This window comes from Heterodontus francisci, chromosome 12 (assembly GCF_036365525.1).
Source record: "Heterodontus francisci isolate sHetFra1 chromosome 12, sHetFra1.hap1, whole genome shotgun sequence".
Classification (NCBI taxonomy): domain Eukaryota; kingdom Metazoa; phylum Chordata; class Chondrichthyes; order Heterodontiformes; family Heterodontidae; genus Heterodontus; species Heterodontus francisci.
Window position 1 is genome coordinate 52,754,910 of NC_090382.1, and position 144,179 is coordinate 52,899,088.

Genomic DNA, 144,179 nt, shown 5'->3' on the forward strand with positions numbered 1-144,179 from the left:
AATATTAAATAAAGGGAAAACAGCTTAATTTGAAAACAAGTCAGCCAGCGATCACAGCAACAAGAGCAATTTTTTAAAAATTGCTAGTTTATGATATCATCCCTGATATTAGTGAGCAATTTAGATTTGTTGGATAAAGGCAGGGTTCTAAATAGCATTGTCCTGATCTGGTATGTCATGATTGCCCATATCTCCAGGAAAGAAGGAATACCAGTATGGTGATTCAACATCATTGCACTGACATCTGTATCAGTAAAATTTGATTTCAAGGAAGAGCTACTAAGTTTTTAATGACAGAATCTGGGCAGTGCGCTTCTCCTCATGCCAAAATAATTACTGCTGTGGTAAAACGCAGTATAGGTTTCTTCAATAATCACGATGATCAAGTTGTCCTATTAAAAATCTCTAAAATCAAATGTTATTTTCCAATAATCTTTCTATTTCCTCCCTATAAATACCGACAGAGGCTAGGAATCCTGTGGCGAGTAACTCAGCTCCTGACTCCCCAAAGCCTGTCCACCATCTACAAGGCACAAGTCAGGAGTGTGATGGAATACTCTCCACTTGCCTGGATGAGTGCAGCTCCAGCAACACTCAAGAAGCTCGACACCATCCAGGACAAAGCAGCCCGCTTGATTGGCACCCCATGCACAAACATTCACCCCCTCCACCACCGATGCACAGTAGCAGCAGTGTGTACCATCTCCAAGATGCACTGCAGGAACGCACCAAGGCTCCTTAGACAGCACCTTCCAAACCCGTGATCTCTACCAACTAGAAGGACAAGGGCAGCAAATGCATGGGAACACCACCACCTGCAAGTTCCCCTCAAGTCACACACCAACCTTGGAACTATATTGTCGTTCCTTCACTACCGCTGGGTCAAAATCCTGGAACTCCCTTCCTAACAGCACTGTGGGTGTACTTACCCCGCATGGACTGCAATGGTTCAAGAAGGCAGCTCACCACCACCTTCTCAAGGGCAATTAGGGATGGGCAATAAATGCTGGCCTGGCCAGCAATGCCCACATCCCATGAATGAATAAAAAAAAATTTACTCAGTTATTGTAAATCACAAAAGGTGTACAAAATGATCTGGAGGAAGCCAAATCGAATTGTTTGTATTAATGTTTTTAGACAGATGACTTTTAGATGTATTTTAACCTCCACACAGTAATTTCACTATTAATTAGACGGATGCCACCAAACTGCAGTAATATGTTTTTGTTTTGAGTGTTCACATTTTATAACCATAAAGGTACAAAACTACTATACATTAAGGTACAATACTAGAACAGTTCAAAGCTCAGGTTCTTCTCATGAGCAATATCTGAAGTGCTTCTGCATATTGTTGGTACAAGTGGGACAGGTAGCAACAGAAGTGGCCAGAGTCCATCTGCCATTTAAGATTCAACATGATAATCTGTTCAGCAGCAGAATCCATGGCAAGGGCAGTTCGCCTGGACCTCTGCCTTAACTTTCCTCTCTTCTTTGGCCGCTTGGCTGTTAATGTCGACAAGGGGAGGCGATGGTTAATGATGGTAATTGTCACTTTCTTCGACAGAGAGAGAGAGAACAAGAACAACCTTCTACCTAAGGCACCAACTTTACTGTACTGATCATGCAGACCGGAAAGAGTAGGAAACTGTTTCTCAGCAGCCAATAGTGAAATGCAAGACGTCGAATAGTGACGGTGTATCCGGGCGGTAGCCGGCGGGATCCAGAGAAAGTTGCTCACTTTACCTTTGATAATTTCCACTGCATTCATTGTGTTGTTGAGCTGGTTACAGTTTAAAACCGCCAGGATGGTTTTCGACGTCAGGAGGTGAGTTTGCGCTGGGGTTCGTGCATCAATAAGTGTTTGATTCTTGTGCGAGTGAAGCTTGGAGAGGATACAGAGAGTTTCTTTTTAAAGAAATGCTGCACAATTCTAAAACTGGGGGCAAATTGGTTCCGGTAGCTCTTGCATTTCAGGAACACACTGCAAAACCCCAGGGAGCTGTTAGCAGCTGCACCTCTGTGTGTTTGCAATTCTAATTCAGGTTTTCATTTGGGATTATTTCCACTGTTTGCTTCAGTGGCCTTCCAGGGGAATGTATTGCCCATGTCAGATCTGGAGCAGCTCTCCAGTATATGTGAACACTTCAGTAAATGTACACTTGTGTCCTTGTTATAGCTAGTGTTAAAATGATAAAATACCCCGGGAAAATACAATTTCGGTGTGTTATACAATGAGTTGTCTCTCCAGCTGGGTGAGTTGATCTTTGTGGTTGATTGCACTTAATTTTCTTTCTTTCCTTGTGAATGGGTGTAGCTTTAATGTATTAACACGTGGCGCACAATGATTTGCTCCAACTCGGGTCCGGCTCTACCCGGAAGCTTTTTCTCTTTTGAATTGCAATTCAGAAACTACATGTAATTTCAGTGCAGGAGATCGAGGTTTAAAGCAGTGATGCACTTTTAACCTTTTCAGAAGTATCCCACAATTAACCATTATACGTTATTGATTAAAATCCTTTCACTCGGATATTTTGATAAATTTATTTTTTGGTAATTTAGGATTAGAATTGACCCTCCAAACTGTATTTTAGCCTTTTTTACCCCCAAAGTTCTTGTATAGAAATCTTAATACGCAGATTGGGTTATTGTTACCAATTACTGGATGCCTGGTACAGGTTTGTACTACCTGGAAGTGAAACTGCATTTAACCATTCAGAAGTACATTTTACAGTTTTGTAATACCGCATGCATACTCTTCCTTACCCCAGCCATTATTATAGGCGATAGCGATTTTGTTTAAAAAGTATTTCAGATTTACAGGTGCAGTATCCCATGATTATCCTATAAGAGCTTAAGGGTATTTTTTTTAGATGGTCTTCTACCCTGCGGTAGTTCAGGCTTTCACATCTGGGGGAATTTAAGGGCTTGTGATTTGTGAACTAATCTTGCCAACCTCTGTGCCCTGCCCTGGCCTGCCTCACACATCCTCACTAACCTTTCGATGTCATTACTGATCCCTGGTCAATAATTAGTGTCTTGTGCCAGGTGTCTTGGCTCTATGCCTATATGGCCTTGGTGAAGTTGTGACAAGATGTCCTCTCAGAGAGCTTTGGGCACAATCACTTGTTTTCCCTTGAAGGTGACGCCTCTTGAGATACCAAGTTCATCTCTGTAAGGCCAGAAGCATCTGAAGGTTTCTGGTACCTCTTTGACTGTGTTAGGTCAGCCGTCCATGACAACGCACCACCATGCCACCATGTAATGAGAAGCTTTTATGTTGTCTGCAACATAAAGGAGATGCGTGGAGTTCAGTTGATTGAAGATCTCAAACAGGTTTCTTAACCTGTGGTGGCATAGTGGTAATGTCGCTGGACTAGTAATCCAGAGCCCAGGCTAATACTCTGGGGACATGGGTTCGAATCCCACCATGGCAGATGATAATTTGAATTCAATTAATAAATCTGGAATTAAAATCAATTAATAAATCTGGAATTAAAATCTAGTCTACTGGTGACCATGAAACCATTGTCGATTGTTGTAAAAACCCATCTGGTTCACTAATGTCCTTTAGGGAAGGAAATCTGCCATCCTTACCTGGTCTGGCCGACATGTGACTCCAGACCAACAGCAATGTGGTTGACTGTTAAAAATGCCCTCTGAAATGGCTGAGCAAGCCACTCAGTTCAAGGGCAATTAAGGATGGGCAATAAATGCTGGCCTAGCCAGTGATGCCCACATCCCGCAAACGAATGGGTATATACAGTGCAGAGCTAGCTATTTACAGAACCTGCCTCTAGATGTTACAGCTGCAGCGTGAGACTGGCATGTAGTCACATGGCTGCATCCTGGCACTTGGCTCATGATACTAAGATCTTAAAGGGACATCACTCTTTTTACACTGGTATATTTGCCAGGCAGTGCAAAAATTCAAGATGGACAGCAACAAGATCAAAAATAACGATGTCAAAAGTCACACAATTCAATTAAGCAATGGTTTATCCTGGGAAGTTTGCATATTCCACAGACAGCTGCTACAATTTTGGTCTGTTTAAAACCAGACTACCATTCACATTTTAATGCACATTTTCACCTTTTGGTCTAGTTTTCAAGAATGCAGGTAGGTGGATGGAGGGGTGCAGGGGTTTCATGATTCTGTAGTGCTAATCATTAGATGTTAAATGCACTACTGTGGAAGTAGTGTTATTTGACCCTGGTTATTTTTTTCTTGTGCTGGGCCACACGTATCTCACCTCCCAGGTGTCTGCTTGTTTAACATTTCAAGGGATCCCTCTCATGGCATCTACTTACTAAATAACAAAGATAACATTTTATGAATGAAAAATGGTTATAATATGCATTTATTTTATTTGTTTGAATAACATCAGTCTGCCAGGATTCTGTTGACATTGGTTCAAAATTGTGTTGGTTTTAATTCCATTACAGTGCATTAACTTTTGAAATATTGCATATTAAGTAAATGTGTGGAAGGGACTATTGCTTTGCATGGAATTAAGGTTGCCCCTGAGGTTTGAGTTGCATGTAGGAAATAGGTTGCAGCAACAATTGTGTAGTTGTTTCATTCTAAGAAAATATTAAACTGGCTTTGTTGGTTCCGTACTAGATACCTTACCACTTTGCAAATAAACTACTAAAAGCTACTTATGCCATTTTGTAGAACACAATTCAACTGTAAATCAGTGTTCTACAATACATTATTACTTTACCGTTTCTGCAGCAACTGTACTTCCTTTTGTCATAAAGGCTAGCTTATGATTTTGCTACAATATTATTGTGCTCGTGGGAGGTGTATGTTGCATCCCACAGCAATGTTGTCAAGAAAACATATCGCGTGTGAGAAAGTAAGTATTCATATCTCTATAGGTACCTTCTCTGTTTGAGTTGTGTCAGTTGCCCCCTTTAGCAGTCACGTTTACACTGCCCTATATCGACTTGTACAAAGTACACTTCAGGGACATAGCAATAGCATCCTCTTGTGATCCGGACTGGATACTCCTGAATTTCGCATAAATGATTCTTCTGTCTCTCCAAGGGTGAAACAAGCACTTGATGAGTTGAGGTCTGAAGCTGCATACAGATTCAGTATGATTGAACCCACTTAATTAAATCTATACAACCTACCTATGTTTGATTACACAAAAGTAAGTTGTAAAGAGCACACCACACTTGCTCATATCAGTGGCTCATCTTTAACCAGATGGTTCCGACTCAATGGGCTGAATGGCCTCCTTCTATACTGTACTACAACTCTATGATTTCTAATTTCCTCCTGTATTTTTAACAACTTCAGCTCAATGAAATACAACTTTTCCTTTAACAAAAGCATCTCACTGCCATGCTCTCCTTGACCAAGTCTTTGGTCATCTGCCCTAATATTTCCTCACATGGCTTGGTGTCAAATTTTGTTTAATAACGCTCCTGTGAAGCACCTTGGGTTGTTTTACGACTTTTAAAGGTGCTGTGTAAATGCAAGTTGTTCTCTATCTCAATCTCTATCCCAATGTCTCTTTATGTGAACATTTTGTGAAATTATACTTTGCACAAAAAGCCCTACGCATAGATTCTTTTTCCGTGGCAAAATGGTTAAACTGAACTCAGAATATGACAGTTGTGCAGTGCTGAAATTCATGACCTCAAATTATTTCCAGCAATAGTGAAAAACCTATCGCACCAGCAATCCAGCTGCCTCCAAATACCATCCAGATTTGGAAATCAGCAACAGTGTGCGTTTATATGGTACCTTTAACATAGAAAATGTTGCAAAGTGCTTTGCTGAGGAGGGAGAGAAAATAAATCAGATGAAGGAACCTATGTTGAATTGTGCTGGGAGAGCTTGGAAAGATGACTGAAAGTTGAGTGGAAAAGATTTTAAAGATGAAGAATGAAACAGAGAGACTATTTGAGTTCAGAAGAGTGGGCCAGGGCAGCTGAAAATTCTACTAATGGTGGGGCATAGGGATGGACGGAATGGGAGGACCAAAGGATATGGGAGGTGTTAAGATTATTAGTTGTACTGCTGAGTGTTTTTCACAGTACACTTGGACACGAGTCGAAAATTTCACACACTCATCACTATCTTTCACTGAAATTATAGTGATTCTTTTCATGCATGTTTCTGTTAGGTTTTATGAAGAAAATAAAAGGTGATGAACTTAAAAGTATTGGCAGGGAAGTGACTATCCTATTGCAGCTGCAGTATGTTGCTTTTTGCACCAGTGCTGTGTTGGCAGATATGCAAAAATCTGGTTAAGGTGAACAGAAAGCTGCTTCCCCTGCAGGAAAAAATGGTGCAGGGATTATCCCTGAACTTAGAGGTCAGTTATCAGTATTTCAGTTTCTAACGTGATGAAAAAGTGTATGTGGGGGAAGAAGAACAGTTCCAGTTAGAAACCTTAAAGCATATCCTGGTGCTTTATTGTTCAAAACCAGATTTCTAAGCTATGCTATAATTAAAGTGGTGAGTAAACACTAGTACTTGTGGTCTGAATGTTTGGTTTATTTTAAATGGAAATTGACATTGGGGAGGGGTTGTTATGATTGAGGTTGCATGCAAATTACTTTTAAAAATATTTTTAAAGAGATTGTATTGAGGTGTCCTGTGTTACTATCAAGAACAAGCATTTTTGTAGACCAGACTGCTAGTGACTTTAAATTTGGCAAGTGACTGTCTGCAAAGGGACACTCGGAGCATCATTAGTAGGGGAAATGCTAAGCTTGAGTCTTGAGGTGCATTAAGTCTACAGTAGATTCAGTAACTATGCAGTGCATTTCTTAATAGGCTCTCCCATTCCCAGAATTTTAAGATGTCCAGTGTGCCTTTTAATTAAAAAAAAAACAATAAGTAAATGCCTACTTTTTGATATTAGAAACTGGACTTAATTTATTTTATGTATTCCAATTTTCAACATAATTTCAGGATCATATCTTAAAAACAGATAATTTTCCCCCAGTGCGCTCCTTTTTCAGAATCTGACTGAAACCATTTCATTGTGATATTGTGCATTTTTTGCCTTGCTGTTTTTTTTTGTAGTATCATGAACTCACAAGATTTTGCTCGATGTCTCTCAAAACAAGCTGTTGCAATGTGTCGTTTAAACTGTGGTTCATGGGTTTGAATTCAATCAAGGTTGGGTGACCATCTCCTGTCTGTTTTGAACCCAAGTAGAATTTGTTTAATTCAAGATGATTATTCTGGAGCAAAAATTGCCCACTGATCTTCACTAAATTGGAACACATTCAGAAGTCACAAAGACTGAATGTGTGGGAAATGGAAATCTCACAGTGGCAGTAAGGAGTCTTGTCCTAAGGGCAGGGCTGAAGCATGCTGTTGAGACAGTGTAGAGACAACATTACTGTGCATCTCGTGCATCCTACAGCCTATTAAAGAATGCTGGATTCTGAGCAGGAAGAGGTGGTAAAATGTTCTCTATCCACGTTAATCATTACAAAATTGCCAGTAACGTGAATTATAAAGTACAAGAGGAAGAGAAAATAACATCATGATCAGTGGTGGTAGGTTGCTTATGATGGGGGACTGCGTTACACCTACTAACATTTTGTAGTCTGTGAAGAATTTCAGTTAAACTTTGAAGTTCTGAACATCTGTAAAAGTTAACCCAGCTGCTTACCAGAAGAAGAAATTTAAAAAAAAAAAAAAAATTCTGTTGGGCTATTAATTAAGCCACCGCTTTGCTGCGTAAAACCAACATTAGCAACAAATCAGTGGACAGATTGGAAGGCAGATCAAGGAGAATTTGTATTGAACCCTTTCTTGTACGCAGCAAGGTGCAACTTTATTAAAAACAGTTTTTCTGTAGTTTATTGGACTTTTGCAGCATGCTGTTAAAATTGGGTTCTTTGTTCTATTTGCCGGAGGGAGGGATTATAAGGAGCCACTTGTAAATTGAAACAAACGTAAAAAACTGCTGATTTTGCATTGCTTGTTGCAAATACATTGCTATTACGAGTCAAGATTTTTCTCTGATTATTGGAAACAGATTACAGAAAATATCATTAGCAAGAACAATAATAAGCAAATGTAGGAAAAACTACATTATTTTGGCTTGCCATTGCAGTATATAGCATAAGCACAATGCAGCCTCCCATAATAAGATTAGTGCCCAATGATTTCTAATAAAGTGGATCAATGACCAATGGCTCCTAAAAATAATCCCATCTTCTACCAATGTTTTCACAGGTGTCAGCTGTACTTGTACCGTGATCAAACCGTCACTCTTGATGTATGAGGTCACAGACATGGTTGAGGGAAGGGCAGGACTGGCATCTTAATATTCCAGGGTATGGAATCTTGAGGCATGACAGAGGAGGGTGTAAAAGAGGAGGTGGCATTGCACTATTGATCAGTGAGTCAATTACTGCAGTAAGGAGGGATGATATCTTAGAAGGTTCTTCAAATGAGGCCATATGGGTAGAACCATAGGGTGCTGGGACCCTTGCTGTTTGTAGTGTACCTTAATGATTTAGACGAGAATATAGGAGGTATGATCAGTAAGTTCGCAGATGACACGAAAATTGGTGGTGTTGTAAATAGTGATGAGGAAAGCCTTAGATTACAGGACAATATAGATGGGCTGGTAAGATGGGCAGAGCAGTGGCAAATGGAATTTAATCCTGAGAAATGTGAGGTGGTGCATTTTGGGAGGACGAACAAGGCAAGGGAATATACAATGGATGGTAGGACCCTAGGAAGATTGTCAGATGGACCTCGGTGTACTTGTCCATAGATCACTGACAGCAGCGGCACAGGTAGCTAAGGTGGTTAGGAAGGCATATGGGATACTTGACTTTATTAGCCGAGGCATAGAATATAAGAGCAGGGAGGTTATGATGGAGCTGTACAAAACACTAGTTAGGCCACAGCTGGAGCACTGTGTACAGTTCTGGTCGCCACACTATCGGAAGGATGTGATTGCACTGGAGAGGATGCCGAGGAGATTCACCAGGATGTTAACTGGGCTGGAGCATTTCAGCTATGAAGAGAGACTGGATAGGCTAGGGTTGTTTTCCTTAGAGCAGAGATGGCTGAGGGGGGAACTTGATTGAGGTATACAAAATTATGAGGGGCATAGATAGGGTGGATAGGAAGAAACTTTTTCCCTTAGCGGAGGTGTCAATAACCAGGGGGCATAGATTTAAGGAGAGGGGCAGGAGGTTTAGAGGGGATTTGAGGACCAATTTTTTCACCCAGAGGGTGGTTGGAATCTGGAACACACTGCCCGAAGAGGTGGTAGAGGAAGGAACCCTCAATATTTAATAAGTATTTAGATGAGCACTTGAAATGACATAGCATACAAGGCTACGGGCCAAGTGCTGGAAAATGGGATTAGAATAGATAGGCTTGATGGCTGGCACGGAAATGGTGGGCCCAAGGGCCTGTTTCTGTGCTGCATAACTCTATGAATCTAAAGTGAATGCACACTCTTCCCATTCTCTTTCTCTCTCTTCCCTCTCCTCCTATTCCCCCTACCTTGCTCTTTTCTCCCTTCCCCCTTCTTCTTCCCTCACTCTCTTCTCCCTTCCCTCCCCTTCCCACTCTCCGTCTCTCCCCCCTTCCCTCTCTTCCCCGCCCTTCTCTCTCTTCCCCGCCCTTCTCTCTCTTCCCCGCCCTTCCCTCTCTTCCCCGCCCTTCCCTCTCTTCCCCGCCCTTCCCTCTCTTCCCCGCCCTTCCCTCTCTTCCCCGCCCTTCCCTCTCTTCCCCGCCCTTCCCTCTCTTCCCCGCCCTTCCCTCTCTTCCCCGCCCTTCCCTCTCTTCCCGCCCTTCCCTCTCTTCCCCGCCCTTCCCTCTCTTCCCCGCCCTTCCCTCTCTTCCCCGCCCTTCCCTCTCTTCCCGCCCTTCCCTCTCTTCCCCGCCCTTCCCTCTCTTCCCCGCCCTTCCCTCTCTTCCCCGCCCTTCCCTCTCTTCCCCGCCCTTCCCTCTCTTCCCCGCCCTTCCCTCTCTTCCCCGCCCTTCCCTCTCTTCCCCGCCCTTCCCTCTCTTCCCCGCCCTTCCCTCTCTTCCCCGCCCTTCCCTCTCTTCCCCGCCCTTCCCTCTCTTCCCCGCCCTTCCCTCTCTTCCCCGCCCTTCCCTCTCTTCCCCGCCCTTCCCTCTCTTCCCCGCCCTTCCCTCTCTTCCCCGCCCTTCCCTCTCTTCCCCGCCCTTCCCTCTCTTCCCCGCCCTTCCCTCTCTTCCCCGCCCTTCCCTCTCTTCCCCGCCCTTCCCTCTCTTCCCCGCCCTTCCCTCTCTTCCCGCCTTCCCTCTCTTCCCCGCCCTTCCTCTTCCGCCCTTCCCTCTCTTCCCCGCCCTTCCCTCTCTTCCCCGCCCTTCCCTCTCTTCCCCGCCCTTCCCTCTCTTCCCCGCCCTTCCCTCTCTTCCCGCCCTTCCCTCTCTTCCCCGCCCTTCCCTCTCTTCCCCGCCCTTCCCTCTCTTCCCCGCCCTTCCCTCTCTTCCCCGCCCTTCCCTCTCTTCCCCGCCCTTCCCTCTCTTCCCCGCCCTTCCCTCTCTTCCCCGCCCTTCCCTCTCTTCCCGCCCTTCCTCTCTTCCCCGCCCTTCCCTCTCTTCCCCGCCCTTCCTCTCTTCCCCGCCCTTCCCTCTCTTCCCCGCCCTTCCCTCTCTTCCCCGCCCTTCCCTCTCTTCCCCGCCCTTCCCTCTCTTCCCCGCCCTTCCCTCTCTTCCCCGCCCTTCCCTCTCTTCCCCGCCCTTCCCTCTCTTCCCCGCCCTTCCCTCTCTTCCCCGCCCTTCCCTCTCTTCCCCGCCCTTCCCTCTCTTCCCGCCCTTCCCTCTCTTCCCCGCCCTTCCCTCTCTTCCCCGCCCTTCCTCTCTTCCCCGCCCTTCCCTCTCTTCCCCGCCCTTCCCTCTCTTCCCCGCCCTTCCCTCTCTTCCCCGCCCTTCCCTCTCTTCCCCGCCCTTCCCTCTCTTCCCCGCCCTTCCCTCTCTTCCCCGCCTTCCCTCTCTTCCCCGCCCTTCCCTCTCTTCCCCCCCGCCCTTCCCTCTCTTCCCCGCCCTTCCCTCTCTTCCCGCCCTTCCCTCTCTTCCCCGCCCTTCCCTCTCTTCCCCGCCCTTCCCTCTCTTCCCGCCCTTCCCTCTCTTCCCCGCCCTTCCCTCTCTTCCCCGCCCTTCCCTCTCTTCCCGCCCTTCCCTCTCTTCCCCGCCTTCCCTCTCTTCCCCGCCCTTCCCTCTCTTCCCGCCCTTCCCTCTCTTCCCCGCCCTTCCCTCTTCCCCGCCCTTCCCTCTCTTCCCCGCCCTTCCCTCTCTTCCCCGCCCTTCCCTCTCTTCCCCGCCCTTCCCTCTCTTCCCCGCCCTTCCCTCTCTTCCCCGCCCTTCCCTCTCTTCCCCGCCCTTCCCTCTCTTCCCCGCCCTTCCCTCTCTTCCCCGCCCTTCCCTCTCTTCCCCGCCCTTCCCTCTCTTCCCCGCCCTTCCCTCTCTTCCCCGCCCTTCCCTCTCTTCCCCGCCCTTCCCTCTCTTCCCCGCCCTTCCCTCTCTTCCCGCCCTTCCTCTCTTCCCCCCTTCCCTCTCTTCCCCGCCCTTCCCTCTCTTCCCCGCCCTTCCCTCTCTTCCCCGCCCTTCCCTCTCTTCCCCGCCCTTCCCTCTCTTCCCCGCCCTTCCCTCTCTTCCCCGCCCTTCCCTCTCTTCCCCGCCCTTCCCTCTCTTCCCCGCCCTTCCCTCTCTTCCCCGCCCTTCCCTCTCTTCCCCGCCCTTCCCTCTCTTCCCCGCCCTTCCCTCTCTTCCCCGCCCTTCCCTCTCTTCCCCGCCCTTCCTCTCTTCCCCGCCCTTCCCTCTCTTCCCCGCCCTTCCCTCTCTTCCCCGCCCTTCCCTCTCTTCCCCGCCCTTCCCTCTCTTCCCCGCCCTTCCCTCTCTTCCCCGCCCTTCCCTCTCTTCCCTCTCGCCCTTCCTCTCTTCCCCGCCCTTCCCTCTCTTCCCCGCCCTTCCCTCTCTTCCCCGCCCTTCCCTCTCTTCCCCGCCCTTCCCTCTCTTCCCCGCCCTTCCCTCTCTTCCCCGCCCTTCCCTCTCTTCCCGCCCTTCCCTCTCTTCCCGCCCTTCCCTCTCTTCCCCGCCCTTCCCTCTCTTCCCCGCCCTTCCCTCTCTTCCCCGCCCTTCCCTCTCTTCCCCGCCCTTCCCTCTCTTCCCCGCCCTTCCCTCTCTTCCCCGCCCTTCCCTCTCTTCCCTTCCCTCTCTTCCCGCCCTTCCCTCTCTTCCCCGCCCTTCCCTCTCTTCCCCGCCCTTCCCTCTCTTCCCCGCCCTTCCCTCTCTTCCCCGCCCTTCCCTCTCTTCCCCGCCCTTCCCTCTCTTCCCCGCCCTTCCCTCTCTTCCCCGCCCTTCCCTCTCTTCCCCGCCCTTCCCTCTCTTCCCCGCCCTTCCCTCTCTTCCCCGCCCTTCCCTCTCTTCCCCGCCCTTCCCTCTCTTCCCGCCCTTCCCTCTCTTCCCCGCCCTTCCCTCTCTTCCCCGCCCTTCCCTCTCTTCCCGCCCTTCCCTCTCTTCCCGCCCTTCCCTCTCTTCCCCGCCCTTCCCTCTCTTCCCCGCCCTTCCCTCTCTTCCCCGCCCTTCCCTCTCTTCCCCGCCCTTCCCTCTCTTCCCCGCCCTTCCCTCTCTTCCCCGCCCTTCCCTCTCTTCCCGCCCTTCCCTCTCTTCCCCGCCCTTCCCTCTCTTCCCCGCCCTTCCCTCTCTTCCCCGCCCTTCCCTCTCTTCCCGCCCTTCCCTCTCTTCCCCGCCCTTCCCTCTCTTCCCCGCCCTTCCCTCTCTTCCCCGCCCTTCCCTCTCTTCCCCGCCCTTCCCTCTCTTCCCGCCTTCCCTCTCTTCCCGCCCTTCCCTCTCTTCCCCGCCCTTCCCTCTCTTCCCCGCCCTTCCTCTCTTCCCGCCCTTCCCTCTCTTCCCCGCCCTTCCCTCTCTTCCCCGCCCTTCCCTCTCTTCCCCGCCCTTCCCTCTCTTCCCCGCCCTTCCTCTCTTCCCCGCCCTTCCCTCTCTTCCCGCCCTTCCCTCTCTCTTCCCCGCCCTTCCCTCTCTTCCCCGCCCTTCCCTCTCTTCCCCGCCCTTCCCTCTCTTCCCCGCCCTTCCCTCTCTTCCCGCCCTTCCCTCTCTTCCCGCCCTTCCCTCTCTTCCCCGCCCTTCCCTCTCTTCCCCGCCCTTCCCTCTCTTCCCCGCCCTTCCCTCTCTTCCCCGCCCTTCCCTCTCTTCCCCGCCCTTCCCTCTCTTCCCCGCCCTTCCCTCTCTTCCCCGCCCTTCCCTCTCTTCCCCGCCCTTCCCTCTCTTCCCCGCCCTTCCCTCTCTTCCCCGCCCTTCCCTCTCTTCCCCGCCCTTCCTCTCTTCCCGCCCTTCCCTCTCTTCCCCGCCCTTCCCTCTCTTCCCCGCCCTTCCCTCTCTTCCCGCCCTTCCCTCTCTTCCCGCCCTTCCTCTCTTCCCCGCCCTTCCCTCTCTTCCCCGCCCTTCCCTCTCTTCCCCGCCCTTCCCTCTCTTCCCCGCCCTTCCCTCTCTTCCCCGCCCTTCCCTCTCTTCCCCGCCCTTCCCTCTCTTCCCCGCCCTTCCCTCTCTTCCCCGCCCTTCCCTCTCTTCCCCGCCCTTCCCTCTCTTCCCCGCCCTTCCCTCTCTTCCCCGCCCTTCCCTCTCTTCCCCGCCCTTCCCTCTCTTCCCCGCCCTTCCCTCTCTTCCCCGCCCTTCCCTCTCTTCCCCGCCCTTCCCTCTCTTCCCCGCCCTTCCCTCTCTTCCCCGCCCTTCCCTCTCTTCCCCGCCCTTCCCTCTCTTCCCCGCCCTTCCCTCTCTTCCCGCCCTTCCCTCTCTTCCCCGCCCTTCCCTCTCTTCCCCGCCCTTCCCTCTCTTCCCCGCCCTTCCCTCTCTTCCCCGCCCTTCCCTCTCTTCCCCGCCCTTCCCTCTCTTCCCGCCCTTCCCTCTTCCCGCCCTTCCCTCTCTTCCCCGCCCTTCCCTCTCTTCCCCGCCCTTCCCTCTCTTCCCCGCCCTTCCCTCTCTTCCCCGCCCTTCCCTCTCTTCCCCGCCCTTCCCTCTCTTCCCCGCCCTTCCCTCTCTTCCCCGCCCTTCCCTCTCTTCCCCGCCCTTCCCTCTCTTCCCCGCCCTTCCCTCTCTTCCCCGCCCTTCCCTCTCTTCCCCGCCCTTCCCTCTCTTCCCCGCCCTTCCCTCTCTTCCCCGCCCTTCCCTCTCTTCCCCGCCCTTCCCTCTCTTCCCCGCCCTTCCCTCTCTTCCCCGCCTTCCCTCTCTTCCCCGCCCTTCCCTCTCTTCCCCGCCCTTCCCTCTCTTCCCCGCCCTTCCCTCTCTTCCCCGCCCTTCCCTCTCTTCCCCGCCCTTCCCTCTCTTCCCCGCCCTTCCCTCTCTTCCCCGCCCTTCCCTCTCTTCCCCGCCCTTCCCTCTCTTCCCCGCCCTTCCCTCTCTTCCCCGCCCTTCCCTCTCTTCCCCGCCCTTCCCTCTCTTCCCCGCCCTTCCTCTCTTCCCCGCCCTTCCCTCTCTTCCCCGCCCTTCCCTCTCTTCCCGCCCTTCCCTCTCTTCCCCGCCCTTCCCTCTCTTCCCCGCCCTTCCCTCTCTTCCCCGCCCTTCCCTCTCTTCCCCGCCCTTCCCTCTCTTCCCCGCCCTTCCCTCTCTTCCCCGCCCTTCCCTCTCTTCCCCGCCCTTCCCTCTCTTCCCCGCCCTTCCCTCTCTTCCCCGCCCTTCCCTCTCTTCCCTTCCCGCCCTTCCCTCTCTTCCCCGCCCTTCCCTCTCTTCCCCGCCCTTCCCTCTCTTCCCGCCCTTCCCTCTCTTCCCCGCCCTTCCCTCTCTTCCCCGCCCTTCCCTCTCTTCCCCGCCCTTCCCTCTCTTCCCCGCCCTTACCCTCTCTTCCCCGCCCTTCCCTCTCTTCCCCGCCCTTCCCTCTCTTCCCCGCCCTTCCCTCTCTTCCCCCGCCCTTCCCTCTCTTCCCCGCCTTCCCTCTCTTCCCCGCCCTTCCCTCTCTTCCCCGCCCTTCCCTCTCTTCCCCGCCCTTCCCTCTCTTCCCCGCCCTTCCCTCTCTTCCCCGCCCTTCCCTCTCTTCCCCGCCCTTCCCTCTCTTCCCGCCCTTCCCTCTCTTCCCCGCCCTTCCCTCTCTTCCCCGCCCTTCCCCTCTCTTCCCCGCCCTTCCCTCTCTTCCCCGCCCCTTCCCCTCTCTTCCCCGCCCTTCCCTCTTCCCCGCCCTTCCCTCTCTTCCCCGCCTTCCTCTTTCCCCGCCCTTCCCTCTCTTCCCCGCCCTTCCCTCTCTTCCCCGCCCTTCCCTCTCTTCCCCGCCTCCCTTCCCTCTCTTCCCCGCCCTTCCCTCTCTTCCCTCGCCCTTCCCTCTCTTCCCCGCCCTTCCCTCTCTTCCCCGCCCTTCCCTCTCTTCCCCCGCCCTTCCCTCTCTTCCCCGCCCTTCTCCTCTCTTCCCCGCCCTTCCCCTCTCTTCCCCGCCCTTCCCTCTCTTCCCCGCCCTTCCCTCTCTTCCCCGCCCTTCCCTCTCTTCCCCGCCCTTCCCTCTCTTCCCCGCTCCTTCTCCCTCTCTTTCCCCGCCCTTCCCTCTCTTCCCCGCCCTTCCCTCTCTTCCCCGCCCTTCCCTCTCTTCCCCGCCCTTCCCTCTCTTCCCCGCCCTTCCCTCTCTTCCCCGCCCTTCCCTCTCTTCCCCGCCCTTCCCTCTCTTCCCCGCCCTTCCCCTCTCTTCCCCCGCCCTTCCCTCTCTTTCCCCCCCCCTTCCCTCTCTTTCCCCGCCCCTTCCCTCTCTTTCCCCCCCCCTTCCCTCTCTTTCCCCCCCCCTTCCCTCTCTTTCCCCCCCCCTTCCCTCTCTTTCCCCCCCCCTTCCCTCTCTTTCCCCCCCCTTCCCTCTCTTTCCCCCCCCCTTCCCTCTCTTTCCCCCCCACCTTCCCTCTCTTTCCCCCCCCCTTCCCTCTCTTTCCCCCCCCTTCCCTCTCTTTCCCCCCCCTTCCCTCTCTTTCCCCCCCCTTCCCTCTCTTTCCCCCCCCTTCCCTCTCTTTCCCCCCCCTTCCCTCTCTTTCCCCCCCCCTTCCCTCTCTTTCCCCCCCCCTTCCCCTCTCTTTCCCCCCCCTTACCCTCTCTTTCCCCCCCCTTCCCTCTCTTTCCCCCCCCCTTCCCTCTCTTTCCCCCCCCTTCCCTCTCTTCCCCCCCCTTCCCTCTCTTTCCCCCCCCTTCCCTCTCTTTTCCCCCCCCTTCCCTCTCTTTTCCCCCCCCCTTCCCTCTCTTTTCCCCCCCTTCCCTCTCTTTTCCCCCCCCTTCCCTCTCTTTCCCCCCCCCTTCCCTTCTCTTCCCCCCCCCTCTCTTTCCCCCCCCCTTCCCTCTCTTTTCCCCCCCCTTCCCTCTCTTTCCCCCCCCTTCCCTCTCTTCCCCCCCCTTCCCTCTCTTTCCCCCCCCTTCCCTCTCTTCTCCCCCCCCCTTCCCTCTCTTTCCCCCCCCCTTCCCTCTCTTTCCCCCCCCTTCCCTCTCTTTCCCCCCCCCCCTCTCTTTCCCCCCTTCCCTCTCTTCCCCCCCCCTTCCCTCTCTTCTCCTCCCCCCCCACCTTCCCTCTCTTCTCTCCCCCCCCACCTTCCCTCTCTTCTCTCCCCCCCCACCTTCCCTCTCTCTCTCCCCCCCCACCTTCCCTCTCTTCTCTCCCCCCCCACCTTCCCTCTCTTCTCTCCCCCCCACCTTCCCTCTCTTCTCTCCCCCCCCACCTTCCCTCTCTTCTCTCCCCCCCCACCTTCCCTCTCTTCTCTCCCCCCCACCTTCCCTCTCTTCTCTCCCCCCCCACCTTCCCTCTCTTCTCTCCCCCCCCCACCTTCCCTCTCTTCTCTCCCCCCCCCACCTTCCCTCTCTTCTCTCCCCCCCCACCTTCCCTCTCTTCTCTCCCCCCCCACCTTCCCTCTCCTTCTCTCCCCCCCCACCTTCCCTCTCTTCTCTCCCCCCCCCACCTTCCCTCTCTTCTCTCCCCCCCCACCTTCCCTCTCTCTCTCCCCCCCCACTTTGCGAAGATGATTCTCGACAGGAGCGAGAGTAACAGGGTAGTGGTTATGGGGGACTTTAACTTTCCAAATATTGACTGGAAATACTATAGTTCGAGTACTTTAGATGGGTCTGTTTTTGTCCAGTGTGTGCAGGAGGGTTTTCTGACACAGTATGTGGACAGGCCAACCAGGGGCGATGCCACATTGGATTTGGTACTTGGGTAATGAACCCGGCCAGGTGTTCGATTTCGATGTAGGTGAGCACTTTGGTGATAGTGATCACAATTCGGTTAGGTTTACCTTAGCGATGGGCAGGGACAGGTATATACCGCAGGGCAAGAATTATAGCTGGGGGAAAGGAAATTATGACGCGATTAGGCAAGATTTAGGATGTGTAGGATGGGGAAGGAAACTGCAGGGGATGGGCACAATCGAAATGTGGAGCTTATTCAAGGAGCAGCTAATGCGTGTCCTTGATAAGTATGTACCTGTCAGGCAGGGAGGAAGTTGTCGAGCGAGGGAGCCGTGGTTTACTAAAGAAGTTGAAGCGCTTGTCAAGAGGAAGAGGGCGGCTTATGTTAGGATGAGATGTGAAGGCTCAGTTAGGGCGCTTGAGAGTTACAAGCTAGCCAGGAAGGATCTAAAGGGAGGGCTAAGAAGAGCAAGGAGAGGACACGAGAAGTCATTGGCGGATAGGATCAAAGAAAACCCTAAGGCTTTCTATAGGTATATCAGGAATAAAAGAATGACTAGAGTTAGAACAGGGCCAATCAAGGATAGTAGTGGGAAGTTGTGTGCGGAATCAGAGGAGATAGGGGAAGCGTTAAATGAATATTTTTCGTCAGTATTTACAGTAGAAAAAGAAAATGTTGCCGAGGAGATTACTGAGATACAGCCTACTAGGCTAGATGGGATTGAGATTCACAAGGAGGAGGTGTTAGCAATTTTGGAAAGAGTGAAAATAGATAAGTCCCCTGGGCCAGATGGGATTTATCCTCGGATTCTCTGGGAAGCCAGGGAGGAGATTGCAGAGCCGTTGTTGTTGATCTTTATGTCGTCATTGTCGACAGGAGTAGTGCCGGAGGACTGGAGGATAGCAAATGTTGTCCCCTTGTTCAAGAAGGGGAGTAGAGACAGCCCTGGTAATTATAGACCTGTGAGCCTTACTTCGGTTGTGGGTAAAATGTTGGAAAAGGTTATAAGAGACAGGATTTATAATCATCTTGAAAAGAATAAGTTCATTTGCGATAGTCAGCACGGTTTTGTGAAAGGTAGGTCGTGCCTCACAAACCTTATTGAGTTTTTCGAGAAGGTGACCAAACAGGTGGATGAGGGTAAAGCCGTGGATGTGGTGTATATGGATTTCAGTAAGGCGTTTGATAAGGTTCCCCACGGTAGGCTATTGCAGAAAATACGGAAGTATGGGGTTGAAGGTGATTTAGAGCTTTGGATCAGAAATTGGCTAGCTGAAAGAAGACAGAGGGTGGTGGTTGATGGCAAATGTTCATCCTGGAGTTTAGTTACTAGTGGTGTACCGCAAGGTTCTGTTTTGGGGCCACTGCTGTTTGTCATTTTTATAAACGACCTGGATGAGGGTGTAGAAGGGTGGGTTAGTAAATTTGCGGATGACACGAAGGTCGGTGGAGTTGTGGATAGTGTCGAAGGGTGTTGTAGGGTACAGAGGGACATAGATAGGCTGCAGAGCTGGGCTGAGAGATGGCAAATGGAGTTTAATGCGGAGAAGTGTGAGGTGATTCACTTTGGAAGGAGTAACAGCAATGCAGAGTACTGGGCTAATGGGAAGATTCTTGGTAGTGTAGATGAGCAGAGAGATCTTGGTATCCAGGTACATAAATCCCTGAAAGTTGCTACCCAGGTTAATAGGGCTGTTAAGAAGGCATATGGTGTGTTAGCCTTTATTAGTAGGGGGATCGAGTTTCGGAGCCACGAGGCCATGATGCAGCTGTACAAAACTCTAGTGAGGCCGCACCTTGAGTATTGCGTGCAGTTCTGGTCACCGCATTATAGGAAGGATGTGGAAGCTTTGGAAAGGGTGCAGAGGAGATTTACTAGGATGTTGCCTGGTATGGAAGGAAGGTCTTACGAGGAAAGGCTGAGGGACTTGGGGTTGTTTTCGTTAGAGAGAAGGAGGAGGAGAGGTGACTTAATAGAGACATATAAGATAATCAGAGGGTTAGATAGGGTGGATAGTGAGAGTCTTTTTCCTCGGATGAGGATGGCAAACACGAGGGGACATAGCTTTAAGTTGAGGGGTGAAAGATATAGGACAGATGTCAGAGGTAGTTTCTTTACGCAGAGAGTAGTAGGGGCGTGGAACGCCCTGCCTGCAACAGTAGTAGACTCGCCAACTTTAAGGGCATTTAAGTGGTCATTGGATAGACATATGGATGTAAATGGAATAGTGTAGGTCAGATGATCGGCGCAACATCGAGGGCCGAAGGACCTGTACTGCGCTGTAATATTCTAATTCTAAATTCTCTCTTCCCCCCCCCACCTTCCCTCTCTCTCTCCCCCCCCCACCTTCCCTCTCTCTCTCCCCCCCCACCTTCCCTCTCTCTCTCCCCCCCCCACCTTCCCTCTCTCTCTTTCCCCCCCACCTTCCCTCTCTCTCTCTCTTCCCCCCCCCACCTTCCCTCTCTCTCTCTCTTCCCCCCCCCCACCTTCCCTCTCACTCTCTCTTCCCCCCCCACCTTCCCTCTCTCTCTCTCTTCCCCCCCCACCTTCCCTCTCTCTCTCTCTTCCCCCCCCACCTTCCCTCTCTCTCTCTCTTCCCCCCCCACCTTCCCTCTCTCTCTCTCTCTTCCCCCCCCACCTTCCCTCTCTCTCTCTCTTCCCCCCCCACCTTCCCTCTCTCTCTTTCTTCCCCCCCCCACCTTCCCTCTCTCTCTTTCTACCCCCCCCCCTTCTCTCTCTCTCTCTCCCCCCCCACCTTCTCTCTCTCTCTCTCTCTCTCTTCCCCCCCCACCTTCCCTCTCTCTCTCTCTTCCCCCCCCACCTTCCCTCTCTCTCTCTCTTCCCCCCCCACCTTCCCTCTCTCTCTCTCTTCCCCCCCCACCTTCCCTCTCTCTCTCTCTTCCCCCCCCCACCTTCCCTCTCTCTCTCTCTTCCCCCCCCCACCTTCCCTCTCTCTCTCTCTTCCCCCCCCCACCTTCCCTCTCTCTCTCTCTTTCCCCCCCACCTTCCCTCTCTCTCTCTCTTCCCCCCCCACCTTCCCTCTCTCTTTCTTCCCCCCCCCACCTTCCCTCTCTCTCTTTCTACCCCCCCACCTTCTCTCTCTCTCTCTCCCCCCCCACCTTCTCTCTCTCTCTCCCCCCCCCACCTTCTCTCTCTCTCTCTTCCGCCCCCACCTTCTCTCTCTCTCTCTTCCCCCCCCACCTTCCCTCTCTCTCTCTCTCTCTTCCCCCCCACCTTCTCTCTCTCTCTTCCCCCCCCACCTTCCCTCTCTCTCTCTCTTTTCCCCCCCCCACCTTCTCTCTCTCTCTCTTCCCCCCCCCCCACCTTCTCTCTCTCTCTCTTTTCCCCCCCCGCCTTCTCTCTCTCTCTCTTTTCCCCCCCCGCCTTCTCTCTCTCTCTCTTTCCCCCCCCCCCCGCCTTCTCTCTCTCTCTCTTCCCCCCCCCACCTTCTCTCTCTCTCTCTTCCCCCCCCACCTTCTCTCTCTCTCTCTTCCCCCCCACCTTCTCTCTCTCTCTCTTCCCCCCCCCCACCTTCTCTCTCTCTCTCTTCCCCCCCCCCACCTTCTCTCTCTCTCTCTTCCCCCCCCCCACCTTCTCTCTCTCTCTCTTCCCCCCCCCCCACCTTCTCTCTCTCTCTCTTCCCCCCCCCCACCTTCTCTCTCTCTCTCTTCCCCCCCCCCACCTTCTCTCTCTCTCTCTTCCCCCCCCCCACCTTCTCTCTCTCTCTCTTCCCCCCCCCACCTTCTCTCTCTCTCTCTTCCCCCCCCCCACCTTCTCTCTCTCTCTCTTCCCCCCCCTCACCTTCTCTCTCTCTCTCTTCCCCCCCCCCACCTTCTCTCTCTCTCTCTTCCCCCCCCCCACCTTCTCTCTCTCTCTCTTCCCCCCCCCCCACCTTCTCTCTCTCTCTTCCCCCCCCCCCACCTTCTCTCTCTCTCTCTTCCCCCCCCCACCTTCTCTCCCTCTCTCTCTTTCCCCCCCCCACCTTCCCTCTCTTCCCCCCATTCTCTCTCTCTCCACCCCCCGTTCCCTCACCCTCTTTCCTTTCCCCCTCCCTCCCTGCCTCTCCCACCACCACCTCCCCCCCCCCCAATTTTTTGATCTTCTCCTTTCTAAGTGATGCTTACGTTCACTTTTCTCGTCCTTTTGCACATCCTTTCTCTTGTGCACTTATTGTCACCATTCTCTCTCTCCACTTTATCCTTCCCTGGTTCCCCTTATCTTTTCCCTGCATTCATCCACTCCTTTTGTTTTTGTACTTTTTTTTTTCCCCCTCCCCCCATTCCCTCTCCCCATGAACCTTTACAGCATATAGAGAGGCCATTTAGCCCATTATGTGTGCTGACTGTGCGCTCGAACAGTCCAAACTGCTACCCTGCTTTCTCCTTTATAACCCTGTATCTTTTTTCTGGTTTTATATATCTATTCACTTGTCCGTTAAAGGATGCATTGCTCTGTGCCTCAACCAATCCACATGTGTGCATTCTCACAGAATAAGATAAATTGTTATTTATGAGGTATCTTTTTGCTTTGAATTTTATGTTAAGTTCTGCTTGAAACCCATTGTCTGCTTCTGATTCTTTTTATGTGATTGTTATCGTTGTTGCCTGGGAAACTGAGCAGTGCTGAAACCTTAGTCACCTTATGAAAGCCACTGGAGATGAGGAAAGTTGAGTTTTGCAAGCATTTGGTCTTTGTGGTTCTTCCTATACCACATCAATTGATTGGATCTCTTGTGAGAATCTTTGTATTTCATGAAGATGACACAATTGAAAGCATGTGGTATGGTGAGAAAATGTTTAACAGTGATGCCACTGTAGCTACTTCCCAAACTGCTTTCTACATTACATTAACAACAACTTGCGTTTTATATAGTGCTTTGAACTTAGAGGAGCAGAAACTGAATAGCCTGTTTATGGAGCAAACTGGTTGCGAGGAAATTAAAGTTGAGTTCAACTGTTCAGGTCTTGTGTAAAAGTTACATTAAGTTCTGATTATTTCTTCAATGTAACAAAACATGATAAATATCTCATTTTTGACATTGGTCATACCTATGCAGTATAAATCCCATTGCATCATATGTATACTTTTTTTTTCCCCTTTGAAAATTAGTTCCTGTTAATATTTCTAATTGTTCAAATAGTCAAATAATAGACTTAAGAAGGACTTTGATATGTTGAAGGTTTTTGGAGAGTGACCAACATGATTCTGGGACTTAGCTCCTGGACCGTAACTTAGAACCCCAATTCGTGCAAAATGGTTAAGTAAATGAAATGAGAATATTCTCTTGACAGTAAAGTCGATAGGTGGCACAGATCAAGAAATATGAAAGAAACAATATTCAGCTTACTGAACTACCAAACACTAGGGTCGGTAAGAAGTTGCAGCTCATTGTTTTTGGTCAGACGTACATTTGCAAATCTTTTTTAAGTTGGGGAAGTAAGGATACATTTTACTTGCAGACCCAGTTTCTGTGGAGCTATCACTTCTTGACAGTGTATGCAGATCAAGAAGGATCCTGGAAAGTCATTGGATTAAACCTGTTTGTTTAATTTTACTGTTTTTTTAGCACAATAACGGATAATGTGCGTGCATTATATGGGCCATGTACATAAGTGAACAAACGGGTTAAAGTGCAGCAATAATTAAAAAACAAAGAAAATCTAGTTTGGGAAGTGGATGTGGACCATAAGTAAAAAGTGATTACATTTTCTCTATAGTTTGTTCAAGAGGAATTTAGAGTAGGGATAAGTGGAGAAAACATTTTAAATGCCATGTGTTATTTTAGGTTTTCTTTCTATATAAATTGCTTAAGCAATAATTAAATGTGAAAAAACTTTTCTCTTGTAATGAATGGTTGAATATTTGCTTCATAATTTTAATACCTCACCAATCACACGTTTGCAGAAAAGATTTATTAAATCACGTGCCTCATTTATTTATGGCTAAATGTGCATGTCAGCAACTGACTAATGCCATGTCCTTAACTTCTACTTGAGAACTTTTTTTTGCCCCTTCACTTGAAATAATGTATGTACCATGTTTTATTACTGATTCTTGTTTCCATAGCAATAGCAGGGTAGAGTTTCAACTTGTGTACATTAATAATAGCAGTGCAGTCTGGGAGAAATGTGCCAAACCTGTGCAAAAGATGGGGGAATTTTAAATTACAGTGAGCTATGCCCAATACCTCTTGACTTGTGTTTTCCGCAATCTTTTACACTGGTTAACAATTCAGCTCGCCTGAATCAGGCCTCGCTCGTAAAACTGGCAGTGCCCCCAGGACGACATTGCAAGATTCTGCCAATTGCGCTGTTTCAGGAAGACTCTTCAGATTCCACTCATTTTCTTAGGTCTGCATACACTAATAGGCAAGTTTTAAAAGTTTTTATCATAGGGAAAAAAAAATTGCTAAGAAACTGACTAGTGTGCACAAATTAAACTATTAAATGGATCAGTAGTTTTTTTAAAGACACTTTCAGCGATTTTTTTTTAAAAATTGGATTACTTGCAGGTGGAGAACTGGACGCTCTTACTTACAAATGCTTGTTTTTGGTGCAGAAGTACATTTTCAGTTGTATTAATAAAACTGTACCAGCTTACCCCTCTTACATATACAAAGTGATACTTTTTAATAAAAAGAAAAAGAAACTATTATGTTCAATTGCGTTGGTTCATGGAAGATTTTACATTTATAATTATGCAAATGATTTTTAGTGGAAACGTGAAGTGAAACCGAACCAGCTCAATTCCAGGCGCATTTTGGGCACAATTTCCCGATTGTGCCCAAAGCAGAAACTCTACCCCAGCAGGTCAAAAATAATTCTCGGTTTTTTTTCCATCACATGTTACAACTTGAAATTTATACAGTATTGCTCCAAGATTATTATTATTGACTAATAGAACTGTGTTTGTTGTGATTGAACACAGCCCAGTTCTTTAAAGCAGTGAAGGATGCTAATTAAAGCACAGTATTTGATTTGAAATGCAAGAGAGCAGGTGTACAATTAACAATCCTCAAAGAAATCTGTTGGCTAGTAAAATTTATATTTATTTATTATATAAAACATTAATGCCTTCTAAAGGAAGCTAGATAAATACCTAATATAAATAAAAACAGAAAATGCTGGAAATACTCAGGTCGGGAAGCATATGTGAAGAGCGAAACCGAGTTAATGGGGGGAATTTTATGCTGGCAGCAGAGGTCTCGATGTCGGGGGAAACTGATGTCAAAATCCCCACGTCGCCTCTTTTCTGGAAGGCCAGCCGAACTTAGTGCCAATCAGGCACTTAAGTGGACAGTGGCGAGCTTTCCATAGGATTTAGGACCCCATCGCCAGAAGTCCCAGCCTTACAGAGCTACTGGCCAATCAGAGGCTGGCAGCTGCAGCGTCACTAGAGGTGGTGGCTGTTGTAGTAGCTGCACTTACCGGAGACCGAAGAGTGACGCTGGAGCCTTTCCTCAGGTACGTCAGGGCGGGAAGGGTCTTGCGGGGGAGGGGGAAGGAGGCAGCAAGGGCAGGAGGTTGTCTCTCAGTGGACCCCGCCCCCTTCCTGATGGGTCCCTCATTCAGGAGGGAACCCCTCCCACCAGAGCAGGGAAGCAGCCTGCACAGTTTTTCGTGTCGTGCATGCTGTGCGGTGACAGCATCGCCCACCGCATGGCTAAATGTGGTTGGGTGGAACAAGGCCTTCCTGCCTTGGCGTAAATTACCTGGTTTCCCCCCCCCCCCCGCCCCCGCCACCATCCCACCCACTTTTATGCTCTCCCCGCCTCCAGATCTGCCACAGGGCAGAGCATAAAATTCCACCCAACATTACAGATCCTTTCTCCAAAGATGCTGCCTGACCTGCTGAGTATTTTCAGGATTTTCTGTTTGTATTTCAGATTTCTAGCAGCTGCAGCATTTTACTTTTGTATTAGGGAAATACCTGACTGATAACAAAATTACAAGTTAGAGGAATAGATCTACAGCCAGTTGATCACTTTTTTCAAGATGAGAATACAGCACTAACCAGTTGTCTAGGGCAATTAGGGATGGCCAACAAATGTTGGCCTTACCAGCGATGCCCATATCCTGTGAAAGAATAAAAAAAACTTTGTTTTTAGGTGAGATAGTACGCTCAGTCAATTGTGATCAGTTGGCTGAAAAGCAGCAGGGTTCCAGGTTATACAGTAAATGTAAGCATTCTTGTTCAGCTGTTTACTTCAACATCAGAACATCCTGTCATTTTATCCCAGTAGCCTGACCACCTCCATTTGAGCTGGAGAGTTCTCATGTTACAAGTCATGTCTGGTGCACAAAAGTTGCCATGGCTCAAGATTTGCTTTACCAGGAAATTCAAGCTCACCAGGCACCAGATGCCCTTGGGCTTTGCAATTACCATGATATCTGAAGTAAGAGAAGTGATTTGAATGGATGAGGCAGAAATGACATTCCATACTGATTTGCATAGAAAGCAGTAAAGTTAGGTGTGTTCCTGCAAAAAGCATGAAATTGGCTCCTACTATTGTCATGAAGCTATAAGTGGAATCTGCCTTCTCATTTCTTTGTCTCCTACTCTTCTGAACTGTGGGTCTTCCGTGTCAATCCAGTGCTTCCTCCTGGAAGAGTGTCGGAGGCCTTTTAAAGACTGGCTTCCTGGCACCTGTCTCTCCTGGTTATGCACTGTCTTCTGTTGACAGTGTGAAAAGCTTGTGGTCCATTCAGCATCACTGGGTCAAAATCCTGGAACTCTACCCAACAGCACTGCATGTGTACTTACACCACACAGACCACAGCAGTTCAAGAAGGCGGCTCACCACCACCTTCTCGAGGGCAGTTAGGGATGGGTAATAAATGCTGGCTTTGTCTGATGCCCAAATCCCGTGAACAAATTAAAAAGAAATATAGGTGGGGCCAGCCACAGAATGAATGTATGATGGCAGGTATTACAAGCAAACTGAAATATACCAGATGTGCCATGGGAGCATGTGGTTAATAAAATGGAGGGAGGGTGATTTATAGCTGGCAGATTGGAGGCAAAAGTTTTTGCTGACAGACTTATGTCTGTGTGCAAAGGCCTAACATAGTTGGACAGTGTATTTTGGCTACGTGTGAGGAACTGTGGGTTCGCTCTTTTTACCATGAAGTATCCTGTGAGGTCACCGAACTTTGCGGAGATTATGGAGCTGGCACTAATATCCAGTGCCACCTTCCTCTACTGAACTCTAGCCATTCACCTTAGGGGTTTTCCGCTGCGGATGCTGTGCATCTTGCTGTTTGTTAAACTGGCTGCACGTTGTGACAGAGAGGCCTTACTACCATATAGTCCTGCCTTGTCCTCCCTCTCCTTTTCCACAGTCTGCCCCTTTAAGCTGCTGAAATACTTGAAACTCTATAGCAGTGCGAATTTCCCCCTGCTCCGTCATGCAAAAGGATAATCTCATGCATCACTCTAATGGGAACCTGCTCATGATTATTTAACTTAGTTAACCTTGGAAAATGAGCTGGGGTTAGCCATGTACACATCAAGTAAGCAGAAAACTCCCCTCGCCCATCTTCTGTCAGTGCAATAGTCGGATGAACGATCTCAGCAACTGGTTCCGCCACACCAACCAATTTTCCAAAATGAGCATTAATGTATTAATCAGCATGCCCCATCCTACAACTGAACTGAAAAAGTATAATATTCTGAGAAATTACCCCAGGTGGATATGGTGGCAGTATTCCACACCTAGGGCAAATTGATGTTAACAATTCCTGGACAGTGGGACAAATCCTTTGCAATTGATTTTGGGCTGGGGGTGGATAGTGAGGGGGTGAAAGAAAATCGTGAATCCAAAAGCATGTGGAATTCGAAGAATTTTAAAACCATTCTCATCCTGACCTACTTTGTGTCTAGATTTTCTGCCTCCCTTTCTCCAACCCCCTTCCCATTGTAAATGTTGTGATAGCAGATGCAGGAACGATTAAAAAGAATGTCTGGAGTATCAGAAAAAAAGTTTTTAAAAGAGAAAAACCCCCTTGGGATTACATTTTGGATAATGAGTGCATTCTTTAAATTGTTTCCTGTAGTTTTAGAATGGCCCAAGAACATACATTTGGGAAACCTTCAAAATCTATAATGCTGTACACATACAAAAGCAGAAAATGCTGGAAATACACAGCAGGTCAGGCAGCATCTGTGGAGTGAAAAACACCTGAACCATTAACTCTGATTTTCTCTTCACAGATGCTGCCTGAGCTGCTGAGTATTTCCAGCATTTTCTGGTTTTGTTTCACATTTCCAGCATCTGCAGTATTTTTCTTTTGTAGATGTAATGCACATATACCTTTTGCACACTTGCTTGTATGGCTTCAAAACATGGTGTAAGCAACAGCAGCAACTTGGATATAGATAATGCCTTCAGTATAATAACGCATCCCAAGGTGCTTAAACAGCAAAGAAGGAAGTACTGTGCAATGGGCATAGTCTGAAGTAATGTGATACATTTTCATAGTGCTGGTTTCACCTGTTGCATACTAAATCACATGGAAGCTGCTGCTAATAATCTCCCCTTGAGTTAAATTTTTCTTGAGCTATTTTTAAGCCTCATCGCAAACGACATGCTTTCAGTTTGACTGTGCTACATATCACATCACACCAGGACCTGTGCAATTTTTATTGCAGAATAAAAATAATGTTAAAATGTCCAAAATGTAAAATTTGCATTGGGTCACAATAGAGTGCACATTGAAACAATAAAAAAGGAGAACGATAGATAAATGGACCAAAGTACGGTGAAGAAAAATTAAACAGCTATGGCCCATAAGAATAATAAACTTGAATGAAAAGAAAATACAAGATACATAAAGGATGAAAATTAGAACTAAAGGAGGTAGGAAAAATGCCCAAAATAAAAATAGAAAGTGTCACTAAGAAAAACAGCTGAGCTGCCAAAGGTCCAAGGTTGTACCTTTGTTCATTTCTACTGTCTGAACATGTCAAGAGCAGTTAAAATATGATGAGCTCAACATTGTACTAATCTTTTGCATCTCTATTCTTCCTGTTTGTTAATGGATTAAAAGGAAGGTAGAAGTAGTAATGGATGTGGAGATTTGTGTTCGTACTTGCAATAGTTAATGATGGCAAGTGTTGAATTTATTTTCATGATCCTGGTGGTGTTATACAGCAGGTGTGTCAAGTTAGCACATTTGCCAGTTTACATGCCTTTTGTACATTTAGTTTAGTTTAGTTTAGAGATACAGCACTGAAACAGGCCCTTCAGCCCACCGAGTCTGTGCCGACCATCAACCACCCATTTATACTAATCCTACACTAATTCCATATTCCTACCACATCCCCACCTGTCCCTATATTCCCCTACCACCTACCTATACTCGGGGCAATTTATAATGTCCAATTAACCTATCAACCAGCAAGTCTTTGGCATGTGGGAGGAAACCGGAGCACCCGGAGGAAACCCACGCAGACACAGGGAGCACTTTCAAACTCCACACTGGCAGTACCCAGAATTGAACCCGGGTCACTGGAGCTGTGAGGCTGCGGTGCTAACCACTGCGCCACTGTGCTGCCCAAATTGTACAATCCCTGAAGTGATAAAAAGATAAACTGTACAGCAAGTTAAATGGAATTAATGTGTTTATTTTTTGGTTCTGCAGTGTGATTTAGGTGTTTATTTTATAGTTAAGAGTTACGATCATGATGATAAAGCCACTGCAGTCATTTGAGCAGTGTTCTTCTTGTAATACTTGGTTTCCACATCACCACGCAGCAGCTGGCCACATACCAGAGGAGTCTATAGCTGTTTCCCTGGGCCAGCTGTCAGACGAGTCATTGAAAGAAGTCTTATTAGCTAAAAGTCAGCTAGTTATACTTTTTTCAACTTAAACATCGCCCACAACAGTTTAATAGAATTCTTCATCAAGATGGAGAGTGAAGTAGTTGATTCTGAGACTATGGTCCTGAATCTTAGTAAAGGTATGAGGCGCGAGTTGGCTATGATGGATTGGGAAAGGTAAACATTCAAAGAGCGCATGGATGAACTGCAACAATTGTTTATTCCTGTCTAGCGCAAAAGTAAAACAGGAAAGGTAGCCAAACCATGGCTTACAAGGGAAACTAGAGATAGCATTAGATCCAAGGAAGAGGCATATAAATTCGCCAGAAAAAAACAACAGACCTGAGGATTGGGAGCAGTTTAGGATTCAGCAAAAGAGGACCAAGGGATTGATTAAGAAGGGGGAAATAGGACGAGAGCAAGCTTGTGGGGAACATAAAAACTGACTGTAAAAGTTTCTATAGGTATGTGAAGAGAAAAAGATTAGTGAAGACAAATGTCGGTCCCTTACAGTCAGAAACGGGAATTTATTATGGGAAACAGAGAAATGGCTGACCAACTAAATGCGTACTTTGGTTCTGTCTTCACAAAGGTGGACACAAATATCATAACAGAAATATTGGGGTGCACACGGTTTCGTGAGAGAGAGGAACTGAAAGAAATCAGTATTAGTAGAGAAATGGTGTTGGGGAAATTGATGGGATTGAAGGCCGATAAATCCCCAGGGCCTGATGGTCTGCATCCCAGAGAACTTAAGGAAGTGGCCCTAGAAATATTGGATGCATTGGTGGTCATCTTCCCAGATTCTATAGACTCTGGAATAGTTCCTACAGATTGGAGGGTAGCTAATGTAACCCCACTATTTAAAAAGGGAGGTGGAGAGAATGCAGGGAATTATAGACCAGTCAGCCTGATGTCGGTAGTGGGGAAAATTCTCGAGTCCATTATCAAAGATTTTATAGCAGAGCACTTGGAGAACAGTGGTAGAATCGGACAGAGTCAGCATGGATTTACAAAAGGGAAATCATGCTTGACAAATCTACTAGAATTCTTCGAGGATGTAACTAGCAGAGTTGATGAGGGGGAGCCAGTGGCTGTGGTTCATTTGGACTTTCAGAAGGCTTTCGACAAAGTCCCACATAACAGACTAGCATGTAAAATTAAAGCGCATGGGATTGGGGGTAGTGTACTGTGATGGATAGAAAATTGATTGGTAGACAGGAAATAGAGTAGGGATAAATGAGTTTTTTTCCGAATGGTAGGCAGTGACTAGTAGGGTACCGCAGGGATCAGTGCTACGACCCCAGCTATTCACAATATATATTAATGATTTAGATGAGGGATCTCATAGTGATAGAGTTTTACAGCACAGAAACAGGCCCTTCGGCCCAACGCGCCTGCTCCGACCATTTAAACACCTGTCCTAACTAATCCCATTTCCCCTCACTTGGCCCGTAGCCTTGTATGTTATGGCATTACAAGTGCTCATCTAAATACTTCTTGAATGTCGTGAGTGTTCCTGCCTCTACCACCCCTTCAGGCATTGTGTTCCAGATTCCACCAACCTCTGGATGAAAAAATTCTTCCTCAACTCCCCTCTAAACCTTCTGCCCATTACCTTAAATCTATGCCCCCTAGCTATTGACCACTCTGCTAAGGGAAAAAGTTTCTTGCTATCTATCCTATCAATGCCCCTCATAATTTTGTATACCTCAATCAGGGGTTCCCCCTCAGCCTTCTCCACTCTAAGGAAAACAACCCTAGCCTATGCAGTCTGTCTTCATAACTGAAATGCTCCAGCCCAGGTAACATCCTAGTGAATCTCCTCTCTCCACTGCAATCACATCCTTCCTATAGTGTGGCGACCAGAACTGTACACAGTACTCCAGCTGTGGCCAAACTAGCGTTTTATACAGCTCCATCATAACCTCCCGGCTCTTATACTCTATGCCTTGGCCAATAAAGGCAAGTATCCCATATGCCTTCCTAACCACTTTATCTATCTGTGTTGCTGCCTTCAGTGATCTATGGACACCACCCCAAGGTCCCTCTGACCGTCTGTACTCCCTAGGGTCCTACCATCCATTGTATATTCCCATTGCCTTGTTAGACCTCCCAAAGTGCATCACCTCACACTTCTCAGGATTAAACTCCATTTGTCACTGCTCCGCCCATCTTACCAGCCCATTTATATCATCCTGTAGTCTAAGGCTTTCCTCCTCACTATTTACGACATCACGAATTTTCGTGTTGTCTGGAACTAAATGTAATATCTCCAACTTTGCAGATGACACAAAACTGGGTGGGAGAGTGAGTTGTGAGGAGGATGCAGAGAGGCTTCAGGGTGATTTGGACAAGTTGAGTGAGTGGGCAAATGCATGGCAGATGCAGTATAATGTGGATAAATGTGAGGTTATCCACTTTGGTAGCAAAAACAGGAAGGCAGATTATTATCTGGCTATAAACTGAGAAGGGAATATGCAATGAGACCTGGGTGTTCTCGTACACCAGTCACTGAAGGTAAGGTGCAACAGGCGGTAAAAAAGATAAATGGTATGTTGGCCTTCATAGCGAGAGGATTCAAGTACAGGAGCAGGGATGTCTTGCTGCAATTATACAGGGCCTTGGTGAGGCCACACCTGGAATATTATGTGCAGTTTTGGTCTCCTTATCTCAGGAAGGATGTTCTTGCTCTAGAGGGAGTGCAGCGAAGGTTTACCAGACTGATTCCTGGGATGTCGGGACTGAAGTATGAGGAGAGATTGAGTCGGTTAGGATTATATTCACTGGAGTACAGAAGAGTGAGGGGGGGATCTCATAGAAACCTATAAAATTCTAACAGGACTTGACAGGGTAGATGCAGGAAGGATGTTCCTGATGGTAGAGGAGTCCAGAACCAGGGGTCATAGTCTAAGGATACGGGGTAAACCTTTCAGGACTGAGATGAGGAGGAATTTCTTCACCCAGAGAGTGGTGAACCTGTGGAATTCGCTACCACAGAAAGCAGTTGAGGCCAAAACATTGTATGTTTTCAAGAAGGAGTTAGATATAGCTCTTGGGTTGTAAGGGATCAAAGGATATGGGGAGAAAGCAGGAACAGGTTACTGAGTCGGATGATCAGCCATGATCATAATGAATGGCGGAGCAGGCTCGAAGGGTTGAATGGCCTACTCCTCCTATTTTCTATGTTTCTAAAGTAACGAGTCTGCTAAATAAGTCTTGATTTCTTTTTCAATACAGATAAAGGTGTCAGTTGTGTCTCAACCTAGTGATGATCTGTAGCTGCTTATTGGAGTCTACATGAGATTTTGTCACTCTAGCAAGAGGAAAATTGTGATGACCCTTTTAGGATATGCAAATTTCAAAGAGTCGCTATATACATTCCTTGTAAATTAGCAGAATTTTATCAACAGTTCATGGTCGTGAATTTCCATTGCCCCTAATTAACTGAGCTAATGGATGTTGAGACTTGACTAATATCTCTCGGGTAACTTTTGTTTCCTAATTTTGATTTTATTTTTGATTTAGAGAAATAGCTGAGAAACCGACAAGCATCAGTTTTTTTTATTAAAGGTAAACTACTGATACAGTAATCTGATATTCAAGTTAAATAATTACACTGTAATGTGCATCACCACTCAATCCAATGCTTACAGCTGATGTTTTAAGATTAAAACTTTTTATGGATGTATTGCATCGTTCTTCTGTTCTGTGGGTGGTAGGGGAGGGGGATAGGGTGTGAGTGCAGTGTTGAGGAAATGGTCAATGCAGCCTGCAGCAGAGTGAAGATGGTTGGGAACCTCAGTGGTATAATTTTCATTTCCATATATCCTTCACAAAGTAAGTTCAGTGATGCAATTACTGAAGTCTTTTCCACTTGAAACTGGGCCAGTTATGCTCCATTTGCTGTGCTGTACTGTATGTACTGCCACTGATGTCTGACCAGACTTCATATCTGATGGGGGGTGCGGGATGGTGGCAGAAACCCAACTCCATGTGTGTAATACATGTCTTACACATATTACAAGGCTGCTTCATTATCCCCTTTGAGTTTTAAAATCTAACCTCAAATCGCCTGCTAAAGGCATTAATTTTAAACAGGTGTTAACTGGCATGGGCACTTACTTATAATACTCTAAATGTGCCACAAAATAAGTTCTTTAACCCACTTTGTACAGTGTACTGTATAGTCCTTTCTAGCAACTAACTGGTTCATTTTAAGATGCTGTTACGGTAGAACTACATCTGATCACCAGACTTTACTCAATAACATAACCTGGGTCATTCTGTGATATAGGCCTCGGTCTATCCATCCTGCCCCCTACCACAGCCACCATTTTTGCCACAAAGCTATTTTGTTGCATGTTTATCACCAGACAGGAAGAAATGCTCAGTGTTAAAATGTTATAGATTATGGAAAATCTTCTGATTGATGTAAACTGGCAGACATTTGAAAACCTTTTCTGTAAATGTTAATTTAACAGTTATACTAGAGGAATTATATACATAGTATTTGCCTGATAATTCTGCTTCTTACAAGCTTATTCCTTAAAAAACCAATAGAATTAAGTTGTGATATTCAGTATTAACATATGAATGCTTTAAAACCTTTGTATGAAATTGCTTTGTTGGTTGTTTTTAATGAACACATTAATCCACTTAATTTAAATTTCACATTCAGCTTATTTTGTTTTTGTTTTGTGCTAAAACAACAGAACCTATTTGTTGTACATGCATGGGTTGGTGCAGATGAGTGCCTGCATAGTAAGTGTATGAGGTGAAATATATTCAGCTTCTTGTCATAAATGAAGTGACATAAATGAGACAATATGAGTCATAATGAGAGAAATTATAGACTTCTAAGGGGCACTGAGAAACATGTGAATAGCTAAGGTGGTAGAGGGTAATAATGGTAGAAGTGGAAATAAGAAAAGCTGGCAAAACAAAGTAGGACTTGATATTACGGAAATGGGCCGTTTGGTATTTGTTCTTCATGCGAGCAGTAGTTTGAATCCCATGTGTCCAATGTGTTCTCAAATCCCTTTATCCTCTTGTCCTTCTAACCGATTCTTAAATGTTGGCATGGCCTCACCTTCAATCACTAACTCCAGTAGTGCATTCCACAGACTCAGTATCCTCTTTTTGTTAAAAAAGTTTCTCTTGCTAAATTTCTTGCAATTAATTCTATGTTCCCTTGATCCAAACCCATCAACCACTAGAAATGATCTGTTTCTATCTAATTTGTGCTGTCCCTTCCAAATTTTGTACACCTCTGTCAAGTCACCAATAATAGTTCCTCATCGAATGTAAATATCCCCAATTTTTCTAGTCTTTGTAATTATTTCCACGTACCAGGTAGCATCTGAGTGAATCTCTACTGTTCCCTCTGTTGGCTCAATATCCTTTCTATTATGTGGAGCCTAAGATTACATATGAATTTCCAACTGTGGTCTCAAGATTTTATGTGGATTCATTATTATCTCTCTTCACAAAACCCAGTTTTATGAACTTATCCACTTGAGGCCTGCTTTTAATGTCTTGCGAACCTTAACTCCCAAGTATTGCTGCTCTTTCACCTGGTATAAGCTTTCCCCATTCAAATTGTAATAGATTTTTAACCACTCACACTGAATTCTGACACTTTTTTTTTGCCCACTCATGCGTTTTCTCAATATCCACTTGCAGCTTTCTTTGGTTCTCAGAATTATCATGCTTCCTACTTTAGTGTTACCCACCAATTTAGATACCACTCCCTATATCCAAATCACTAATGTACACATTGAATCAAAGCAGTTCCAGAACAGAACTATTCAATTTCCAGTTAAAGAGAAACTGCCCTTAATGTTAACTCCTTCCTCCCTTCATGCCCCTTAATCATCTTCAGTTGTCTCCTGTGTGGTTACCTGTTGAGGCTTTTTGAAAGTCTGTGCGTACCATATCCACTCCATTATCTCCATCCATCATATCTGTCACCTCAACTGTGAACAGTCCTGTTCTCCATATTATAAAAAGGACATAGTGGCTCTAGGAAAGGTGCAAAAAGATTTACTAGAATGATGTGAGAACTGAGAGGTTATACCTATCAGGAAAGATTAAACAGACCTGTGCTCCTTTTTCAAGAAAAGTGGAGACCGAGAAGTGACCTGATCGAGGTCTTGAATTTTATGAAAGGTTTTCATAGGATAGACATGGAGAAGATGTTTCCATTTGCAGGAGACCAGCAGTAGGGGCCATAAATATAAGATAGTTACTAACAAATGAAATAGGGAATTCAGGGGAATTGCCCACAGAGAGTGGTTAGAATGTGCAACTTACTGTCAGAAGAACTAGTTGTGGTGAATAGCATAGATGCATTTAAGGGGAAGCTAGATGAGCACATGAGGGAGAAAGGAATAGAAAGATGTGTTGATTGTGTTCGATGAAGGAGGGTGGGAGAACGCGTGTGTGGAGCATAGACACCGGCATGGATCTGTTAGGTAGAATGATCTGTTTGTGCTATAAATACTTTGTAAGATTTTGTAATATCTCAGTCAAGAAATCTTAGGTTTGTTCAGCACGATCTTTTGTTTTGAAATCCGTGTTGGCTGCTTCTAATTATTTTCTCTTCGTCTAGATATTTAGTAATAAAACCTTAAATTAAATATTCTAACATTTTACCCAGCAAAAATATTACACTTGCTAGCCTGTAATTCCTGGAGTTAGATCGGTCTCCCTTTTGAAAAGGGTTATTTATTCCTGCAACACATATCCGCTCTAATAAAATCCTGAGAAGAAGATTTCCATGTCTCTCCAGATCCTTGGATGTATCCCTTCAGGTCCTGGGAATTTGTCCTCCTTTAACTTGGGTACCTTCTCTAATACTTCCATATTTATTTATTGCAGTATTTCGACTCTGTCATTCTAAAAAGAATTCTCATCTTGCTTTTCATCAATTGGAAGATTAATCTCCCCAGTAACCTTTAACTTTTGTAAATACTATTGTCAATAACTTGAGTGTTGCTGCCAATTTCCATTTATCTTTATTAACTCATTACCCTCTCCTATCAGGAACTCACTTCACACTTAACCATTCTATTTTTAGTGATGTATTTGTGGAATACTGTACTGTTGTTTTTGATATTTTTGAAACACTATCCTCCTACTTCATCTTTCCTTATCCCTGTCTGTCTTTATTTTCTCTCATTTTTAGCAGATCTATGGAGCAGACCTCCATATATCCTTTTCTTCAATTTTAGCTCTTTTCTCATCTCTATTTTTCCACTGCACTCTGAAATTTAAAATTGGCTCTCTTTAATGGTGTTTATTCTGTTCATTTGCAATTTCCTTTCTAAAAACTAGAACACTGTTGATCTATAATCCTGTATCGATTTCTCTTTCCATTTCACTTCATCAAGCTTATTCTGCATCTTTGTAAATCTGCTCTCTTACATTCTAGAGTGACCAACGGTGTTGTGCTGCATTTTAACTTCTAGGCTGCTGAACCATTTGAGCTCATTCTGCTTTCTCCACTTTTCCTGTTTTGGTTTCCATCTCCCTTATTTCTCCCTCCCACTACCTCAGCTATTTTCCAATTGTGTGTGTGTGCGTGCGTGCGTACGTACGTACACGTGCCATGGTATCCTGCAAATCAACCTGCGCAGGCAGATCCATGGTTTAATGGCACCTCACACAATACAGTTCACTCAAATGTCCACTATAGATTACATGTTTAAATCTGACAGTGGGGTTTAAACACTCAACCTTCTGACCCAGAAACAAGAGTGCTGCCAAGGAGCCAAGCTTGCATACAATGTGCTAAGTTATATCATGTTCTAAGACATAAAGACCATTTGACGGCCATAACATTCCATACTAACAAAAGCTGCTTTTTGTTGCATTCATGATCCAGCAGTTGTGTTATATTCAGCCTCCACATGTACACTGATAACACACAGCTCTCCCTGTCCAGCATGTCTGCTGACCCCTCCACTGCCTCTGTGTATTCAGACTGTTCGTCTGATCTCCAGTCCTGGATGAGCTGTAATTTCCTCTCATTAAATAATGAGTAAGACTGAAGTTATCATCTTTTGAGCCCGCCACAAACTCCATACCCTTCTCATCAGTTACATTCCCTTCCCTGGCCACTGTTCCTTTTGAAAATGGCACTGGAAATTGTATGTCTCAAGTCTGTATTAATGCTGAAAACTGTATCTGAATTTTTATGAGCAAGTTGAACAGGACTGACCCTAATCCTTTATGCAACTTTTCCAGTGCTCTATGGAAAAGGGAGGTATGGAAAACATTACATGCTCGGTCCTGTCACCTTTCTTGGTATACTTCCCTGAGTCAGAGGCTTAATCATCATTCCAGGACTTAAGGCCTTAATCTAGGCTGGCACTTGAATATAGCACTGGGCAGAATGATATAATGTCATATGTCCCAGATAATAAAGCAAGGTTCTGTTTGCCATTTACAGTACTTCAGATGGCTTTCCATGACATTATTTGAAGAATAACAAGGAATCTGGCTAATATTATTTCTCTCTCATCTAACAGCAAAGGCAATAAATTGACTGTTCAATAATTCCACTGCTATTTGTGGAATCATGCTGTTTATAAAAATGTCTATGTCTTCCTACATAATCGCTACATTTCAAAGTAACTTATATATGTGAAATATTTTGGCAGATGTACTGAAGTCCTCTATAAATGTTTTTTTTTGGGAAATTGTCATTGTCAATGGCTCCTTTCCTTCAATAATTTGCATCTTATTAGATTTTCACCAACTTGTGTTTCAAGCTAAATATACACAGAGAAAAAATTACTTTTAGTGCCAGATTGTTGGTTTATGCTTCCCATGAAATTCTGTTTTGATTTATTTAGTGTTAGGACCAGTGGTGTATGGAAAATTAACCACTCATAGATAATGTAACTCATTTCTATCTGTAGCCTTTATAAGTTAGTTACCCAAGGTCGCTTTATTTGCTGGTATTTACTAATATGCAGTTAAAAAGATAATGGCCTGAATTTTGCGGTCAGTGGCGAAGCAACAGTGCTCGACGCTGATCTCAAAGAAAGCTGCCCACAAAGATCTAGTGATTTCTGAGGTGTGGATTTCCCCTTTCCTGATAGTTTGAATCTGGTGCCCAGACAAAGTGATCTCCAGCCGTCCAGCAACAGTGATGTCATCAATCAAGGTAAGCAGCCAATCAGCTTGAAATATTCTCTCACTCGGCAAATCAAGAAGTAGAATGCATCGGTTATCCTTCGTTTTTCATTAAATTTTAGAGAGAGTGGAATACATGATTGGAACAAATGTATGGGATTAAATTGAAGCTAAAATATCATTAGCAAATTAAAAAAAATTACAAATATTTTTATATTTTATCATAATGGAGAAATTTGACATTCCACAAATATAAAATTAGTTTTCAGGGCTAGAGAGGCTGTTTACTAATAATTATGAACTTAGAACGCCAGTTAAAAACCCAGTTACACGTCATTTAGCAAGGTGTAATTTTCAAGGGTTGTTATTGCAGACTACCGTAAAATGGCAAGTTTTCATCAGTTCACTGATCTCTAATTCAGTGCAGACTTGTGGGGGTGGTGGGGGGGGGAAACTTCAACAATGCACCTGAAGAAGAAGTGTAAAATCACTGACAGCAACTTCTGAATTTCCGCATTTAACTATGCATGTGTGGACTTCAGATGTTTCTGTCAGTTTCAGGGGAGGAATGACAGTGAATGCCAACGGCTTCGCCATTATTATTGCTGCAGAATCTGGGCCAGTACAATCCATGCATTGAGAAAGTGTTGCTTTCCTTGTATCTACAAACAATGATACCACCTCAATTACAATGCAGCACTAGAATCATAGAATGGTTACAGCACAGAAGGATGCCATTCAGCCCATCTTGTCTGTGCTGGCTTTCTGAAGGAGCAGTTCACCTAGTGCCACTCCCCCATCTTCTCCCTGTAGCCCTGTACATTCTTTCTTTTCAGATAATCTAATTCTCTCTTGAATGCCTTGACTAAACCTGCCTGCACCAGTTTCAGGCAGTGTATTCCAAGTCCTAACCACTCGCGTTAAAAAAAACTTTCCTCATGTCGCCGTTGCTTCTTTTTCCAATTAACTTAAAACTGCGCCCTCTGGTTCTCAATTCTTCCACCACTGGGAACAGTTTCTCCCTATCTACTCTGTCCAGACTCCTCATGATTTTGAATACCTCTATCAAATTGTCTTTCAACCTTCTCTTAAAGGAAAACTATCCCAACTTCTCCAATCTATCTATGTAACTGAAGTTCCTCATCCCTAGAACCATTTTTGTGAACCTCTCAACGCCTTCACATCCTCCCTAAAGGGTGGTGCCCAGAACTGGACGCATTACTTCAGTTGAAGCCAAACCAGTGTTCTGAACAAGTTTAACATAACTTCCTTGCTTTTGTACTCTAATCCCCTATTGATAAAGCCGAGGATGCTGTATCTTTTATTAACTGTTCTCTCAACCTGCTCTGCCACCTTTAATGATTTATACACAGATACACCCAGGTTCCTCTGCTCTTGCAACCCCTTTAGGATTATACCCTTTATTTTATATTGTCTCTCCGAGTTCTTCCTACCAAAATGAATCACTTCACACTTCTCTGCATTAAATTTCATCTGTCACTTGTCTGCCCATTCCACCAACCTGTCAATGCCCTTTTGAAGTTCTGCACTATCCTCTTCACAGCTCACAATACTTCCAAGTTTTGTATCATTGGTAAATTTTGAAATTGTGCCCTGTACACTAAGGTCTTGGTCATTAATATAAGGAAGAGCAGGAATCCTAACACCGACCCTTGGGGAACTCCACTATAAACTTTCCTCCAGTCTGAAAAACAGCCATTAACCACTACTCTCTGTTTCCTGTCACTCAGCCAATTTTGTATCCATGTTGCTACTGTCCCTTTTATTCCACAAGTCTGTTGTGCGGCACTTTATCAAATGTCTCTTGGAAGTCCACTTACACTACATCAACAGCATTACCCTCATCAACCCTTCCTGTTACCTCATCAAAAAACTCGTTAGTTAAATCAAACCTCAAATGATTTTATTTCTATTGGCCAGTGTTTGCCCCTCCCCACCAAAAAATATATGAAGACATGCTGGTTTTATTTATCAGCCTCACTTTGTAAAGAATTGGAGTTATATGATGTTTAAAGAGTTAAATGGGTTGGAAGCACGTTACCTTGTTCACAATGATGTCATTGTGTCTGCTTTTTTTTATTATTTAATGTTCCCCTTAATAAAAAGTGGAAGAATGGATTGAAACCTTTTCACACTGGTACAGACATAATGTTCATTGTAGATAGGAAGTGATGCAGCTGCCAGCCGGGCTCAACAGTCAAGTTTTTTGAAGCTGACCGTTGTAGGATCATATCCTGCCAGTAAACTCCCCTATGAGGCAAGTACACCCCCTTTAAGCAGAAACCAATTTGCTGTCCTAGCAGCCACTTCAGACGCCCAGTGTTGTAATTATGATTGCTGTTTTTGATTATGGCTGCAGTATTTGCTATACTGATGAAATTTAAATTTTCTTATGTAGGTAGGAATATGGGTGGGAATGTTGTCAGAGAAGTGGCTCTTCTTGTACCACTCGACAATCAACTAAGAAGCAGTTGGCTGTATAGGAGGTGGTGGGGTGGGATCTGACAAAGGAGGACTGTGAGTTATGTAGGGGAGAATGAAGAAAAGGGCTTATTTAAGTTGAATGCTGATTGTCACAAAGTAACCAGCTGGTGTTTATGGTAGAACATATGTAATCCTTTTGATCATTTGTTCCTTGTACAAAGAAACAAAAAAGATGAAGTGGAATAATACTGTCCTCACAAGCTTTACAGTGCATCTTTTTTTTATATATATTTATATATTTATTTTAAAAAAATGCTTTGGGTTCAGATAATGGTGATAAACCTGTAGGTTTGCTCTTGATATTGTAGAAATCTATCTTGGACTACAGTAGGAAAGTCCAGTTGGTTGCCTGTATTGCTTTTGGGTTTCTGCTATAGCGCATTTTAGATTGTCTTTTTTTTCCTGGGTTAATATTGCCGAAATGAAGGAATCTTATTTCCTTCTTTGGTAATACATTTGCGTTTGTAAACTGTAATCAGCTTGCTGCTTCCTGTGAATGTCCCCTGAGCATGCTACTGTATCAACATTTTGTTTCTGAACACAACAGCTGAATGGGCTTTGATTGCCTGCAGTTATTTACATCACGTTTCCGTAATTTGTGATACCCTGTACCGCTGGAATGTTGATCGTCGGCTTTGTGAATACAATTCAGGATGTCTTTCTTCCTTCCCAGCCCAATGTTATCAGATGTTTCATTGTACCCAATAAATTATCTTGAGTTGACATCCTTGCTCCCACCAAATCAATCATTGGCTCTCACTCCGATTGTTCCTTCTGGTACAGTCCTCTATTTTTATTTCCTTATATATGGCAGCAAACGCATGCTCAAGTGGTGTATGATTGGTCGTCTTCTGCCCTTGCTTGTAGCCAATCCTGCTCCACTCCATGATTATCCAAGAGGATAATGGTAGTTCAAGGTTTCTTTTCTCTATTATGAACTGCCTGCTCAAACCTCTTTTCCCCTGCCCTCCATACCTTTGCCTCCAATACCAAGTGCAAAAAGCACAGAGCTAATCATCTCTGCCTGACACCGATTTATATGATGCCTGTCTGACATAAAGTTGTGGATGAGGGAAAGTTTTCTCTGACTTTACATCTGGAAGAGCAAAATCATCATTTTTGGCCCTGATCATTAACTTGGCTTCCTTGCTGACTCCATACTTCACCATGCAAACCATTACATTCTGTTTGCCCCTGAGCTGAACTTCAAAAGTCACATTTTATCCATCACCTAGACTACTTGCCTCTGTTGCACTGGCTGTATCTGTCCCTCCCTAGTACCTGTTGCTGCTGGAAGATTGATCTGTGCCTTTGTTACCTGGCGATGTATTTCTCCAATGCCATACTTGCTGGCCTTTTGCCTCCATGAATTTTGCTTTAACCAAAACTCTGACCCACACTAAGTCCTGCTTACATATCACCCCTGTTCTTGTTTCAGTCCCTTGTGTTGAGTTTAATGTCTTCACTCTCAATATTAAGTCCCTCCATGGTCTCCTCCACAGTACCTCTTCAATCTTCTCCTGCACTCTTCAATCCTTGATCTTTGACACCCTGTGAATATGCACCCCCCCCCCCCCCCCCAACCAATGGCGGCAGAGCCTTGAGGCAATTCAACCCCACTCTCTCCGGAGCTCTTCCATGAAACTCCTTTAAAAGACCCTTTTGTTTGGCCAAGCTGTGGCTCTGCTGTATCTCAAGGTTTGCTGCTTTTATTTCTTTCATTAAAGGTGCTATGTAAATGCAACTTGCTGTTTGGCTGTGAGGGTGTTGAGCACTATTACTTTACATTAAGTAGGAAGTTAATGACAGCTAAATGAGAGCAATTTCAATTCTTTTTCTAGAAGTTTCCTAAATAATTCAAGCAAATAGTGCTTGTAAATTGCAATACGGTTGATGAAAAATGTTGGTGTATGGGGGTTGGGTGGGTGTTAAATTTAAATTTTAAAATATTTTCTTGTTTTTCCCTAGACTTGATATCTACAGGAAAGTACCAAGAGACCTTACACAGCCCACATATACGGGTGCTTTCAGTAAGTATTGTGGTATAACATCCTGCTTGCTTTTACAACTTGATCTCGTGCCAGTTTTACAATAGTGTTCCTGAGTATTCATGTAGAACCATAGAAAAGTTACAGCACAGAAAGAGCCCGTGTCTGCGTTGGCTGAAAAAACTAGTCACCCATTCCAATTCCACCTTCCAGCACCTGGTCCGTAGCCTTGCAGGTTACAGCACTTCAGGTGCAGGTCCAGGTACCTTTAAATGAGTTGAGGGTTCCTGCCTCCACCACTGAACCAGTCAACGAATTCTAGACACCCACCACTCTCTGGGTGAAAAAGGTTTTCTTGTCCCCTCTAATCCTTCTACCAATCACCTTATATCTGTGCCCCTGGTAATTGGCCTTTCCGCTAGGGGAAACAGGTCCTTCCTGTCTACTCTTATTTAGGCCCCTCATAATTTTGTACATCTCAATTAAGTCACCCCTCAGCCTCCTCTTCTAAGGAAAACAACCGTAGCCTATCCAATCTTTCCTCATGCTGCAATTTTCAAGCTCTAGCAACATTCTTGTAAATCTCCTCTGTACTCTCTCCAGAGCAATTATGTCCTTCCTGTACTGTGGTGACCAGAACTGTATGCAATACTCCAGCTGTGGCCTAACCAGCATTTTATACAGTTCCAGCATTACATCCCTGCTTTTGTATTCTGTACCTCGGCCAATAAAGAAAAGCATTCTATGTGCCTTCTTCACCCTTTATCTACCTGTCCTGCCACCTTCAGGGACCTGTGGACATGCACACCAAGGTCTGTCACTTCCTCAACCCCTCTCAATATCCTCACGTTTATTGTGTATTTCCTTGCGTTAAAAAGTAACACTTCAAAAGAAAGTCCTTTCATTAACAGGATGGGTTCTTGAGACACTACAATGGCTGTTTTGCTGTTGCAGAAAATAATCTCCTACTCCTATCTGACTCCCTGTCTGAAACACTTGGGATATTTGGCATGTTAAAGGTACTATGCAAGTACAAGTTGCGTTCAGTTCAGTAGCGTCCATAATTTGGCAACTGTATGTTGACAATAAAATGTCAAACCAAATCAGTGCTGCTTTTATTTGTTCATGGGATGTGCATCGCTGGCATGGCCAGCATTTGTTGTACATCCTTAATTAGCCTTGAGGTAGTGGTGAGATGCCTGCTTGAACCGCTGCAGTCCATGTGGCATAGGTTTCCCCCATGAGGGGGAACATCCTCTCAGCATCTATCCTGTCAAACCCTCAGAATCTTTTATGTTTCAATTATTCTTATTCTTCTAACCTCCAATGACTATACACCCAACCTGCTCAACTGTTCCTCATATGATAACCCTTCATCTCAGGAATCAACCCAGTGAACTTTCTCTGAACTGCCTCCCATGCAACAATAAGTCTCCTTAATTAAGGAGACCAAAGCTGTACACAGTACTCTAGGTGTGGTCTCACTTATGCCCTGTACAGTTGTAGCAAGACTTCCCTACTTTTATACTCTACCCCCCTTGAAATAAAGGCCAACATTCCATTTTCCTTTTTAATTGCTTGCTGTATCTGCATGCTATCTTTTTGTGATTCATGCACAAGGACACTCAGATCCCTCTGTACTGCAGCATTCTGCAGTGTCTCTCCATTTACATAATCTGCTTTTCTGTCCGCCAAAGTGGATAGTCTCACATTTTCCCTCATTATACTTCATCCATCTACCAAATTTCTGCCCACTCACTTAACCTCTCTATATTGTTTTGCAGTCTCTTTTTGTCTTCCTGACAACTTGCTTTCCTACCTATCTTTTTATCATCAAATTTGGCTACAAATCACTCGATCCTTTCATCCAAGTCATGAATATAGATTGTAAATAGTTGAGGCTCAAGCACTGATCCCTGTGGCACTCCACTAGTTACAGTTTGCCATCCTGAAAATGCCCTTTTTATCCTGACTCACTCTCTCCTGTTGGTTAGCCAATCCTCTATCCATGTTAATACATTACCCTCAACACCAGGAGCTCTTATCTTGTATAATAAACTTTTATGTGGCACATTATCAAATGACTTTTGGAAATCTAAATATACTACATCTACTGGTGCCCCATTATCCACCCTGCTAGTTACATCCTCAAAGGGCTCTTAATAAATTTGTCAAACATGATTCTCCTTTCATGCAATCAGGCAGAGTCAACATGGTTTTATTATGATTTTCTAAATGTCCTGCTACTACTTACTTAATAATGGATTCTAGCATTTTTCAAATGACACATGTTAGATTAACTGGCCTATAATTTCCTGCTTTTGGTCTCCCTCCTTTCTTAAATAGTGATGTTACATTTGCGATTTTCCAATCCCGCTGGGAATTTTGGAAGATTACCAGTGATACGTCCACTATCTCTGTGGCCACTTCTTTTAAGATCCAAGGATGCAGGCTGTCAGGGCTAGGGGACTTATCAACCTTTAGTCCCATTCGTTTTCCTAGTACTTTTTGTCTAGTGATAGTGATGGTTTTAAGTTCCTCCCTCCCTTTTGCCTCTTGATTTTCTCCTATTCTTGGAATGCTTTTTATGTCTTCTACTTTGAAGACAGATACAAAATACTTTTTCAAAGTCTCTGCCATTTCCTTGTTTCCCATTATTAATTCCCCAGTCTCATCCTCTAAGGGAGCAAACTTACTATAGCTGATCTTTTTATATACTTGTTGAAGCATTTACTGTCTGTTTTTATATTTCTTGCTAGTTTACGCGCATATTCTAATTTCTCCCTCATTCTTTTAAGCCATCCGTTCCTGTTTTCTAAAATTTTCCCAATTTTCTGTACCACTAATCTTCACAGCATTTTATGCCTTTCTTTCAATTTGATACCAATCTTAACTTCCTTAGTTAGTCACCGATGGTGCATTCTTCTCAGAGTCTTTCTTTCTCAAAGGAATATATCTTTGTTGAGCATTATGAAATATCCTTAAATGTCTGCCACTGCTTCACTACTATCTTACTTTTTAACCTATTTTCCCAGTCCACTTTAGTCAACTCTGTCTTCATACCCTTGTAATTGGCTTTTATTTAGGTTTAAGACACTAGTTTCAGACCCAAATTTCTCACTTTCAAACTGATTGTGAAATTCTATCATGTTATGGACACTCTTGATGAAAGGTTCCTTTACCATGAGGTCATTAATTAGTCCTGTCTCATTATACATTGCCAGGTCTAAAATAGCCTGCTCCCTGTTTGGTTCCAGAATGCATTGTTCTAAGAAACTGTCCTGAATACACTCTATAAACTCATCCTCCAGGCCACCTTTGCCAATTTGATTTGTCCAATCGCTATGAAGATGAAAATAACCCACGATTATTGCTGTACCTTTCTTACAAGCCTCCATTATTTCTTGATTTATATTCTGTCTTAAAGTGTAAGCTACTGTTAGGGGTCCCATAAACTACTCTTACCAGTGATTTCTTTCCTTTGCTATTTCTTTTCTCCACCCAAACTGATTCTGCATCTTGATCTTGGGAGTCAAGATCATTTCTCACTACTGTACTGATCTCATCCATTATTAACAAAGCTACCCCACCTGCTTTTCCCTTCTTACTAACCTTCCGAAATGTCAAATACACCTAAATATTCAGTTTGTAGCCTTGGTCATGCAACCACATCTCTGTAATGTCTATCATATTGTACTCATTTATTTCTATTTGTGCCATCAATTCATCCAGCTTGTTATGAATGTTGCTTGCATTCAGATAAAGAGCCTTTTATTCTGTCTTCTCACCTTTTTTTCCTACTCTGACCTTATTTGCTGGTGCACTCTTACGTTTGTAAGCTCTGTCCCTTCCTGTCACACTCTGGTTATCATTAGCCGTATCATTGCACTGCACTATTGCCTTGTCTTTTCTCTTTAACTTTGCAAATCTCCCCTCATGTGAACCATCCCTCCCACTATTTAGTTTATTCAGAACAGATCTAGCAGGTCAAAACTGGGCATCCATGAGGCACTGTGGGCCATCAGCAGCGCAAACTGTAACCTCATGACTCTGCATAGTCCTCACTGTACTGTTACCGTCAAGCTAGAGGACAATCCTGGCTCAATGAGGAGTGTAGGAGACCGTACCTAAAAATGAGGTGCCAACCTGGTGAAGCTACAGCACTGAACTACATAAATGCTAAATAATGGAAATAGTATGTTATAGACAGATTTAAGCAAACCCACAACCAATAGATCAGATCAAAATTCTGTATTTCTGCCACATCCAGGCATGAATGATGGTGGACAATTAAACAATGAATGGGAGGAGGTGGCTGCACAAACATTCCTATTCACCATTATGGCAGAGCCCAGTACATTAGTGCAAAAGACAAGGTTGAAACATTTTCAATCATCTTCAAGAAGTACCAAGTGGATGATCCATCTCGGCCTCCTCATGAGGCTCTCAGCATCATAGATGCTAGTCTTCAGCCAATTCGATTGAGTGATATTGAGAAACAGCTGTAGGCACTGTATTCAGCAAAAGCTATGAACCTTGACATCCTGCCTGTATTACTGAAGACTAGTGTTCCTGAACTAGCCACACCCCTAGCCAAGATGTTCCAGTACAGCTATAACACTGGCAGCTGCCCAGCAATGTGGAAAATTGCCCAGGTACATTCTGTTCACAAAAAGCAGGACCAATCCAATCTGACCAATTACCACCCCAGCAGCCTACTCTCAATCATCAGCAGAATGATGGAAGTTATCGTCAACAATGCTATCAAGAGGCACTTACTAACCAATTACCTGCTCAACGATCCTCAGTTTGAGTTCCACCAGGGCCTCCCGTTTTCAGACCTTGTTACAGCCTATGTCCAAACATGAAGTGCTGAATTCCAGAGGTGAGATGAGAGTGATTGTCCTTGACATGAAGGCAGCATTTGACTGAGTGTGACATTCAAGGAGCTCTAGTAAAATTGAAGTCACTGGGAATTGGGGAGAAAAGTCTGCACTGGCTTGAGTCATACTGAGCACAAAGGAAGATGGTTGTGGTTATTGGCAGCTGATTAGTTTAGCCTCAGGACATCGCTGCAGGAGTTCCTCAGAGTATTGTCCCAGGCCCAACTATCTTCAGCTGCTTCATCAATGACCTTCCCTCCGTCATAAGGTCAGAAGTGGGGATATTTGCTAATGATTGTAAAGTGTTCGGTACCATTCATGACTCCTCCGATACTGATGCAGTTTGTGTCCGCATGCAGCAACGCTTGGACAATATCCAGGCTTGGGCTGATAAGTGGCAAGTAACATTCGCGCCACACAAGTGCCAGGCAAAGACCATCTCCAACAAGAGAGAATCTAACCATCTCCCCTTGACATTCAATGGCATTACCATCGCTGAATCCCCCACTATCAACATCCTAAGGGCCACCATTGACCAGAAATTGAACTGGATTAACCATATAAATAACGTGCCTACAAGAGCATGTCAGAGGCTAAGAATCCTGCGGCGGGTAACTCACCTCCTGACTCCCCAAAGCCTGTCCACCATCTACAAGGCACAAGTCAGGAGTGTGATGGAATATTCTCCACTTGCCTGGATGGGTGCAGCTCCAACAACACTCAAGAAGCTCGACACAATCCAGAACAAAACAGCCCGCTTGATTGGCACCTCATCCACCACCTTCAACGTTCACTCCCTTCACTACTGGCGCACAGTGGCAGCAGTGTGTACCATCTACAAGATGCACTGCAGCAACACAGCAAGGCTTCTTCAACAGCACCTTCCAAACCTGCAACCTCTACCAACTCTAAGGACAAGGGCAGCAGGTGCATGGGAATGCTACCACCTGCAAGTTCCCCACCAAGTCGCACACTATCCTGACTTGGAACTATATTGCCATTCCTTCACTGTTGCTGGGTCAAAATCCTGGAACTCCCTCCCAAACAGCAGTGTGCGTGCATGTACACCACATGGACTGCTGCGGTTGAAGACGGAAGCTCACCACAATCTTCTCCAGGGCAATTAGGGATGGGCAATAAAGCTGGCCTAGCCAGCAACACTCCCATCCCATGCACGAGTAAAAATAAAGGACCTTTCCTTTGTTTGCATGCCCCCCACCCCGCACCATCACCTTTTCACTAACTCTATACCTGCTTGAAAGCTGTTCATTTATAGCACTTTCCAGTTCTGATGGAAGGTCATTGCCCTGAAACATTAACTATTTCTCCTTCCGTAGGTACTGCCAGGCCTGCTGAATGTTTACCAGCATTTTATGTTTTTAATTCAGATTACGTTTTAGTTTGTTGGAGTCGCCTGTGTCTTGCGACATATGAGGAAACCCATTTCTTCTACTGCTGTCTGTCCCAAGCAAGCCTTTTGACTTCAAAGGGTACCGTCTTGCCTTACTTCCTGCAGATCACAGTAACGATCGGCATTTTTACGTGGACAGGTCCTAAACCTGGCCAGGAGGGCAAGTAGACGGCCTTTAGTTAGGTTGCTATTTTTCCACCCGTCTGGCTGCAATAGCGCTTCCAGGAATTATATTCCTGCTAGTATAGCTGTCTGCGTCGTGAAAGAATGCAAGCCTTTGCAGCACATCAAGACACAGTCCTCAGCACATACTGGCAGAGACTTTGAAAAAATATTTTATATCTGTCTTCACAGTAGAAGACATAAAAAGCATTCCAAGAATAGTAGAAAATCAAGGGGCAAAAGGGAGGGAGGAACTTAAAACCATCACTATCACTAGAGAAAAAGTACTAGGAAAACTAATGGGACTAAAGGCTGACAGGGCCCCTAGCCCTGACTCGGGAGAATAGCTTGGTTTGGAGACTGTTAAACACACTGATGGGTTTCCATCTGTGTCAGGCAACCAACCCAGAAAAAAAATCTTTTGAGTCTTCAAAGTTAGTTTAGTTGGCTATTTTTCTTATTGATATTTGTGGGGATTCACTGTGTTGAATGTGGCTGTCTGTTTTCTTACAAAACAATAACTCCACTTCAAAAATGATTCTTCTTGATGAACATAATATAATTGCTTCAAGAGCAGAATCCACAAAGTAAGTAACGAACTAGTAGTATAATCTCCATGGCAACACCTCTACCAATCAGAGTCCACTACCCAACCAATCAGCATTCTCTTCTCATACAATATAAATTTGTTGCATTCCCTTACATTGGTATTCTTGCGAATTGTCCTGATGAGTGCAAGACCAGAAGCTTTGACAAAATGTCTGTTTTCAGCAATATTCAACTTCGGTACAACCGAACAACAATTAGTGGTACAATTTTTGTTGAGACACAATTGTCACACTTATGGAGTGATGAAATATGGGCACGTTTGTGCCACAGACGAGATGGATTAGAGACCAGGTGTCCCTTCCTGTGCCGTAAATAAACAGGTTTGTCTGTTGAGGATGGAACCCAATAGCCATGTCTGAATTAACTTTGGGGAAAATGCGTTGAAATGGAAAACATCCCATTCCATGGAATGGAGCTGACAAAGACTTTTACAGACAGGCTGACTCTGCAGCCAAGGCTAAGATTATTGGTGTGAAATAGCACTACTTTAGATAATGGGCCACATTCAGTTGCCATCATGTCACAATGGTTTCCATATCCTGGAAAGTTGTATGAATCACCCCAGGGGAGTGAGCCCTTGTCACCTGACTGACACCCCAATCTGGCAAGTTTCTACTTGAAAAGGTATCTCTCTGGAGACAGAAGAACAGCTGTGAGACAGTTTCAGCTAAGCTGGAACCTTGCTGATAACATCTTTTAACTACTGCAGCAGTGAAATTGCAAGGTGACTTTGGAACTCCCCAACTGCAAAAGTGAACCAGGATTTCCATCAGCTTTGGTTTGAGGCTGAACCACAAGGAGCTTGCAACACTTCATCCTTTTCAAGACAAAGAACATTCAGGCCTGCACCGCTGGAAGCTTCTCAAGGTTTCTTTAAACACAATTGGACTCCAATTGCACACTACCACTGTACTCTCTATCTGTTCTTGTGTGTGTGCATGTGTATGAATGTGTGAGTGGGTGAACATTTTTCAGTTATTGTGTAAAAATAAATATTTATCTTCCTTTTATAACCTACAAGAAAACCTGTAATTTCTCCATTTATTTGACCCTTAAAACACCGTGGGACTAAACTCTACTTTTAAAACACCATCTGCAGTCAGTTGAGAGGTGAGAAGTGGAAGTCACCCACACCACTTGCCAGCTGTCTGTAACACTATACAAAAATAATAGACCAAAGATTACTTGCAAACTATTTTATTGAGCCTCTGATGAAGTTCTACCTCCAAAGTGCCCTGGATACAACAGGGAAGCAGAGATTCAAGGAAAACTCATATCTCTTGTGCAGTTCTTCTGGGCATCCAAAGGGCAGAATCCCTCTGAAAATCAAAAATGTTTCTCTCAAAAGTCAGGCAATCAGAACACTTTTCATTTCTAGAATATAGATAAAGTGTGAGCACTCTTTTGGTTGGCATTTGCTGTGGCAACTGGTCCAAACAGAAATCATTGTGAACGTCTGCAGGTTCACCAGTATTAACATTTCGAGCAGGAAATAATTTCTGGTGCAGTTCATTTGTCAGTGGGGGAGCACTTTGGGACCAGTGACCATAACTCTATTAGCTTCAAGATAGTCATGGAAAAGGATAGGACTGGTCCTCAGGTTGAAGTCCTAAATTGGGGGAAGGCTAATTTCGATGGCATCAGACAGGAACTCTCAAAAGTTGAATGGGAGAGGCTGTTTACAGGTAACGGGACGTCTGGCATGTGGGAGGCTTTTAAAAGAGAGATAGGAAGAGTTCAAGGCCGGCATGTTCCTGTTAGATGAAAGGGCAAGGCTGGCAAGTTTAGAGAACCTTGGTTGACGAGGGATATTGAGGGTCTGGTCAGGACAAAGAAGGAGGCATATGTCCGGTATAAGCAGCTAGGATCAAGCGAGTCCCTCGAGGAGTATAGGGGTTGTAGGACTACACTTAAGAAGGAAATTAGGAGGGCGTAAAGGGGCCATGAGATTTCCCTGGCAGATAAGATAAAGGAGAATCCTAAAAGACTCTAAGTATATTAAGAGTAAAAGGGTAGCTAAGGAGAGAGTAGGTACCCTTAAGGATCAGTGTGGCAATCTATGTGTGGAGCCACGGGAAATGGGCGAGGTCTTAAATGAATACTTCTCGTCCATATTTACCGTGGAGAAGGTCATGGAAGCTAGTGAGTTCAAGGGAGGGAACAGCGATATCCTGGAGCATATCAACATTACAAAGGAGGAGGTGTTGGAGATTTTGAAGCGCATTAAGGTGGATAAATCCCCAGGGCCCGACCAGGTGTATCCTAGGATGCTATGGGAAGCAAGGGAGGAGATTGCTGGGGCCCTGGCAGAGATTTTTGTATCATCGTTAGCCAGGGGTGAAGTACCGGAAGACTGGAGGATAGCTAATGTGCCTTTATTTAAGAAGGGCAGCAGGGATAAGCCAGGGAACTACAGGCCGGTGAGCCTTACATCAGTGGTGGGAAAGTTATTGGAAGGGATTCTGAGAGACAGGATTTATATACATTTGGAAAGGCATGGTCTGATTAGGGATAGTCAGCATGGCTTTGTGTGTGGGAAATCATGTCTCATGAATTTGATTGAGTTTTTCGAGGAGGTGACCAAGAGGATTGATGTGGGCAGGGCGATGGACATTGTCTACATGGACTTTTAAACAAGGCCTTTGACAAGGTCCCGCATGGTAGGCTGGTCCAGAAGGTTCAAACACATGGGATCCAGGGTGAACTAGCAAATTGGATACAAAATTGGCTAGGTGATAGGAGGCAGAGGATGGTAGTGGAGGGTTGTTTTTCTGATTGGAGGCCGGTGACCAGTTGTGTGCCGCAGGGATCGGTGCTGGGCCCTCTGTTGTTTGTCGTATATATTAATGACTTGGATGTGAATGTAGGGGGCATGATTAGTAAGTTTGCAGATGACACCAAAATTGGTGGTATAGTGGACAGTGAAGAAGGTTGTCTAAGGTTACAACAGGATATAGATAAACTGGGAAAGTGGGCAAGGGATTGGCAAATGGAATTTAACGCAGGCAAGTGTGAAGTGATGCATTTTGGGAAGTTAAACCAGGGCAGGACATATACAGTGAATGGCAGGGCCCTGGGGAGTGTTCTTGAGCAGAGAGACCTTGGGGTGCAAGTACATAGTTCCCTGAAAGTGGCAACACAGGTAGACAGGGTGGTGAAGAAGGCGTATGGCATGCTTGCCTTCATCGGCCGAGGCATTGAGTACGAGAGTTGGGATGTCATGTTACAGTTGTACATAACGTTTGTAAGGCCGCATTTGGAGTACTGTGTGCAGTTCTGGTCGCCGCACTACAGGAAAGATGTGATTAAGCTAGAGGTGGTGCAGAAAAGATTCACAAGGATGTTGTCTGGTTTGGAGGGCTTGAGTTATAAAGAGAGATTGGATAGGCTGGGTCTGTTTTCTCTGGAGCGAAGGAGGCTGAGAGGGGACATGATAGAGGTATAAAAAATTATGAGAGGCATAGATAGGGTGGATAGCCAGAGTCTGTTTCCCATGGTAGGGGTGACTAAACTAGAAGGCATAGATTTAAGGTGAGAGGGAGGAGGTTTAAAGGGGATCAAAGGGGTAAATTTTTCACACAAAGAATAGTGGGTATCTGGAATGAGCTGCCTGAGGAGGTGGTGGAGGCAGGAACAGTAGCAACATTTAAGAGGCATCTGGACAGGTACTTGAATGAGCAAGACATAGAGGGATATGGAATTAATGCAGGCAGGTGGGATTAGTATAGATAAGCATTATGGTCGGCATGGACGTGGTGGGCCGAAGGGCCTGTTTCTATGCTGGACGTCTCTATGACTCTATTTGGGAATACCAATTGCAGCGCTACTTTTGGTAACCAGCTAAGCCAAATAACACACAGGAAAAATGTGAATATCCGTTTAAAAAGGTATGCATATTGTTTCCTTCCCTCTCAAAGTTGAAAGAAATCTCCTAATCAGATCAGTCCATCTGTCTTAAAAAATGTTTTGTGATATACGATGGAACTCTAGGATATTTTGCTACGTTAAAGTGCATAAGCTTTGCTTTGCCATAGCTCTGTATCTTCCTTTGTGTCAAATATTTATTCCTATTCAGCATAAAAGATACAAATCTCTCTGCCTCAAGCACTCCATGCAGCAAAATGTTCCAGGGTCCAACAACTTTCTGAATAAAGACATTTCTCCTGCCCCCTTTCCTCACGCTCTGTTGGTGACCATTGTAAATTGATGAACCCTAGTCACTGATTTATCCAGAGGAATTACTCTTCTTTGATAAATCCATTCATAATGTTTAAAAAGGCCACCTTTTAAATCGTCTTTTAGTCTTATTTGCTCCTGTGGCAATCGGCACAGCATCTCAAGTCTCTCCTGATAACTGTTTATGCTGCTGAATTTACATTTTGCCACTCACCTATAACTTTAATGACCTTCCTATAATGAAATGCCTGAAACTTGCACTCCGTATGCTATCGCCTCTAATCATTGTCTTGTACAATTTTTTCATTGCATCTTTACTTTATGCCCCCATTTATAAAACCCCAAATAGAACAGATAATTGTTTTGTATAATACTATCAATTTTAAATTTTTGTAATTGGTTTTGAAGTAGAAACGTGCTGCAGTGTTTGCCTTAAGCATTTTTGTCTCTGTCTACTCCTGGTGCAGTTTCACAAATGCAGTTGGATGGCGTAACCATGCTTTCCTCATCGTTACTTCAGAAAAATCACATGACCTGTAACTGGGCAGTGGTGATGCATTGGGATTACTCATTTTTGACAGTTTAGTATCCATGAGTCAGGATAGTTGGCTTGTACTGACTGGTTAGTGACTGTAAACTGCACATCTAATACTGTAAGATGTTTCCTCTGTTTTGATGCCCATCATAACTCACATCATTCTTGCAAAACAGTGACTACCTTCACGTACAAAACAATGGTATATTTAAAGGGTTATGTATTGTGAACTGTGCTGTTCTAAAATGTAGGTTGTAGTTAATTAGGAAAATGGGGTAGATTTACAATCCAAAACAAGAATGTAAATTGTAAATTAATTGTACAAGAGAAAAATTGTAATTAGTGCCAGTATTGCTAGAAAAATTTGTCTTTAAAAATTGAGACAAAAATAATCCTGAGATAAATCATGGAAAACAAAATTTCGTTTTGTTTCCAAAATGTACAGTCTTATATAGACAAATAAGACATTCTCATATTTAAGGTAGAGAACCGAAACATTCTTCACAGACCTGAGGCTCAAATAAGAAAGCGCAGAGTTGAAGAAAAGGATAGAATTGCGAGTAATGATTAAAAGGGCATCTGATTGCATTTTTACTCAAAATGGACAAAGTTGCAGAATATGGTTCCATAAAACATGATCCCATAAAATAAAATTAACTTTTTAGGCCACTATAAGAGAGTGGCTTTAATAGTGAGATGACGACAGTTAGGAACTTCTGTTTTTAAGAGAAAAACTGTTTGAACTCGTTGAAGCTATAATATCAATGTGATTGCAAATCAACAGACTTCTGAGAAGAGGCGTCATACAGTCAGGAATTTCTCAGAAAGAAGAGGAAGTATAAACAGTATAGATCATTGTGAATCTATGATGTATTATAGCCTCTGCTTTATGGAGTCTCTTTTACACTTGCGCTCTCTCTCCCTTTCTTTAATTCTTCAACTTTAGAATGCTGTTAGTTCTCAATGGTGGAGTAATAAAGTTCAATGTGGATCGATACCTTCCCCTCTTCATTTGCGACATCCCTTATCCCCACCCTCTGAGTCAGGCTGTTGCTCAAAAAGATTAAAAGTTATAGTCTGTTGTACACTGTTCTTTAATTTTGAGCAGGAGAAGCTACAGGTAATAAACTGCTTGCGAAAGGAAAATGAGGCAGAAATGGCTGCTTGGAGTGTAGTGGTTATGTTACTGGTTAAGTAATCTAGAAGCGTGGATTTATAATCTAAAGAAAGTGAGTTCAGATCCCACCATGGCAGTTTTAAGAATTTGAATTCAGTTTAAAAAAAAAATTAAAATTAAAATCTAGGATAAGATCAATAAAGCTGATTGCGCAAGTACAGGATTCTTGTTTAAAACTTAACTGTTTCACTAATGTTCTTTGGGAAAGGAAATCTATTGCCCTTAGTTGAACCTATATGCGATTAGAGTCCTACATCAATGTGGTTGACTTTTCTTTAACTGCCTTCTGAAGTAACTTAGAAAGTCACTTGTATCAAACTGCTACAAAGATTAAAATACTCGGCTGTGACCTAGGTATAGAATTAGGACACAACAAAAGCCCATCCAGCCCAACCAAACCTGCTAAGTCTTCCTCACTAACATCTGGCAGACTGATGCCAAAATTGGGCGAGCTATCCCACAGATCGGTCAAGCTACAACCTGACCTATTCATACTGACAGAATTGTACCTTTCAGTCAAGGTCCCTGACTCCTGCATCACCATACCTGGGCATGTCCTTTCACAGATGGGGTCAGTGGTATACAGTCAAGTGGGAGGAACTTTTTGAGTCTTCAAAATTGACTTCAAATTCCATGAAGTCTCAGAACCTCAGGTCAGACAAAAGCAAAAACTTTTCCTGCTAATTACCACCTACCATCCTCCGTTAGGTAATGAATCAGTACTCCTCCATGTTGAACACCACTTGGAGGCACTGAGGGTAGCAAGGGCACAGAACATACACTTGGTGGGGGATTTCAGTGGCTTTGCGGTACTACCATTGACGAGCTGGTTGAGTCCTAGGCTGGGACTGGGCTTGCTGCATATGGTGCAAGAGCCAGCAAAACGGTATAACCAACTTGAGCTTGTGCTCACCTGTCCACGACAGCATTGATAGGAGAAATCTCTGCATAGTCGGTGTGGCAGCCAAGTCTTCTTTTTTTCCCACTGCATGCCATCGTGTCGTTTGGCACTACTACTATGTCAAATGGGATAGTGTGTTATTGGATTGATAATGCAGAAAATGTGTTCAAATCCCACCATTTTTTAGAATTTGCAATCCGTTTTAATAAATAAATAAATCTGGTATAAAGGTCAGTAAAACATCCCCCTTCGAGTCACACACCATCCCGACTTCTACGTATATCACCGTTCTGTCATTGTTGCTGGGTCAATATCCTGAAAATACCTACCTCACAGCATTGTGGCAGTGCCTTCACCATATGGACTGCAGTGGTTCAAGAAGGCAATAAGTGCTTATTTTGTTAATGGTGCTCGCATCCCACATTTTAAAAAAGAAATCTAACACCTTATTATCTGTGACTGCATATTGATGGCACAAGTAGTCTGTCCTGTTAATACTGAAATACTATTAATTTAAAAATAGAACTTTCTTTAGTTAATTAGTTTTGTATTCTGTTTAATGTTTTGTTACAAACCATTTCCACAAGTTTTGATCTGCTAACATTTTACAACTTTTTCATTTTGACATTTTCTATCCTGTGCAAAATTATGCATCAAAATAATTTTGAAGGGCGGCACAGTGGCGCAGTGGTTAGCACCACAGCCTCACAGCTCCAGTGACCCGGGTTCAATTCCGGGTACTGTCTGTGTGGAGTTTTCAAGTTCTCCCTGTGTCTGCGTGGGTTTCCTCCGGGTGCTCCGGTTTCCTCCCACATGCCAAAGACTTGCAGATTGATAGGTAAATTGGCCATTAGCAATTGCCCCTAGTATAGGTGGGTGGTAGGGAAATATAGGGACAGGTGGGGATGTGGTAGGAATATGGAATTAGTGTAGTGTAAATGGGTGGGTGGTTGATGGTCGGCACAGACTTGGTGGGCCGAAGGGCCTGTTTCAGTGCTGTATCTCTAAACTAAACTAAACTAAGACTTGGAGAAAGTTGGGTAGTTTTCATTGCAACAGAGAAGTTTGAGGAGATTTGATGGAAATGCTTAAAATTAGAAAGGGACAGGGCAAAATGGATAGAAACACAGTTTCCAGTGGTTGAATGAGGAGATATAGATATAAACTTGAGATTTAGGACAGCGAGCAGGATAAATATTTTTACGCAGAGGGTTGTTAGGCTGTGGAGTTAGTTATTGAAACAGAGGCCATGCCAACATAAGAATATGTTGGGCTATGTAGATGAAGGAAAGGGGAATAAGGGAATATGGAATAGGGTGGGCATGTGGCATTATGACTGCTCCTTATGAGGATGAACAGCAACATGGGGTTAGTGGGGGCTGAGTGGCCTGTTTGTGTGTTGTAATTTCTTTGTGTCTGTATAAATATTTTATATGCTTGTAATTGGTGTGGCCTCTTTTATTGTGTACTTTTTCTTAATAAACCTTGTATTTGATTGTCACATCAGATTATGAAACACAGCTACATACTTAAACACATGCACCAACAGACGTACAATTTATTGACTTTTTAACCATTTTAAAAGATGAGGGTTAAAAGAGAGTGGGAACTGACATTTTCTGTTCAGACATTCTTCCTGTTGTACTCTGAAATTCCACTCCAGTGATCTCATGTTTAGTGAGTGCTGCCCACAGCTCACCGTTCTGGTTCATGTCACTGAAGGGGAATTTCAGGAAGCCACACCAGGGGGAGTTCCACAGTACATATTGGTTCTCAGGCTGTGTCAAACCAGCAGCAGCTGCAAGGTCTAAAGCGTAGTAACAAGGGTGTGGCAGAGATTCTGTCAAGCGTCCAGACATTTTCTTCAATAACCCATTTCGATTTCTTAACAATGGAGTGGAATGTGGTGTCCTTCAAGACCATTTGTTTAGTTGTGTCATAAATTCTGAAGTTTTCCTATAAAATAAATCCACATATATCTAACGTATTGTTTAGGTTTTTATATAGTGCTTCGGAACTTGCAGGCACTAATATGTCTAGCTGTAAACTAATTTCTGAACAGTTATTTACTCTTACGTGGAGAGATTAAAGAAGCTGTTGGGGGTGGTTGGGGGTTCTCCTTAGTAGAGAAGGTTAAAGGGAGATTTAAGGGGTTCAAAATCATGAAGGGTTTTGATAGAGTAAATGAGAATAACCTGTTTCCAGTGGCAAAATGGTTGGTAACCAGAGGATACAGATTTAAAGTAATTGGCAAAAGAACCAAAGGTGACATGAGGAGAAATGTTTTTAAGCAGGGAGGTATGATCTGGAATGTACTGCCTGAAAGGGTGGTGGAAGCAGATTCAGTAGTGACTTTCAAAGGGAATTGGATAAATAGTTGAAGGGGAAAAATTTGCGAGGCTATGGGGAAAGGGCAGGGATGTGGGACTAATTCAAGAGCTTGTTCAAAAGAGTTAATGCTGGCATGATGGGCTGACTAGCCTCCTCTATGCTGTACCATTCAATGATTCTATGATGCTGGTCTTGCTGTTCACAGCCCAAAAATTTTTCTCTTCAGTGTCATTTGGTTGTTTAGAATATGTAAATCGCAGTTGAATCTGTATTCAGTGATTTGCACAGAATAGGCACAATGTAGCTGGAATAACCAAAGTGTGTCACTGGAACTTCGTCTGTGGAACACTTTTGTAACCATGACGTTTAATACTACTGGTACAATTGTTTAGGAAACATTAAATTGTATGGTACCCAGTTGTAGATACTTTGGCCAAAATTATTGCTTTGACCCTTTGTGTCAGGCACCTAAATCTACACTTTAACTTTGGAGTAAGCTTTTGGCTTACTGGTAGCATTCCAGCCACAGGACCAGAAGGTGCAGGGTTTGAAACTTTCTCCAGGCAGTCTTCGTGAGTAGAGACTGCAACTCCAGCTCGGAATTTTGGGTTGACATCCTGCAGGGTTCTTGGTCCTTCCTCGTCGTTTGTTTTATGGGAAGCCATTAAAACTCTTGCTGTTATAAGTTAGCCATCTTATTGGCTGGTACAAGATGGTTACTTTAATGGAAGGAGTCTGTTAGACTGTTAATCGGCCTGTAAATCCTTCTATTTCTTCACACTGTTCTCCATGGGAAGAGTTTGAAGTTATGAAAACAGAAACCTTTATTATTATTGCCAAAATAATGTTGATAATCTTGTGTAAATTGAGTTAATAATGTGAGGGGAATGGCTAAAATTCAAACCTTGACACCAGTACAGTTCATTATGCATGAAGCTGCTATATTTGAGGATTTTTCTTTGGCACCATGGGAACCTGGGGTGGAGAACCTTGCATGGTGTGATGGCATGCAATGAGTCCTTGCGTTTCTTCATGGACTTTACCACTGTCTGTCCATTTTGCAGCTAGAATTCACAAATCATTTACCATACATATTTGCAGTACCGAAGGTGTTAGCCCCATTCCACTATTTGAAAGGACTGCTTCTTAACTTTTAGCCACTCTTCTGACCAACCTCCTTATTTTTGGGCACTTGACATACAAGGCAAGCAGGTAGAAACATCTCCTGGTGGGTCTGCTCTTGACATTGTGAAATACAGCCACAGACAAGCTCATATGAGGAAAACCTCTGGGCTGGGTCTCTGCCTGACTGTTTGACCAAGTGTCCACTGGCTTGTTCATGACTTTCCATGACTGATGCACCTTACTGGAATTTGAATATATTAAATTTGTGCAGTTGTTTGAAAATAAATACATTTTTGATTTATTTAGATATCAATTGGATTTTTATTTTGTGGGGAGGTTGCACTTGAACCTCACCAAACATATAGTTGGTTAAGAGAAAGAAACAAAACTTGCATTTATATAGCACTTTTCACAATCTCGGAACATCTCAATGTACTTTACAGCCAATGATGTACTCTTAGAAGTAAAGTCACTATTGTAGTATATGGAAGGGGATCAAAGGATGAGTTAACTCACTAGCTCTGACAACCCGAAAGGCAAGCAGCCCTCCATGTGCCAAGTGACATCTGTTTGTTTGATTCTGTACCTTTTTAAGATGTTATTGGTTTGTTGTATCTGAGCTTTAGTAGCTCATTTATAGTGTGCTGTGGCATATTCCCTTTGCATTAGCATTATATAATGGTTCAGTACCCGAATGAATAATTGATTTGACATCAGAAATGTGGAATGACATGGAACATTACATCTCCAAATCAAACTGTGAAGCTGTCACTTGTTTATGGGCATGCTTAATTCTCCCATCTTCACAGGGTAACATGAAAATGAGCTATTTATAGCACATAATGGATTCAGGATAATTAAACACTCGCTATCTTTTTTTTTGTCTTTTACAGCGTTTTCAAATGCAGTTCAGTGTTCTGACATAAATACATTTTTTAATGTTTTATTTATTTCTGTACCTGACTCTTATCTTCTCTCAAGTGATGAGTTAGTCAACCTTTGCTGCATTAATAAACCAACGTCCTGTGACTCTTTACTACTGTAAATAAATGATGAGTGATCAAGTGGTATTATGGTCTGTACCAATATAATTCAATAGCAATTTCTCACTCTTTACAGTGACCCTATATCCTGCATTTTGGATGAAATGAGTACTGGAGCTTGTTTTTAAATGCATTCGTTTGTTTTACAGTTTCTATCTGCTGCTGCGTGTTCATGCTGTTCCTTTTCTTGTCAGAACTGACTGGCTTCATTGCCACTGAGATGTAAGTACGACAGTCTGTCCCGTGACTTGCTATAGTCGTGCGTTAAACACTTCATTTGAAGGGAAAAGCTTAATGCATAAGCCTCAATTAAAATGACCCTTGGCCATTATTGTTGACCCTTGGGTTGCCAGGGGGCCTATGGTATTTCATTCTCCCTGGGTTGTTTATTGTTAATAAATAATATTTACCCTCCCTTTTTTTCTGTTAGGCCATCAGTAGCAACATGTCTTGGAACAAACCCCTACATGATATGTATTTTTGTAAAGGATAGATATGTTTTAGGAACAGGAGTAGGCCATTTAGTCCCTCAAGCTCATTCCGCCATTTAATTAAATCATGGTTGATCCATATCTTGACTTCATCTACCTGCCTTCATTTCATATCCCTTAATACATTTACCTAACAAAAATCTCTCAATCTCAGTTTTAAATTTTCAATTGAGCTAACTGCAACTGAGGGTTTGGGGTGGGGAATAGAGTTCCCGATTTCCACTACCCTTTGTGTCAAGAAGTGCTTAGCTCTAATTTTGAGGTTATTCCATCTTGTGCTAATTCTGTCCCGAATGTGCAAAATATAACACATTACAGCCTTTTTCTGTGGAAAGTCTTTTACATAAATTCTCATTTTTTAAAAGACAAAATGCACCCCTCCCATGCATCAATTTAGTGCTAGTTATGTAGATGGAGGAGCAGACTTGTAGTCAACCTTAGCAGCTGGGACCATCTGGCTAAATATCATGCCATGTGGGTAAATGTTGTGCTTACACAGAAGAACACAAGAAATAGGAGCAGAAGTAGACCATATGGCCCATCAAGCCTGCTCCATCATTCAATATGATCGTGGCTAATCTTGGGCTTCAATTATACTTTCCCGCCCACTCCCCATTAACCTTGATTCCCTGTGAGACCAAAAATCTATCTATCCCAGCCTTAAATGCACTCAACGATGAAGCATCCACAACCTCTGGCGTAGAGAATTCCAAAGATTCACAACCCTTTTGAGTATAGTAATTTCTCCTCATCTCAGTCCTGAATGATTGGCCCCTTATTCTGAGACTGTGTCCCCGTGTTCTAGATTCCCTGACCAGCGGAAACAATCTCTCAGCTTCTACCCTATCAAGCCCTTTCAGAATTTGGTATGTTTCAATTAGATCGACACTCATTCTTCTAAACTCCAGAGAATATAGGCTCAATTTACTCAGGCTGTCATCATAGGATAGCCCCCTCATCCCAGGGACCAATTTAGTAAATCTTTGCTGCACGCCTCCAGTGCAAGTATATCCTTTCTTAAATGTGGAGACCAAAACTGCATCCAGGTGTGGTCTTACCAAAGCCCTGCACAATTTTAGTAAGACTTCTTTATTCCTGTACTCCAATCCCCTTGCAATAAAGGCCAGCACACCATTTGCTTTCCTAATAGCCTGCTGCACTTGCATGTAAACTTTGTGCGTTCCTTGTATGAGTACCCCCAAGTCTCTCTCAACATCAACGCTTAGCAGTTTCACGACTTTTAAAGAATATCCTGCTTTTCTATTTTTCCGACCAAAGTGAACAACTTCACATTTCCCTACATTATACTCCATTTGTCATCTTGTTGCCCACTCACTTAACCTGTCTATATCTCTTTGCAGCCTCTCTATGTCCTCCCCACAGCTTACCTTTCCACCAAGCTTTGTATCATCAGCAAACTTAGATGCATTACTCTGTCTCTTCATCCAAGTCATTAATATAGAGTGTAAATAGCTAAGGTCCCAGCACTGATCCTTGCGGCACCTCACTATTAACTGTCTGCCAACTTGAAAATGCCCCACTCTCTGCTTTCTAACTGTTAACTAATCCTCTATCCACGCTAATATATTACCCCCAACACCATGAACCCTTATCTTGCCTATTAATCTTCTATGTCGCACCTTATCAAATGACTTTTGGAAATCCAGGTATACTACATCTACTGGTTCCCTTTATCAACCCTACTGTTACATCCTCAAAAAACCTTAATAAATTTGTCAAACAGGATCTCCCTTTAGTAAAACCATGCTGACTTGTTCTAATCATACTATGCTTTTCCGAGTGCAATGTTAAGACTTCTTTAATAATAGTTTCCAGCATCTTCCCAATGACTGATGTTAGGCTAACTGATCTCACACCACTTTTCAAGAAAGGAAGTAGAAACATTTGCCAACTTCCAATCTGATCGGACCGTTCCTGAATCTAAGGAATTTTAGAAAATCATAGCCAGCGCATCCACAATCTCAACAGCTATCTCTTTTTGAACCCTAAGGTGTAGGCCATCTGGTCCTGGGGACTTGTCAGATTTTAGTCCCTCGAGTTTCTCCAATACTTTTTTTCAGCTCATATTAATTTCCTCGCTCTTTTTAGCCCCTTTGTTACTGCCTATTTCTGGTATGGAACTTAAGTCTTCTAATGTGAAGACAGACACAAAATATTTGTTCAATGCCTCTGCCATTTCCTCATTCCTCATGATGATTTCTCCTGTCTCTGCCTGTAGGGGACCAACGTCTACTTTAGTTCCTCTCTTCCTTTTTATGTATTTATAAAGCTCCTGCAATCAGTTTTTATATTGCTGGCTAGTTTATTCACGTATTCTATTTTTCCCCTTTTTTAATCAATTTTTTGGTGGCCCTTTGCTGGTTTCTAAAATGCTCCCAATCCTCAGACTTGCTACTATTTTTACTGTGTCACTTAACCTCTTTGGGGCAGTAATGCTATAGCTTTTTAGCAGTTTGTCTTTTTTTTTACCCCCTCCCCACAAAGGTTAGTTTAGCATAATTTTTCTGCATTCTTTATCCTTTGGATAAGTCAATGTCTCAAGTGCAATTAGTATAAACTGAGGATTAGAGCAGAGAAAATGCTGGTAGAGCTGGAGGAACAGAGAAGATTCCTGTGATATTTCAATGACAGCTTTTCCTCCAAGCTCCAGATTTCAGTTCTGGCTCTGTCAATTTAAAATCAAAGACCAGTTACTAGGCTAGAGAGATAGAGAGAGACAGATGAGATGAAAAATTTGTCCCTGAGTGATGACTGAATTAGTGACAGTTTCCATTTAAATATCAAAGTGTAGAGTAAAGGTTAATTGGAATGTGCTCGGTGATGCAAAAACTTTTATGGAGAAAGAAAGCTCTTTAAAAATCATGTTTTCTTCCTGTAATTTTGGATTAAATTTTTGCATTACAATTTTTAATGAAATGCTCAATTTGCCTCTGCTGGTGAGTAAATACTGGAGGCTAATGAGAATATAACCTGCCCTGAAGTCAGATATCCTGTGCAGTATGCACTACAAAAAATACCTTGAATATAGATATTTATTTGCTTACTGATATTTTTTCTGTTTACTTGAAATCTTAACTTAATTTTTTTTTTGCCTTCTCATTATCGAATTCCTGGCCTCTGCTGTGCTCCTTTTACAGAATCTGCAATTTCAAATTTTAATCCCAAGTCTCCAGTAGCTCCTGTACCATCTTGCGTATGTCATTTGTACGCCCCATTGTTACTGAGAACGAAGCGGAGTCATCATGAAATACTTATCTGAAGTGTAGTTTGACTTAGTTATGCCAGATTAGTCAGTTATGGAATTATGAAATTTCATGCAGCCAAGTTGAAAGTGGAAAACTGCAGAAGAATTATATTAAACTGCTACATCAGAGAGATGGCACCCAGATGAGTAAACTTGTCTGCGTTGCGCTAGGTTTATCTAGGGAAATGCTACATTTCTTTCCATCTTTGACGTTGTCTACTGGAGCATTTAAAACTTTTTCTCATCTCTAAATGTTCTCAGAATGAGCAGTTGCCATTTTATTACAGAGTGAATGAATTGTACGTGGATGATCCTGACAAAGATAGTGGAGGAAAAATTGAAGTGAATCTAAATATCAGTTTACCTAATCTTTCATGCGATGGTGAGTATAAGTAATGATTAATGAAAAATAGCAGGAAGGAATGAGAAAGTTGGCTAACTCCTTCATTTATGTCTGAATATGCAAAGCCCCGGGACCAGACTCCATCTTTTTTTCGGAGTTGATTTCAAGCTTGCATCACTGCTACTTGTTGAGCCAGGAAGTTAGCTCTTCTATTTCCTGAGTGTTCAAACCAAATATGCCTGTACGACTGTGGAATGCATTCTATACTTTTTGTAAACTACTCCAACGTGAAGTGGCTACTCTGTTAAGAACAAAGAACAGTACAGCACAGGAACAGGCCATTCGGCCCTCCAAGCCTGCGCCGATCTTGATGCCTGCCTAAACTAAAACCTTCTGCACTTCCGGGGACCATATCCCTCTACTCCCATCCTATTCATGTATTTGTCAAGATGCCTCTTAAACGTCGCTATCGTACCTGCTTCCACCACCTCCCCTGGCAGCAAGTTCCAGGCACTCATCACCCTCTGTAAAGAACTTGCCTCGTACATCCCTTCTAAACTTTGCCCCTCTCACCTTAAACCTATGTCCCCTAGTAACTGACTGTTCCACCCTGGGAAAAAGCTTCTGACTATCCACTCTGTCCATGCTGCTCATAACTTTGTAAACCTCTATCATGTCGCCCCTCCACCTCCGTCATTCCAGTGAAAACAATCCGAGCTTATCCAACGTCTCCTCATAGCTAATGCCCTCCAGACCAGGCAACATCCTGGTAAACCTCCTCTGTACCCTCTCCAAAGCCTCCACGTCCTTCTGGTAGTGTGGCGACCAGAATTGCACACAATATTCTAAGTGTGGCCTAACTAAAGTTCTGTACAGCTGCAGCATGACTTGCCAATTTTTATACTCTATGCCCCGACCGATGAAGGCAAGCATTCCGTATGCCTTCTTAACTACCTTATCCACCTGTGTTGTCACTTTCAGTGACCTGTGGACCTGTACGCCCAGATCTCTCTGCCTGTCAATACTCCTAAGGGTTCTGCCATTTACTGTATACTTCCCACCTGCATTAGATCTTCCAAAATGCATTACCTCACATTTGTCCGGATTAAACTCCATCTGCCATTTCTCCGCCCAAGTCTCCAACCGATCTATATCCTGCTGTATCCTCTGACAATCCTCATCACTATCTGCAACTCCACCAACCTTTGTGTCGTCCGCAAACTTACTAATCAGACCAGCTACATTTTCCTCCAAATCATTTATATATACTACAAAGAGCAACGGTCCCAGCACTGATCCCTGCGGAACACCACTAGTCACATCCCTCCGTTCAGAAAAGCACCCTTCCACTGCTACCCTCTGTCTTCTGTGACAGAGCCAGTTCTGTATCCATCTTGCCAGCTCACCTCTGATCCCGTGTGACTTCACCTTTTGTACCAGTCTGCCATGAGGGACCTTGTCAAAGGCTTTACTGAAGTCCATATAGATAACATCCACTGCCCTTCCTTCATGTTCCTTAAGTTGTGTCTTGGTTTAGTTTCTGCAACCGATAATCCCGCTTCTCAGTTTATTCTCTTGTTTGGGCAGAAAGAACATTTTCACATCTATCTCATTCCCTTTCGTGCTATGAAAAGAAAACTTGGATCATGAGTTCACCTTCTTCCTCTCAGTCCCTTCCCATTGCCCTCTTTCCAGTGAGTGCCAGTTTAGCTCATCTTGTCACTCTTCAGACGTGTTTCATCATGTTAATATTTGCAGAGTTGTGTTCATGTGTGTTGCAAAAGAAATTAAGATTTCCAACATTGCCTGGCTTGTCCTCTGAGGTCAACCCTGAAATCCCCTGAAATTCTATTCTGTGCATTTATGAACTGCACAGAGCTTGTGTGCGTATACAGTATTGTGTGTCCAAAGCTGGCTCAGGATCAGGTAGATGATAAAAACATTGTGCCAAGTATCATCTTAGAGGATAAAGTATTGGATGGGCCAGAAACCAGCAGCCAGTGGCAGACTGAAAGGTTACTCTGATCAATGGGATTCAGCTGTTCTTTTGCAGTATTTTATGGTAAATGGTCAGTATGCTACAAATGAGTAAATAATTATTCTTGACAGTATTTCATCAAAAGACCTTGATTGCATGAGGCGTAAGGAAATTAATCTCCCTGGATATTGAGTTGACATAATCCCTGAATAGAAAATGTCTTATTTCACATTATTGCTTGGAATTCTTCATATAGGCAAAGCTGTTTGCCAGTCATCAGTGTTTGGCACTGATGGTCAACGTTTGCAGAGTGCGTCACCATTTACTGGCAGAAATTATTTGAAGCTGCCGCAGAATGGCCCAAAATTCTCAGAAAGGTAAAATGCTGCGGGGTGAGGCTCGCCTCGACTCACGACCGAGAAAGGTCCGCCACATATCAGCGGCAGCAGGACCTCAGTGCGGCCCCCCGTCGCATGGCGGCGGCACCACAATCAGCATATGGTAATAATTACTTACCTTTGCTGATTATGCAGCCTGCCGCCTCTCCACCGACACTACTGGATTTTTTGTTGAACGGTCGCCATCACATGCCATCCCGTTCACTATTTGAAAAGCCAGCGGGTCCTCACTCTGCATTACGGAAGGGAGGGGGGATACACAGGGGTCTAACTCTGCATTCTTAAAGGGAGGAGGGAGGGGGATACATAGGAGTCTAATTCTGCATTCCTAAAGGGGGGGGGGAATGCACCCAGGTGTGGCACGCCTACAGGAAGGAATGTTACACTTGAATGGGAGAAGAAGATCGCAACATCACAGGACACTGGGACACAGCCGGGTAAGTATGTGGCAGCAAAGCGGAACGTGCTGGGGTCACTCAGCAGGTCAGGCAGCATCTGTGGAGAGAGAAGCAGAGTTAACTTTCAGGTCTGTGAACTTGGACAAGTTAACTCTGCTTCTCTCTCCACAGATGCTGCCTGACCTGCTGGATTTTTTCAGGACTTTCTGCTTTGCTGCCAGGTTGACAGAAGCCCCACTCTTCAGCAGTCAGGTAAGTATTTCTTTGACAGCTGTCAGGAAGCACATGCTGGGGTGCTTAAAATAGGGCCCCAGCGCCTGTTGCACAACTGTCAAAAACTCTCTCACTGCGCCGAATGTCCCACCTCTCCCCAAGTAATATGGGGAGGGCGACTCAGCATCGTGATTCTAATGAACCCCCACGATTAATATCGCGGGGGCTTGGTGGCGGCTGGCGAATGCGGGTGTGCCATTGAGTTCAAAGGGCGCCGCCGTGGATAGTGGCGCTCCCATAAAATTCAGCCCATCATGTTCGTTACTGATGCACTTGATCCCTCGGTTGGCAAATTATAGGAAATTTGGAGGAGTAGTCAGTAATAAGAAATAAGTCATCACCTCTGACAGTAACAAAGCTGGTAATAGTTGGAAGAAAAGCAGTAAGCGAAATTGGAAGGCAGCAGAAACAAATAGGGCCAAAATATGGGAAAATGTTAAAAAGGCAAAATTAAATGCACGCAGCATTGGCAACAAGGTAGATGAATTGATGGCACGAATAGAATTAAATGGGTATGATCTAATTGCCATTACGGAGACGTGGCTGCATGGTGACCAAAGCTGGGAGCTGAATATTCAAGGGTATTCACCATTTAGGAAGGATATGCGAAAAGGAGGTGGGGTAGCACTGTTAATAAAGGACGAGATTAGTACATTAGTGAGAGAGGATCTTAGATTGAAGGGTCAAGATGTAGAATCATTTGGGCAGAGCTAAGAAACAGCAAGGGGCAGCAAACATTGGTGGCAGTTGTTTATAGGCCACCAAATAGTAGCGGTAATGTAGGGCATGGTGTAAATCAGGAAATTAGAGTTGTATGTAACCAGGGCAATTATGGGAGAATTCAATATACATATAGACTGTGTAAACCTAATTAGCACTAATGTTGTGAAGGACAAATTCCTGGAATGCATACGAGATGATTTTCTAGAACAGTATGTTGAGGAACCAACTATAGAACGGGCTATTTTTGATCTAGTATTGTGCAATGAGAAAGGGCTAATTAATAATCTTGTTGTGAAGGAGCCTTTAGGAAAGAGTGAGCATAATATGATAGAATTTTACATTGTTTGAAAGGGATGTAGTTCAATCTGCAACTAGGGTTTTAAATCTAAACAAAGGAAACTACAAAAGTATAAGGGGCATTTTGGCTGTGGTAGCTTGGGAAACTACATTAAAAGGTATGATGGTAGACAGGCAATGGCTAACATTTAAAGAATTAATACATGGTTTACAACAAATTTACATTCCTTTGAGGCAGAAAAAAACAACAGGGAAAGTGATCCAACCGTGGCTAACAAGAGAAGTTAAAGATTGTATTAGATCAAAGAAAGAGGCTTATAAAGTTGCCAAAAAATGTAGTAAGCCTGAGGATTGGGAGCATTTTAGAATTCAGCAAAGGAGGACCGGGAACATAGGAGCAGGAGTAGGCTATTTAGCCCATCAAACCTGCCCCATCATTCAGTATGATCGTGGCTGGAGAAATTAATGGGACTGAAAATTGGTAAATCACCTGCACCTGATGACCTACATCCCAGAGTGTTGAAAGAGGTAGCTGTGGAGGTAGTGGATGCATTAGTGATCATCTTCCAAAATGCTATAGATTCTGGAATGGTTCCTGCATTTTGGAAGGTAGCAAATGTAACCCCACTATTTAAGAAAGGAGGGAGAGAGAAAACGGGGAACTGCAGACCTGTTAGTCTGACATCAATATTAGGGAAAATGCTAGAATCTATTATAAAGGATGTGATAACTGGACACTTAGAAAATAATGGTAGGATTGGGCAGAGTCAAATGGATTTATGAAAAGAAAATCATGTTTGACAAACCTGTTGGAGTGTTTTGAGGATGTAACTAGCAGAATAGATAAGGGGGAGTCAGTGGAATGGTGTATTTGGATTTTCAGAACACTTTCGATAAGGTCCCACATGAGGTTAATAAACAACATTAGAGAACTGGGGATTGGGGGTAATATACTGGCATGGATTGAGAACTGATCAACAGACAGAAAACAGAGAGTAGGAAGAAATGGACCATTCTCAGGTTTGCAAACTGTGACTAGTGGAGTACAGCAAGGATCAGTGTTTGGGTCCGTATTCTGATCAGTGTTCTGATGAAAGGTCATAGACCTGAAATGTTAACTCTATTTCTCTCTCTGCAGATGCTGTCAGACCTGCTAGAGTATATCTGTTTTTATTTCAGTGCCTGTGCCCCAGCTATTCACAATCTATATCCATGATTTGGATGTGGGGACCAAATTTATTTCCAAGTTTGCTGATGACACAGAACTAGGTGAGAATGTGAGTTGTGAGGGGGATGTGAGGAGGCTTGAAAGGGATTTAGACAGGCTCAGTGACTGGGCAAGACCATGGCAGACGGAATATAATGTGGAAAAATGTGAAGTTATCCACTTTGGTGGGAGAAAAAGAAATGCGGAATATTTCTTAAATGGTGAGATATTGGAAGGTGTTGCTGTTCAAAGGGATCTGTATGTCCTTGTTTGTGAGTCACTGAAAGCTAACATGCAGGTGCAGCTAGCAATTAGGAAGGCGAATGGCATGTTGGCCTTTATTGCAAGAGGATTTGAGTACAGGAGTAAAGAAGTCTTGCTGCAATTGTGTAGAGCCTTGGTGTGACTGTACCTGGAGTATTTAGTACAATTTTGGTCTCCTTACCTAAGGAATGATGTACTTGCCATAGAAGGAGTGCAACAAAGGCTCACCAGATTAATTCCTGGGATGATGGGATTGTCCAATGAAGAGAAATTGAGGCTTGGCCTGTATTCTCTAGAGTTTAGAAGAATGAGAGGTAATCTAATTGAAACATACAGAATTCTTACTGGGCTCGACAGGGCTGGGGGCGGGGTTTAGAAGTAGGGGACGAGGTCTCACTAAGGGATAGGCCATTTTAGGACTGAGATTAGGAGATATCTCTTCACTCCGAGGGTGATGAATCTGTGGGATTATCTATCTCAGAGGGCTGTGGAGGCTCAGTCACTGCGTATGTTCAAGACGGAGATTGATAGATTTCTAGATATTAGATACAGCAAGGGATATGGGAATAGTGTGGGAAAATGGCGTTGATGTAGAAGATCAGCTATGATCTAGTTGAAGGGTGGGGCAGGCTCGAGGGGCCGAATAGCCTTGTCCTGCTCCTATTTCCTATGTTTCTATGTTCCTAAATAAGTCAGTCGCTATTCTTGACCATGGATGTGATGAAACATCATGAGAATGGAGCTGTTTTCTGTGTTGACTTGGCTGATGCTTCTGACATGCATCGCATATCTTCACTGCTTGTTCTGTCATTATTGATCCCTTGCTAATAAACTATCTTGTGTGCGCGTCTTCTTGATCTTTCAATGCCCATGTGACCTTGATGTAATTGGGTAAAGATATCTTGACGCAGTGCTTTTGATACCAATACTTCTCTGCCCTTGAAAATATTCCTAATTCATCACGATATGACCAAAGGGTTCTGAGGTCTGTGGGAACCTCTTGCATTGTATCTGGCCTTCCACTGATGATAAACTGCCATAATGCTCTGAGGACAGGATCTCTGGATTTCTCTCTTTGAAGCTCTTCCCGTTTTGTTCTGTCAAAATTGCATTAGGTCAGTGTTGTACATATCTTCTAGTTCCACATCCACTTAGTCCACTTGGACATCTGGTGGTATATCTTCTGTCTTTTTGCGGTTGGGTAGCGTGCTCAATGAGGTTTCCAAGTTTGTATCGGACCTTGCAATCATACCCCTGTACTTCAATTAACAATCCTTGGAATCGAGGTGGTTTTGGCCAAGTCATTGCTAATGGCTTGTAACCAGTCTCGGCAACAAAATGTTTAGTTTAGTTTAGAGATACAGCACTGAAACAGGCCCTTCGGCCCACCGAGTCTGTGCCGACCATCAACCACCCATTTATACTAATCCTACACTAATCCTATATTCCTACCACATCCCCACCTGTCCCTATATTTCCCTACCACCTACCTATACTAGGGGCAATTTATAATGGCCAATTTACCTACCAACCTGCAAGTCTTTTGGCTTGTGGGAGGAAACCGGAGCACCCGGAGAAAACCTACGCAGACACAGGGAGAACTTGCAAACTCCACACAGGCAGTACCCAGAATTGAACCCGGGTCGATGGAGCTGTGAGGCTGCGGTGCTAACCACTGCGCCACAGTGCCGTCCAAATAGGTGCGTATGGAATCTGGTGATGCTGCACACTGATGACAATGTTTCTCATTCTATGTTTGAAAAGTTCGCCTGAGTGGGTGACAACCATTTAGAACCGAACAGAAATGCTCTGAGACCCTTTTGTGAATTTGTGAAGCATCTATTGGACTGTAGCATCTTTCTTTGGGTTGTAGTATTATAAACATGCTTCAACAGAAAGTGACTGATTTAAGGAATCAAATGCATGCTGATGATCTTCGTGCCACAAGAATGGCATAGCTTTCTTTAGAGGTTCATGCTGTGAAGGTGCTTTCTCAGAAATTTGAGATATATATTGCTAAGAAATTAAACAGACCCAAACACCTCTGTAAATCATCCTTATCTTTAGTAGGCATTGATTGTACATCTTCAACTTTACTGGGATCTGGTGGTCTTCCAGTGTCAGAATAGATTGAACTGATGAAATTAGTATGGGTCACATAGATAGCATTTTTTTTTTTGCTATTAAATACAAGACCTTCTCTTCTAGCTATCTCCATTAGAATGTGAAGATTCCTGTCATGCTCTTCCTTGGTACTTCCCATGACCGCTATGTAATTGCACAACCAGGAATGCTCTTGATAATGGATAATGTGATCCATATGCTGTTGGAACAGATCTCGACTTACTGACAGACCGAATGGTAACTGTCGAAAGCAATACCTCCCAAATGGTGTTCCAAATGTTTTTAGTTCCTGTGAATCCTTGGAAAGGTGCACTGACTAATACCCAATTTCACATCCAATTTTGAGAAGAACTTGGCTTTAGCAAACCTTGGGTTGAGCTCCTCTAGAGTACGAAACTTGTGAGTACACCTCTTGAGTGCTGGATTTAATCTTCTGGGATCCAAGCATACTCTAGTGGTACCATCTTTCTTAATTACAGTGGTTCTAGAGCTGCACCAATTAGTGTGTTGCTGAACACAGCAATTAATCCCTTAGTTCTGCCTTTAAGATGTCCTTTATGTGGATACTGCGCTTCCATGATGGATCTGTGGAGGCAACTTCATTGTCTTTCAGGTGAACAACGGTGTCTCCTATGAAACTGCCCATGGTGTCAAATCTATCCAAGTATCTCTGTTGCAGATCTTGAGTAGACTGAATAGGGTCACACTTGCCTTGACTATTTAGCATTAGCGTTTTACTGATCTCCTGAATTGTCATGATCCAGAGCTAACTGCATGCTGGCAGTCTGGCTACCGCTGGACCATTGGTGTCAACAACATAGAAGACTAGGTGACCATGCAAAACTTCCATATCTGCATTGCAACGTTAGTGCTTCCATGCAGTAGATTGGTGAACCGGTGAATCTAGCTCTTGTTAGCTGTAACATAGACTCCCACTTCGCTAGGTACATGCCTTTGAGTATCCGCAGTCGTAAAATGTTGGCGCTTGCCCCAGTGTCTATCTTCAGTAGTAGCTTGTACTTGCCACTTTTGTTAGGGCATATCATTTCAACTGTGGTGAAAGCTTCCAGTTGTGTGATTGCATCCGTATGCTGTGTGGCTGTCACTGTATGGAAAGCTTGTTCATTTTCTTGCTTGAGTTTGCTTATTTCAGTGCTTCTTTGCTGTTCAGGGCTCTGCCTACCTCATGGATGTGCCTGTGCTTGAATTGAAACTTGGTGAGCTTTTTTATTCTTGCCACTAGGCAGTGTCTGTTTCTTGTTGAGTTGTGGCTTGCTGTGGCTTCTGGTGACTTCTTTGCTGCCAGATTTTCCACACAGTCTTGTCCAGTGTCCTTGCAGATATCTCTGAATGCAGGACAGTTACGTGGCTGATGCATTAGACCACACTTGCTGCATGTCTTGTCCCGTTGGGATACCTTGGCTATCTAAACTATGGTTATTGCTGCTCCAAGCGCTTATATATATATATGTTGGCTACTCATAGCTATGGCTTCTTATTTTCTGTCATCTTTGAGTAGACTGTTGATGTCATATCTTTTTTTTTCTTATCAAGCAATCTTTTTGGAGAGCCTCTATTGGAGTTGATGCAATTACCAGCTCAATTATTCTCTCGGACAGTTATATGTCTGAGAAGTTGCAATCTTTGCCTTTTTCTCGACATCTACTGTCAATAGTTTCTTAGGGCTATTGTTTATAGACTATCAGTTTGAGTCGATGGATTCTGAAGTTGACCTTGACTCTTAACTGGTCCTCCAGTGCTGTCCAGAGTTTAGATGGGTCTTTCTGTTTTGCTTCTGTCGATGGAGACCTTCATTGCCAATTGCTAACTTAATTTATATTGCATGCTTGTCAATTTCTGCGAGTGCAAGGTCTAAAAAGCATAACTCCATATGCTGTTGAATTAGTTGGAATTCATGAAGGATGTCTGGAACCTTCCAATTCATAGCTGACAATTTCCTTATCGTGGCATCAAAAATTCTTGCTTCACAAGAATTCTTTTTGCCAGAGCTTTCCCCTTAAATTACTTTTTCTTTAATGACTTTTCTTTGAGGAAAAACAATGCAGGTTTACTGCGCTTGCAGCACTGCACCTGTGCCATACCCTGAGCTTTGTGGCTGCAGTGTGAGCTTTCAGCCTCTGCACAGGGAGACTCTGCCCACAGAGCTTTTTCCGGCAGGAAAATTCATGATGCTTAATTGCGGCGCAGTATTGCAGCTCTGATTCAGATCGACTTTTGAGCGCGATTTCGCCAGAGCACTGCCTTTCTGATCAACTACTGTTCCGATAAAGTTCCCCTTCTGAGTACCGAATCCAGTCCCAAATCTTGCTGCTGCTGCTGCTTTTTCCAGCTGTTTGCAGTGTTGTCCTAGGCTATTATGGCTTCTCCTGTTGCCCATGATGTTGCGCTTGTGACCGCTGTCACAATGCCAAACACCGCTGTTACGACTGAGGTGGGAGGAGTGCACTGTCTTTCATCGACCCACTTCTCCGCAGGTCACAACATATATTTTTAAAATGTTTACCTAGTTACTGATTCGGTCAGTCATATACTCTACTCTTTATCCCAGAATAAAATACACCAACCAGGTTTCATTAATAAACAACGAAATTATCAGTTTATTATCAAACAAGACATATCCAGTAATGAAACAAAGCATTAACACACAGATTGAAATGTGAAAATTCCCTTTTTAAATTCCCCCTACATACATACACATACACACATACACATACAGACACAGAAAAAAATATAGAAATTCTCTCTGCAGACATCTGTTATTTGAAAAAAAAAGAATACTTTGGCCAGATACTTGCTAAATCTTGCAGAGAAAAAAGAGAGGATATGGAAGGAAGTCAGTTGTCCCCTTTGGTCTGGCATCTGGGTATACAGAGACAGGTCACTGGGTTCTTTACGGAAGCAATTTGTTCTGAAGATGTCTAGAATTAATCTGGTAAGCTTTCCAGGAGAAATGTGGCACCAAGCGTTTCGGTTGTCACACTGAATGCGCAGGGCTTCTTTCAAAGAGGTAGAGAAAGAGATGAGCTGGGTGTTTTTTTTTTTCTTGGCTGGTTGATCTCCAATTGTCTTCAAAACAGTTCACACCCTAACTTACTTCAGAACAATATCCAAAACCCCAAAACAGCAAGTCAACCGCTTGACCTCTATAAACTTTGAAATGTGGCTTCTCTGGAAACATCTTCCTCAGGTCACCAAGGTTTCTGTTGTTTATTAAGATTGAAGCACATGACTTCCAGCAAGGTTTAAAACAAAATCTCAATGTCCATCAATGACCTGTCAACAGCAAAGCAAAGTCCAACTTCTATAAAATATTCAGCCTTCCAATGCATTCATCTCCACAATTTAAATATGAGTCCTCAAAAAAACTTTAAAAATACAGAAGCATCTTCATATCACTGCTACTACCACATTGTGCACATTTGCATCGCTGCCACCATATTGTTTTATTGGCTCTTAACACAAACATATCAAACACTATAAAAATGATTGGTAAACTAAACAAAGGGTTCTTTATTAAAGAATTACAGGATTCGAGGAGAGCTCTTCAATACATGTGCTACCTGCTGATTCTCACTGCTCCAACTACTGTATCACCTGTTAACTTGCATCACTTCCTGTGATGTATACTAAACTATTTACATATTCTGTAGTATATTACTCAGTATTAAAACAATTAAAGCAATATCACAACAGTGATCTGCATCAGAGACTAGTTATGTAAATTATACTAGGGAGACTACTTGATGTAAAATATATTGGGAGATATGCTGTGTTATGATTCCGTTAGGGACCATTAACTTTTAAAAAGAGAAAGTTGAATTCCCAGTTATTACTGAAAGAATGGCGCCACAGGATTTCATGTTTTAAACTTTATTGTACGAGAGTTAAACAAAGCACGACACTACTAATTTAACACTATAATTTGGAAACACATTTTTTAAACTTAAATTCTTATTAGAACATGAAGGTGAATACTTTAAATTCTAAATCTCAACAGAACACCCTCATTTGACTGTTGCTTCCACTCAAGAATTTTTCGTATATGTGACAGGAGCTTGGCGGTTTATTCACTTCTCCTGGGATCAATCCAAAATGTACCACAGCTCTTAGGAATTCACTTTGATTTCCTTAGTTTCTCAGCTGTCTTCTGAGGTACGAGATCACTTCCCGAATCTGGACCTCCTAGCTTGAGTACGGGCCTGCCTTAAAACCGAAACACCTGTGGTTCCGGATGGCCTTTCTGCTCCTGAGTCCACCTGCTTTCAAAGCCAACAGCTTTCCAAAAGCCAACTGCTTGTCTGAAACAAGTAGCTTTTCAAAACCTAACTGACTGTCTCAGCAAGCACCCAAAAAAAAAGACGTGACCCCAAAAAGCATCTCCCTAGCAATATCTATCTCCATAGCCATGTGGTACACTTGGGATATCCCAAATGGAAATTTAAACTAATTAATTCTAGCTCCAAATTGATATTGCTAACAATGATGCAGCAAACTCTTCTAGACTTTATTGGTTGCAACTGCCGAACTAAAGGAGGCCGCCTGTGGTTTTATGACTTTCACCTCTCTAACTCTGTCTCTGTAGATGCTCATGGAGAGATTTTTGAACTTTAAACCTTGAATGGTTTTCAACCTTTCGAAATTCTTACAAGCACTTATTTAATTTCCCAAAACTAAAAGTGACCCCTAAGATATTAATACAAGCCATGATCCAGGTGTTTGTAACAGCTGTAAAATATCAGTGTAAAATATTCTGGAAAAAGTGATGTAAAAGCAGCAATGACACTTTGTTGTTAGTTTGACTGCTGCTGCATTACTTCATGGCATTGAAACCAAGTCATTTGTAGCAACTAATATATTTTAATATTTAAGGTATCTGGTCTTTTCAGAATATAGTTATTTCTGGCTTCCAAGGTAGAATTGTAGTAGACTTCAAAATACTTGAAAGGAACCAAAAAAAATTCATAATTCAAAACTGGGGAGAGGTTTGGTGGTTACACACCTGTCCAACTGCGATAGGAAATAATTCCATCAGTGCTCATGTTCCCTACAGAAATTTCTAAACAAACCACCAGAAAATTGCCCATTTGTTTACTTCGGTGTGCTACGTTGAAGAAAGAATTGGGTGCTACCTACAGTTTAAGTTATGATAGCTGATGCAGCACTACGCCTTCAATGTAATTAATTTCTTTTGTAAGTCATTGGCAAGATCTTTTGGGCTTTGGTTTTCACAGAAAAATGAGACAAATTACAAAAATTGGCTCTCAAAACGCAACTTTGCCAGTCACCCTAGGCTTTACCATAGGCCTATATTCAGTGTTGTTTTAAAGATGTCCATGCTTTGAATCTGGTAGCACTTAGATTATTCCTAGATTATTCATTTAATATCAAACATAATTTTCTTAATTTTACTACAGGTATATGTAATCTTACATGTACTTGCCAGTGTTTTATTGCGTCAATAATTTACAGCTAGAACGAGGCCCTTCACTAACCTGAAGTCGGGGACGGCGGCAGCGGACCTGGAAGGAGTCAGGAGTGGAATCAGACCTATAAAAGAAAGAGCGGGGCTCGAGGCCCTTCACTAACCTGAAGTCGGGGACGGCGGCAGCGGACCTGGGAGGAGTCGGGAGTGGAATCAGACCTATAAAAGAAAGAGCGGGGCTCGAGGCCCTGCACTAACCTGAAGTCGGGGACGGCGGCAGCGGACCTGGAAGGAGTCGGGAGTGGAATCAGACCTATAAAAGAAAGAGCGGGGCTCGAGGCCCTTCACTAACCTGAAGTCGGGGACAGCGGCAGCGGACCTGGAAGGAGTCGGGAGTGAAATCAGACCTATAAAAGAAAGAGCGGGGCTTGAGGCCCTGCACTAACCTGAAGTCGGGGACGGCGGCAGCGGACCTGGAAGGAGTCGGGAGTGGAATCAGACCTATAAAAGAAAGAGCGGGGCTCGAGGCCCTTCACTAACCTGAAGTCGGGGATGGCGGCAGTGGACCTGGAAGGAGTCGGGAGTGGAATCAGACCTATAAAAGAAAGAGCGGGGCTTGATGCCCTGCACTAACCTGAAGTCGGGGATGGCGGCAGCGGACCTGGAAGGAGTCGGGAGTGGAATCAGACCTATAAAAGAGCGGGGCTCGAGGCCCTTCACTAACCTGAAGTCGGGGACGGCGGCAGCAGACTCTCTGACTGTTTCTGTGCGCCCTCTGTATGGATTTAGTGTAAAAAAAACGAACAGTGACATCACTGTAATTCTGTGCACTGGTTGGTGGGCATGCAGCTGTTATAACTGGGATTGATTGGAGTTAAAAAAAAAAGTTCCTTTTAAATTAAAGCCCTAGGATAGCTACTGGTAAATTTTCAGTATTTACTGGCTATACTAGTGCTGTTTGCATGGAGTGAGGCTGTAAGTTAAGTGTGGGTATTTTCGTTGGCTTGGGGGCATTGGAAGGTGCTCTTTGGTCTTTTTCTTTCTCAGCCTCAAAGGTACAGGGGATAAAAGTTGATTGTAGATAGCTGGTAAGATATTACAAAAGCAGTTTTTTTTTTCATTGTAGAAGTAAGTAATGGCGGGGTAGCTTGGCCAAGCGGAATGTACCTCCTGTGCAATGTGGGAAGTAGTGGACGTGCCACGTGACCTTGGCGAACATGTCTGCAGAAAGTCTCTCCAGTTGCAGAAGCTTGAGCTTCGGGTTTCGGAGTTCGAGCGGAGTGGAGTCACTGTGGCACATCCGTGAGGTGGAGAACTACGTGGATGGCACGTTTCAGGAGGTAGTCAAGCCAGTGCCTAGGCAAGCACAGTTGTGGGGGGTGGCTGCCGGATGGACGAAGAAGCCAGGGCAGGTAGTGCAGGAGTCCCTAGAGGACATCCCACTTTCTAACCGGTATTCAGTTCTGAGTACCGATGAGAGAGAGAGCGGGTTCCTCTGGAGAATGCACCGAGAGTCGTGACCGGAATATCATGGCTGACTCGGCTGTGCTGGGATGGAGAAAAAGGGGCAAGAGGGCAATAGTGGTAGGAGATCCAATGGTTAGAGGAACAGATAGGCGTTTCTGTGGTCGCAGACATGATTCCAGGATGGTATGTTGCCTCCCTGGTGCAAGGGTCTTGGATATCACTGAGCAGCTACAAAGTATTCTGGAGGGTGAGGGTGCACAGCCGGAGGTCGTAGTCCACGTTGGTACCAATGACATAGGTAGAAAGAGGGATGAGGTCCTGCAAAAAGAATTTATGGAGCTTGGCAGCAGATTAAAAAGTAGGACCTCAAAGGTTGTCGTCTCCGGGTTTCTTCCGGTGCCATGGGCTAGTGAGTATATGAATAGGAGGTTAGAGCAGATGAATGCATGGTTGGGGAGATTGTGCAGGAGGGAGGGTTTTAGATTCCTGGATCACTGGGCCTGTTTCTGGCGAAGGTGGGATCTGTATAAGATGGACGGGTTGCACTTGAACCAGAACTGGACCAGCATCCTTGCTGGGAGGTTTGCTAGTGCTGTTGGTGGAGGGGGGTTTAAACTAATTTGGCAGGGGGATGGGATACAGAGTGGAAGCACAATAAGTGGGTGTTGTACAATCAAATATAAATGTGAAGCTAAGTCAGTCCGGAGGACAGAATAAATTTTGACCTGTTAAGGCTCAGGCAAATAATGCAAGGCTGGATTGTATCTATTTTAATACAAGGAGCCTTACTTGTAAGGCAAATGAATTGAGGGTGTTGATTAACACATGGGAATATGATATTGTTGCTATCACTGAGACATGGTTGAGGGAAGGGCAGGACAGGCAGATGACACAAAAATTGGTGGTGTCATAAATAGTGAGGAGGAAAGCCTTAGACTAAAGGACGATATAGATGGGGTGGTAAGATGGGCGGAGCAGTGGCAAATGGAGTTTAATCCTGAGAAGTGTGAGGTGATGCACTTTGGGAGGTCTAACAAGGCAATGGGATATACAATGGATGGTAGGACCCCAGGGAGTACAGAGGGTCAGAGGGACCTTGGGGTGCTTGTCCATAGATCACTGAAGGCAGCAGCACAAGTAGATAAGGTGGTTAGGAAGGCATACGGGATACTCGCCTTTATTAGCCGAGGCATGGAATATAAGAGCCAGGAGGTTATGATGGAGCTGTATAAAACGCTGGTTAGGCCACAGCTGGAGTACAGTATATAGTTCTGGTCACCACATTATAGGAAGGATGTGATTGCAATGGGGAGGGTGCAGAGGAGATTCACCAGGATGTTGCCTGGGCTGGAGCATTTCAGTTATGAAGACAACCCAACCTATCCAGTCTGTTTTCCTTAGAGCGGAGAAGGCTGAGGAGGGACCTGATTGAGGTATACAAAATTATGAGGGGCATTGAAAGGATAGATAGGAAGAAACTTTTTCCCTTAGCAGAGAGGTCAATAACTAGGGGGCATCGATTTAAGGTAAGGGACAGAATGTTTAGAGGGGAGTTGAGGAGAATTTTTTTCACCCAGAGGGTGGTTGGAATCTGGAACACTCTGCCTGGGGAGGTGGTGGAGGTGGGAATACTCACGACATTCAAGAAGTATTTAGATGAACACTTGAAATGCCATAACATACAAGGCTATGGGCCAAGTGCGGGGAAAATGGGATTAGTTAGGACGGGTGCTTGATGGTCGGCGCAGGCGTGTTGGGCTGAAGGGCCTGTTTCTGTGCTGTAAAACTCTATGACTCTAACTGCTTACATGCTTCTTTGCACAACAAGGGGTACAGCATTAATAATTCACTCCAGGCTATTTTTAAGACTAATTGTCTAAAATAACAATTCAATCAAAAGTTGACTTCAGAATTTAAAGTTGACAATATAGTTAGTTATTTTGAAAATGTTGAAGTGTTTGGTTTCGTGTTTGAATGGTTTGTAGCTGTTGGTTTATTTTAAAATCTTTTTTCAGTTGTTGGACTAGACATCCAAGATGAAATGGGAAGACATGAAGTTGGCCATATTGATAACTCTATGAAACTTCCTCTAAATAATGGCCTGGGCTGCAGGTTTGAGGGACAGTTCAGTATTAATAAGGTAAGTTTGAAAGGAGCACCAGCTTATTTTACAAAAATTAATATTTGAAAGGTGTGCATGTGTGTTAAGAACTTTTATGTTCAAACATCTACCTGAGTGATACTGCAAAGGAAAAAGAAGATAGACTTATGACCAATATAGTGATTTTGGTCTTTAAATACAGTAAGATGCAAAGGGGGAAACATGTTCACTTGTTTCCTCTAGGTTTGCATACAAATTCCAGAGCAATGGCTGATTGGGGGAGTGAAGCATAATCACATCATCGTGTTTCCCGTGGTCTTTAATTCTGGTTCTAGATTCATTTCACCTGGATCAGGCCCCACACGCACACTGGCCATGTACCCACATCGACATTGCAAGATTCTGCTGGTTTAGGAAGACTCTTCTGATTGCATTCATTTTCTTAGGCTCACAGATATTTGTAGGCACATTTTAAAAAGGTTTTCCAAATATTCAATTAACAAAGCAACTGGCAAGTGTACAAGTAAGCTGTTAAATGGTTTAGTGTAGTTATTTTAAGTTGTATTCAGAGGTTTTAAATCTGGTTACTCACAGGTGGAGGACTGGACACATTTATTAAAAATGGTTATTTTTGGTGATTAAACCCATTTTTAGCTGTATTAATAAAACAGCACCAGGTTATCACTCTTAAATATATTGAGGAATCATTTTAACAGAAGGAAAACAAAATATTTACACTCCATTACCCTGGTTCATTGAAGATTCTATGTTTGTAATTATGTGAATTAATTTTAGTGGAAACTCGAATTTTAACCTAACCAACTGCATTTTGGATCCAATTTCACGATTGCACCCAAAGTGGAAACTGTACCCCAATAAATTTAAAGCCAATGTCAGCTTTTACCAAAGCATGCAAAGCCATGTCCCATACACAAGTTGCGAAGATGGTTCAAATGGATTTTTGAACTGTAGGCATTAAGGGAGGAAGCAAACAATACAAACACAGACATGTAAGATTCGTTCAGTTAAATGCATGACCATCAATAATTTTTTGAAACAAGATGTCAGCTATGAAAATCAAAACAAGCCACAGATGCCACTTAAAGGATTTCTGAGTGATTGGATCTGTTCATTATGCTGAGTTTGTAGAAAATAATCAAATTGATTAGAATTAGCATCATAAGAGTCATTACAGCACAGAAGGAGGTCATTCGGCCTATTCAGTCCATGCCAGCTCTCTGTAGCACAATCCAGTCAGTTCCATTTCCCCTGTACCTCTGCAGATTGATTTCTCTCAAGTACCCATCCAATTTTCTTTTGAAATCATTAATCGTCTCTGCTTCCACCACCCTCGTAGGCAGCAAGTTTCAGGTCATTACCACTCTCTGCGTTAAAAAGTTCTTGCTCACATCCCCTCTGCACCTCTTTCCCCAATCTTAAATCTATGTCCCCCTAGTCCTTGTGCCATCAGCTAAGGGGAATAACTTTTCTTTGTCTACCTTCTCTAAGCCTGTCATAGTCTTGTACACTTCTATCAAATCTCCCTTTTTAAACTCCTTTGTTCCAAGGAGAACAACCCCAGCTTTTCCAAACTAACCTTGTAGCTAAAATCCCTCATCACTGGAACTTTTCTGGTAAATCTCCCTTGTACCTCTCAAGGACCTTCCTATCCTTCCAAAACGTGTGTTGACCAGACCAGATGCAATACTCTAGTTGTGGCCTAACCAGAGCTTTGTAAAGGTTCAGCATAACTTCCCTGCTTTTGTACTCAATACCTCTACTTATGAAGCCCACGTTTCCATATGCTTTGTCAGCTACTCTCTCAATATGTCCTGCCACCTTCAAAAATCTATGTATGTGAATCCCCAGGTCTCTCTGTCCCTGCACACTCTTTAGAACTATGCCATTAAGTCCATATTTCTTTTCCCTATTCCTTCTGCCCAAATGCATTACTTCACATTTCTCTGTATTAAATTGTTGCAGGAAAAGATACAGTGAACTAGCTGGATCCTGGAGTTAGGAAAGAATTCTTTTCTTTTGGGCCTCCTTATCTCGAGAGACAATGGATACGCGCCTGGAGGTGGTCAGTGGTTTGTGAAGCAGCGCCTGGAGTGGCTATAAAGGCCAATTCTGGAGTGACAGGCTCTTCCACAGGTGCTGCAGAGAAATTTGTTTGTTGGGGCTGTTGCACAGTTGGCTCTCCCCTTGCGCCTCTGTCTTTTTTCCTGCCAACTACTAAGTCTCTTCGACTCGCCACAATTTAGCCCTGTCTTTATGGCTGCCCGCCAGCTCTGGCGAATGCTGGCAACTGACTCCCACGACTTGTGATCAATGTCACACGATTTCATGTCGCGTTTGCAGACGTCTTTATAACGGAGACATGGACGGCCGGTGGGTCTGATACCAGTGGCGAGCTCACTGTACAATGTGTCTTTGGGGATCCTGCCATCTTCCATGCGGCTCACATGGCCAAGCCATCTCAAGCGCCGCTGACTCAGTAGTGTGTATAAGCTGGGGATGTTGGCCGCTTCAAGGACTTCTGTGTTGGAGATATAGTCCTGCCACCTGATGCCAAGTATTCTCCGAAGGCAGCGAAGATGGAATGAATTGAGACGTCGCTCTTGGCTGGCATACGTTGTCCAGGCCTCGCTGCCGTAGAGCAAGGTACTGAGGACACAGGCCTGATACACTCGGACTTTTGTGTTCTGTGTCAGTGCGCCATTTTCCCACACTCTCTTGGCCAGTCTGGACATAGCAGTGGAAGCCTTACAAGTTACAAAAGGGCTACCTAAGTATATAAGCGTAAAAGCATGATGGGTTGAATAGCTTCCTTCTGTGCTGTAAATGTATGTGGTTCACCCATCCCCTTGGTTTATTGGAATATTTGTGATTTGGGAATAGGTACAGCTATCTTTGTTTACTTAATGGCCAAAAAGTAATAGTTTCATATCCTGAGCAAAATTATATATTTTTTTTACTGCAATAAAGGATCTGTGCCAGCTGTATGATTTCCTTCAGAATGATTCACTATATACACAATTAAGATGTCAATAAATTGTACTCAATGTGCTTACCAATCTTGACTCATCAATATTGATGTGAATCAACATTCCTTTGCATTGTCTTGCCTCACCTTCAAATGCTGTTCCAGCTACTGGTCGACCACAGAATATATTTATTTTTGTAACAGTCCTTGTGACTTGCATTGCTTTTGTAAAGGATATCGAGTTATACAGATAGCGATCCCTTTCTTTGTCTTGATCAAGTCAGTAAAGTGTAAGGAAAAGGCTATTTAATCTTTGGGTAACATTTGAGTGATTCTCAAATTGCTTACATTTTGGGAGTGGCAATTTCTGACTAAGCACTGAATTTTTTTATGATGAGCCTGTATAGGCAATATTAGTCAGTAAATACAGATCTGAGGTTGGAACTTCCGGTACGTATATATCCAAAACGCAATAAGAAAGAACTTGCTATAGTCTAAACCATCATTATTTCACCAGATGTCAGCCAATGGAGCAGTATCAAGTCAGTACCTTCAGGAGAGGAGAGGAAAGAATAAAATCTGGACTTGATTGCAAATACTGGTGCAATGAATCAGGCGGATAATTCTCTCAGTACAATGAAATAAAGAACAGCATCTTGATGTCTCACTCTATTGATGTCCTGATGGGTGTATATAATTCAGTCCCTCCATTTTAAACCTGGTGTGACTTTGGTTATTGACTTCTCAATATGACTTGCTTGCAACCGGTCTGAATAGAGTCAGTGGTCAAATGTCAGACAATGCTTGGAATTTCTGCCACCATCGAGTAGTTGAAAGTTATCAAAATGAATGCAGTGTAAATTGTATTGATTTAAACATCAGTATTGAGTTTTTGACATTTATTTCTGCTTTATTAAATTAATTTATTTCTGCTTCTGGGGAGGCAGTGGTGTAGTGGTAATGTCACTGGACTAGTAGTCCAGAGGTCCAGGCTAGCCCTCTGGGGACATCGATTCAAATCCCACCAGGGCAGATGGTGAAATTTGAATTCAATTAATAAATCTGTAATTAAAAAAAAAGCTAGGCTAATGGTGACCATGAAACCATTGTTGATGGTTATAAAAACCCATCTGCATATATTAAGTATTACTAGAATGAAAAATGACTGAAAATTGAAATGTACACTATTTGGAGTCTATTATTTAAAATTGTAGAGTTTGATTAAACATTGTATGAAATATAATGGCCCAGATTTTGCATTAATAATAATGCTGGGGCTAATGATGCTCACTGATTATTATGGAGTAAATCAGACAGCAACTTCTGATGTCTGCACATGCGCATTTAAAAGTGGAAATCTGGACCTTGTTGTCAGGGATACCCCCGCTCTTCTACATGGTGCACTGAATAAGTCATTGCTGATGAACTTGGGCTACTTACCCACGAGAAAGACATCATAATTTAGGGCTGGTGAAATTTCTAACGACCTGATAATTGATTACTGGCAAACAACCTCTCTGGCCCTGAAAATTTAACTTTATACGTGTGGAGTCTCAATTTTTCAAAAGTTAATTAGTGTTGGAGATTTTAAAAAATAAAATAAAAATGATCTCTTTTTACTTTTTCTGTCTGTCTCTTACCTCTTTTTTTCTCTCTCTCTCTCAATCCCATCTGTCTTTTCCAATCTTTATTTCACTTTCTGTGCATGATTTAAATCTAATTTGTACAGGTTTAGTACTGTCTGGCTCAGTGGGAATTCTTCAATCTGGTTGAAGAGCCTCGCTGCTTCTCATCCTACTCAGTTGCCCCGTAGAGGATACCGCACTGGATCTGACACCTGATTGGAGCAAGTCTCTTATATAAAGCCCATGAAAACTATGTGGACAGCTGTCAGAGTGGTATTCCTTTGGTGCTGACTGCAAAATCTGGGTCATAACCTTTAATTGGATTTATATATAAAATTTTCTCCCCTCCACTGCACCCCTGTGTTAAGTATTCTGTAATTCTGTTCAATCATTTATTTTGCATTTATACATTAGGTGAAATTGTGGGGCTAGGTTGTATTGGGGTAAACAAATAAATATGTTTTTATTAGGTTCCAGGGAATTTCCATGTATCCACGCACAGTGCCACTGCACAACCGGATAATCCAGACATGACTCATATAATTAACAAACTGACATTTGGTGAAATAATACAGGTAAGTGCATTCTTCTCCATTAAAATTAATGCAATTCTCAATGTCCTGATTAAAACCCTGCCCAAAGTGGCAAGTGACTGTTACTCCTTCATTATATTTATCTGGCCAGTATGAATGAGGTCGAGAAAACTTTGGTCTGCACTTTTGTTTATTGGGTAGACCACTATTTTAAGTTTTCTGCTGTGACACTTTGATGCTGATCGATGGGGAATTCGAATCATTGAGCGTATTTTATGTCCTGGCAATAGTTATGATGAGATTCACATAGCTCAATCTTACAACTTGTTTTTGCATAACTTACAAAATTGGACATGTTGGGCTTCTCCACATCAGTGGGTCATCTTTCTTGACTTGAAACTATTTCTAACTCCCTGTGGTATATCCTTCTCTTGGCATATTTTTATGCCTCACTGCTTCATGGCTTTTTGTTTTCTAAAAAAAAATACACTGCCCCGGCAGCATCCTGGATTGAAAGCATTCTTGTCTCTATCTTCGATCTCTTGCTTTTTGCAGCCAACAAAATGAATCCAAGACTTTACAAAACAATGGGCTGGATTTTGTTGAGCTCTCGACATCGGGCTCGGTTGGGGGGGTGGTTGGAAGATCGCACCGGCAGCAGCCCACCAAGGAGCCCGACGTGGGGATTGCCGGGCCTGATCTTCCCAGTGGCAGCGAGGTTCCATGTTGGCTCTCCTGCCTCTTGGCGACGGACCCCAACTTTAAATATTTAAATAATGGAGGTGAATATATTAACATACCTTTCAATGCGATCTTCCCGGCTGTCCACAATCTTCTGTGTGGCAGCCTGCACTCACATGCCTTCACTTTCCCGCTAAGGGAAAGCTCGCACCAGCAAGTGGGAGGGGTTGGTTATCTTAGGATTTTTAGTGTAGTGGGGGGGGGGGGGGTGGAGAACAGGGTCAAATCTGCATGTGTAGTGTAGTGTAGTGGGGGGGGTGAAAAAAGGGGTGACCCCTGCACTTTGTGCAGTAATGGGGGTTGCGGGGAAGGTCACATGTTGAAGAAGAGTGTTTTTGGAGGGAGGGGGAATGGGGCAGCCATTTATTTTCTTTAAATTGGGTGGGGGTACGGGCATAAAATAAATTCATTTTTTTTTGGTTGGGGGCGGCTACGGGCTTCAACTGTGCAGGTCTGGCAGCCCTTTAAAAATGGCGCCAGCTCCTGCACAGAGGCAGCTGACACAGTTGTTGGCATCGCAGAGCCCGCCCTGCCACGTGATTGGGGGGCGTGGGGTGGACCTCCCAGAGTATACAGATGAGTCGCCATGATGGCATATTTTTCTTAGTGGCGGGAGAATAAACTTCAACCCAATGGGCTGGATTTTATAGAGCCTTCGACGTCTGGATTCGTGGTGGGGGAGGCATGAAGATTGCCCCGGATGAGGCCCACCACGGCCTTGCCCGATATTGGTGGCGGCGAGGCCTCATGGCAGCCTTCCCGCTGCTCAGTGACAGGATCTCCATTTAAATATTTAAATAACTTTAACTTGCCTAAATAAATGATTCTCCCGCCACCTTCTGAAGTCGCGCCGCGAGCTTCACCCCTGCAGCTGGCACTGCCGTGCCTTCGAATCCCCATTCAGGGAAATGAGGCACAACACTGCTGGGAAGGGGAGAGGAGGTAAGTTTCTCAGTGCGGGGATTGGGGGTTTGTGGTCGGTGTCAAATGCAAGTCATGGGTTTAAGGGATGATGGAAGGGTTATAGTTTAAAGTTGGTGCAGTTTGGGAGGGGGTGGGGGGGGAAGGTCAGATTGTGAATGTAAGTGTTTTTTGGGGGGGAGGAAGGAGGGAAGGGCAATTAATTAATTTAATTGATATTGGGGAGTAGAAGAGGGGCAAAACATTTTTTGTTTTAATTCAATGTCACTTTAGATATTTAAATGTCCCGGTAGGGCTGACAGCCCTTTAAAAATAGTGTCAGCGCCTGTGCGCAGGCAGCTGATGCCATTGCTGGGGACAGACGGCCCACCCCCTCCACATGATTGGAGGAGGGGGCGGGGGCAGGGGCTGTCTGCTCCGGCTATTTTAATGAGCCGCCGCACTTGGAATGTGCTGGCTCTTTGTGTCGCCCGCATGGGCAGACCACCATTTTTTTCCACCTTCAGCCCCATATGTGTAATGTGTTTGTAGATTATTGAGCCAAGCTAACAAAATACTTATAATTTACAGTCTGAGGAAACTGTATTAGCTAGCTGATTAATATCATAACTACCCGTCATCTCTCATCCTAATTTTGTTTTACGCAAACAGTTCATGGTTTATAACCTAGTCAAAGCAACACTTTATGCAAAACCTTTCTGTGGAAAACTGGTCAAACGTTCCTGAAACCTGTCGAGCACTTCAGTGCAGTACTGAGGGTGTGCCACACCATTAGAGGTACAGCTTTTTGGGAGAGTTGTTAAATTGGGGTGCATTTGGCTGTATTACTTGAGAAAGAGCTGGTAGTTCTCCTAGTGTCTTAGCCAATATTCATCTGACTGGCTGACTGTTAATCCAGAGACTATTTATGGGATTTGCTTGTTCACGTTTCAATGAATCAAAAAATAATTCATTTTAATTGAAGCAATTTAGGATTTTTCTGAGAGGCAGGATAAAGTGCCAGGCAAATCATAGTTCTTTAACAAAAATCCAATGATAGAATGATGCTGGCGTCTGGGGGGTGGGGAGGGGAAATGAGCTAGGTGCACAGTAGTGCAGCCACCTTTTTGGTTGTTAAATGATTCTCCTTTGCATGGAATTAAATGCCATTTCATCACCAGTGCATCAGAAATGGCTCATGGATATTATTTTCTTTGTGGAAGTTGCTTTATTAATATTTATCCTAGAATTGTTGCAGAGTAGTGGAGTTTGTCTTGTGTTTGTAAGTCGGCCAACATTTTCCTGTGTAGTAAAAGAACACAATGTTAACTAGCAACTGAGAGAAAAATGAATAAAAAATAAACATTGTGAGTGTTGTACCTTTCATCAGAACTCTGATCTGTTAAGTAGTTAAGCCTGTTTGGGCTGCTGAATTCTTGCCTGAAAATTATATCATGTGTTGACCAGGTGGTTCCAGTGACGTGAGCAGTTTACACTTTGTTATTCAGACACTGATCAAAAAACAGTTGGAACCGGATTCAGCTAATCTGGGACTGGCTCCCAGTTCAGTCGTTGAACAGGAGGATAATGGAGACAACAGAAAATAGATATAAATGTTATACAATTCTTTAAATGTAACTTTTTGTTTTGAGAACTTTGATAGTATAAGCGATGACTGTAAGTATAGATGAAATAAAATGGGGGAAAGGACAAGCTGAGCATAAATAAACCTATGATGGAGGAGCCAGTGTTAGAGACCTGGGGACAGTATTTGCAAGTGGGCAAAACTACGGCAGTTGAAATTCAATACAGATAAGTGCAAGGTCTTGAATGCTGGAAGAAAACATGAGGAACATAATTTAATAGTGTTAAACCAGCTAGGAGAGAAGCTAAAAGAGATCTGCTAGTGATTGTTACATGATCAGTGGGGAATATCTGATCCTCAAACCTGAGTTGGAAATGGAGTCCAATCCCCTGCCCAGTGCCGGGGATCCTTTTCTTCGAGTCTAATGGGGGTGGGGTGCAGGCAGAGCGGCGAGTTGGGAAGAGTGGGGGGGGTAACAGGGCAGTGTGATGGGAAGGATATGGGGAGGTCCAATCCCCGACCCTTGAGGCGGAAGGGGAATCTGATGGTGGGGAAGCTTGGGGGGCCAGCTGGAAGCTCTCCTATCCCTCCTTGCTCACATAGAGTCTTCTGAAGGCATTTGCCTTCTCCCTGGGGGCTGTCTTAACCTTGCTGCAGCTGCTAGTTAAACCTGCAAAGCAGGATAAATCAGAGGCTTTGAAAACAACAACCTGTCTCCTGGGATTGGGTTGACTGCCTGCTCCGCATCTGTAAAACCCAGATGTTGGGGGGTTGGAGCTGGCTTCCTGCTCGGAATCTTTGCCCATTTAACTGTCCCACCTACACCAAATCCCACTCATTCACCCATGTAAACACCCTCCTGTTATTACTGAAATGAAAACATTTTCAGTATTTGTTGGTATGGCTTAATAAAGGAGAAAAGGTATCTTGTGTGCTGTCAGCTGTTTCAAGGTAAATGCAATATTACATTAAAAGTGGGGAAATTATTTCTGAAACCAATTTTTTTTTTGTAACAGTTGCTCTTGTTTTATTTAGGTTAAAAATGTTCACGGTGCTTTTAATGCCCTAGCCGGAGCAGATAAACTTAGTTCAAATGGTAAGTATTTACACTAATTAACATTTGCAGATTCAGTTTAGATGCTTGACTAATACCTTTGCTTTACTCTCATTTTATTACATAAAAAGTGTAGCAAGGAAATAGTTGGGTTGTGATTTAGTTAACAAGGTAATTTGAAACATCTATTGTGTAGTTTGGTGAATTTTCATCATTTGTCAATTGTGAAGAAAATTCAGTTAAAGTTTCTCGCTATAATTAGTACCATTGCTGTGATTCATTCAAGAAGGGGGTAGGCTGCAAATTGGATTTTAAAAAAATTCTGACAAGCTATTAATAATCCTGGGCTAACATGTCTATGTCTGAAAAATGGACTTGCCATTTCTGTAGGGTACATAGTTTTATTCTGGAAAGATAACTGCAGGTTTTCAACTGCCCGGTGAGGGAGTGAACATCGAAGCAAATTCTGCAGGTACTGGAAGGTTTCTCATTTCATCAAATATAAAGTCATTGGAAGCCATTAACAAACCAGTGCTAGCAGGATGTGCAATTTTTAAACTTTCTGTTAGCTGTGTTGTAATTTGTACTTAAACAATTATAGGCACAGTGTTTAACAAGAACAAAAACTGATTTCTGAAGCTAAGTTTGAGCAAACTTTCTATAAATCTCAACACAACAAATAAAGTGTTCCTTAGAACAAATGTAGCATTCCTAATAGGGAGCAGGAAGCTTTTATTGGACATGCCTTGGGGTAGGAGGAGAATTGCAATTGTAATTAACATTTAAACTGGCTGGGTAAGGACTAGGAGGGGCCTGATTGGTTAAACTTATATAAAAAAGAACTAGGAATACACTAAAACAAAAATATAAAAATTTAATAATTCTATTTAAATCGCATCTGAAAGCAAACTTGAGTTTGAGAACACAAAGTTTAAATGAGCGTCTAAATATGTATTTTTTTATTTTAATCCATTAACCTTTTGTTCTTTCATAAAAACGCTCTTAAATTTGAACACAAAATGTTTTAAAAGTTATTTGACTAAGTAGTGTACACTAGTAGTTTTACAAGTTGGAATGCCCCAAGCTATTAGGTTGTGATTCCTTAACATATTTCCTGTGACTCGTAAATATATTGTATAACAACACAACCTGCAGTTTGTGCTGTATAATTAGAACATAACCAGACATTTTGGACCCATGCAAAAGCCAAATACCATGGATGCTGGAAATCTGAATTAAAAACAGAAAATGCTGGAAATACTGAGCAGGTCAGCCACCATGTATGGTAAGAGAAACAGAGTTATTGGTTCAGGTCAGTGACCTTTCATCAGAACTGGAAAAAGGTAGAGTTATAACAGGTTTTAACCAAGTACAGAGGTGGGCAGGGGGTGGAAAACAAAAGGGAAGGTCTATGATGGGTTGGAAGGCAGGTGAGATTTAATGACAAAAGGAGTAATGATGCGTGGCAAATGGCAATGTAGTGGGATAAGTAAAGGAAAAACAGATGGGTCTAGAGGGCGTGTAAGTGGGATTAGTGGAATCATTGCCAGTTGCTCTGCAAAAAATGAGAGCAGAGGTTATGGTCTGAAATTGTTTAACTCAATACTGAGTTAGGAAGGCTATAAAGTGCCTAATTGAAAGATGATGTGCTGTTCAAATTTATGTTGAGCTTCCTTGAAACAATATAAGAGGCTGAGGACAGAGAATTTAAAGTGGGAATGGGGCAGAGAAATAAAATGACAGGTGTCTGGAAGCTACTTGTCACACCTGTGGACTGAACAGACGCTTTTGCAAAGTAGTTATCTGATCCAGGTTTGGTATCTCCATTGTAGAGGGGATTGTGAGCAGTGAATACAGTGTACTAAATTGAAAGAAGTATAAGTAAATTGCTGTTTCACCTGGAAAGAATGTTTGGGGCCCCGAATGGTGGGAAGAGAGGAAATAAAAGGGCAGGTGTTTTCTATCTACTATGCTTGCAGGGATGGTGCTGTGGGAAGGGGTGTTGGTGGTATTAAGGAGTGGATCAGCATGTTGCGGAGGGAATTGTCCCTTTGGAATGCTGAGTGGGGAGGGTAAGATGTGCTTGATGGTGACATCACGCTGAAGTTGGCAGAAATGATGGAGGATAATTTGTTGTAAGTGAAGGCTGGTGGGTAGAAGGTGGAATACAAGGGGAACCTTCTGTTTCTGGGATGGAGGGGAAGGGGAGAGACAAGAAGCGTATGAAATGGAGCGGATCCAGTCAAGGGCTCTGTCAACGACAGTTGGGGAATCCTCAGTTGAAGAAAAAAGGAAGACACATCGGAAGCACTGGTGTGGAAGGTGGCATCGTCAGAACAGATGCAACAGAAATGGAGAAACTGGAAGCATGGAATATAGTCTTTCTAGGAAGCGGGTTGTGAGGAAGTGTAATCAAGGTAGCTTTGGAAGTCAGTGGACTTATAGTTAATATTGGTTTATAGCCTGTCTCCAGAAATGGAGACTGAGAAGTCAAGGAAGGGAAAGGAAGAGTCAGAGATGGACCATGTGAAGCTGAGAGAATGGGAGTGAAAATTGGAAGCAAAGTTGATGAAATTTTCTAGTTGAAGGCGAGAGCAGGAAGTGACACTGATACAGTCATCAATGTACTGGAAAAATAGTTGAGGGAGGTGACCTTAGTCAGATTGGACAAGGAATGTTACACATATCCCACAAAAAGGCAGACGTAGCTAGGACGCATAGGGGTTCCCAAAACAACACTTTTTTATTTGGAGGCAGTGAGAGGAGTCAAAGGAGAAGTTGTTCAATGTGAGAACCAGTTCAGCAGGTGGAGGAGGATGGTGGTGGATGGGGACTGGTTGGACCTCTGTACAAGGAAGAAGTGGAGAGTCCTCAGTTTGACTTGGTGTGGATGGGTAGAGGGATTGGATGTTAATGCTGTTTCTCCCCATGGATTCTGTCTGCCCTGCTGAGTATTTCCATTATTTTCTATTTTGCTCCTGGGCTCCCTTTTCCTTTACAGCTAAATTTAATCAAGGCTGTCTATATATTTAAAGTTTTCAGATGGCTTCATCTGTTTCAATTCCTATAAACATTGTTTATTGAATATAGTCATTGCTATAAATATTCTCAGATTATTTTTCCTTTTTTTCCCTTTTTCAATTCCTCCTTTTTTCTTTCTCTGCTCTGCAGCCCCCCTCCACCCCTAAGACCCCATAATTTGCAACTTTCCTTCTCTTGTTTCTCCATGAAAGACTCGTGCATGAGCCACAGACTGCTCTGTGACTAGGACAGCAAAAGAAACATAAGCTGCCACAGGGATGCTTTTTGCAGGAAGAAACAGAATACCAGTTTTTTTTTTTTCCCCGGTTGTGGATTATTCAGCTTCCTGAAGGTGGCACATCCCACCCATGCCCTGCACCAATTTAACCAGGCAGTAGGTTTGTATAAATCGGGTTATCTGATTTAATAGTTCACTTTCAAACAGTCCTGTCAAATAGGACTAGAAATGGAGCCATCTGTGCAGATATTTCAGATCCATAGTAATGGTTCCTGCTGCCTGGGTAACATGTTGCAGGGTATATAGTGTGTATGAGAATATCAAAGCCCACCAAATATGGCTTGCAGTTGTGCATTGTCTGCAGTTATTTGTAATACTACTTGTATTGCTGTTTAATCATACTGTGCCACCTGGCTGCTAGAATTTCATATGTGGAACTGTGTCCTAATTGCATCAGTGGATATTCAGTCTTCCTAACATTTTTATAAAAAAACACAATGAAAATGAAGTCCACTGATTGGTTACACTAATCGCAACGTGACTGATGATTAGGGAATCACTCATACCATTTACCTGCTGCCAAGTATTTGGGCGGTGTGGCCATAAGGAGCTATCATAAAATATACTGCTATCTGTGCCTACGGCTGAAGATTTTGATAAAATGTTATTTATAATCTTTGTCCCAGTGTTAAGGTCTTTGTTGGAGCTATCAGTGTGGTAATGATGGTAATTTACTTGGAGATTGCTATTCCTTGTCTTTTGGACAAGCAAAAACTAATACTCGCAATTTGTTTTAAAAATCTAATTATAAAACCCAAAATAAGGGCCACGATTTGATTCATGTCAAGAACCAAATAGAGGTTCAGGTAGTTGTTCGTTTTTGCACCATGAATAACATGTTAAAATAGTTACATATAGATAACTCGTCATAATAGGATTTCAATTGGAAAAGGTCTTTACTATATATTGCAATGTAACTATTTGACCTTCGGCTCTCACACAGCTCTTGCATCACACGACTATGTACTGAAGATAGTCCCCACAGTGTATGAAGATTTAAAAGAAAAGCAACGCTTTTCCTATCAGTACACAGTAGCACAAAAGGTAAGGCGACTGTGTTTTTATTTTGTGACTTTAAGAATGCAAATTTATGCTCCCTTGCAACTTTAATTAAAATTAATGCAAAATAAATACTGCTCATAAGAGGGCAGTCAAAACAAGTTACTTAGTCATTTATTGTTCTATCTATTCCACATAACCAGTCTGTTTATAATACGAAGTGATATTTATTTGGCTGCGTTTGCTGACAACGCAACCACTAGGTGGCACTGCACTGGCACATGCGCAAATGCAGCCAGTGCCACTAAAACTTCTCAGCCTGCGACGTTCAGGCAGCTGCCAGGACTAAAGGTGGCTCTCTTCCCCGCTCTCTCCCTGCTTCCACCCCCCGCCCCCTCCCGTGCTTCCCCCCCCCGCCCCGCTCTCTCCCCGCTTATTTCCACCTAACAAAGCGGCACGCGCAGAGAGTAGGAGCCTGTTTACGCATGTGCGCAGCTTGGCGCAGTCTGATGATGTCAGCAGCCGGCTGTGTTGTCAGAATCACTTTGTTGAGGAAATTGTCTCGGTTTACATCCAATATAACAGAACTGAGGGAGTGCTGCATTGGCAGAGGTACCATCCTTTTGAATGAGATATTATTCCGAGGCTCTATCTTCCTGTCTCAAAGGTTCAGCTTGACATTAAAGATTTCATAGCATTATTTGAAGAGTGGCAGGGAATTCTCTTGGCCAGTCTTCCTCCATCAAAACCAGATTCCTTGCTTATACATCTCCTTGCTGTTTATGGGATTTTGCTGTGCTGAAAATAGATGCTGCATTTGCCTGTAATTTCAAATTAACAGTGGCGCAGTGATTAGCACCGCAGCCTCACAGCTCCAGCGACCCGGGTTCAATTCTGGGTACTGCCTGTGTGGAGTTTGCAAGTTCTCCCTGTGTCTGCGTGGGTTTCCTCCGGGTGCTCCGGTTTCATCCCACAGCCAAATGGCTTGCAGGTTGATAGGTAAATTGGCCATTATAAATTGCCCCTAGCATAGGTAGGTGGTAGGGGAATATAGGGACAGGTGAGGATGTGGTAGAAATATGGGATTAGTGTAGGATTAGTATAAATGGGTGGTTAATGGTCGGCACAGACTCGGTGGGCCGAAGGGCCTGTTTCAGTGCTGTATCTCTAAATCCAAAAAAAAAATCAACTTATTGTATGTGACACACCTTTGAGATCTTTGTAAGAAGTGATAAACAGCTATATGAATGCAAGTTAGTTCTTACCCCTTCTGTATATTAGTGATTGAAGTAAATACGAGAACCTGTAACATGAAATTTTTCATGTTTTCAATAACCTTGGCCAAAATTTGATTAATGTTTAGTTTTTGTATATTTCAGGAATATGTGGCATACAGCCACACAGGTCGCATTATACCTGCCATCTGGTTCCGATATGACCTCAGCCCAATTACTGTAAAATACATTGAACGGCAACAACCATTATACAGGTTTATTACAACAGTGAGTAAACGCTTGTTAATCATGGTGATAAGAATTCATTCCATTAAGAGTCTATGCTTGACAGTGCACTATACAGTATGGATCATATATGTAGCACTATTGAGTTTGGAATAGATCAATCTTGATTGGGAAAATCCAATTAATTGCACTTTTCAAAAATATTGTTCATTAAGTGAAATGATATTTCAAAATTTTCAGTGTTTTAATGTTTATTCTGTGTGTTAGTTATTAATGACATTGTGGTTTTCCAGTGCAGCATTTAGGGACTTTAAGATGGGTATTTTCTATGACTCAAAAGTTCCTGATATGAGTTCTTCTCCTGACTTGAGGTGAATTGCCTTAGAAGTTCCTTTAAAAAAGAAAATAAACTGTATTGGTAATTTGTGTATACAAAACCATCTGGATTTGTGAGATTTCTCATTGAAGAAAGTGAACTGGGGATAATAATGTCAGGCTAGGTCAAGAGAACCTTTACAATTATTGACTTAATTTTTAAAAGTTAAAGTCTTGGTGTGTGCATTCTACATTGGCCTTTCATAACCAGATCTTGGCTTTAAATCTTGTCTAGAATGATGAAAGAAAAATCTTTATCTGTTGGCTAAAAGGGTTTTATGTGAAATGAGTTTGGGCAATATAGTTGTTATTGGGCACAGAACCATAGCAGATTTGACCCCTAGTTTGGCAGTAAATTGGTTCAGAGGCCACGGGATTGCTGGTGTAGGAAATTAAAGCATATTAGACTTGTATAACAGAAAGTGCCCTGCAGTGGTTAGGTTGAGACTGAGTAGGGAAAGTCTTATTTCTCATTTTAAACTATAGCTGACCTTATAGTGCTTAATGCTGATACCCGATGCCTAAAATGCAAAATGTTCCATTCCCTAGCATCAAGATTCCTCAGTCTAATAAGTACAAAATTCACATCTTTAAGTGCTTTCAGGTAGGCAGACAAAGTGACATGACATAACAGCCTATTTACTAGCTATACTTTCCACTGCCCGCCCACACTGCCGCAGTGGTGGTGCGGCCCTTATCGTTAAGTCACATCTTGATTTCTCCCTATTCTCCTTTTAGTGCCTCAGTGTGTTCCATGTTCTCAACTCATGTTTAAAATCCTCATGGTCTAAACCCCTCCACCCCTTCCAAGCTCCATCTGGCGATATCTTCCCTCCTTTCCTTCTTCAGGCTGTATAGTGGATGGCTGCTCATCGTTAATGATTTCAATCGCCATCTTAGCTCTCCTTGTTCACTCTAATAATTCATGTCCTCCTTAAACCTCTGCCTTCATATCAATTCTCTCACTACTGATCATGGTCACCCCCTCAACCATGCCATTTCACATGGGCTGTCTACTCCCAGGGTCTCGGATCACTGACGAGATCATCTGACCACTTCCTCATATCCATTATTACTCGCAGCCCCCTACTCTGTTCCAACCCGACTTTCTTTTGCATCTTCCCCTGTTGGGAAGAAAACTTCCCCCAAGTTACTTACAACTGCACTTTCAAACTCCCAACTGCCTAGCCTTTAGCCTTTCATTCACCATGATACTTCTGCAGTCATCGTTTTGCTCAACCATAGCTTCATTTCCATCTTTGATTCTGTTGTTCCTATCATGGTCATTTCCACTGGTAGGGCACCTATCTTCATTCTCTCAAGTCCAAAAGGGACAGACTTGAGCATATTTAGCATCCAACTGGTTTAGTCATCTGTCACCAAATCTGACTGGATCACATCAAACACGATTTCTCCCTGCCTCACACACTGCCAAAACCACATACCACTCAACTTTGAATCACTCCAATCAGGTTTCTGCCCCTGCTACAGTACCAAAGCAGCTCTTGTGTGAACTTGGGTCATCCCTTTCTATTGTGCTAATACTGTCATTAATTAACAGAGCCACCCCTCCACCTTTTCCTAGCTTCCCGTCCTTCCTAAATGCCATGTACTCTTCAGTATTCAAGATTGGAGCATACGCATGGGATTAAGGTAAAAGCTGAAATATTCAGAACAAACTTTAAAAAAAAAATTGTTTTTCAGGGCCAAAGAGGTTTTTCATCAGTAATTGTGAACTTAATACACTGTTTAAAAACCCAGTTACGGCTCATTCAATGAGATGTAACTTTTTCAGGGGCTTTTGCAGCAAGAAGAGTAAAAGTGGAAGTTCTTGTCACTTCGGTGATTTCAAATGATTGCACTCTGCGGGGGATGCAATAGCGGACCTTCTGGAGAAGCATAGAATCAATGACAGAAACTTACATATTTAAATGCAGAAATCCAGATGTGCAGACTCCAGATGTGGCAGTACTGATTGGGAAAGACACGTTAGTGTTCGAAAGAGAGGATATCCTTGAGGGGGCAAGAGCAGAATCCGTTTGGTTAAAGTTGAGAAGCAATAAAGAGTATGATCACGCTACTGGAGATATAGGCCTCCAAATAGTGTGAGAGAAATAGAGGAGCAAATCTGCAGGGAAATCACAGTGGTGTATGAAAACTATAGAGTGGTGATATTGGGTAGCTTTAATTACCCAAATAAAAGGAACAGAGGGGAAGGAATTTCTGGAATGTGTTCAGGAGGACTTCCTTGACCAGTATGTTCTCAGACCAGCTAGGAAGGAGGCATTGCTGGAGCTGGTGCTGGGGAATGAGGTGGACCAAGTGTCTGTGGGAGAACACTTGGGTAAGAGTGATCATCGTATCATAAGGTTTAGATTAGTAATGTAGAAGAGCAAGGAACAATCTAAAGTAGAACTTCTAAATTGGAAGAGGGTTAACTTCTATGGAATGAGAGGGGATCTAGCTAGAGTAGAATGGAACCAAAATTTAACAGGAAAAGCTGTGATGGAACAATGGATGATCTTTAAGGAAGAAATGTTTCAGGTACAGGCTAGGTATATTCCAACAAGGGCGAAAGGTGGGGAACCAAAGCCAAGGCTCCGCAGATGACGAGGGAGATAGAGAACATGAAACAATAAGAGAGGTGTATGATGCATGTCAGGTGAATTCTTCAAGCAATAATTGTCCGAATACAAAAATTTGAGAGGGTAAGTTAAGAGTGAGGCCTATTAGTCACAAAGTAGGTAGTATATGCTTAGTGATGCAGGTCAAGGCTAGAATACTTAATGAGTACTTTATATCAATGTTTACTAAGGAAGAGAATACTGACAAAATATCAGTCGAAGCGGAGATGTTAGAGGTAATGGAAGGGGTGAAAATTGATGGGCATGATGTACAGGAAAGTTTAGCTTTGCTTAGAATGGATAAGTCGCCTGGTCTGGATGGCTTACACCCCCAGGTTGCTCAAGGAAGTGGGGGTGGGGATAGTGAAAGGACTTGCCATAATCTTCCAAACTTCCCCAGAAATGGTAGTGGTGCCAAGGATTGGAGAATGGCAAATATGACGCCCTTGTTCAAGAAAGCATGTCCAGTTACTCCTAGTAACTGCAGGCCAGTCGGTTTAACATGAGTGGCGGGTAAGATGCTCAAAATCATAATCGGGGGGAAAAAAACAGGCATTTGGAGAGGTTTGTGCTAATTAAGGAGAGCCGGCACAGATTGGTGAAGGACAGATTGTGTTTGACTAATCTATTTGAAATTTTTGCTGAAGTAACAGGGAAGATTGAGGAAAGGAATGCAGTGAACGTTGTCTATGTGGATTTTAAGAAGGTGTCTGGCAAAGAACCACATAAAGGCTGGTTAACAAAATTGAGGCTCAAGGAATAGAGTCAGTGTCCAATTGGATAAAAAATTGGCTTTTGGCAGAAAACAGCTAGTGGTGGTAAATGGTTGTTTTTTTAGACTGGAGGATGGGAGACAATAATGTTTCCCAACAGTCAGTCCTTGGACCACTGCTTTTTTTGATTATATATAAATAATTTGGATACTGGAATACAGAGCAAAACGTCAAAATTTGCCGATGATACCAATCTTGGAGTTGTGGCAAACAGTGAGGATGATACCAATCGACTGCAACAGGACATAGGCTAGCAGAATGGGCAGACAATTGGCAGAAGGAATTTAATAAAGAAGTGTGAGGTGATGAATTTTGGCAGAAGGAATAAGGAGAGACAGTATAGACTTAATGTTCTAAAGAGTGTTCAGGAACAGAGGGACCTGGAGTGCATGTGCATCGATCTTTGAAGGTGGCAGGACATATTGAGAGAGTGGTTAGCAAAGCATATGGGATCTTGGCCTTCATAAATAGAAGTATTGAGTACAAAAGCAAGGAAGTTATGCTGAACCTTTATAAAGCTCGGGTTAGGCCCCAACTGGAGTATTGCATCCAGTTCTACAGAATGGATGTGAAGGTCCTAGAGAAGGTACAGAAGAGATTTGCCAGAATGATTCCAGGGATGAGAGAATTTAGCTACAAGGTTAGGTTGGGAAAGCTGGGCTTGTTCTCCTTGGAGCAAAGGAGGTTGCGGGGAGATCTGATGGAGGTGTACAAGATTATGGCAGGTTTAGATAAAGTTAACAAAGAAAAGCTGTTCCCATTAGCTGATAGTGCAAGAACTAGAGGACACAGATTTAAGGTTGTGGGCAAGAGATGCAGAGGGAATGTGAGGAAGCACTTTATTGCGCAGAGAGTGGTTAATGACTTGGAATTCGCTGCCTGCGATGGTGGTGGAAGCAGATACAATCAATGATTTGAAAAGGAAATTGGATGGGTATCTGAGGGAAATATACTTTCAGGCTACGAGAATAGAACAGAGCAATGGGACCAACTGGATTGCTCCATGGAGATCTGGCATGGACTCGATGGGCTGAATGGCCTCCGTTATGACTCTCTGACTGGAATTTTACGTCGGAGCAAAGGCCCTGGCCAAAAAGTCAAGGATGAGCCCGCTGGGCCTGGAAGCCACACCATGATTTTCTGTGGCCCTTAATTGGAATCTGGAGAGAATTCCTCCCTGCTGAGGCAGGCGGTCCTGCCTTCATGAGCTGCTGGTCAAACAACAGGCTGGCAGCTCTTCAGTCCCAGCAGTGGCACCGGGAGCGGTGCCACTGCTGGGACTGCACCCAGCGAGAGGAGCAGTAATGGAGGAGGCCTCGGAATAGAGGTATGTTTTTTTTTATTCGTTTCATGGGATGTGGGCGTCGCTGGCCAGGCCAGCATTTATTGCCCATCCATAAATGCCCTTGAGAAGGTGGTGGTGAGCTGCCTTCTTGAACCGCTGCGTCCATGTGGGGTAGGTAGACTCACAGTGCTATTAGGAAGGGAGTTCCAGGATTTTGACCCAGCGACTGTGAAGGTAATGTGATATAGTTCCAAGTCAGGATGGTTTGTGGCTTGGAGGGGAACTTGCAGGTGGTGGTGTTTCCAAGCATCTGCTGCCCTTGTCCTTCTAAGTGGTAGAGGTCGCGGGTTTGGAAGGCGCTGCCTGTGTATCCTTGGTGCGTTGCTGCAGTGCATCTTATATATGGTACACACTGCTGCCACTGTGCATCGGTGGTGGAGGGAGTGAATGTTTGTGGATGAGGTACCAATCAAGCAGGCTGCTTTGTCCTGGATGGTGTCGAGCTTCTTAAGTATTGTTGGAGGTTCACCCATCCAGGCAAGTGGACAATATTCCATTACACTCCTGTCTTGTGCCTTGTGAATGGTGGGCTGACTTTGGAGAGTCAGGAGGTGAGTTACTCGCCAGAGGGTTCCTAGCCTCTGACCTGCTCTTGTAGCCATGGTATTTATATGGCTACTGCAGTTCAGTTTCTGGTCAATGGTAACTCCCAGATGTTGATAGTGGGGGATTCAGCACTCGTAATGCCTTTGAATGTCAAGGGGAGATGGTTAGATTCTCTCTTGTTGGAGATGGTCATTGCCTGGCTCTTGTGTGGCATGAATGTTACTTGCCATTTATCAGCCCAAGCCTGGATATTGTCCAGGTCTTGCTGCATTTCTACACAGACTGCTTCATTATCTGAGGAATCACAAATGGCGCTGAAATTTGTGCAATCATCCTTTTTTTTAATTCATTCATGGGATGTGGGCATCACTGGCCAAGCCAGCATTTATTGCCCATCCCTAATTGCCCTTGAGAAGGTGGTGGTGAGCTGCCTTCTTGAACCACTGCAGTCCATTTGGGGTAGGTAAAATTGCAGTGAGAGTGGGAAGGCAACTTGAATGGCCCCCCGCCACCTCCCACTCAATTTTAAGCAGCTCCCCCCCCCCCACTTCCAGCCTGCTCCTGGAGCGTAAAAGTCCAGCCTATGACCCTGCATTGCTGTCACTTTCAGAGGAATAATGATGGCAAATGCAGACAGTTTTACTGTCATTACTACTGCAACATCTAGGCTAATGTAGATTTTAAATGGAATATTGTAATAGTCAATTTAGAAATCTTCAATCCTGTGCCAAATACATTGCTAATTATTATGTATTCTAATCCTTTGAAGATCTTTTCATTGAGCATACTACTAAACTTCAAGTTATAGATTGAACCTGAAGAAAATACTATTGTCAATGCTAAATAACCCGTTTGTTCAATGAGATTTTGTATTGAGACTCCATGAGTGGACTTCCAAGCTGATAAAATATGCTTCACATCTGTTTCAAGAATGTTATAACCAACTTTAAACTAAAATAATAGTTTGATCAAAAGAGTTTTGGTGATTCTGTAACTTACCTATGTTTCATTCAGATATTAAGCATTCTTCCATTTGGGATATAATGACACTGTTCCAAAAAATAAAGTTGAGTGGCCCAATCTCAATACTTTATAACTAATTTTTCTGCACTTTAAAAATTTTTTTGTATGAATATTGTCTGTTTATTACTTACATAATGTATGCTTGAGCAAATTCTGGAGAATTAGAAAGTACTTCAATAGAAGCCTAACATAATTCAAGATTTATATGTCTTAGTGCCTGTAAAGCTATTAATTGTAAACTATTAAAAGCATTTATAAAAACTTTGGATTTGGAAATTGCTCATTCTATCACTTGCAGCTCCCTTCATCCTGTTTCTTGGTTCCAGTTAGTTAGAGGTGCAATCGGTGCATTATTGCACTGTTGTATTGCTCCCTGAGAAACTGGGTAAAATTACTAATATTGCAAAAAGGGAACGGGTTGGAGGGGGACGTTGTGGGGGTGGGGTGGGATGTCATGCTGCAAATGCTCAGGAGCATGGAGCTGCAATCTGCATATCTTACCCACATTTCTTTTTAAGTAACAGCTGCTCAGTGGAGCGGTAGCACTGCAGCGCTTTGGAGCTTAAGTGTTCTTTGAAAAACTACATTTTAACTAGCTCTCACTGTTATTCCAGTACCAGTCTATTGTCAACCTCCAGATTCTTTTAAACACTTGAAAAAAACCTCAGATAAAACCTACATGATGTCTCTTATTTGTCTTATGGGTATTCGAGTTCTTGCAGTTGCTCAATTTCAAAAATGTGTCATGTGCTTGAGCTGTTTGCTTCATTTCTCCCAATCAGGGCTCCTGCCAGTTACCAATCTTGAACTTTAAGCAGAATAGACATGAGCATTGATGTATATAAAAACTTACCACTCCATATAGAGGGTGCAAACGATTCCAAAAACTGAGGTTCAGAACCCTTAGTAAGAATGACTAATTGTATCCGAAGGAGTGACCAGTATTTCTGGAATATCTTGTGAAGCTTTAGAAAATATATAATTCTGATTTTAATCCAGTTTTCGGTCTAAATTTAAGAATGGAGAAATGGAATGAGAAGACTACATGGATTGAAGATTAAGACTCCTTTAAAGTATTGTACTTCTGATTCTGAGACTGTACTCGAAGGGCATCGTTCTTATAGGCCAAATTTAGAGACTAATAGTGTTAATTGTGAGGATTTGCATCATTGTTGCTATGGCAGTATGAATCATCATGGCTACCCCAGGGCTGTTTCTAGGGAGATTATCTGCTGGATGGCAGATGGCATATTGTTTATGGAGCCAGTATTTGGGATGAAGCAGCAGCTTTCACACCTACGCAGCAGATACATATTCATCAAATGGTATAGGTAACAATATCAATTTCATAAATTATTAAAATGTGAACTTGCAAGTGTCCATATATATGTGATTTTTAAAATATGCACATTAGTCTGAACCTTGCGACCATACTTAATCTAACTTCTGTTAAAATGCAGTAAAGATTAATAGTGGTATGAGAAGCTATCAGATCCCCTCTAATAGTATTAAATGCAAACCACCATGATATGCAATATGTCCACTTTGATTAATATAACCCTTAGGAGGCTTGGGGACTGCATTCTAATTCAGTACATAATTTTTATGCAAAAGATGTTAAGATCCAGTAGCTACTAGCTTCCAGTAGTTAGAATGAAGGTTATATCTTAAGAAAGAGTCTTAGTTATTTTAATTACTGGAGTGATAGAAAACTGGCAGTAGAGAATAACCATCTGTTACACATCCTGTATTGACTTCAGTGGAAAAGAGATTTAGGTTGAATGTATAACTGATGCTCAATCCACTACTGCATGTTTTCTGTTGCCGTGTTTTCTACTCCATGAATGTGAAAATTGCCCTCACGCTCGCTGTGTGCACAATTAAAAATCTTTAACAAGCTCAGCCTTTGCCACAAGCATGCAAACAACTTATTTGCTGATTCATTCTGGGATCCATTCTAACATTTTGGTACCACAAAGCTTATCTGTAACCTTTACTTTTACTCTCTAGATGGTGGATGTATGGAATGGAGTCCTAGTTTGGCAGTTAGTGTGAACAAATTTAAGGGAGAATTGGATAAAGATTTGGTGATTGAAGAGCATTAGTTTTTATGTTTGGTCACAAAGATTGCAGTCTATACTGCTGCTGTACATTTGTATATTCCTATCAATCATAAAAAGCTGCCGTGAGATTTTATTTCCCTTTTAAGTTTAAAAATAATGGACTAACCGAGGATACCTGGAATTGCTGGTGAAGTAAACGTTGAATTGTTTGCATTTAATTATTACATCATTTATGCACCATTGAAATGAGCCCTAATTTTACATTGCTAAAACACCTCCAATTTTGCCTCGCATTATTACTGTAATATCAAGCATATATAGGTACTACTGCAAATTGATTTTACTAAAAATAGGTTGAAAACTTTTGCTTGTTCTTCCTTCCTTTCCATTTTCTTTCCCCTTTCAATTCTCTTCGCAGACATTTTCTGATTTCGAACATACAAGCATACGAATTAGGAGCAGGAGTAAGCCTTTCGGCCCCTCATGTCTACACCACCATTTGATAAGATCATGGATGATCTGATTGTGGCCTCAACTCTACTTTCCTGTCTACCCGCTATACCCTTTGATTCCTTTATCAATATAGAATCTATCCAACTTAGCCTTAAAAATATTCAATCACCCTTCCTCCACTGCTCTCTGGGGAAGAGAATTTCACAGCTTAAAGACCCCCTGAGAGAAAAAATTTCTCTTCATCTCATTCTTAAATGGGAGACCCCTTATTTTTAAACTGTCCCCTGGTTCTAATCTCTCTTAGAAACGTAGAAAAATAGGAGCAGGAGTAGGCCATTCGGCCCTTCGAGCCTGCTCCGCCATTCAATACGATCATGGCTGATCATCCAAACTCAGTACCCTGTTCCCGCTTTCTCCCCATATCCCTTGATCCCTTTAGCCCTAAGAACTATATCTAACTCTTTTTCTTGAATATATTTAATGATTTGGCCTCGACTGCTTTCCATGGTAGAGAATTCCACAGGTTCACCACTCTCTGGGTGAAGAAATCCCTCCTCATCTCAGTCCTAAATGGCTTATCCCTTATCCTTAGACCGTGACCTCTGGTCCTGGACACCCCCGCCATCGAGAACATCCTTCCTGCATTTAATCTGTCCAGTCCTGCGGGACATTCGGAATGGGGAGGGTGAACAGCCAGTGGTCGTGGTACATTTCAGTACCAACTTTTAAGGGGAAACATCCTCTTAACATCTGCCCTGTAAAGTCCCCTCAGGATCTTGTATGTTTCAATAAGCACCTCTCATTTGTCTAAACTCTAATAGATACAGACCGAACTGTTCAATCTTTCCTCATAAGATAACCCTTTCATCCCAGGAATCAGTCAAGGGATCCTTCTCTGAATTGCTTCTAATGCAATTATATCTTTTCTTAAAATAAGGAGACAAAAACTGTACATAGTGCTTCAGATGTGGTCTCACTAACACCCTGTACAATTGTACCAAGTCCCTTGCAATAAACAACAATATTCCATTTGCCTTCCAAATCACCTGCGGTACCGGCATACTAACTTTTTGTGATTCCTGTACCATGTCACTTTAAGGTGTCTAAAGAAATTGAAGTGATGTTTCAGGTGTTAGCTGTCTTGGAACTGGTCCAGAAGTGATTTTTGTTTCATTTTTGATGTAAAGTCAGACTCAGATTAAAAGGCTTAATTCCCAACGATCCAGCATCTTGTTTAACTTAAATGAGCAACAAAAGCTGGAGCCATTGAGACAAAAGGGGATTAGATATTTTACTGAGACCTGTGGAAAGGTATTAAAACAAAAGTCAAAGCTATTATCCTTATCATTTTGTGATCATGGGCGTGTTGCTTCCGCGATTCAACACTTTGTGTTAGTTTGACATGTAACATCAGAATGCCTTCATTCATTTGAGCCAAGGATGCTCATACCTTTTTTTTTTATTTGTTCATAGCCAGCATTTGATGCCCATCCCTAAATGCCCTTGAGACGGTGGTGGTGAGTTGCCTTCTTGAACCACTGCAGTCCTTGTGGGGTAGGTACGCCCACAGTGCTGTTGGGAAGGGAGTTCCAGGGTTTTGACCCAGTGACCATGAAGGAATGACAATATAGTTCCAAGTCAGGATCGAGTGTGGGGTTTGGAAGGGAACTTGCAGGTGGTGGTGTTCCCATGCATCTGCTGCCCTTGTCCTTCTAGGTGAAAACGGTTGTGGATTTGGAAGGTGCTGTCTAAGGAGCCTTGGTGAGTTGTAGATGGTAGACACTGCTGCCACTGTGTGTCGGTGTTGGAGGGAGTGAATGTTTAAGGTGGTGGATGGCTGCTTTGTCCTGTAGTGTAGAGCTTCTTGTGTGTTCGAGCTGCACTCATCCAGGCAAGTGGGAGTATTCCAATACATTCCTGACTTGCGCCTTGTAGATAGTGGACACGCTTTGGGGAATCAGGTGGTGAATTACTGGCTGCAGAATTCCCAGCCTCTGACCTGTTTTTGTAGCCACTGTATTCATATGACTGGTATAGTTAAATTTCTGGTTAATAGATGTTATTGGTGGGGGATTCAGCAATGGAAATGCCATTGAATGTCAAGGGGAAGATTATTAGATTTCCTCTTGTTGGAGGTGGCCATTGCCTCGCACTTGTTTGGGACGTCAGTAGACATTTTGATAGCTCAGCTGGTCAATCCTTGTGTGCAAAGAGCTTGGGACGTTTAGAGGTTCAGCATGGGGTTTCTTGTCCACAGTCTGCTGACTGGAAAGGAAGTCAGGAAGGTGAAATGAGGATTCTCCTTAAGCTTGCCAGTTTCGAAAAAATTACTAGTCAGAAGTGTATTAGCCCATCAAGGGAATTGTGTAGCATTCTTTGTTGTTTTCTATGTAGAAAGAATGTAACAAAATAATTCATTGTATACATTGGGCTGGATTTTACCAGCCCTCTGAGGACGGGCTGGGAGGCAGGAGTGCCCGTGATCTTCCCACTGCCATGTCATCTTGCTAGTGACAGGAAAACTGGAGGATGGCCCTCCTGCCCAGAAGACGGTTGAGCCACTTAAGTGGCCAAGTAAGGGCTTCTTCCCATTGCTGCTGCCATTTTACCACGGGTGGGGGGTTGGGCTCTCCGCTGCATGGGGAGACCACCAGGCAAACTCCGGCGGGCTCAGTGTGGGTGGGGGGAGGGGGTGAGGAGGCCTCCTGTTCAGGCACTCTGGCCCATGGAGGGACCTCCTACCCCCCCAGTGGCAGTTGCCACCTCTGTGGCAACAGCGCCGTCTGTCCGCACCATACACTCACACCCCGCCTCCTCTCCGGAGCTGACCTGCCTGCCTGTCCTGGGCAACCCCAGATCCTACTGGTTGTATCGGTGCTGTCCATCCAATGTGTCCTCTTCTTTCACATGCAGTCTCAGCAGTGGCCACCGCTCCCAGTGGCGCTGCTGAGCTGTGGCTGTCTGATTGGCTGGCAGCTCCTGGGGGCGGGCGGCTGCCCCGACAATGGCTAACGGCAGACTGCTGAAGCAGGATTACCCCAGCTTTCGGGCCCGTTGGTGGAACCCTGGCCGCGATAATTAAATCCAGCCCATTGTCTCTTGTTTCTTGTCTTCCTTGTAAAAAAAGAAAAAAATCGGCATCTGCTCATAACTGGCTTTGTCACTCTGTGGTGTTTTAACAGTCTAACTTTTAGGAGAGAGGTGAAATGCGTGCAGTGGCACATCTGAGATTCGAGTTGTCATGGGGGTTCTCATTGTTGCGATCCCAGGTCATGCTGTTGTAGGGCAAGATGTTGGGTTATAATCCCTGATCATGAAGGATATGGGATGAGGCTGGAGGAGTGCACTGCTTATTCTCGTCCCACTTCTCCACAGGTCACAACATATATTAAAATTTTTTCCCACTTACTGATACGCTCAATCATAGACTCTATTTTTATCCCAGAATAAAACACACCAACCAGGTTTCTTTAATGAACAATAACATTATCGGGTTATTATAAAAGAAGTATTAACCTGTAATGAAGTAAAGCATAAACACACAGGTTGAAATATTAAAGTTCCCTTTTTACCTTAGCCGCTCAGACTTGCACACACACATACATACGCCAGTTAACCGGGAAAATAAAAGGGATTGTTGTTTAGAGTTCTGCTACAAAAAAAAGACAAAAAAAAAAATTTGGGCTGAATACTTGCTCATTCTTGAAGAAGCAGCAAATGAGATATGTTGTGTTCCAAAACTGGCATACATTCTGACCTCCGAGTACACATAGACGGGTCACTGGGATCTTTTAGAATAGTTCTTTTCAGGTGGCATTGAGAATTAATTTAGCAGGCTTTTCTTCAAAGACAGGAGATGAGATGAGTTGATACAGTGGACTTCTCAGGGTCTTTTAGAGAGATCCTGGAAAGCTGAGCTGGGTTGTGGTCTCTCCTTCCTTGGGAATTATCTTCTCTCATTGGAAGTGCTCTCCCTTTTTTTTCTTCTCTTCTGCAGGCTGAGCTGAGCTGGGTTTCTGCCCTTCAGGCTGATTTTCAAAACTCCAACCCTTTTTTAAACAGTTCATTCCCAACTCCAAGCAATTCAGAAGTGCAACCAGAAGCAGAAAATTCACCTTCTGACCTGTCACTTCTCTGCACACATCTTCCCCAGTTACCAGAGTTTCTGTTCTATTTTTAACTTGAGTCATATGATAACCAGTAAATGTTGTCAAACAAGTCCTTTCAGTGTCTTCTTGACCCTCTTGGGGAAAAAAAACAGGTCCAACATTTCTTCAGTTTGCCTATGAATTCCTCAAAAAAAAATATATTTAACAAAAACAGGAGCACTTTCATAACAACCAACAGAAGAGACTGATGATCCTAATCCCTAGAGAATATCTAGCACTTATTTTAAATTTGTAAAAAAAAACATTCATGTATATTACTTACACATTTTCATTTTTAAAAGGAATAGTGAAACCCATATTTTTTATTCTATGCTAAGTGATGAGATCAAAACTTAGCATTGTTTTGGCCAAGTGGTGCGATGTGTGTGGTTCCCATTGCTCAATTCCCCACCTGACCACGGCAAGTGTTGTTCGGGTTTAACCCCTTGGTGTTTTATTTTTCAAATAGGCAGACAGCAACAGGTTTTCTTGTACGTTTAAAAAAAAAAACACACAAAATCAATTGTTTATTAATCAATTCACCTTATCCTGAAATTGTTGCAACCGCATCCAGTCATGCATTCGCTCGTGTGTACGCACACTCAACAGACCGAGAGGGGAAAAAAGGGAAAGTGATTTTTAGTTGGAGGGAGGTCACAATAAACCTGTTGAATTCTCTTGGAAATCATGTTCCCAATGGATGCAGGCCTGTGATAATTGTAGGTTTCTCTCTTGATTGAAAGTTCAGTTGAAGATGTTGGGACACTTCTAGCTCACTGTTGTCTAATGTAGATTCTAAAGAAGGGCACATGCCTTCTGGCTTGCTGGAAAGCAAGCTGCTGGATGTTGCTTCTCAACAGGTTTTTAAGGTAAAGCTGTATTATTTCTCACTTCTTGGTCGGAGACATTCTGATCTCTTCCCCATGGTGATCGCACAATGGCCCAGGATGTGACCTTTTGTTTCAGAAGAAGACATTCAATTCTGGAATGTTTTAGGATGGAGTGCAATTGACACCTCTTAGCTTTGAAGATTTGTCCTTTGTCTTTGTCAGACAAATTGAATATACAAAGGCCAATCCCCTTTTCTTCGGTGGCCACTTTGGACCATTGTTCACTTTTTAAAATCAAATTTCATTTTAAAAGACAAAGTCAGTTTTTCAAAACTCTTCAGAGTTGGTCCATAATTTCCATCATCGCACTTCTGGGCTGCATGACAGTATGAAGTTTTTTTTCTGGTGTCAATGACTAAGTTTGTAGAAAGTACATTTAAGTATTCAAATTAATGCATGTGACAGTTTTAAATTAGGGTATATAAATGATTTTGGAAAATTATGTTTGATTCTAAATGTACATATTCACTTCACCTTAGAAAGCTAGTTTTGATATGGGAAAGAAATGTTATCTTGAGTCTTGTCTTGGAATAAATGTTTCAGGTGATTTTTAAAAAATCATGTTTGTGAAAATTTTGCTTAGAAATTTTGGTATTTGAATGACATAATCTGATGCATAATTTTTAATCCCCAGATCTGTGCAATCATTGGAGGAACTTTTACAGTTGCTGGGATCATAGACTCATGCATTTTTACAGCATCTGAAGCCTGGAAGAAGATTCAGCTGGGGAAAATGCACTAGCAGTAATGTATGCAGTTACTGAGCCAGTCCAGTTTGCAATTATCTGACTTAAACTAAATTGAGATTTTTTGTTTATGCTGGTCCTACCAGCAAATGCCATTCAAAAATTACAGCTAGATTTTGGGCAATTCTGTTTCATTCTGTGGTCATAATGAAGTGAAATTTGTTGTATACAAGGTTTGAATATCTAAATTAAGAATATTTTTGAATGATAACATCTACACTTCTGTCTTTATAGTATTACATTAAATTCTGAAGTAAATTGGATACATTGTTGATGAAAAAGTTGTTTGAGAAACATGGAGTTTGCTCTTTCTGGTCTTGAAGGGCCATGAAGAAACACCAGATTTTTACATTTTCATGCTACTTTGATTAAATTGGGTGTATTTAGAGTTTGCTTAGCTCCTTTTAACATAACTCAACATGTTACTTTGAATTGGAAATCCAAATCAATGTGGTGTTATACGAAAATAGCATCAGTCGTCTGTCTTCAGGTTTCTGATTACCCCATGCCAAGAGAAGGTATAAGACACCAAAATGATTGGTTGTAAAAGTGGTATTAAGAAATGGTTCAAGACTGACAATTCAGTTTTTAATAAAATATAACTCCAGGAGATTGTGAAAATGTAACATGTGTATAGTGCAAAGATCTGCAGATGAGGCACACATTTAATACACATTGTTTTGTCTTGCTCTGAACATATATGACAAACGTGCATACATTAAATTGCATATTGGTAGTTATTTTTTTAAAAAGCACTGTTGCACATAAATTATGTGACTGCTTTTGAGGGCTATGATTAGTGCTAAAAATTGAAAATTCTGATCTATATTTGTAATAGTATACCATTTTGTCCATAGTTACCAGTACTTCAACGCATTGAATCTGTTTGAAGGTTCCTTGGATACAAACAATCTCCATGCTGGAATTTTAGGTACAGGCTGAGCAATTGCTTGGGGGGGGGGGGGGAAAAAACTGTTGCCTTATTCCTGTAGGCTCTGAATTAAACAGGAATAAAAGCTATTTTCCTTGTATAGTTGTTGCAAATGCAGTGACACTCAAAATTCCAGCTTGCCGCTGTAACTCATTATGGTATGCAAGCATTCCATTTCAGTTACCATAAATTCAGTAGGTGCTTGGATAATAGATAACAGTGTTAATGTGATAAAACTGAAAGACATAGTCTGGGAGATACTTTAAAAATTGTACGTTGTAGGGTGAAAATGGATAAGCAGTAGTTTTCTCTAATGCACACATGCCAAATATCTTGAACAAATGTATGGTTCATTTCTCTGACTATATTTTTAAAGTATGTAATGAAGTCATTTAGGAAGACAAGTATTTAGTCCTCTAGTATTATGAAGAAGCCAATATGATTTAATAAATCTTGTTAAATGAAAATTTAAAGTAGATTAATGTAGCATCAAATATTGCCCAGTATTTTACAGGTTTGTGTTCTTCCACTGTAATCCCTGCAAAGCAGGTGTAATATTGTTTTGTTCCACTTTTTTCCCCCCGAGGTTGTACGGTTTGTAGAGTTTTTGAGGAAAAAAAAAGACACTTTTTTTGTTGCTCCAAATTAGGGCTACCAAAAAAAATCTGTAGTGTGCTCTTTTTTAATAAAACCGATGTTATCTATAAAGATTAGGAAGCTACTTTACCTTCCAAAATGTTCCACATAGTTCCTCACTTCAGGAAGGTTCATTTGCATAAGTCGTACAATGTTTGTATACAGATTTTGCATGTTAGTACAGGAACCATCTGGTTACATTTTGGAAGATTATGTAGTTCCACTTTTTAAAACAAAATTCTTTTTATATTGCCACAGTGATGCTCCTTGGTACAGCTCATATCTATTCTGCGGTGCTGCAATAATTGTACCATCTGGGAGCTTACTGAAATCATGGACTGCAGCAGCAAATTTTTAATTTTTTAATAATGAATGAATGTAAATGGTACCACATTTATTTTAAGCAGAGTGTCTTTTTTTAAGACTGACAGTGACATTGCTATACATCTTCCATCATTTCCCATCTATTTCGATTGAAACGTTCCACTGTATATCATTGTTCTTAACTGTGTTGAATGCATATCTGTTTTCTTTTCAGTTGATATACATACAATGCTTGCGACACTGAAGGAGACTGAAAATAAAATATGCAGCACCATCCCAATGATGTCTGAATTCTGCAGAAATTCCAATTTGAACAGATGATGCTGAAAAACTAAATATTCCTATTTCTGATTAAAAGTATTTTAACCATGGCATTTTTCCTTTCAGTTGATGATTAAATTGGGGGAGGAGTAATACAAATATAAGAAGGCACAAATATTAGGGAACTTCGCCATCTTTCCAAATGTATCCAGATATTACATCATGAAAGTTTATTTGTTAAGTTCTACTATGTTTGAATGTTGTTTATGCAACTTAGTACACAAATTGGTTACATTTTGGAAGATCGTGTAGTTTTTTTTGTGTATTGCTCCTCCAATTTTTTTAATGTATGGAAATCTTTGTAAATCATTACAGTCAGAAGTGATGTCGGAATGTTTGTTGCCTAAGTCCAGGGCTAGATCTTTTGTTCGCCACTTAAAATGTCAAAAAGCAAAAAAAAAAAATCAGTGTTGAAATCTCAGACTCAAATTGCTCTCATAACCGTAGAAATTGGCATTGAAGTTCTTGTGCAAATATTAACAGATTCTGCATGCAACTTTATTGTATATGATTCCAATGGATTTATGTGGAACGAGCTGTACTTTTTGGCGGCAGAGTAAATTGCCAATTAAATATAAATGTATTGAATTCATCAAAAAAGGGGAAATTGAGGCTTATTTCTAATAAACAGTGAATAGATAAAAGCAAAATACTGCGGATGCTGGAAATATGAAACAAAAACAAGAAATGCTGGAATCACTGAGCAGGTCTGGCAGCATCTGTGGAAAGAGAAGCAGAGTTAACGTTTCGGGTCAGTGACCCTTCTTCGGAACTGTTCCGAAGAAGGGTCACTGACCCGAAACGTTAACTCTGCTTCTCTTTCCACAGATGCTGCCAAACAGTGAATAGATACTTTCTGGAAGGTGTAGAGAATACACCAGTGCAAATTTATAGTATTGACAATCAAAGCTGTTAATTCTACAAAATTAACCATCACTGATCTTATAGGATGCAAATTTGAAAAAAAAATTTTTTTATGGAACTTGGAGGACCATAAGAGACCAACTATTTTTAGCCAGTTTTATTATATTTGATTCTGCTAAATATTTGCAATATAGTTTGTTGACCATTTAAGTAAAAACAATAAGTGGTGCATAAATGAGTTGAAGTATCCTGCAAACCCTTGTGGATTTCGAAATGATGTACGTTGTTCAGAAATTAGTGCAGAGGCTGGTTTAGGCACCAAATTAAAGGCATTGTCAGGCAGGAGTGAATTAGAGTGTGTCTGTGCATGACTAGACATTTTTATTTTTGCTTCCATTGTGCAAAACTTACTGTGTTAATGAAAGTGTGCACAAGTAAAACTGAATCTCGTCCTTCTTATGTACAACTGAATTCAAGTGGCAAAAGCTATTTTAGCAAAACCAGGATGCCTATCTGGGACCTGTTTCTGATCATCACGTCTGCAGTACACCAGGCCCATTAGGGAGAATTTCTTTGCCTTTATAGCTTACCTGAGGAAATGATTTGCCTTGTGCCTGATTCATTTTCTTTAGTATTTTAGAGTTTAGTTGGATTACCTGAAGCTTGATAGTTTATCAATATGTGCCAAACACAATGATGATGATTGATTATTTTTGTAGCCCTTTGTGTACTGTTGGTCTGTCCAATAATCTGAGAAGAAACTGACGGAGAGCTGTTCTTTATAAGAGACATTTGCCCTTGCATCACATGACTTGTGCTTCCCAAACACACTGAGTAGTTCCCATTATGTGGTCTATCTTTTAATTTATATTTACATGTTTTTTTACATTTCTGATGTTTTTACAAGTGAAAAATGTTTTCCTTGTGATAGTACTTCACTCTTTTTTGACCGCTGAGCTTGAATTATTTTTGGTATATTTAACTTTGCATTCCCATGCATTTTAATTTCTATCACACCCTTCAAAATGTACATCAGCTAGAAGGAGGCCATCCCTATTCCAGATCAGTGTGCATTAATGTCCTGCGAAGCAGTTGATATGATAGCACTCAAGATAGCAACACCTGAATTCCTTTCAGGATGGCATAAGTTGTACAGTTTCTCCTTTATCTCAGATCCAAATGGCCCTCAGAAAGAACAGGAAGTTAGCATTACTGTAATCATTTTATATCAACTAAGCAAGGATTGCTATGAATTTCTCCTTCCTGGTTATTTGCTTCTACCATAGAGATCTTGGCCGGAATTGTACCTTGGCGGATGGGAGCTATCCACCAACTGAAAAGTCGGTTCTGAACCCAGCTCCATCTGGCCTGGGGATCCGATCCGTATTTTGCGCTCCCCAAGCCTTTAATTGGTCTGAGGCAGGACTTCCACCTCTTTGAGTCAGCAAGTCCCACTTAATGGAGCTGCTGGCCAATCAGAGGGCCGACAGTTCTCTGTCCCAGCAGCGCCACTGGGAGTGGTGGCCGCTGCTGGGACTGCAATCCAACCATCACAAAGAAGCTGTCGGGGAGTCCCGGAACCAAGGTAAGTTTTTGGTACCGCACCGGTGGTGATGGTTCAGGCCCCGGCAAGGCAAGGGTAGTTGATCAGGGGGACGGAAGGTGTGTTAGATGCTGGAGGTGGTTGGGGCAGAGGGGCGACCCTCCGGGCACAGGGTGTCTGATCATGAGGGACCCCCCCCCCCCCCCCCCCCCCCAAACCGCCCAGGCCGTCAGAGAGCCACCTGCTTTCATCAGGCGGCATTCCTCAGGCCTGGGCCGCCTGACCACCTCAGGTAAAATCACCGTGGTGGCGGGCAGAGGCCCTTTAGTGGCTACTTAAGGGCCTTGATTGGCCTGGGGTAGACGGGTCATTTTCCGCCTCTGCCCTGCGTAAAGCAGAGGTGGGGTCGCAAAGGGCCCTCCTGAGCCTCCTGCTCCATTTTATACACTCACACCCCCCCCCCCCCCCCACCCCACCACCTTCCTGCTCTTTGGGGGGGTGTAAAATTCCGGCCCTTGTCTCCCAGGTACAAGTAAGCTGCATCTTTGAATTTCCATTCATAATGTTACTAAACAGAGTGAAATAAAACCAAAGATAGGCCACTTCCATGTGGGGAGGTTGTGTGTTGCAAGAAAAAGTACTTTTAAAGCATCAGACTTTCCCCAGGGATTGCCTGACTTGCCTATGGTAAGAATGAGGAACATTATACATTAAGGCTGCATAATCCAATTTTACCAATATATAAGTAATTCAGTATGTAAATGAAATGGGGTAAATAAAACTTGAACTATTTAACTATGTTGGAAGTCTTTCATGCTGCTTGGTTATCGTAATCCTCTTCATCCAAGAAATCTTCTTGAGTCTCCCAGTATTGTGCACCATTTCTGGCGAAGCAGGCAGTCAAACAGATGGCTCCCAGTCCTCCGCTAATAGAAGTCAAATGCAACACCAAGCATGAGTGGGAACCTGGTTGATGTGATTTTCTCTCAATTCTGGGTTGGGCTGGTGGGAGGTGAATGGGGAAGGCCTAGCCTAAACTTCACTTAATGGCTTCCACCAAAGCAAGGCTGAGATCATTAAATGAGCATGTCGAGAGCTTCAGAGGGATCTTGGTGGTGTCTCACAACCAGAATCGATACCAGTTTAACAACATTCTTTAAGGGGAAAGCCGATCCAGTCATGGATTTCTGGGATCCACTAGGACAAATATTACTGGATTTTTTTCAATTTAGTGAATAGGGTTTGTTTAATTAGTCCTGTAACTTTTTTTGAAGAAAAGGGAAAGAAGACTGTATATACAAATAAAACTACTTCAATGTCAAAGATATAAAATATTTTCCACTCTTGTGATCTTTCTTACAAAAGAAGTTTTTAAATCACATCAGCATTCCTTGAGAGGACAAATACAATTACAATGCAATGCTAGAATTTCTAGGATTCACTATTACAAAACTTAGTCCCTTCATTCATAGAGGGAAAGAGCTTACTTCATCTTGAATTAGTCTTTGCTTAACAATTTTTTTTAGTTTATAAAAAAACGTGATGAACAATAATTTAATAGAAAATAGTGCTATTTCCATTTGATGAATTCAGAATTAAAGCCAGTGATCACACTGCATGTTTCAAGTACATTTACAATGTCATTTAAAAGCTTTTCCAGTTGACTAAATATTTTTAATTCACCAGAATCTATTAAAAAAAAAAGAGGCATGATGTAGATTTTGGAAATTTCTTCTTGTGAACGTTGAATTCATCTAGAGCAACATGGCATAGACTTTAGGAATAATGGATTTCTTTAGGTAGCCCTGGAAAAAAAACTGCTACTGTACAATTTGCTACTGTAGATGTCTCTGTCTCTCTATCTCCCCTTCTCGCTCGCTATCCCTCTCTCTCTTCCCTCCCCCCCCGCCCCCCGATCCCCCACTTCACCATCCTTTGGTTTTGTTATTCTGCATCATTACAATCTGGCCCTTGCTGAGATTGAACTATGTAAGGTCTTGTACATTTGGACCTGCAGACTTGTAACTATAGACCATATTAGTGACAAAATGTTTAATCCAGGTAACTGTTGCAACATTGGAATAATTAGTTATGCATTAACTATAGCTGTTTAGTCCTGTTGGCAGCTTCAAAGTCCACACCTCATTAACAAAAGAAAATTGATTAGGGTGATCAGCGAATTGTACAAACACATCTAAACTTGTAATTAGTCAGCTTCCAAATTATTTGAGATCTCCCAATCTGTCCTACTGAGTGGTTGACTCGAGATGGCTGCTACTCAGCTGTATTCTTCTGTTTACTGTGCTGAAGTATAATTAAGTCAATAAGTGTGCTACATATCTCAAGTAGGAGATGGTTTTACAGCCTAAACCAGTGTTCTGCCTCCAACCTCAGTCACCAAGGGTCAGATCCTTTGGCAGACAATTATGTCCGATTCTCATTTTTGGCTGAAATGTTAGGAAATGTTTGCATATGATTTGCTAGATGAAGCCACCATGCATCCAGGAAGAATAGCAGCAACTATGTGCTTTAGAAGAACTTTTTAAACATTTTATCTTGCTATTAAATATAGTTACAGGTAGTGAGAGGAATACATGAATCATATATAATTTACCACAACATTATGTTTAAAGCAAATAATTTGACCTGTATGTGCCTACAACCTCTACAAATCGGATTGATCTGATAGAGGAAAAGAATAATCTTAGATTTATTCTATTTGACCTAAAATTTTATCAAATTGCTTTCTCAAAGTAAATAGCGGATCGGGGGGCCCCTTGGTGCCAGTAAGACACAGTTAATATACAGGGAGACTTTTGAATCCTCCTAATATGAACACAGTTTATTAAGTGAAAAATTATTTTAGTTTCACATCCTTACCAGCACTTGTCTGGTGTGAAGTGAGCTCAGTTTGAGCAACTACTTGCCCCGATTGCTTTGAGATGTCGCACACTCTCAATTGCAGTTTAAAAAAAAACTTTTACACTTCTGCAAGATACATCACTTGAAAAAATCAGAAATGCATATAAATGAATAATTTAAGCTAACCAAAAGTTATGTTAATGTATGAAGGGGTTAATATAATTGTAAGACACATTCATTTAGTGACCATACATTGTTCTGGAGTTGGACATTGTGTTCTTGGCACAATTGGGATATAAATAATTGTGTGAATGAATGTACACGTCTGCCAAATCCAATCTAACTGACTTGCCAGGTATGAAAGCAAAATTATGCTTGTAGATTCATACAATATCTGATGTACACAGCGTCACACACTATCTTGTGTACACAATGTCACACACTATCTGGTTAACTCAATGCCATACACAAATGGTGGTTGTGACCTGGCTTGCTCATATTATGTGACTATCCAGGTAGATAGGCTATGAAGCTCGGTTTAAGGTACCTGGGCCTAGACATTCGATAATGCAGCCATTAAGCTCCCAATATGACGGGCAGGAAATGTAAACACACTTGCAACCAGAAGTGCGTAGCCTGCCCTATTATTAAAGGCAGGCAGTAGGGGTGTATGTCGGTAACTAATGTTAGAATGACCTATTCAAATCAGGTCCTGCATGTCTTAGGTGACCCATGCTCCATTTTTGCATTCCCAGCGCTTTACTTGCCATGTGCCGAAGTTGCACTGCACAACATCAAGTGAACAGGCAGGAAGACCCTGTCATCACATATTTAAAGGGATCATCAGTACTTACAGGTTATTTGCTGGTTTCTTAATTCAGACTGCTAGTTGACTTTTGGGTATTTTTGGTGTTTAGCCACTCTGGAAAGCTCACCTTTGCGTACAGAGAAAAATAATTTGTTGGTTTTGCACCGTTGCACTCCAACAATAAGTGTAAGGTGCTCATGGACTTCTCAGTCACTAAGATTGAGACCATCCAATCAGCTGCCTTTGTCACTTACCTCCCTTCCACTAGCCCACTGAGCCAAACTTCCTCTAAAGTGCCCTCCCTCCCTTTGCCCTGAATTCTCATCTTTCCCTAGTTTCTCCTATTGCCCGTCATGCTCTCTCCGAGTTCATCTTGTCAATGCAACCCAGCACCTGCTTCTTTGACGCTATTCCTATGAAACTACTGACCACCCAACCTCCCTTCGTGGTTTCCATGTTAGCTGATATTGTTAATGGTTCTTTCTCTTCAGGTACTCTCCCTCTCCTTTAAAATCTGTCATCATCACCCCTCTCAAAAAAAAAAGCACTTGACCCCACAATCCTTGCAACTACCACCCCATCTCCAAACTCCCTTTCTTCTCAAGTCCTTGAATGTGTTGTCACCTCCCAAATCTGTGCATATCTTTCCTGGAACTCCATGTTTGAAACCCATCAGATTTTTGCCCCGCCACAGTACCAAAACTGCTCTTAGGATGTCATTTATGACTTGGATATGTGACTGACAAAGGTCGCACCCTTGTCATTTTGGTCATTCAAGGGACCCAACACTCAGCCCTGTGGAATGCCTCTGCAAACAGCTTTCTATTCAGGAAGACATCTGTCGACTACTACCCCATTGGCATGTTGAAAATGCCCATCAGATGTCTGATAGATCTGGAGATGCCCTTCAGTACTTGCCAGACAGGGTATCCAGAATCAGTTTGGCTGTGACTTGTACAACATTGCCCAGCAGCGAGAATTACAGATGGAGGACAACCAAAGCAGTCATCACTCATTTTTGTCTCATCCAAAGAAGAGTAGGAATATGGAGGCAACATGTGAGAAGTGGGAGCACTTTGAGTGGAATTCCCACTTCCATGACCCTGTTCACCACCTCCTGTGCCAGCACCACATCACTCCTACCACTCTGCTGCAGCCCAACCTGGAGGAGATCAGTAACACATTGTAATACCATGGAAGAAGTATCTGTCACCCTTTTAAGGTTGCAGATATGTTGGTGTCCAAAATCTGCACAGCCATGGTCATTGAAATACATGGATTAATTTGACATCTGGATGTGAAGCTCCACAGCAGTGGCCACTTGCTCCTTAGCAGACAATCTTGTAATTACCTGCACCACCAATCCAGTACTGTTTGAGTTGAACTGCATTCTCTTCATTATTGTGGAGCGTATGCACAGCATGTCTGTTAGTACCTCGCAAAGTTATGGATACCTCTATCATTCTCCCTTGCAATGATGGCCTCCGGGGTTCAGCATTTGTGCCCAGATTGAAGAGGGTTTTGCCCCTAACACAAACTCACCATAGCTATCACTGCCACTAGTGTCTGCTGGTACTCACTTGTGAATTGTGAATCATGAGGGGAAAATTCAACCTACTCTCTAAGTGGACTCAGGAAAGTGGGACTATTTGTGTTGGTGTATGGCTGCACATCCTGTGACTGTGCATCCTCAGGAAGAATGTGGTCCTCTGGGGAATCATCTTTGTGCATCTCCAGTGATTCCTGTTGTACACGTGAAGGCCCTGGAAGACAAAAGACATGGATATGAATTAGTCTTTGCAAAGTAGCAGTCTTGATAATCACCATACTCGGTCATCTCATAGTTCAGTCATTGACAAAATAAAGTCAGCACTGATGTCAGAGATACTTGTCATTCTGTCACCAGCTAGCTGTAAGTTCACAGTCTCTCTAACCCTGACTGAGAGGTACACAGATGTGCCAGTTATCTCCTGGGCTGCCTCCTCTGCATCTGTAAGCTGGACTATTTGTGGTAGTCCATCTTTAGTCCTCTCCTCCTCCTTTGTGCTCTCTTCTGCATGGGGCACAAAAACAGAGCTGTGAGTGACTAAAGTTCATACATTCACCTGACGGATGTGGTGTATTCAGTGAGTGTGACTCTCAGACACATGTATCGCATCGCATGAGATTTGGGGTGGGTGGCAGTGGTAGATGGACATATGGAGAGGTGAGGAAGTGCATTAAAAGTGAAGGATGGGTGCTGCTGAAACTTAAGTGGGTGTGAGGAGTGAGGTGATGGGGTACGCTTGGCAAGACAGAGTGAAAGGGGCGGTGGGGATTGCACCACAGGAGGTAGGTGAATCAGCAAATATGCTGCCTTTCCTGACCTAGTTAGGTCATTAAACCGCTTCCTGCACTGCATCCAAGACCAGATGCTCCTGCTGCTTACCTCTTTAGCCACATGCAACTATGCTTTCTTGGTAACAGCAGCAGGTTTCTTCATCTGATTGATAGGGAAAAGTATGTCCCTTCTGCTACTGGCTGCACCCAGCAGTAATTCAAGGCAAGCATCATTAAATCATGCACCTTGTACATTCATCTTAAATGTCTCCTGGCTCCTTCTATTTCTGTATTGGTCCTTTAAATAGTGGACTTGAGATCGTGTCACATGGGCATCCATCACACCCATCATGCAACTTGGAGACGTCAAACCCGGAAGGAATGATTTAATGATTCAATCCACAGAAATCAGAGAATCCAACCCAATAACTCTACTTCCAGGCCTTGTGCACACAATCTCACCATCCCCTCAACCCGGCTTGGAAACTGCTTTCGAACTAATATTGGGGCCACTTGAATTCTGTTTTTAAAGCCTACTTTTTTTCCTTCACTTCACTCAAGAATTGTGCATTGCTGCTATTTGTATTATCAGCATAAAACTTCGAAGATTCTTTTTCCAGAGCCATTGATCTTTCTCCTCCTCTTATACCACACCCTGCATCAGCAAACCGCCCCCTCCATCTGCCACAACGTACTCAAAAGGTCTTGTGAAGTAGAAATGGGATATTGAATAAAGGTACTCATTCCCAATTGATTACATCACATGATTTTCATAAGCAACCTTGTTTGCCAAGAAAGTACCACTAACAGGAAACATATTGTGCTGAATTGCTCCAGAGTTTTGAATGCCATAATGGGAAATGTCTGGATACTTGTGTTTCTTGAGTTACTTCATAACCTCATAGCTTTGGCTTGGTGGTGGTGCAGTCGCCTCTGAGTCAGAAGGTTATGAGTTCAAGTCTCATTCCGGAGACTTTAAGCACATAATCTAGCCTGGCACATCAGCACAGAAGTGGCGTCTTTCAGATGAGACATTAAACTTAGGCCCTGTTTGCCATCACGGGTGGATGTTAAAGTTCCTATGACACTATCCAAAGAAGAGCAGGAGAATTCTCTGAGCATCTTGACCAATATTTATCCCTTAATCAACATCATTAAAAATAGATAATCTGGGGATCTTACTGCATGCCAATTGGCTGCTGCATTTCCCGACATTACAATAGTGACTACACTTCAAAAGTACTTTGTTAAATGTAAAGCACTTTGAAACATCCAAAGAACAAAGAACAGTACAGCACAGGAACAGGCCATTTGGCCCTCCAAGCCTGCGCCGATCTTGATGCCTGCCTAAACTAACACCTTCTGCACTTTCGGGGCCCATATTCCTCTATTCCCTTCCTTTTCATGTATTTATCAAGATGTCTCTTAAACGTCGCTATCGTATCTGCTTCCACCACCTCCCCTGGCAGCAAGTTCCAGGCACTCACCACCCTCTGTGTAAAAAAACTTGCCTCGCACATCCCCTCTAAACTTTGCCCCTCGCACCTTAAACCTATTTCCCCTAGTAACTGACTGTTCCACCCTGGGAAAAAGCTTCTGACTATCCACTCTGTCCATGCCGCTCATAACTTTGTAAACCTCTATCATGTCGCCCCTCCATCTCCGTTGTTCCAGTGACAACAATCCGAGTTTTTCCAACCTCTCCTCATAGCTAATGCCCTCCAGACCAGGCAACATCCTGGTAAACCTCCTCTGTACCCTCTCCAAAGCCTCCACGTCCTTCTGGTAGTGTGACGACCAGAATTGCACGCAATATTCTACGTGTGGCCTAACTAAGGTTCTGTACAGCTGCAACATGACTTGCCAATTTTTATACTCTTTGCCCCGACCGATGAAGGCAAGCATGCGTATGCCTTCTTGACTACCTTATCCACCTGCATTGCCACTTTCAGTGACCTGTGGACCTGTACGCCCAGATCTCTCTGCCTGTCAATACCTAAGGGTTCTGCCATTTACTGTATACCTCCCACCTGCATTAGACCTTCCAAAATGCATTACCTCACATTTGTCCGGATTAAACTCCATCTGCCATTTCTCCGCCCAAGTCTCCAACCGATCTATATCCTGCTGTATCCTCTGACAATCCTCATCATTATCCGCAACTCCACCAACCTTTGTGTCGTCCGCAAACTTACTAATCAGACCAGCTACATTTTCTTCCGAGTCATTTATATATACTACAAAGAGCAAAGGTCCCAGCACTGATCCCTGCGGAACACCACTAGTCTCATTCCTTCATTCAGAAAAACACCCATCCACTGATACCCTCAGTCTTCTATGACAGAGCCAGTTCTGTATCCATCTTGCCAGCTCACCTCTGATTCCATGTGACTTCACCTTTTGTAACAGTCTGCCATGCGGGACCTTGTCAAAGGCTTTACTAAAATCCATATAGATAACATCCACTGCCCTTCCTTCATCAATCATCTTCGTCACTTCCTCAAAAAACTCAATCAAATTAGTAAGACACGACCTCCCCTTCACAAAACCATGCTGTCTCTCGCTAATAAGTTTGTTTGTTTCCAAATGGGAGTAAATCCTGTCCCGAATAATCCTCTCTAATAGTTTCCCTACCACTGACGTAAGGCTCACCGGCCTATAATTTCCTGGATTATCCTTGCCACCCTTCTTAAACAAAGGCACAACATTGGCTATTCTCCAGTCTTCTGGGACCTCACCTGTAGCCAATGAGGATGCAAAGATTTCTGTCAAGGCCCCAGCAATTTCTTCCCTTGCCTCCCTCAGTATTCTAGGGTAGATCCCATCAGGCCCTGGGGACTTATCTACCTTAATGCTTTGCAAGACACCCAACACCTCCTCCTTTTTGATAATGAGATGACAGACTATCTGCACTCCCTGCCCTAGGCTCATCATCCACCAAGTCCTTCTCTCCTGATGCAAAGTACTCATTTAGCAGCTCGCCCATTTCCTCGGACTCCACACATAGATTCCCATCTCTGTCCTTGAGTGGGCCAACCCTTTCCCTGGTTACCCTCTTGCTCTTTATATATGTATAAAAAGCCTTGGGATTTTCCTTAATCCTGTTTGCCAATGACTTTTCATGACCCCTTTTAGCCCTCCTAACTCCTTGCTTAAGTTCCTTCCTACTGTCTTTATATTCCTCAAGTGCTTCGTCTGTTCCTAGCCTTCCAGCCCTTACAAATGCTTCCTTTTTCTTTTTGACTCGGCTCACAATATCCCATAATAAGGTTATGACGTGTGCTACATAAATGCTGATTTTTTCATCTTTTTAATGCTTCAAAATGACTGGTTTGAATCAGACATTTTGTACGAAATATTCTCATTATGTGGTATCATGAAATCCAGGTTAGTGACATAATGAATGGGGAATTCTATCCACAAATGTTTCCATTCATCATGTTAGTAGATGAAACTTGATGCAAAGAGATGGCATGTTAGTGAAAAACAGTCTAGTTTAACTGATATCTCACATGGTTAAATACGCTGCTATGAATCACTGTTTAGGCTCACACACAAAGAACAGTTACTTGGGTGGAATACTAGATAGTTGCTTGAACTGATGCAGTATTAACTCCAGTGCCTTCAGGACAATAAGGAAATAAAAACTAGAAGGGACAAAAAGCGACTGCAGTCCTCAATAGAGTAAGATGCAGGCATCAATTTCCATCTCTCGGTACAGCTAAATGATAATTATGGAGGAAAATGTCTGTGATGTGTTATTCCTAGCAAAATCCGAACTGTGTTCTTTGCCCATGCATTTAACAATTTTGCTATCAACAGCGAGCAGTATAAATCCCATTAGTGTCTTTAATACTGTTTGTATATTTGCAAAACACTTTAACACATAAACCATGTCTGGGCCCTTTTAGATGCAGTTCTGTCACTAAAATAATTTTTCTGCATTTGATACCTTGCAAGATAGTCCGAGTGTATTCTAAGTGCATCATGACTGGAAACATTTAAATTCACTTGGCTATTCGAAAATCTCTCCCAAAACCTCTCCACCTCTCTCTCATCCTTTAAGACCCTCCGTCAAACCTATCTCTTTGATCAAGCCTTTAGTAATCCCACCTAACATCTCCTTCTTTTGTTTGCTGTCAGTGTTTGTCTGACTACTGTTATGACCAGGTGAGAAGGGGTCTGGGGGTTCCCGCTCAGCCTTTGCCTGGTTTAACCATAACAGGGTTTAATTTTAATACAGTGTGTTTTTAGCTCCCCCTCAATGAATCCTTGTTCACTGCTCCAATAGGGGGAGGTGGTGGCATAGTGATATTGTCACTGGGCTAGTAACCCAGAGACCCAGGGTATTGCTCTAGGGACATGGGTTTGAATCCCACCACAGCAGAAAGTGGAATTTGAATTCAATTAATAAATCTGGAATTTAAAGCTAGTCTAATGATGGCCATGAAACCGTTGTCGATTGTTGAAAAAACCCATCTGGTTCACATATGTACTTTAGGGAAGGAAATCTGCTGTCCTTACCTGGTCTGGCCTATATGTGCCTCCAGACCCACAACAATGTGGTTGACTCTTACATGCACTCTGAAATGGCCTAGTAAGCCACTCAGTTGAATCTAACCACTACGAAGTCAATAAAAAAGAATGAAACCGGACAGATCACTTGGCATAGACCTAGGCACTGGAAATGACAATGGCAAACCCAGCCCTGTCGACCCTGCAAAGTTCTCCTTCCTAACATCTGGGGGCTTGTGCCAAAGTTGGGAGAGCTATCCCACAGACATGGTCATACTCATGGAATTATACCTTACAGACAATGTCCCATACACTACCATCACCATCCCCGGGTATGTCCTGTTCAACATCGACTCTGGACCCCATGAAGTCTCATGGCAACAGGTCAAACATGGGCAAGGAAACTCCTGCTGATTACCACCTATCGTCCTCCCTCAGCTGATGAGTCAGTACTCTTCCATGTTGAACACCACTTGGAGGAAGCACTGAGGGTGGCAAGGGCACAGAATGTACTCTGGGTGGGGGACTTCAATGTCCATTACCAAGAGTGGCTCGGTAACACCACTACTGATTGAGCTGGCCGAGTTCTAAAGGGCATAGCTGCTAGACTGGGTATGTGACAGGTGGTGAGGGAACCAACAAGAGGGAAAAAACATACTTGACCTCATCCTCACCAATCTGCCTGTCACAGATGCATCTGTCCATGACAATATTGGTAGGAGTGATCAACGCACAGTCCTTGTGGAGACAAAGTCCCGCCTTCACAGTGAGGGCACCCTCCATCTTGTGTGGCACTTCTTTTGGGCCTCCTTATCTCAAGAGACAATGGATACGCGCCTGGAGGTGGTCAGTGGTTTGTGAGTGACCTCTCCATGGCGCATGCCTGGGCAAATTTATGGAGTTTGAGAGTTGCCCAGTCGTCAAAACCCCCCTCTCGGCCTTTCTGGTGGGGTCCAAAGGAGTGCAGGACACGACGTTTGGCACCAGTATGGCTGCAAGAACTGCCGGAAACATGCCAAAGGTGACACATGACCGCCTACGGGGTTCCGCTCCGGATTATCTGTTAGGGTTTACTCCCTTAGCCTTGGTCTCTCCCGAGACGCCCACAAGGCAGTGGGGTTGTTGGGGCCCCTACACAGGTGTAGGATGGTGCCGGTGGGAGGAGGGGATGCAAGGGGGAGGGGTAGAGGGAGGGGATGGGGGGGGGGGTGCAGGGGAAGGGGGTGCGGGGTGAAGATGGTGCGAGGGGGGGGCGGGCTGGGACGGGGTTGTGAGGGGGTGAGCTGAGAGGGTGGAGCAGGGAAGGGGACGGGGGGGAGTGGAAGGGGGGTAAAGGGGGGGGAGGGGGGGGAAGCTGGTGCAGGTAATAAGCCATTTCCTCAGTGCCCACCATCGACGTCCAGAAAGCTCATCCACGTCCTTCGGGAGGTGAAGCATCATTTGGCAGACTTAGAGGTGATTACATTTGCTAAGGGTTTTTTTTTTGCAGTGGTTTAAATAAAGGCATGCAGCATTGCCGACAGTGCGCTGCAGATGCTCTCCGAGCCATCTCCCGCGGGCACTTTGAAGTTGCGGCCGGGGGGGCCGTTCGTGGATTTTTTGGGTGTTCGGGGCACCTTTTCTCAGGACTTCTCTCGGGTCCCGCTGCTCCTTCTTCACCTCAATGGACTTACCGCACGCCGTGGCTGCAGACACTACCACTGTGATAAATGGGATAGATTTCGAACAGATCTAGCAATGCAAAAGTGGGCAGACATGATGCGCTGTGGGCCATCAGCAGCAGCAGAATTGTACTCAACCACAATCTGTAAGCTCATGGCCCGGCATATCCTCCACTCTACCATTACCATCAAGCCAGGAGACCAACCCTGGTTCAATGAAGAGTGCAGGAGGGCATGCCAGGAGCAGCACCAGGCATACCTCCAAAGAAGGTGTCAACCTGTTGAAGCTACAACACAGTCCTACTTGCATGCCAAACTGCATAAGCAGCATGCGATAGACAAGCTAAGCAATCCCATAACCAACAGACCAGATCTAAGCTCTGCAGTCTTGCCACATCCAGCCGTGAATGGTGGTGGACAACTAAATAACTAACTGGATGAGATGGCTCCACAAATATCCCCATCCTCAATGATGGGGGAGCCCAGCACATCAGTGTGAAAGGTAAGGCTGCAGCATTTGCAACAATTTTGAGCCAGAAGTGCTGAGTTGATAATCCATCTCGGCCTCCTCCTGAAGTCCCCAACATCGCAGATGCCAGACATCAGCCAATTCAATTCACTCTGCGTGATATCAAGAAATGACTGAAGCCACTGGATACTGCAAAGGCTATGGGCCCTGACAATATTCTGGCAATAGTACTGAAGACCTGTGCTCCAGAACTTGCCGCCCCCCCCCTAACCAAGCTGTTGCAGTGCAGCTACAACACTGGTATCTACCCGGCAACGTGGAAAAGTGCCCAGGTATGTCCTGTCCTCAAAAATTCAGGACAAGTCCAACCCGGCCAATTACCGCCGCATCAGTCTACTCTCAATCATCAGTAAAGTGATGGAAGGTGTCATCAACACTGCCATCAAGTGGCACTTGCTTCGCAATAACTTGCTCAGTGACGCTCAGTTTGGGTTCTGCCAGAGCCACTCAGCTCCTGACCTCATTACAGCCTTGATTCAAACATGGACAAAAGAGCTGAACTCAAGAGGTGAGGTGAGTGTGACTGCCCTTGACATCAAGGCGCAGTTGACTGGGTATGGCATCAAGGAGCCCTAGCAAAACTGGAGCCAATGGGAATCGGGGGGAAGTTCTCCGCTGGTTGGAATCGTACTTAGCGCAAAGGAAGATGGTTGTGGTTGTTGGAGGTCAATCATCTCAGCTCCAGGACATCACTGCAGGAGTTCCTCAGGGTAGTGTCCTCAGCCCAACCACTTCAGAAGCTTCATCAATGAGGCAATATCAGGATAATAGTTACAGTCCTTTAAGTTCAATGTGGAGTCTTGTTTGCCGGTAAATCCTGCTGTTCGTTGGGGCCCAGTTCATGCTTCAACTTGCTTTGATGTCAGAGTCTTTTCTCTTTTGAGGTTTACGTGTCTTCTGTGGGTCAGGTGGCTTGGGAGAAAGCAAGAGATAGACAGCCAGGAGAGAGGCTTCCTTGTTCCAGCTTCAGTTGCAAACTGCTGCAGTCATTTTTCAAACTGTCCTGTGTCTCATTCAAAGCATAGTCATGTGACCAGCTGGTTTAATCAGTCCCGTCTTTGTGGATTGTATCATCTTAGAAGTCCGTGGTCTGGTGATCAAAATCCATTTGGGTCAATTGGACCAGGGAGTAGTCCTTTGTCTCCAGAAGCACCGTCTCTCAGTATGCAAATATCCTCCAGTCAAAGCTTTGGGATCTCTTTAACAAGTCATTTCTTCACTCCAGCAACAGTTTAAAATCAATGTTCATATGATGAAATTAATATACCTCATTCTTGGCAGGTGGGGGTCCACATGACACTATGTTCTAAGCACTGTGGGATATTTTCCTATGTTAAAGTTCAAGCTGTTGTTGTATTTACTATTCATTGCATTAAATGCTGTGTATTCAGCTAGAGCATCTGGATCCTCCTCCTTTTGCACCCCCACCACCACCACCACCCCCCCCCCCCCCCCCCACCTTCCCAAATCAGTGCCATGGTAGATAGTATTGATTAGTTGCATTAATTATGAGAGAACCTGAACAGAGATTAAAGCAAGAAACGCTGGAAATACTCAGCAGGTCTGGCAGCATCTGTGGAGAGAGAAGCAGAGTTAACATTTCAGGTCAGTGACCCTTCTTCAGAATTCAACTTCTTCAGAACTGAAAATAGATGATTGATTAAAACCAGTTATCTTAAAATTAGCCACTTATACAACAGCAACATGAGGTTATATTTATATAGCTCCTTTAACTCCTAATAAAATGTCCCAAGGTGCTTCACAGGAGTATTATAAAAGAAAATATGACATCGAGCCACATAAGGTGACATTAGGGCTGATGACCAAAAGCTTTGTTGAAGAGATAGATTTTAAGGCATATCTTACAGGAGGAAAATGAGGTTGAGAGGCAGAGAGGTGTGGGGGAGGGCCTAGGCAACTGAAGGTATGGCCACCAATGGTGGTGTGATTAAAATTAGGGATGTTCAAGAGGCCAGAATTAGAGGAACGCAGATATCTTGGAGGGTTGTGGGGCTGGAGGAGATTACAGAGATAGGGACTGGCAAGGCCATGGAGGGATTTGAAAACAAGGATGAGAATTTTAATATCAAGAATTTGTTTTACCGGGAGACAATGTAGGTCAGTGAGCACAGGGGTGATAGGTAAACGGGACTTGGTGTGAGTTAAGACACGGGCAGTAGAGTTTTGGATGACCTCAAGTTTATGATGGTCGAATGTGGGACACCAGCAGGGAGTGCATTGGAATAGTCAAGTCTAGAGGTAACGAAGGCATAAATGAGTGTTTCAACAGCAGATGAGCTGAGACGGGGCGAAGTCGAAGAGATGAAAATAGGCAGCCTTAGCGATGGCGCAAATATATGGTCGGAAACTCTTCTCAGGGTCAAATATGACACTGAGGTTGCAAACAGACTTGCTTAATCTCAGACTGTTGCCCGATGGATGGAGTCAGTAGATAGGGAATGGAGTTTGAAGCAGGGACTGAAAACGATGACATCAGTCTTCCCAATATTTAATTGGAGGAAATTTCTGCTCATTCAGTACTGGATGTTGGATAAGGAGTCTGATAATTTAGCAAAAGTGGAGGAGTCAAGAATGATGGTGGTGAGGTAGAGCTGGGTGTCATCAGCATATGTGAAAACTAACACTGTGCTTTTGGATGATGTCACTGAGGGACAGCATGTAGATGAGAAATAGGAGGAGTTCAAGCCTAGATCCTTAGCGGACACCAGAGGTAACAATGCAGGGGAAGGAAGAGAAGCCATTGCAAGTGATACTCTGGATATGATTAAATAGATAAGAATGGAACCAGGTGAGAGCAGTCGCACCCAGTTGAACAACAGTGGAGAGGCATTGGAAAGAGGATGGTGTTGTTAACCATATCAAAAGCTGCAAGCAGGTTGAGAAGGACGAGGAGGCAATGTTTACCTTTGTCACAGTCACATAGGATGCCATTTGTGACTTTAAGAGCTGTTTCAGTGCTGTGGCTGGGGGTGGAAACGTGATTGGAAGGATTGAAACATGGTGTTCCGGGAAAGATGGGCATGGATCTGGGAGGTGAAAACACTTTCAAGGATTTTGGAGAGGAAAGGGAGGTTGGAGATTGGATTGTAGTTTGCATGGACGGTGGGATCAAGAGTTGGTTTTTTGAGAAGGATGATGATGGCAGATTTTAACGAGAAAGGGATAACACCTGAAGAGAGAGAACTGTTAAGAATATTGGCTAACATGGGGACTAGGAGAGGAGGTTGAGTGGTCAGCAGTTTAGTGGGAATTAAAGGTCTGCAAAGGAAACCCGACCGAGCCCAAATACTGGACCCGGAAGTGTGACCCGACCCGACCCGAACCTGACACACGTCGTTGGGTCCCGTGGGGGTCGGGTCGGGTAGCAGGCCTGTACATCAGTACATGGGTAAAGGCCTGCTACCCGACCCAACCCCGACGGGACCCGACAACATGTGTCGGGTTCGGGTCGGGTCGCATTTCCAAGGTCCGGCATTCGGGCTCGGTCAGGTTTCCTTTACAGACCTTTACCTCACATATAAGGCTATCCAACAGGGCATTGCAGTGCTTTAGTGGGAATAGGATTGCGGGAGCAGAAAGTGGGTCTCATGGACCAGATGAGCTCAGAGAGGACATGAGCGGAGACAGGAGCGAAATTAAAGAAAGATGCAAGTTCAGGGCCAGGGCCAGGGCCAGGGTGGGGGGGGGGGGGGGGGGGAGCACATGTGAGGCGGTCAAAGTATTAGAGGAAGTTTGGCCAGGTGGGCTAGTAGAAGGGAGGGACACGGCAGAGACAGTTGATCGGATGATCTCGATCTTCGTGACAAAGAAATCCATGAATTCCTCGAATCTATTGTTGGATTATATATTATATTTGATGTATTTGTTTCTATTTGTTATATTTGATTTTAAATATATGATGATCTGTGAATTAGACAACAGATCGATTTCAGGGCTCAGATGATGTAGAATTTCATGTTTATAGATAGCTTTCCAACCTTAGTGAAATATTCCGTTTTTCAAAAATACCATTCAGCCAGAAAAATGTTCAGAAATTGCCTCATCTTAAAGAAGCTGCATGGTTTAATTTGGTTATTGTGATTTTTACATGAGCAGTTAAATTCTACTGCTAACAATGTGCCTTATTCAGAATGTTTAATGCAGTGTATTAATCCTTATGGCTTAACAAAGCTGTTTATTCTTTCAGTGTGGGTGGGATGAGGAAACTATTGTTTGCTCCTGCTTACCTAGAATTTAACTATTTCCCAGGCAGAAGCAGGAGTTTCAGCCCACTATATAAATCACAGTGGTTGGTATGGAAACAGTGGATTGAGACCATTTGTTTTTCAGCCATTTGTTTTTCCAAAATCTTTGAAAGAATAAAGTTTTTGAAATAAATAAATGCAACAAAGCATTTCTTTTCATAATTAAATATTAGTTATCTTCCAGAGATATATTCTCAACTGTCCCTACAAGGATTAGTTCTACAGTTGCCTTCCTAATCCCACCCTAATCTTTTCAGAAGTTTTTCTTTTGAATTTGTGGCCATGCCCCTCTTATGTTTAGCTTTGGATATATTATATTTAAATATTGTGTATTCTTTCCAAACCTTTGAACTAGGTTATGTTGTGCATGATTTTGCTATTTGGGCCCATGGTTACATGATTGTGGTAATTTTTGAGTGTCGCAATCACTGACATGTTAACTGATTTGCTGCCCCTGTCTGAAACCTTTTACTATCAGGGGAAGTTGAGATACTTGTGTGTATCCTAGATCAGTAATAAAATATTTTTTATTGTTGTATCAGCATTGCACTTGGTGAAAAAGAAAATTCTGAATGAATGAAAATACCATTTGAAAAGCCCGTCTTGGAATGTTCTGCAGATAAGCACAGGATATGAGTAACGAGTGAATTGAATGGGAGTATTCCATTTGTAAACCATCCTTGGAACTCCAATGAGAACTGAAATGTATCAGAAATCTGTGCTTTAAAAATATTCTGCATTGCTAACATTTGCTGTGTGCTACAGAATATAGTAATATTATAGTCCCATGGATCTACCACAGTCTTTGAGCATTAGCAGCAGTTTCTATAAACTTTACATGAATAAAATAATGCCTTAATTATTGGCCAATCATTGAGAATTGTTCTGTAACTATTGTATGTGCAGTACCCTGATGTCAGTGTTTCTAAATGAATAGATTAGAGAAGTCAGTGTTCTCATATGTGATGCAACAGCTGACTTTTGCTTGAAAACATAGTAATAGTGCCAATGTTACAGTTGTACTAATGAAAGCTAAATCTCACAATGGAACAACATTATGCAACAGAACAACCTGTTACGCAAAGAAATATTGCAGTGAATTTGAAAAGCTTTTTATAAATTCTCTATAATGTCTGGCAAGCCTTTCCCTAAGCAATTTAATGATGTGTAACATACAAATATTCAATTCAGCTTGATAGGGATAGATTGGATTTTTTAATATTAATATAGATTATTGGTCACAGTTCAAAACTCTGAGGGTGAGTAAAATATGAAGACTAGGTGGAAGTGAGTAAGGCTTTCATATTTAGGTCCTGAATTCAAATTCACCTCAAACCGATGGGATGCAAGTCCTGTCTTTGCTGTAAGCATTCTAGATGAAATGAATTCGAACTCAGTACAATTCCCAGTGGAATGGTTCCACAGCACAAACATTTTCACAAATTGATTATCTGCCACAGAGACTAAAGGATGACTGACATAGGAAATTGAAAAATGTTACATATTAGTGGATTAAATGATGTTTTCCAGTCATGATTAGGGTACATTGTAAACTTTACTCTGCACCTAACCTTGCTATAGCATCTGTGAAAATATTTAATTCCTTGGTGCTTGAATTCCCAGTATGACGATCATGCGCTTAGGTGAGCGCAATATTCATAAAGCAGTAGCTTAATTCATTAGAAATAATACATAACTAATTTATTCATGAATAATAAGCTTGGAGTCATAATACAACTGACTAATGAGAAACTTCCTCATTTGTTGTGTAAACTGGGTATTTTATTAACCTTTAATTACACAACTGATGTGATGATCCTGCTTTCACTGATACTTTCTTATTGTGTTTTTAATGGTAATGTCTATATGAAAGAACCTGGGCATTTACTCTGCTCTTCCCCAAAATCAGAGAGCGATCTGGACTGCTTTGTTTGAAGATCATGGATTTACATGCCAATCCTAAAAATCTACGGTTCAGGATGCTGCAACTCAAAAGCATCAAACCATTTATTGTACAGATATGTTATTTAAAAGCGTCTTTTTCTTCATTTCATTTTTTATATCTCCACATCAGGGTCAGAAGAGGTAGGCCAGCTAAGTTAGAGAAGCACTGCTGTGAATGAAGGCAAGCTTGGCTCCAGGAGGGTAGGAGCAACTGAGGCCTGAATGGCCATGTCATTAATTCATTCATAAGATCTCTTTCATGAGCCAAAAAGGTGGTAATTTCAAGTGCTGAGTCCAGATGACAGTTCTAGCTGTGTCTGTCTCATTTTCTCTGTGCCTCTATGAGTTGGGTAGTTTTATGTACTGAGTTACAATCTTATTAGGAACTGAGTTAAGTCTGCTCAATCTTATTTCACTTAGGACCATCAGAGCAACCAAGTAATAAAGTTGTACACCTCAGTCAGCTCCTAGTTCCAGTCAATCCCTACGCTTCTTATTGTATATAGTTTCTCAATTAATAAAGGAGATTTATTAAACATATATGAATTTTATCAATACTTTTATATTGTGTCTGTAAACACCTCTTCCAGTTTGGTATTGCCACTTAATTGTTTCATTAATAAGTCTTTATAATCCTTTTTCACCAGTGATTTTCTGCAATTTGTAATCTGTAAGATAATAATTATAAAATGAACAATGTGGATCACTGCAAAAATAGGAAAACTGATCCACATCATATTGAACCGAAAATTGGGAAGTGGTAATTGATTTGATACAGTGAACGAATGAAGGAATTTGCTTATTTTAAGATTGCATAAAGATTCGACTAGATTTGAAATGTTAAATTTGGCACCCAAATGTTCCATGGTTAGTCACTGTGTAAACGTTTATATCTTGAACGGGTTCCATAATTCAATGTATAATCATTTTAGGAATGTGGAACGTGCAAGCGCAGGCATTGGTTGATTTTGTTGAAAATATATTTGGGTGTCTAGGGATAACGAAACAGTGACCTAAAGATTTTGGATATGTTGCTGTTGCACTAGAAAAACTGGAGGCACTGGGAGTCAGCATTCCAACCATATTTATTGTGTGAGGTTACGTTCCCTCAGTAGTCATGCTGATACATAATGTACCAGCACAACATGTATGGTCTTGAGTACACTTACTAAGCTCCTTGGGAACTGACTGATTCCAGCTTCTTGAAGCAATTTCAAAATGGCACAGGTACAGCTCCAGTACAACTGATTAGGATCATATGCAATACTGTTTTTTCACTCTCCAATGCAGGAATTCTAACACGCTGATTCATATTTCCCTTTAGAAGGAAAATCTAAAGACAAGGGAAGAAGTTGTGACACATTATACCATAAAATGTGTGAGTTTCACATCACTTTGGAATCATAAGTAAGCTTTCTAGCATTACCAAATGATCAACTCATTGCATAGTTTTGTGATAAACAAGTGAGACCTCTTTCTTACTTTTATCATGTTTGAATCACTTCTTCATGTTTTTTTTGAACCAGATATTTTCCTTCCTCCCATTTTGTTCCTATGATTTTAATCTTCTAATATGTTTCCTTTCAATGACACACGATGAATTTACTACAGGAATGAGGTGGAGTGGAGAGAAAATGTGCACCCTAGCATCGGAACGCTGAACCTTTTCAGTGCTAATCTTTCAGCTTCAGGAGCATTTGGTTGTGAAACCAGCATTCAATGGAGGAGCAAAAGCAAAATACTGCAGATGTTGGAAATCTGAAACAAAAACAGAAAATGCTAGAAATGCTCAGCAGGTCAGGCAGCAACTGTGGAGAGAAAAGCAGAGTTAATAGCTGGGATTTCATCCAGCGATGGTGTTCTCAACCTTTGGCAAAAGTGCTGGCGAGAACCCTGTGTCACCCCTTCTGTGGGAGGCCCGCCAAAGCAAGTGCCAATCAGGCACTTAACTGGACAGCAGCGGCTCTTCTATGGGATCAAGGCCTGTGACGATGGAAATCCCGCCCTCTGAGAACTGCCGGCCAATCAGAGGCCAGCAGCTCTTTAAATGAACAGCGCCACCGCGGAGGGGGTGGCTTCTGCTGGTGGAACACCCACCTGAGGCCTAGGAGCACCGCTGAACCCAGGCCACAGGTAGGTCAGGGCAGGAGAGGTCTCGTGGGGTGGGGGTCATAGGAGAGGAGGTCTAGTGGAGTTAGCAGCAAGGGAAGGGGGGTGGCTTTCAGCCTTTTAAGGAAGGTCTCCCATCCCCCCAGAGCAACCCGCATGATTTTTCTCTGTGCTTCCCACGTGGCGAAAGGCCTGCCCACTGCTGGGTTAACTTCAGCAGTGGCGGGATAAGGCCATTAATTGGGCATTGATTGCCCACTTAAGAGCCTCAAATGGTGGCAGCGCAGGAAGGCCATTCACAGGCCTTCCTGCGCCGTACCTAATTTCAGCGGAGGCAGGAAGGTGGCAGGGTCCCCCCAACCTGCCACCGTCCCACTTGATTACATGCTCTCCCTGCCTCCAAACCTGCTGTAGGAGAGAGCATAAATTCCCCTCCAATGTTTCAGGTCTGTGACCTTTCAGCAGGCTAGTTCTGATGAAAGGTCACAGAGCTGAAAGCTTAACTCTGTTTTTCTCTCCACAGATGCTGCCGGACTTGTTGAGTATTGCCAACATTTTCTGTATTAAATGGAGGAGGCTGGATTCTCCAATCTCTTGAGTATTAGGAATTCTCTAAATGATTTATTTAGACTTTATTACAAGGAAAGAATAAAGTAGAAATTTTAAACTGTGTGACCCAATTTGTCTGGTGATAGGGTAATTAGTTGCAAATTAGTTGTTTTCAAAATAAACACACTTCACATAATCTACCGCGAAGGTTATTAGATAAGTCCATATACATAGCGAACAGTTCAATAAGCACATATTTCAACTCTGACCTTAAAATTCTAGGCAGCAATACAGTGGCTTGTTTTGTTTTAAAAAGGTACAATTACTTTTAAAATATAAAGATTGTATAAGCATGTATAAGGGCAGCAATGAATTCATTGGTGAAATTCACTTGAGATACGAATTCTGACCTGGTGTTTTCTCTGTGGGTGCATCCCAGAAATTGGATCTAAAATTACGCTCAAAGCAGTGGCCATTTTGCTGATGCCAAATTACACTCAAGTATGCTCCCAATCTTAAAATTGACAGAAATCAGCTGAAGCGATCGCTGCCCAAGGAAATGTTGAATCTACACATATTTCTTCTTTGAGTCTTAAAATTTAAGTTTTAACCCATTTAACCATTATTTCTTCACATCAGGAAGAGCATGTCTCAAAACCTATAATTGTGGAAGCTTTTTGTTTTTTAATGTGACATATAAAAATGCCTTTAAAATACCCAGAAAATACAGAGCAGTGTACAGCGAGGATACTTTAAAAAAATCCTTCAAAGACCTGAAAAATTATTTTATTTCCTGCTGTGCCTGAAAGCCTGGTCACAATATTGATAGCAATTTGAGAGGTTGGTATGGGGGAGTGGTCTATCAACATTATGGCTTGGGTGTTTAGCAGTGTCCTGCTGGGCCTCCACCTGCCAATAATCAGGCACATTAATTTTGTCATGAACATTGATTTTAAACTGTTACTGGAGTGATGAAAGGACTTGTTAAACAGATCAGCCATGGCTGGAAAATATATTTGCATATTAACGGACAATGCTTGGAAGGATAAAACAGCCATTCCCTGACACATTCAAACTACAATGGACTTTTGATCACCAGACGTTGAAGGTGGTGGAGCTCGCATTCCAGGCTGACTAAGATGGCTGAATACACAAACGGACATGGTCAAACCAGCTAGTCACATGATTAACCTGCTGGGCAACCTGAGTTTTGTACAAATAGTTTGGGCAGAAAGACTGTTTGCTCCTGAACTGAGAAGATTTCTCTCTTGTCTGCTCCCATCTCTTTCTCACAAGCCTCTGAATCCACTGAAGACACATGAATCCCAAGAGAGAAAAGTCTCCTACAGTGAACAAGGCTTAAGAAGAATACTGGGCCCCAATGAAAAGCAAGATCTACCGACAATCAAGGACTCCACAGTGAGCTCGAAGAACCGTAACAACAACTCTTCAGATATTGCATCAAACTTTTCACTTTATTTTCCTTCTGCTTTTTTCTGTCTCTATTTGCATGTGTGTATCGCATATGCATGCTAACGTGGGCGTGTTGTTTATCCGTAGGCGTCAACTGAATTAGAGCTTAAGTTTAATAAATTTCAATCTTTCTTCTTTGAACCTAAGAAAACCCTGTTTGTGCTGGTTTCTTTGCCTTATAATTGGAAAGCAGTGAACAAGGATTCACCAAGGGGGAGCTAAAAATTAAACCCTGTTGTGTAAGACCAGGTGAAGGCTGAGAGGGACTCCTAGACACCTTTCTCATCTGGTTGTAACAGCAGTTATGCACATATCTCACTTGCATCCAAAATTCTGCAATCTTTTAAGTCACGTAATTTGTTTGCACCCAGATTACAGGTGCATCTGGGCGCAAATGCGGAGGAAACGGCAGGTTTGTGATTCCCTTCTTAACAGCTCTGAATATTAGTAAATAAAAACTATAACATTGCATGCCTCAGATGCAATGTAATGCTTCCTTTACATTGTAGCAAAAATGTGGCTTAATCCTTACCTCATTGTTTTAATTTATATTTCCTGCAGCAGCCATCATTGTGATCTTTTTGAATCAAATTATGGTTGCTTTGTATATTGAATTATTTTCACTGAGAGCCCAGTTCATTGCTGATATTAATTTTGGAGAGTGAGAGGAATGATAGGCTATTCGACACACATATACTTCAATTCATTTTGCAGCATTTCTTCATTCGTTAACTATAAGTAACCTTTCATTTCATCAGTCTAGGCTAGATTCAAATGTAAAAGGAAAGTTTAACTTTAATTTTTCTTTAAATAGCACTGTTTTCCAATTTCAGCAAAGCTCTGGTTTAACATTGTATATTCAGTTTGAGTGTAAATATCCTGTTTTTAAAGAACGTTATTCATTCAACAGTGTATTAACATCACGTTCCATCTCATTAAAGAAAACAATCCTTAAAAGTAAATTCAATAAATCTAATTTTAAAATAGTTATATTTGTGTGAATTTAGCAAACCACTCAGTCATATCAATAAAAACCTGCAGCAGTTCGAGCTGCAGACTACTACAACTTTTTCTGGTTAAGTAAGGACGTTAAAAAATGCTCCCCTTGCTAGCAATGTCCATATTCTGGAAATTAATTTAAAGAAAATGGAAAATTAAAAGCTTGAACATTATGTAAATACAAACTGTAATAACCTTAACTGCAGCCCCTTGTAATCCATTTTCATTTTTTTTTTCATACACCACATGCTAGGAATAATATGTACTTCTGAAGGAAAGAAAAACATTTGTCTTTGCTGGAGGCATTGTTGAGATTGTTTTGTGTAGCATTGATATCTGGAAATGACAGACTATTCATCACACATTTATGCTTCAATTCATACTTTATTCCATAAAGGATGATGGAAGTCCTTACATTTTTAATGACGCACATTCTTGCTTTTTTGTCTGTGGCAGTTTTACTGGTTTTGTTATTCAATACCAATGTGTGAAACCAAGAGGAAAGAAACTTCTGAGAATCATTTTATATTACACAACTTTAATGAAAATGTTTACCGTGGGTTACATATTTTCCACTAATGTGTGCTCTTTGTGTAACAGATGAATAGCTGCTATACTTAATGTCACTGTATGCAATTTTCAGCTACTAGATATTGTTAAGAGTGAATACAAGAAATATCACAATAGAATAGTCATAAAACTCGAAGTCATGGTTCAGTGCCTGCTAGGGACTGTTGTTAGGGTTTCAGGACAAAGCATAATTTCATATTTAAAATTAAATATAATTTAGCAGCAGGTGGTGCAGTGCATTAGTGCTCAGTTATGCTAGCAGAATAGTGAGTCGTTGGGTCCCAATCCCCACATAGTAAGCTCTTGATTTTGATCGTGCCATTGTGCATCATGAAGACTAGAAGAAGAGAAGGTTTTTAACGGTCCTTTGCTGGTTCTGGAATTTCACAGCCATTATGTTCAGTCTAGACACAATCATTAACTACTCAACCATTTACAATATGAACTATTCTTTGAATGTGGTTTATTACAGTGAATGTAGAACAACTATACAAGCAAATTTTCCTCCTTAGAATAATATCAAGGAAAACAGTAACTTGGATTCATAAAGTGCTGTTAACATAGCAAAATGTCCCAAGGCACTGCACAGGCACATAATCAGACAAAATTTAATACTGAGCCACCTAAAGAGATGTTAGGAAAGGTAGCCTAAAGCTTGTTCGAAGAGATAGGTTTTAAAAGCTTCCAATTAGATGTTGACTTATTTAGATAGTGAAAAGTCATGTTTCAATCATGAACATTACTATTTGCTGTTGTCTGGCACAGACGCAGATTATTAATATACTCTGGTGTAGTGACTATGTTTGCTTGCTTTCTTTTCAGCTACAGTGCCAGCAAACATTATCAGCTCAGCATCATGCCTTTCTGTGTGATCCAATGCTCAGATAACATGCTATCTTATCAAATCAATTTATGATAAAGGAAATGCTTTGACCTCCTTCAGTCTTACTAAATAAGCTTTACTGTTCCCCGAAAGGATGATTGTACATCCTGTTTTTGTGTTGTTTTAAAATGAGGTCACTCGTGTTAAGACTACAAGTAAGAGTAAATAAATAGGAATATTCAATGGAATGCAAAATCTTTCTGACATTCTACAGCTTGAGTAATTTTCTCTTCATAATTTTCTTGTGTGCATTAAGTGGAACATATCTTCTTAAAACAAAGTTCAGGACAAAAATGATCCTTCTTTAAGGATTCCTGCATGGGGCTTCTATAAGTGTCAGTTTTCTTCAGTCAAACTGTGGGCTTGATTGTATACTAGTGATACCAGTTAAGGAGATTCCATGCTTTCTTTCTCTCCCTGGAAGAGAATAGATCATCAAAAATGTGTGAAAACTGGGAGAAAACAAGATTAATTGAGATTGTACTGAAAATACTTAAGCCCACATGCCAATAACAGGAAGTGGATATGTTTCACAAAAATGTTCTTTTGAACTGCCTTGGTGCAATTTTGCAATATGGTTGAAAATGTTATCTAAAGGTATTTCTAGGCTAGCTTGTATTCTAGTTCTAATGCTTTTACTGTGTTACTGTGATCATGATGAAGTTTCCTTCCTCGTCCTCTGCAACCTTTGATATGATTAACGACACCAAATGCCTCTCTTCCATAATACAGCACAGTAAGACTTCCCAAAATTGGTTCATTTAGCCTCAGTTTTCTGCCTGGAAAATGGGTGTGATGAAGGCCAACTTCTGCCTCTAACTTTCTGCAAATCCTGCATTTGCCCAGTAATGGAATGCCTAACTCCCACCCTTCTTCATAAAACTTACAATAAATAGTTTTGCAAGATTAAACAGACTTGTAAGCTGTAACTGGCCGGTACGCTTGAGGCCTTCCGCGACCGGTGGGCACCGCAGGGACTTGAGTGCATAGTTGACGCCGAGAATGGTATTTTAATTTGAGTTTTTTGTTTATTTATCTGTTTTTAATAAAGTTATTTTAAAAATATGTATATAAAGGGGGCCTGAGGAATAAAGTCCCCCTCGTAATAAAAGATATAAAAGGAGCCTGGGGTATAAAGGCCACCTTATAAAAAAAAAACGAGTCTCAAAGTGACGGTGGGGGTGGGGTGGTGCTGGTGGGAATTGGGTTGCATAACACTGCTTCTGGTGATGCTACGTAGCCGTATGATGATTCCCCAGAGGCAGGCAGTGCCACCAGTTGTTACTTGTGCAGCTTGCACAGCATTCCTCCTTGATATCTTTGATATGGGAATTAATTTCTTTCCCACAGAGTTCAAAACTGGAAGTATAAAGCAGGGAATATAAATTAGATTTAATGATGTACTGAGTTAGCGGCGCTTGAGATGGCTTGGCCATGTGAGCCGCATGGAAGATGGCAAGATCCCCAAAGACACATTGTACAGCGAGCTCGCAACTGGTATCAGACCCACCGGCCGTCCACGTCTCCGCTTTAAAGACGTCTGCAAACGCGATATGAAATCCTGTGACATTGATCACAAGTCGTGGGAACGTTGCCAGCGTTCGCCAGAGCTGGCGGGCAGCCATAAAGACAGGGCTAAAATGTGGCGAGTCGAAGAGACTTAGCAGTTGGCAGGAAAAAAGACAGAGGCGCAAGGGGAGAGCCAACTGTGCAACAGCCCCGACAAGCAAATTTCTCTGCAGCACCTGTGGAAGAGCCTGTCACTCCAGAATTGGCCTTTATAGCCACTCCAGGCGCTGCTTCATAAACCACCTCCAGGCACGTATCCATTGTCTCGCGAGATAAGGAGACCCAAAAGAAAAAGAAAGAAATGATGTACAGAAAGCAAAATAAATTTGGGAAATATAGATGGGAGAAAGGAAGAGAGATAAAAAAAAAACTATAGGAAAAATTAGAAATTTTTTTTTTAAAATCTCCAGCACTAAATTTCTTATTAGGGAATGAGGCACCAGGCTTATAAAATTAATTTTTCAGGGCCAGAGAGGTTGTTCAGCATCAATTATTATTGACCATGCTGTTTAAAAAGTCACATAGTCCTGAATGTATGAGCCCTAACATTTTCAGCTATTTTTAGTGTGAATCCAGTGGGCGAATACTGCAGATTTAAGCCATTGCAATC

General features: G+C 43.1%; 1 protein-coding gene across 10 annotated transcripts; it reads left to right on the plus strand.

The window, feature by feature from the left end:
* Positions 1 to 1,672: 1,672 nt before the first annotated feature.
* ergic1 (endoplasmic reticulum-golgi intermediate compartment 1) lies at positions 1,673 to 114,157 on the plus strand. Of its 10 annotated transcripts, XR_010976080.1 has the most exons (12): positions 1,673 to 1,825; positions 42,563 to 42,624; positions 61,085 to 61,157; positions 64,979 to 65,073; positions 81,622 to 81,746; positions 86,789 to 86,893; positions 91,113 to 91,173; positions 95,394 to 95,494; positions 96,829 to 96,951; positions 111,784 to 111,898; positions 112,753 to 112,826; positions 114,001 to 114,157. XR_010976080.1 is itself a non-coding variant. In XM_068043418.1 (11 exons), the coding sequence occupies exons 1-10, from the start codon at positions 1,806 to 1,808 to the stop codon at positions 111,889 to 111,891; spliced, it is 873 nt and encodes a 290-aa protein (XP_067899519.1). In that variant the 5' UTR covers positions 1,673 to 1,805; the 3' UTR covers positions 111,892 to 111,898; positions 112,753 to 114,157. The 10 variants fall into 10 exon arrangements, 8 of the variants coding, with proteins under 8 accessions (XP_067899519.1, XP_067899520.1, XP_067899518.1 ...); XR_010976079.1 differs by having other exon boundaries at positions 111,784 to 112,826; XM_068043418.1 differs by having other exon boundaries at positions 112,753 to 114,157.
* The last annotated feature ends 30,022 nt before the right edge of the window (positions 114,158 to 144,179 follow it).

What these genes read in the sequence shown, in the direction of transcription:
- ergic1 (XM_068043417.1), top strand. Translation starts at nt 1,806, where the DNA reads ATGGTTTTCGACGTCAGGAG. An exon ending in ATGGTTTTCGACGTCAGGAG is followed by an intron (nt 1,826 to 42,562) that starts GTGAGTTTGCGC and finishes GTTTTTCCCTAG; the next exon opens with ACTTGATATCTACAGGAAAG. An exon ending in AGTACACAGTAGCACAAAAG is followed by an intron (nt 95,495 to 96,828) that starts GTAAGGCGACTG and finishes TGTATATTTCAG; the next exon opens with GAATATGTGGCATACAGCCA.